This window comes from Camelus bactrianus, chromosome 14 (assembly GCF_048773025.1).
Source record: "Camelus bactrianus isolate YW-2024 breed Bactrian camel chromosome 14, ASM4877302v1, whole genome shotgun sequence".
NCBI lineage: Eukaryota > Metazoa > Chordata > Mammalia > Artiodactyla > Camelidae > Camelus > Camelus bactrianus.
The window spans coordinates 31,261,734-31,405,227 of NC_133552.1; the positions used below are offsets into that span (position 1 = coordinate 31,261,734).

Sequence of the window (143,494 nt, forward strand, 5' to 3'; positions counted from 1 at the left end):
ACATCACATCAACAAGAGAAAGGTCAAAAACCACATGATCATCTCAATCGATGCAGAAAAAGCATTTGATAAATTTCAACACCCATTTATGATAAAAACTCTCGCCAAAGTCGGTATAGAGGGAACATATCTCAACATAATAAAAGCTATATATGACGAACCTACAGCCAGCAAAGTACTCAATGGTGAAAAACTCAAAAGCTTCCCGCTAAAATCTGGGACAAGACAAGGATGTCCACTATCACCACTCCTATTCAACACAGTCCTGGAAGTCCTAGCCACAGCAGTCAGGCAAGAGAAAGAAATAAAAGGGATCCAAATTGGAAAAGAAGAGGTAAAAGTGTCATTATATGCTGATGACATGTTACTATATATAGAAAACCCTAAAAGGTCCACACAAAAGCTACTAGAGCTGATTGAAGAATTCAGCAAGGTAGCAGGTTACAAAATTAACGTTCAAAAATCAGTTGCATTTCTTTACACTAACGATAAATCAACAGAAGAAAGTAAAGAAACAATCCCCTTTAAATAACACCCAAAGTAATAAAATATCTGGGAATAAATCTAACCAAGGAGGTGAAAGAATTATACACAGAAAACTATAAAACATTGATGAAGGAAATTAAAGAAGACTTTAAAAAATGGAAAGATGTTCCATGCTCTTGGATTGGAAGAATCAATATTGTTAAAATGGTCACACTGCCCAAGGCTATCTACAGATTTAATGCAATCCCTATGAAATTACCCAGGACATATTTCACAGAACTAGAAGAAATCATAATAAAATTCATATGGAACCATCAAAGACCTAGAATTGCCAAAGCATTACTGAAGAGAAAGAAAGAGGCTGGAGGAATAACTCTCCCAGACTTCAGACAATACTATAGAGCTACAGTCATCAAGACAGCATGGTATTGGTACCAAAACAGACATACAGACCAATGGAACAGAATAGAGAGCCCAGAAATGAACCCACAAACTTTTGGTCAACTCATCTTTGACAAAGGAGGCAAGAATATACATTGGAATAAAGACAGTCTCTTCAGTAAATGGCGTTGGGAAAACTGGACAGCAGCATGTAAAACAATGAAGCTAGAACACTCCCTTACACCATATACAAAAATCAACTCAAAATGGATTAAAGACTTAAACATAAGACAAGATACAATAAACCTCTTAGAGGAAAACATAGGCAAAACATTATCTGACATATATTTAAAAAATTTTCTCCTAGAAGAAATAAAAGCAAGAATAAACAAATGATACCTAATGAAACTTACAAGCTTCTGCACAGCAAAGGAAACCAGAAATAAAACAAGAAGAAAACCTACGGAATGGGAGAAAATGTTTGCAAGTGAAACTGACAAAGGCTTGATCTCCAGAATATATAAGCAGCTCATATGACTCAATAAGAAAAAAATAAACAACCCAATCCAAAAACGGGCAGAAGACATAAACAAGCAATTCTCCAAGGAAGAAATACAAATGATCAATAGACACATGAAGAAATGCTCAATATCACTAATTATCAGAGAAATGCAAATCAAAACTACAATGAGGTATCACCTCACACCAGTCAGAATGGCCGTCATTCAAAAATACACAAATGACAAATGCTGGAGAGGCTGTGGAGAAAGGGGAACCCTCCTACACTGCTGGTGGGGATGCAGTTTGGTGCAGCCACTATGGAAAACAGTGTGGAGATTCCTCAACAGACTAGGAATAGACTTACCATATGACCCAGGAATCCAACTCCTGGGCTTGTATCCAGAAGGAAATCTACTTCAGGATGACACCTGCACCCCAATGTTCATAGCAGCACTATTTACAATAGCCAAAACATGGAAACAGCCTAAATGTCCATCAACAGGTGACTGGATAAAGAAGAGGTGGTATATTTATACAATGGAATATTACTCAGCCATAAAAACCGACAACATAATGCCATTTGCAGCAACATGGATGCTCCTGGAGAATGTCATTCTAAGTGAAGTAAGCCAGAAAGAGAAAGAAAAATACCATATGAGATCGCTCATATGTGGAATCTAAAAAAACAAAAACAAAAACAAACAAACAAACAAAAACAAAGCAGAAATAAAGGACAGAAATAGACTCACAGACAGATAATACAGACTTATGGTTACCAGGGGGGTGGAGGGTGGGAAGGGATAGACTGGGATTTCAAAATTGTAGAATAGACTACACTGTATAGCACAGGGATTATACACAAAGTGTTATGATAACTCACAGAGAAAAAAATGTGACAATGAGTGTGTATATGTCCATGAATAACTGAAAAATTCTGCTGAACACTGGAATTTGACACAACATTGTAAAATGATTATAAATCAATAAAAAATGTTAAAAAAAAAAAGAATGGCCATCACTCAGAATTTCATGAATTATAAATGCTAGAGAGGCTTAAGAGGGTAGGGTACCCTCTTACACTGCTGGTGGGAATCCAGTTTGGTGTAGTCATTAAGGAAAGCATGGAAATGCCTCAAAAAACTAAAAGTAGACTTACCCTATGACAGCAATCCCACTTCTGGGTATATAACTGGAAGGAACTCCAATGTGAAAAGATACCTGCACCCCAGTATTCATAGCACCACTGTATACAATAGCTGAAACATGGAGGCAAGCTAAATGTAGCAAAAAATGACTGGATAAAGAAGTTGTGGAATATTTATACACTGGAATACTACTCTACCATGAAAAGGACAAAATAAAACCATTTGCAGCAACATGGATGGAGCTAGAGATCGTCATTATAAGTGAAAGCAGCCAGAAACAGAAAAATACGAAATGATACCACTCATATGTGCAATCTAAATAAAGAGAGAAAAAGACACTGTGAACTCATCTACAAAACAGAAACAGACTTGCAGACTTAGTAAACAATCTTAAGGTTACAAGGGAAAGGGGATAGGAAGGGTTAAATTTGGGAGATTTATAAATGTTAGCCACTATATATAAAAATAGATTTTAAATAAAGTTTCTTCTGTATAGCACAGAAACCTATGTTCATTATCCAGCAATAACCTATAATAGAAAAGCCGATACAGCCGCCAACAAAGGAAGCAAGAGGAGAAAGGGGAGTTAGTTATGCTGGGCTAGAGCCCACTTCTAAATTCCTTGTCAGCCACTGAGGCTGCCCCGAGTACACTGAACACTCCTCCCAGGGACAGGCTGACATGACATGTGTCCTGCAAACATGGGGCAGCAGAGGCCATCCCCAGGTCTGGCCCTGGGGGAGATGGGAGCAAGTCCACCTGCTCCCCCTGGGGCAGCAACCCTCCCCGAGGCCCCCGCCTCCTGATTGCACCACGCCTGCCTCTCAGGAACCCACTGACTTGAAAACAAGTGATCCACGAACCTGGGGCAGCGGCAGGGAAATGGGAAGCGACCTGGCGAGCTGGTCGATTTGCCCCCATCTCCCCCACAGCCCGTCCAGGGCTCGGCCTCTGCTGCTCCAGGCACGGTCCCCAGGTCAGCCTGCTCCCGGGAGGAGGGCGCGTTGTGGTCGAAGGCAGTGGCGGGTTATGGGGTCTGCCCATGGGAGCCCATGGACTTGCTTCAAACTCCCCAGCACATGGCCTGAGCTTGGCCTCTACTGCCCCAGGTTCGTGGAACTCAGGTTACAGTTCAGCCTGCTCCTGGTAGGCGGGTGCTGTGCTGTCAGGGAATGGCGGCGGCTGCGATAGCGGGACTGGGGCTGCCTTGTGAGAGCACAGGTGTTGCAACCATTTCCCGCTGCTGCTGCAGCCGTCCCAGCACACTGATCGCACCGCGCCCACCTCCCAAGAGCAGACTGACCTGTAACCTGAGTCCCACGAACCTGGGGCTTAGAGGCTGCCCCCAAAGTCAGGTCACGGGGAAGATGGGAGAAAATCCAGGGGCTCTCATGGGGCAGCCCCCATTCCATCCGAGGCCCTGCGCCCGCACCGTACCCAACTCCCAGGAGCAGGCCATGGTCTGAGGGCCAGTAGGAGATGCTGCGGAGCCGTCCGGCGCCCTCCCACCTCCCAGGGCTGTGCCTGCTCCCCTAAACCCGGGTATAAGGGGCGGGAAAAACGCGGGATTCAGGAACTACTAAGAGCGGGGATATCACGAACCACAGAGGTGGCTGGGACCCGCTTCAGGGTCCTAACGGGACGCGCGGCCGGGACCTCACCTCCTCACCCCTCCCTGGGCGCCTCCCCAGCCGCACAGCCTAGGCGTCACCCGCCGGCTTCGAGCAGCGCGCCCCCACCAGCGCCCCCGACTGCCCGGCAGCGGCAGCCAAGCCGAGGGCAATCGGCGGCCCAGACCCCAGGTCCTGTACCTATTCCAGGAGCTGGTCCAGGAGCAACCGGCTCCCGCCAGCTTCCATGCATTCTGGGCGGGTTCCGGCGTCCACGCATCTGTCCGTCTGCGCGTGCGCGCACCTCATCCTCCCGCCTGCAGCGCAAACTGCCCGGGTGGGTCTCCTGCTTTACAGGCCCTGGCCACTGGGGCCGGGAGGAGCCAGGTGGGGCCCCTCCTGCTCGTCCTTCCTGGTCTCCATCCCCAGAGCCTTCACCCCGCCACTGACTGGGTCCTGGCACTGAACTAGAACCACGACTGCCCTGGGACAGGCCACACCCCGCCAGCCCCACTTCCCCTGCTCGCCTTCCCCTCCCTGTTACTAACGTCCCACCCCTGGCCAGGCACAGTCTCCCACCAGACCTTGAAGACAGGGCTCCTTCTCCTCACACCGAGGTCCCTGCCCTGACACTCCATCCTGCTAGGTCCTAACCTATGTCCCCTACACCCACAAACTTACCACTCATGCCTCACCACAGGACCCCCAACATCCTGAAATTGTCCCCCTCACCTCAGCAAGTATAGTTCCACTCTGAGCGGGCCCCACACCCCTCAACCTGTACCCCCTCACCATGGGGTCCCCTTCGCTTTGAGTGCACCCCTACTGTGAGCTGACTACCTCACCCCTCACCCGGTGGTTGGGGTGGGGAAATCCGGGCTTCAGTAATGATGACTACTGCCACCAGTGGGGGATCCAGCCTAGTGTGCACCTTCATAGTTAATGTCTGTGGCTACAGAGTGAGGCAGGCTGGGCTGAAGGCAGTTCCAATTCCCACCCTGGCATCCTGATCCCCGCACCCTGTGCCTCAACTGACCCGATGGGTTAGGGTGATCCCAAGCTGCCAGCCACTGGCCTGTGGGCCTTGGGTGGTTGATGGTCCTGATGGTTTTCTGGACCCCTAGGGCGGAGGCACTGGGCACGCCGACTTTTGGGGTGGGGGAGTTCATAGGGTGCACTTGAGCCCAGGGATAGACAGCAGATGGTGGGCTGTGTGCATGGGGCTGTGTGAGTGTCCTGGCCTCAGCCCAGGTGGGTGCAGGGATCTTGTTCATTCCCACCAGGCCAGAGGGAAGAGGGACGGGAGCTTTTAAAGCGTCAAAGTTAGGAAGCCAAGGCTGGAGAGCAAAGTAGGAAGGTGCACTGGCCAGGCCACCATGGAGCCCGCCGCGACGCTGGACCCTTGCATCAGGGGAGACTGGCAGTTAGCTGGCCAATGAGACATCCCTTCTGTGGTATAGTTTACAGGCAATTGAAGGGATTTTGACAGGTAATTTTAATCCAATATTTGTCACTTTCTCTGTGGGAGATCAGGTCTAAAGTCATGGTGAATCTGGCCGGGATCCTGCCTTAACTCCAGCCTGGGACAGTAGAGGACCCACTGAGGAATCATCCTCTTAGCTCTCACCCAAAGGCACTGTAATAGAGAAGAACAAATCTGACTCCATATTGGATATTTTCCTTTTCCTTTAACCCTCTGCCTTGTTTTCTAGGCTTTGTCTTGCTAGCTCTGCACCTTTTGTAAAACAATGTTGCCTTTAGGCTGAAATAAACAGAAGAGCCTATTCTCAAAACTCTGACCTTTAAGGATATTAACACTATTGCACTCCTATAATGATAACAAGTTGCAGAATAGAAAAAGTTTGTTTTGTTGCAGGTGTTACAGGAACACCATGATCTGACTCATGTGGACAGCTGCAAAGGATTCCAAGGACAAAGAAATCCGACACCAAGAAGTTTGCAACAACCAACCACAGCCCCTCCCCTATTTACTAGAAAAGGAGCCTGCAGTCTGACTTGGGGAAGATGGTTCTCCAAGATATTAGTCTGCCATTATCTTGGTCTGCAGCTGTCAACGTAGACCAGGTCATAGGGCCTCTGTAAAACCTCTAACAAAGCAAAAGTTATTTTCTATTCTGCAACTTGTTGTTTTTATATAAGTGCAAAAGTGTTAATATCCTTAAAGACCAAAGCCTTGAAAATAGGCTGTCCTGTATATTTCAGGCTAAAGGCAACATTGTTTTACAAAATGTGCGGAGCTAGTAAGTTTAAGCCTAGAAAAGAGGGCACAGGGCTAAAGCTAAAAGGACAGATCTTCTATGGAGTCAGTTTTTTTTCTTTTCTATTATACTATATTCTATTTTTACTTTGAGTTTATAAGAATAAAGTTTAGCCTTTTCCCGTTTTAAATTGTGCAATTTCAAGGAGCATTAAGTGCATTAACAATGCTGTGAGACCAACACCACTGGTTTAGACAATTGCCTTCCTCAAACTAAAAGCTTGTATACAAAGCGCACCCCACATCCTACCTCCCCCAGCCCATGGCAAGCCCTATTCCCCTTTCTCTCTCTACATCTTTACCTATCCTGGAGGTTCCCTAACAATGAAATCATATAAAAGGTGGCTTTTTTTCTCTCTCTGCCCACATATCTTAACTAGGGATGGGTGAATTTTTTGTTTGTTTCTTTTCACGTGAATTAACATTTTTGTATTTTGAAAGAAAAATCCAGATGGATTAAAGATGAGACGTACCAAATGAAGCCCTTTTAGTAACTCTGCGCATAATCTCGTGGTAGGCACTGCTGTTCTAAGTGTGAAACCAGAGCCAAAAGGGAGATGCATAGCTCTTCTTGTGGCAAATTAAAACCAAACTAAAGCAGAAAACAAAGGCCAAGAAAGACAGCTGGAAAGACAAACCACAGCCTGGAGAAAGCTTTCCTCATGACCCAAGGTTGGAGAAAATCTTCACATCCCTGTGGTCCAAAAACCTCTTGAAGCCCAGTGTTCTGAACAGAAACAAAACACACACAGGCAGTTTCTACCACAGGCTGTGCAGGTGGCCAGTGTGTTGTAGAGATGCTCGACCTGTAAGGTGAGGACATAGGCAGATGGACAGACTGCAGAGACAGCATTGGCCACCATCACACTGGCAGGTCTTTAGCCCGGTGACAACCAGCCCTGGTGACAACATGAGCAGGCAGAGGCCCCAGGAGGTCCCCTGGAGGGAAGAGCAAATGGACGCTCCTCTCCAGCAGAACAAGTTTCAGGATACATCAAAGTGCCACAGGTGCATCCCTTCCCTAGCAGTGCTGATCCTTAGAGAAGATCCCACCAAAGTGCTTGCACAATTTTCAAAGATAATTTTTCTTCAGTAACATGAATTCAAAATAATCAATATGTCATCAAGGGATTTTCAGAAGTGACCTGCCCTGGGCCTGAACAATACACACACATAAATACACACCTATACACATAAATATATACACACATACATACAGGAAAAGGACAGACAGACTGAAACACAGAGAAGCAGGGGGAGACAGAGAAACAGAGAGAGAGACAAGACAGAGAGAGAGGCACTGAGAGACAGAGCCAGAGGGAAGGAACACTGGAGCTGGTAATGAGTGGAGCTCACACACATTTTCACAAGTCAGTCTGCATGTCAGAACCTGGTCTCAAAGTCCATCCACCTTCCAGGAGAGGGTGTGGGGATCACACAAGGGCGTGGGAAATGAAGGCTAAAAATAGGAAGCCATTGTGGGGCAGCCCACCCCAGAGGCCGAGATGGGACACTGGGCCTGTATGTCAACATGACAGAATGACCTAGGAGGTTGTATGCCAGAGCGGACGACGTCAGAGTTGTATTTAATTTCAGTCTCAGGACTGGGAGCTGGGAAGGAAGCAGCAAGGAAAGTGACTTTCTCTAGACCTCAGGGCAGAACCAGACCTGTGTGGCATGTGCTCTGCGCTCCGCTAGCCCTCTGTGGGGTCCTTCTTTGCTGAGTCTGTGCACGAGCTCCCTGTGATGCCAGCCCATGGGGGTGAGAGATGCAGTAGGTGTTTCTAGGTCTAGAGACAAGATGGCTTTTCTAGGAAGCAGGGGCCACTATGATCCCCACTGTGCTGATGGGGGATTGGGGAGACCCTGAGAGGCACGTGGCTTCTCCAGCCTGATAGCACTGCTGAGTGGGGGTAGCCAGGACTGAATCAAGCTATGTCTTCAGAGCTGCAGCACTGGCTGCATCCAGGCCTCCCCAGGGCTATGGGGTGGGGGCTGAGTTTGTGTCACTGTGTGTGGACATGGCATGGAGTGAGAAATGAGAGATCAGCAGACCAGAAAGGCCCTTGGGGAGCTTTGTGTCAGGAGGAAGCTTGGGTAAGTGGACCCCAGGAAGTGACCTCCCTTCCCTGGCAATAGATCCCAACAGAACTTGGAACCGAAGTCACCAGGCACCCACTCTGTAGAGAAGACCCTACTGAGTTCACTTGGTTGGAGACAGAGGCATGTTCTGCTGCATCCCAATAACCCGAGGCCGCAGCCACCGGAAAGCCCGCAGCGAGGGGCTGTACCAACGCTGCCGGCGCTGGGTCAGGTCTCACCCAAGGTGCCTCTGGCCTTTTGGTCAGAAAGACCCAAAGGTAACACAGGGAGGCCCAGGGCAGGCCCGCCCAGGCCGGGCCACCACTCAGATCCCACCCAGGTAGCCTCACGGCCACGTCCTGGCTGGTGGAGGTGGAGCAGTCATGTTGGGGATGGGTTTCTGCATCAAGCAAGAGGAGGTCAGAGGACTTGGAGGCCGGTCACATCCACAGCCCAGGTCAAAGCTGGCTGGCTGGAATGTGGAGAGCTGGGGAAGGGTCCTGCTGCCCGAGGTGGAGCCCATGCATTCTGGGTATGTCTTTTCCCTCCCGGGTGTCTGAGCTGAACAAGGTCCTGGTCTGCTTTGGCAGCAGAGGGTCGAGTGGACAGAATCAGGAGTGTTCCTGGCCGGGCAGGGCTCTGAGACTTCCAGGCCGGGTCAGCTGCTGGTCACGGTCATTGCAGAGCCAGATACCACATATTGAACAGGAGCTGTTGAGTAAGAACACCAACGCCCCCTCCCCAAGTGAAGGGCTGGTGTGCCACTCTTCTGAGGGCCAGCGCAGTCTCCAGGTGTGTCTGGATATGGAGAGGTCCCCACCACCATGGCCCACAAATCAGTGGGGCAGGCCTCCGACCCAGACATCACACAGGGCTCTCCCCAGGGATCTGCCCGGGGCTAACGGGCAGCTCAGCACACCCGGCTCTGACCTGGAGCACCGTGTCCACCTCGCTGCAAGTCAGGTGGAGGACCAGGAGCCCCCGAAGCAGAGCCCAAAGGTCAGAAAGGCAGGGCTGGTGCATGTTTGCAGGTGGGGGAGGGGAGAGGGCTGGGCCACACAGGGAGGTGTCCCCAGAGGCTACTGTTGAGACCGGAGCAAAAAATGGCCTCAGACCACCTGTCTGGAAGAATTCAGTCACAGAACACATCGTGTGGGCACTTTCTGGGTGGGAGCTGTCTGGAAAGTTCTGGGAAGGTTTCTGTCCTTGAAGAGGCACATGGAAATGGAGGCAGGTGGGTAAATTTTTCCTCTCTCACAGCATGAGCTCTTCCACAAGACTTGAAATTCTCACCACATTCAATAGTTACAGAGGAGGCAGGGGCAGGGGAAGATATCAGAGACCAAAAAAAGGACGATCTGGTTCCAGCAGGAGGCCCCGAGCTCCCTCCAGCTGCTCCTGCAGCCATTCCTGAACCTGCATCTGCAGCTGGACTGCTGGGCAACGGAGAACCAGTTCAGGCATCACCACGCCCTGGGGCAGAGACCCCTCTGCACCCACCCACACCTTCTTCTCCAAAATGTTCTCCAAAATCCCACCATCCGTCCCCTCCCCCTCCCCCTCCCAAACTTGAAGTCCCTTCCGCTGGAGATGTTTTTGTTTGGTTTTCTTTAGTTTCCTTTGTTTGTTTCACATCATTTATGGCATCCTTTATTTTTCTTTTTAGAGTTTCATTAATAAAATATAGACTTTTCCCCTTTTAAATTGTGCAATTCAGGAGCATTAGGGGCATTCACAATGTTGTGCGACCATCACTACCATCTAGTTTCACACTATTTCTTTCCTCAAAGTGAAACCTTGGATCCAGAGTGCGCACTCCCCTCCCTCCTCACCCAGCACCTGATAACCCCAAGTCCTCTTTCTGTCTGCGTGTCTTTACCTCTCCTTGGTGTTCCCTGTCAATTAAATTTTAAAAAAGCTTTCTTTTCTCCCTGCCCACATATTTTAAGCTGGGGCTGGTGATTTTTTTGTTTTGTTTTGCTTTCTCTTAAAACAGCAATTTATTATTTTTTTAAGGGGATAACCAGGGTGATTAAAGATGTGATGTACAAAATGAAGCCCTTTTAGTAACTCTGTGCATAATCTCAGTGTAGACACTGCTGTTCCCCCTGTGACACCACAGCCAGAAGACATAAGGGAGATGCTTAGCTCTTCCTGTGGCAAAAACAAAATCAAACAAATCAAAAAATTAGCAAAAGCCCAGAAAACCTGCTTGAAAGACAAACCACAACCTGGAAAATACATTCCTCATAACCCAAGGTTGGAGAAAGGTTTCCTATCCCTGTAGTCCAAAATCCTTTCGAAACGCAGTGTTCTAAACAGAAACAGAACAGGCATGGGCAGTTCCAATGAGAGGCAATGCAGGTGGTCAGTGTGTGTTAGAGATGCTTGACCTCTCAGGTGAGAACACAGGCAGACGGAAACACTGCCGAGAGCACCGGTCACCATCACACTGGCGGGTCTTTAGTCAGGTGACAACCAGCCCTGGTGACAATATAAGCAGGCAGAGGCTCCAGCAGATGCCCCGGAGGGAAGAGAGAAGGGACGCTCCTCTTCAGGACAAGAGGGTGCAGGACGCATCAAAGGGCCACAGACGCCGCTCTTCCCCAGAAGTTCTGATCCTTACAGTTCATCCCACTAAAATCCTTACACATCAGTTCAAAGATGCCTTTTCAAGGGTGTTCATCACAGCACTGGTTGAAACAGTCGGAATTAAAGCAACACTAACGTTGATGGATAGGGGATGGGGTCCATTCATTCTGGTTCATGTGGATGAATGAATGCTGTGCAGTTGGAAAAGTGGGTGTCTGGTCTCAACCCAATGTCAAGGGAGGCCTCAGGGTGGAAGTATGCAGACCCACTGTCTGCACCCAGGATCCCATCTGCACTACCACATATGTGTGAAATCAATATAGATGTAAATTGATCTGATTGTGAGTGTGTGAGAGACAGAGATGGAGAGAGACATACTGAGAAACACAGAGACTAAGACATTAGCAACAAATCATTCATGACAGTCACCTCTGTGGGTGGAAATTACAAATCTCTTCTCTTTTAGGCAATATTTCAATTTTTTGTACCGTGTCTGTATTACTCTACTAATTCTAAAAGGATTAAAATCCTATCTTAATGTGACCCATTCATTACTCATCTATGGAGTAATTAAAGTACATTAATCCTATTTTTAAAAGAATTTAAAGTCTTCTCAGGACGCAGTTCCATGTCAGCTCCGTGGCAGCAGAGGTTCTCCAGGAGGTCGTGTCTCTTCTGAATCAGCATCCAAAAGATGTGAGGAAGAAGTACCAGACTTGGACACTGAAGACTACAGTAGATGAGAGATTCTGTTGAGAGAAAATAAGACCTACATTCACAGAGAGTAATCCCATATTCATGGAGCAGAAGGCTTCATTCTACTAAGATGACAATAGTCCACGAATAGATTTAAGGATTCAAAGAATGCCTACCCAAATCCCAGGTGGTGCTTTGCAGAAATTGACAATCAATCTAAATTTCACGTGGAAAATCCAGGGGCTCAGATTACATGAGTGAATCTTGAAAAGGAAAACAAACTTTGAAGAATGGAAAGTCAGATGGAACCCATGGTTAATACAAAGCACTTTAAGCTGAAGACACCTGAGATTCAATAGATGTAGAAGAAAACCTGTCATGGAAGCCAATTCTCTCCTATCCCTTTGCCCTGTTAAGTTAGGTTGATAAAAAAGCTTTTAACTTTCACCATTTAACATGGTAGTTACTTTTCTGGTTGGCTCCTGCGTGTGTATAAATAAACCGTTTCTCTCGTTCATCTCCTCTTTACTTCTGTGGGCTCTTTGGGAGGGACTCTGGATGCTGGGGACCTGCTCTTTTCTGACCTTCTTTAGTGACATCTTTTGTCCATAGTGAAGTGCTTAAAAAAAAAAAGGCTCATTGGTTTTGGGTCAGATTTGGAACAGGTATACCTTTGGAGACCCCCTGGAGTAACAAGGGGGTTCAATACTGCTGGGAGAATTTACTTGTCCAAATGCCTAACAAGACGCTATTTGCAAGTTGTTTTTATTTTTTTAAAGATTCTTACCCTAAAACAAATACCCTATCTAAACCTCTTGGATGATCAAATAGAAAGAAAAAAGGAGAATCATGTCTGGCCTAAGAACACTTCCTTAACAAAACGGAAGGACAGAATCAGATTCAGAGCAAAAATTAAAATCCATTTATACCATCAACCCTCCCACTCTTTTGTACACTGTCCTCATGTAATCTGCCAGATGGCGCCCTGGAGATGGCCCTTTGCCCGGAACTCGTGCTCATTTTCAGAGCTCGGCCAAGCGGGAGGTTGTTCCCCAGGGCCTGAGTGGGGCTATTTGTGAAATCTTCTCTGCTGAGACCCAGCGGACTGAAGGGAACTGTGTGCTCTGAGGGAGAGAGAGCACACATAGCCTCTGTGGAGGCATCTCTGAGATCATCCCAAAGGCACACAGCTCTAACTCTGGACACGGGAATTTTTGATTGGCATCTTAGTTGGAAATCTCCTCCTGGATAGAAAGAAGCAGATTCAAAATGTTGCAATTGGATGCGCAGGACGGCCTCACGAATTTGTCGATGAGAAGGACACGCAATTCACTGCAGAATTAGGAACAGCCATCCCTGCTCTGCTGACTTCATCTACAGAGAAACAGAGATGCGGCTCTAGGGGGAATTAAACACCCACCAACCCTTCTTACCGACGTCAACGTCCCCACTTTATTCTCCTGTCAGGTCTCTGCACAAAAACTGTGGCTCAGCCCCAAATATCACATACCCATCACCCTGAACCACTCTGTGTCTGTGTCCAACTCGAGCATTAAGGCCTGTGACCGTTACTGTCAAATCGTGTCCCCTCTCAGCCCGTCTCCCGCCATCATCCCAGCCCAACCTCGGTGTCTTTCTCCAGGTCAGCAAGACTCTTCCCACTGGCTTCCCATCAGCTTACCTTGCCCTGCTTCCATTGCTTATTCCCCATACGTTACCCACAATGGTCTGATTAAAGTATGAATCGGATCAAGTTGTTCTGCTTTGCAAAATAATCTCATGACTTTCCATTGTATTCAGAAGGATATCCAGAGTGCCTACCAAGGCCCTGTGTGATCCGGTCCCTCACCCGCCTCTGCAGTCTCAGTTCTCACCGTCCTTCTCCAGCCCATCTTCCCCGCCCAGATGTTCCCCACCAGGACAGCGATGTTTGTAACTCCAAGTCTCGTACTTACACTTCTCCCGGCCTGGGAGGCTTTTCTTGTCTGTTACCTACGTGGCTTATTCTTTTACTTCATTCAGGACTTTGTTCAAATTATTTTACCCTCAGAGAGGACTTATCTGACCACATTATTTAAAATAGCACAGACATATTTCCTATTCAATCATTTTCTCTCCTAATATGCTCTATGTTTCTTTGTGGCAATTATTAGTACCTGGCAGTACGTCATATATTTATTTGCTTACTAGTTTATTGTCTGTCTTTCTTACAATACCTATATTCATGGAACCACAAATACCTGTTTTAACCAGTAACTTTCAAACCGCCTTTAAATGAATTCTTTTATAAGATGAGAAATTCAGATGCTTCCACGGGTTGCTTAGGGGAAAAAAGAGAAAGGATTCAGGTTGAACTAGGTTATTAAGGACCTGGGAGTTGGTTATTTATTTTATACATAGTAGTGTGTATCTGTTAATCCCAAACTCCTAATCTACCAAAAGACCGAGCTGACTACTATTTTTAGAAGACATTTTTTCTTTTTAAACTTGGGTTGTTTGAGATCTCTTTTTTTATTTGTTATTTTTCTTTTATTTTAAAGACTTTTTCTTATTATTTTTTTACATTGAGGTACTGAGAATTGAACCCAGCACGTACTCTACCCCTTGAACTATACCATCCCCTCCAAAGAAAATTATATTTATACTTTGACAATACCATATTGAATTAAGATTTTTTGTTCCATTTTCCCTTCATAGAGTTTATAACTGAGGGAGAGAGTCAGAGGAAGCCCTGGGCCATCCCTTCCTTCTCAGCGGGTCACTACACAGCAGAGGAGCTTTGCTGTCACCAGGCCCAGCTCATCTTTCTGCTCTGAGGGCCGACTCAGGCCACTTCTCTAAACAGCGGCGTGTAAGAAGCAGCAGAAAGCCAACTAGCGAGCAACAATGACAAAACTGACCCACCTGCAGTTGGACATCATCTGCTCTGAAACGAATCTCTTAAAGCTCTTCTTCCTATTAGTGGGCGGTTTTCAAAAATATTCCCAAGGACATGAATCTCACTCTATTTTTCTGGATTTCTTGGGCCTTCTATGACTTTAACTACAGGCTTGGTTTTCTGCAGAACGTCTGCAGGGAAGCCAGGCAGAACACGTGAACAGACCCTGCAGGCCACGGCTGAGGCCTCCGGTCAAAACATCCTTGTTGTGCAGAGCCTACGTTCATGGGACCATTTTCATGACTGCTGTAATTAGTTCTCGTCCAAGTGTCCCACCGACAATGTTTCTAGGAAGAATGTGGCCTGACGCAGATGAGCAGTGGGGATGTGGGATGCAGATGGAAGACAGACTGCAAGGAGAGACGGGAAATATTTCTTCAGGCTTCAGTTTGGAAGATTTCTGATTTTTATATGGACATTAAACTTGTTCAGGCTGAAGCACCGTTTGCTGTAATACGGGGTGATGTACACGTATCCCTATGACTTCTAAAAACTATGTTGAAATTTGTCGTGCCAGCCTAGGGGACAGACAGCTTAGAGTGACACCTCCGTTCCAGGATGCCTATGATCTCGGGCTCACAAAGAGGAAAAGAATACACATATTTTGCCTGTGTAGTTCTATGTGAAATTATTTGGACCCTTGCCGGATGGTGTAAGATCAGAGATCATGTAGTCTTCCTTACGTCACAAAGACAACAATTCTTGATGAGTCAGCAGACTGTTTCCGATGGCCCAGGGTCTGTGCCAGACATTAGCTGTCTAGACAAATACCACACAGCCCCCCATCCCTCAAGGAGATCACAGTGTGTCGTGGAAGAGACAAATTTAAATAGGTTTTCAAAACAATGTGGTAATAGTCACTTGGCATCATGTATACTGTATGTTCAGAGGGGCTCTTGCACTGCCTGGGGCAGGGTTCTAGAAAGTAGGGAAGGTGTCAGAGAGGAAATGTTTTCTGCACTGACATCTGAAGGATTCCAGCAAATCGCTAGACCAGGAGAGTGTGTGGTGGTGATGGGATTCTCAGCAGCTTGCGTGTCTCGTGCAGACGCCTGGTCGTGTCTAAGAGCACTTTGCACTTAGGGAAGGAAGGTCAGTGAGGCTAGAGGCTGTGGGGAACTAACGGATGCTGAGGCTGAAAAAAAGCAGCAACCAGGTGATGAGAAGGTGTGACGTTAAATCAGGGAGTGTGGACTTCCTCACATACGCAGCAGGGAATTCTTTGGGGTTTTAAGGAGGAGAGTGACACAGATTAGCCATTAAATGTGAGCAAAGTGGATTGTTCACTCTAAAGAACAGCACTGGGGAGACTAGCAAGGGGTGTGAATTAATGCAGTGGGGAGCGAGGAGCAGGGACTTAGTTGGGGGACATTAAGGAATAGAATTGTAGTACTGACGGGGGTGAGGGAGTGGAAAAGTAAAGGAAAACTCCCAGATGTATGTCACGGAAAACAGATGGGATAGTGATGCCGTTGTTTGAAGAAGTAAACCTAGTTCTGAGTGAGGGTAAATTCAAACACACAGAGCTTGAGATTTTTATGGGCTAATCAAATGGGAATTACTACTTGTCAATTATAAGTATATTTCTGGGACTGAAATGAAATGCCCTTGCTGGAAAAGATTTGACAGTAAATCAGTGGACAGAGAGCAGTTGAAGCCACGGGAATAAATGCCACCCACTGACTGTTTATCAAAGAAAAGGGAAGGAGGGCACTTCTGGTTCAGAAAATATGGCAGGCCAGAATATTGAAGACCCACTCACTAAAGACACATAAAAACGTAGGACACAATGCCACCAATATTTCTTTTTTTTTTTTTTATTTACAGGCACATTTATCGTGTTATGATTCCTGTATAGTAAATTACACATATTTCACATGTACTATTTGATGAATTTGATAGATGTCTTCACCCAGAAAACCATCATCACCATCAAGATAGCTAACATTTCCATATCTCCCCAAGAGGGACACTTTTCCAATTACCATATTTATCCCTTCCCATCCCCTTCTCTCCCTGGTAACTGTAAGTTTGTTTCTCTATGTCTGTGGGTCTGTTTCTCTTTTGTAGTTAAGTTCATTTGTGTCTTTTTTTAGATTCCACATATAAGTGATATTATATGGCATTTTTCTCTTTTTCTGGCTTACTTCACTTAGAATGACTATCTCTACATCCATCTATGTTGCTGCAAATGACATTATTTTGTTCTTCTTAATGGTTGAGTAGTATTCCTTTCTATAATTATACTACTACATCTTTATCTAGTCAGCTGTCGACGGACATTTGCGTTTTTGCCATGTCCTGGCTATTATAAATAGTGCTGCTGTGAGCATTGAGGTGCATGTGACTTTTTGAATTAGAGTTTTCTTCTGACATATGCCCTGGAGTGGGAAGGCTGGATCATGAGTTAAGTCTATTTTTAGTTTTTAAAGGAAATTCCACACTGTCTTCTCTAGTGACAATGCAGCCGTTTTTGTGAAAGCAGAGCCACGCTCAGAAAATAACAGGTATTTCTAGGGGCCAGATATGAAGCACAGTGAATGTGGCCTGTTCAAAAATCAAAGGACAGTCTGCCAGGGCTGGAGGAGAGTGACAAGGGAAGTGTGGTACAGGTAGGTTTCAGACCACATGGGGACCTGACAGGCTGGGATAAGGAGCCTGGACTTCTAGTCATCCCTTGGTAACCATGGGGCACTGGTTCCAGGACTCCCCCCTGAAGTCAACATCCATGGATGCTGACGCCTCTTTTAAAAAATGGCATAGGACTTGCATGGAACTTATGTGCACCCTCCCATGTACATATATATATATATATATATATATATATACACAAACATTTTTTATTGAGTTATAGTCATTTTACAATGTTGCATCAAATTCCAGCTTAGAGCACAATTTTTCAGTTATACATGAATATACACATACATTCGTTGTCACATTCTCTTTTGCTGTGTCCTCCTGTTTACTTCAAATCATCTCTGGATTACTCACTGTATCTAATACAACATGAATTCTATGTAAGTAGTTGTCAATGTATGGCAAATTCAAGTGTTGCTTTTTGAAACTGTTTTTTCACGAATATTTTCAAACCACAGTTAGTTGAATCTGCTGGATAGGAAGCCCCTAGATACGGAGAACCCCCAAGCTCTTCCTTCCCACCTCCTAAATTTCCACTACAAGCACTGAAGGGGTCCAAACATAGAGTAGCGCCATGTACCTGCTGGAAACCCTGAGGAATTCCTTCAGCTTATGTAGCACAGGAGAGAAAGTATAGGGACAACTAGTGGGAAAGGACGGCCTGCCTGGAGAGGAAGGAGGAAAGACCGCAGTGGAAGCCAGCTCGCACCCTTACTGGAGCTAGCTGATAGCAGTGAGGGTCGCCGAGGAACTGGGGACACGTCGCTTGAGGGGCGATCCTGGCCGCCAGATGCAGGGTTCGCATAGCTGGGACCCAGTTTGCAAGATCAAAATAACAAGGGGGGAGAGGGGCTGTCTCAGTCCCGGGATCCTGACAACGGCCACAGCGCCGTGACCCCAGCTATTGCGGCTCCCCTAGTAAGCCAGAAAAAGGAAACTCTGAGCCAAGATATTCCAGATTCCACCGCAGCCACACGGATAACTAGATCTCTAAGCTGACAAAATGTAACCACCAGAAACAGGAATCTTTCCTTTTCTCTTCATTTGGACCTTTGGACAGGGAGCCACACATCTCTGACACGAACCACCTTTAATCCGATAGAGAGCTCACTTTTTCAGGAATAAGCATGGAGAAAAAGAGTGGGGTGATGGTTTAAAGCGGAAGTCAAAGTGGAAGCCCATCTGAGAAATGGCAAAAACATGCATCTCAATGAATCCGAGTTATGGCGAAAAGAAGGGGGAAGGTTAAGTAAATCTCTATCCACCAGACAAGACTAGCCAGTCATAAAAAGACAGCACTTTAAATCAAGAAAACTTTTTTGTTTTTTTGGTGATGAAAAACAATGCCATATTTTAAAACAAGGCTTGGGCCATTAACAACACCCTGAGAGTTGTTGAGGAGAACATAAAGCTTCATATAGACATGAAAGTGTTCCAAGTCCACTTCTCGAAAAAACTTAGCCAATCATGTGTCCAGTTGATTTGAAAATCCTGATAAGTAAATAACTCAAAAGTGGGAAAGACATGGTATTAAATAGTGGTAGTGAGCAATGAAATACAAGATGTTTAAACCTATATTTTCTTTGTTAATGTAACAAACTTAAAGCAGCTGTCTAAAAAGTAACAACTGGAGCACACAAACACACACACACACACACACACACACACAATTTGGAACAGCAGAGAGGTAAAATATGCTAAATTTATCATTATTGAGGAACAGAATCTAATAGGATATTTCAGTTTTGATAGTGTTATAAGAATACTGGTCCAATTACATATAAAGTTATGAATTTAGAGATGATTTATAAAAATTTAGAGAGAATTTTAATTAAAAGGCAATATAGCTTCCAAATCATTGAAGAGAAAATTAACAATAAAAAAATTAATCAATCCAGCTAATATGGAGTAACAGAGGCCATATTTACCACCCTAAAATAAACCACAAAATGGATACAATATATGAAGCAATGATTTTTAAGAGAGGTGAAAACGATCATCCACTAGGACCCTGTCCTGCCACCACTATACCGAGGCTGCTAGGCCTCCTACTGCCATCACCAATAATGTCCACCAAGAGGTGACATTTCCTTCCTCTGCTCCTACTGCAGAGCCAGTCCTGAGCAGTCCTTTTGCAGGTTTTGGCAGGCAGCTCCCAGAAGTGCTCTCGTGGACCTTGGTCCCTTTTGGCCACCAGCAAAGGGATCAAGGATGAGCAGTGAGCCTCCTTACTCATCCAAGACCTAGGAACCTACCTAATTTCTGAGCAGGGCTTCACTCTTCTCTGCTGTCTGGTACTCTCTGCCCGGCTTCCCGTGTCCCCAGTTTGGGCAGCCTGCACGCTGGCCACAGCCCATCAGAGTCTGTTCCCCCGCCAAGAGGCAACGTGTGATCTTGAGTAGGGTTCCAGGCCTCTGGAGCAGCGTGGCTTGGACTGCGTCCTGGCCCTGGGTGCGCGAGCTCCATGTCCTTGGTTGAGTCAGTTAACATCTCTAAGCTAAGTTTCTTCATCAGTAAAATGAAGACATATCAATATGGAAAAATAAAGTCAGAATCGGGGGGGAATAAATTTCTAGTGACTGAAGATATTTTTAATTTTGAATTATACAGCAAAAGACATCATACAAATTTTACTACTTCATAATTCTAAAGGACAGCTTCTACTGTTAAAACTAATGCATGCACATACACACAAACACACATGCAGACGCACTGACTCTGGCCCACATACATTCCCTACACACACACGTACATGGACTCATGTACCACCCACACACATACCATACACACAACCACACACGTCCTCAGATGCACACACACACATAGTATACACACAACCTCACACATCCCCAGGCACGCACGCGTACAGCCACACACACACTCACAGTCATGTACCACATAATTCCCCAGGTGCGTGCGTGCACACACACACGTCATACACACCTTTGGCGTTATTCTAAATCAATTTACAATTGAGGGTCTCAGTGTCCATTGTTTTATCCGCTCAGAAGATCCTGACTTCTGACCGTGAAGCAGGAGCCCCACCTCTCTGGAGATGGTCTTTGCCACTTACAGTCTCAGTAGAGCCAACATAAATGCTCTGGACCCTTGGAAGTGCAGGGCCAGAGCATACCTGGGAGCTCACATTCTATATATCTAAACATTTTAAGTGCAGTAGGTTCTAAAGTCCTGCCTTTACAAATATACATTCATTATAAGGGGGAAGGCCAGGTTGAAAATTAGAATTATCAGACTCAGGGGAGTCTTGCAAAGAAAGTGAGTGTGTGGGGAGAGCTGATTCCCAGACTCTGATCACTAGCCTGACACTTTTCTTCCCAATGCTGTGTCCATCCCTTGCCATAAGTGGCCTTGGATGTGCACAGGGGGACACTCAGATTTCACGTCCAGGCTCTGCCTATAACCTCCATGCAAACAGCTGCCCTTTGGCCTCTCTGTGAGTCCTGGGAATCTGAACTCCGGGGAGAGCCGGTGCAGGCACTAGAAATGGGTCAGGGGCTGCTGAGGCAGGGCATTCGGCGTCCTGGGTTTCTAGAGCATGGGATGGAGCCAATGACCATGTCCCCTTGGCCTTGCTGACTCCACCAGATGGAGGGCGTGGCCAGAGGAAGTGTCAGGGCCAGGGGAACCTTCTGCAGTGCAGGACCCAGGGCAGCAGGGGGCCCGGGTCTAAGGAGAGAAGCCCTAAGGAAAAGTCTGTGGAGGCTGTAAGGTACCTTCATTCCCATTAATTATAAAAAACAAAAGCTTACCACAGGCTTGCGGGGGAAGGGCTTTGTTATAACAAGGGAAGGCACTTGCCAAGGTCTGGCCATAGAGGGCTGCTGGGATTGCCAGGTTGAAGAGGAACCGAGGGGCCGTTTGCCTCCCCTGGGTCTAGACACTGCTTGAATTCTTCCAGGTGACACTTAAATGCAGTGAGACATGGAACTCTCTAAAGTTGTTAAAATATTTATGGTGAGCCATTCAACTCTCTCCTCATTCTTGGTTACGAAAGCACGATAAACACAGGTGGGAATCTCATCAGCCTGTTGGTTGGTTCACTGTCCATCTGGCGCCCCCTCTTGTAGGAGCCTTTATCACATCACCCAGGGATGACCCATCTCTGGATCACAGCTGAATTTCCACAGGTGGCACCACTTGCTGGTGACACGAAGGAAGCATGTTAGCCACCTCCCAAACTCTGAGGCTTCTCCTGGGAGGAGCCTGCAGACACCCAGTCCAGCCTCTGCACAATGATGCTCCTCAGTGTCACTCCTGGCTTGCTGCCCTGGTCTCTAGCTCTGGCCAGAACCTCGCTGAATTGTCGATAAATGTCCCCCATGCACCACGTCTAAGCTTGGGGTCCAGAGGTGACCATGATTCTTATTTTCTTCCCATCGATGGATTGTTTGATCTTCATGTAATCATGTTGGCAGGAAGGCCAGTACCGCCCTCTTGAGGCCTCTCCGAGCCGCCTCTGTCTATAACTGTCCTAGCGCCCCAGGGGATAGTGTCTGAAGCCTGGCACTCAGACACGAGGATGACAGCTGGAGAGACAGGAATCCACTCCTGCTGTGGCTTCTGCTGAGGCTCGATGTGGCCATACAAATGGATCCCTCAGGCCCTGACTTCACTTGACTCGCTGCAGGGATGCTCCCACACTGCCCCGTTCCCCCCCAGAGACAGAGGGCTTTCTGCTTCTTCCCGAAGGCCCCACCCCCGAGGGGGCACTGGGTCCAGTGGAGCGTCCAGCCTGGTTCCCCGCCAGCCCTTAGGGCTTTGGTGGGGCCTGGAACATCAACTACCCTCCCCTTAGGGGCCCGTTTGTCCTTTCCAGCCAACAGACCTAGGTCATAAGCACTTTAACTCACCTGAGGGTGTTTTCCTCACTTCAGGGGCAGTGAGGACGGGGCTTCTTCACACTCCAAGTGCCCCAGGTCTGGATGCAGACAGCCTGGCTCTCCCCCCAGTCCTGCAGGTCCCGGCCACACCTGCTGCTGGTCACAGTCTGTGCTGTGTTCTCTTCCAGGACAAGGGGTGCACTCTGACCCCTGCCCCACCCCCACCAGCGGTGGCAGAGGCGGCGGACAGGCAGGTGAGCTGGGGCCTGAGACCGTGCCCGCAAATCAGTGTCCCAGAGGCCGCTGGTGACTAGAGGGACCACAGGGCAGAAGCCAGCATGGGATGGGAGGAGAAGGAAGGTTCAGGATACAGAGATGAAAGGGGGAACGGATAGCACTGTGAGGACCTCAGCCATGAAAGGTAAGAGAAATCACAGTGACAGCTGGAGCGGTGTCGGCGTTAAAAGCTGCGGGCAGTTTTTTCAATTTTATTAATTACCAATATATATTGACAGATTTCTTATTTTATTATAGATTATGTTCCATGTCATATAATAGGATAGAGTATGTTATTATTTATTAAATAATACATAATAGAAGATATACTAGCATATTATCTTCTGTTTATTTATTAGCAGATAGTATATAATACATATGTAGGTGTTTATATACATAATATATAATTCATGCATCTATATAATATATAACCCATAACAAATAATGTAAGATTATGATTAATATATAATATAACAAGATTACATAACAATAATGATGTAATTTTACCCATTGTATGTCTTGGTTCATGACACATTCTCATCTTAGGTGCCTGTCAGAGGTATTTATGTATTAAAATTAATATTATAAGACACAGTTATGAACCTATCACCCAGCATCATAACAGGAATATTGACAGTGACATACTGTGTCCTCTTTCCCTGTCCTGCTCTTGGCCTCTTCTCACAGGAAGTAACCAGCATCCTGAATCCTGGCTTACCCTTGCCTTGTGTTACTTTCACACACACAACATTTAAGATCAGTTAAAACAAATGAACTGCAGGTACATGCAATGAAGTAGATGAATCACACACTCCATGTTAAATTGAAAAAGTAAGCCCTAGAAGGTAGCCGATAGTGTGGTATGCTTTTAACTGTGTATATATATGTAAACTAAACTCACTGAATTAAGAACAACTACAGCTAGAGTCCAGGTGGGAGAGGGACAGATAAAAGGTGAGGTGAGCAGATTTGCTGCAGGTGAGCGAGTTCCTTTCCAGTGACATGTCATTCTCTCTGAAGCAGGAGGCAAGGCCATCTGCTGGGAGTCAGGGAAGAGACAGAGGGAAGGTTAGAGGTGTGCAGAGAGCAGAGAATGTTGACACCACTGAGTGATAAGTGGGGAAATGTGCTCACTAGAGAAATCCTGGAGGATTGCCTGGCAGCGGCAACATGGTGGTCATTGATTTGTAGTCTTGGAAATCTGTGCTGGGAGAGCCTGCTGCCTGCAGGCTCAGAACAAGTAGAGCTGGGTGAACCGAGATGGAAGTCAGCCTGGTGAGGAACTGAAAAGGTCAAGGCTCAAGGGGGTTTTGTCTGTCATAAAGAGAGTGCTGACTGTGGATGCAGAGCTGGAAGGTGGGGAAGTGGAAGTAAGAGGAACGTGGACAGGCAGGAAAGCAGAGGAGTCAGCGCATGATGCCCCAGTGAGGGTGAAGGAGGGACAGGGAGGCTGGTGGAGAAGCAGCTGGACGGCTAGAGGTGGGCACTTAAAGGAGAGAGGCTGGACCTGGGGTGGAGACACACCCGGGCATGAGCCCGGGGGTAGGGTGAATGGGGGGTGGCTGGCTCAGGCTGATGGAGAAGAAGACCCTACAATGACCATACTGGGTGGTGGTGGGAGAATGAGCTTTGACGTCTTGATGGTAGGAGGCGAGGCAATACAGAGCTGGTGGTCCAGGTGCTCCTGACTGAGGCAGATGAGCAGGGAGGCCAGGGTGGCAGGCACTGCTAGGAAAGGATCTGGGTTTTCCATGTGCTCCCACGGGGGCAGGAGCAATCATCTGAATGTGGAAAGTGAGCACAAGGAGGCCAACCCAGGCTCCTGATCAAACGGGGGTTGTGAAGGTGCAAAGCGTCAACTCCAGAGATGGTGACCCAGGAAGCAGGGACCACGGGTGAAGTGAGGGGGCACTCAGAGAAGAGAGGGAGAAGAGTCTTCGGGGTGTAGGGGGAAGAGAGGCCCCAGGACAAAGTAGCACAGGGGCACAGTGATGAGGATGGACTGGCTCTATGGTGACACTGCAGGGATGGCTGGATCTTTGTCCTGAGGGCTTAGGTTGGGGGTACTACTGGCCTCATGAGGACCCCCCTCTCAGCAGCCTGGACAGAGGTTCTCGCTCCTGAGGGCTGTGTGGCCACCACTGTTCCCGGAGGGGCTCTGCCTCCATCTTCTCTTATCAGACTTTCCTGCCCAGCCCCCGACGGCCAGCGAGGGAGCCTGGGCCTCGTAGCTGTTTGCCGTGGAGGGACACAGGCTCCTCGGAGGAGCAGGCGGATCTTACTTTGCTCCATAACCCAGGGCCTAGCAAAGGGCCAGCCCATGTGTGGGCCATGTAGGGGCTTGGATACTTACTATACTAACTCAAAGCAGTAGAATTGCAGAGCCGGAGGAAGTGACCACTGAGCTCACAGAGTTCACTGCCCACACCCCCATTCTACAGATGAGGAATCAGAGACCAAGCAGTGAATCAGCATTGGCCAATGTCACGCTGCTCGTAAATGCTGGCCTGTGTCGGGCATGCCAAGTGATGAGCTGCAGTGAAGGGGCTGAGAGGGGTCTCTGGGGCCAGACAGCTCGGGTTCAAGTCCCAGCTCTGCCATTTATTAGCCGTGTGATTAATGAATGTCCTTACCTTTAAAGTGGAACTCATAGTGGTGCCAACTCATTGGGTTGTCATGAACACAGCGTTCCTGGAACAGCAGGACAGAGTTCTGTGAGGGTTTGCTTTTGCTTTGGTTACGATTATTATCACCAAGTGAACCTTGAAATGAAGAACAAAGGCAGCAAGAATTTTTATTTTAAAGGATTTTAAAATCCTCTGATGAATGCTTCGTTTCATCTATTCAAGTTTGCATTTGACCCTTATTAACAACTACACAATGGTTGACTTTTGAGGCAATCTTGCTTCATGTCTTTAATTCTCACTAACGACACAGGCTATTTAACAGGCAGCAGTTTCTTTTCCAGGAAGAGGGACAAAAAGTTAAAAATGACTCAGTGCCTCTTGGTCCCCAGTGAGTTGGTTGTGACCTGTCAACCCAGCTTTGGGGAAGTGTCTGCTCCCCCTGGGCCCACTGAGCTTCTCTGCAGCCTCCAAGGGGTGCCGTACCCCCACACGAATCCAGTCTCTTGGTTCCTATCTTTGCTTCAGATCCCTCAAGGACTGCCCATGCCCCAAGGCCCCATCTGCCCCACTAGCCTTGGCTGCTGGACTCCAGGACACCATCCTGGGTCTCAACCATCCCCTGTTCCTATGACCGCCCCACTACTCTACATTTTGTCCTTCAAGTGTGGGCTTCTATGGCTCGCCACACAGCAGGGGTCTCCCCGTCCTCCACCTTGGGTAACTGCATCGTCCTGCACGGTGCCTAGCGAACCCGTGTGGAGGCAGGAAGAATACAGAACAACAGGTGCTCAGAGGGGCTGCCTTTCCCACTGCAGGGGCCCTAGAGAGCTTTCTCCCAGCTGGTTATTCACAGGCGCTGAAGCTGTGGAATCTCGATCTCACCAATTTAAAGGGCATCATCAATAATTACAAAAGCAATCATTTCTTCAGTAGCAAAAAGAGAAAAGACTTTGTGTTCCCCACCTCCAACTTTTTTCCTCCACCTTCAGATGTTTCTCATCTCTGGGCAAGGGTAGAATGCAACTCACAGAATATTATTTTTCAATGTCTTTTCCCACTCTGAAGATTGCTTTCCCAGAACTGTATGAAGGCTAGAATGGTTTAGCTTCCCTGGACTGAGGATTCAGAGGCCTGGGGGGAAGGGGGAGGGGGAGGTGAGATAACTCAGCAATATTGAACCTAACAGAGACATTAAAATGTTCTATTCTAAACAGAAAGGAAGCAGGATGCTATAGAAACAGGAAAACCATAGTTGGAAATGCAATAACGAGTTGCAAGAGAATAAACATAAAGATGTAAAAATGAAAAAGGACATCAAAATAAAAAAAGTTGGGAATGGGAGAGGGGAGCAAGAAAATATAGATTTTTTTCTTTCTCTTTTTTCTTCATTATTATTGAATGGCCATCATTCAAAAGTCCACAAACCATAAATGCCGGAGAGGCTGTGGAGAAAAGGAAACCCTCCTACATTGTTGGTGGGAATGTAGTTTGGTGCAGCCACTGTGGAAAACAGTATGGAGATTCCTCAAAAGACAAAAAAAAAAAAAAAAAAAAAAGACTTATCACCTAATCCAGCAATCCCACTCCTGGGCATATATCCAGAGGGAACCTTCATTCCAAAAGATACCTGCACCCCAATTTTCACAGGAGCACTGTTTACAATGGCCAAGACATAGAAGCAACCTAAACATTCACTGACAGATGACTGGATAAAGATGTGGTATTTAGGTATAACAGAATATTACTCAGTCATAACAAAGAAGGAAATAAGGCTATTTACAGCAACATGGATGGAACTGGAGATTGTCTCACTAAGTGAAATAAGTCAGACAAAGACAAGTATCATATGATATTATTTATATGTGGAATTTTTTTAAAAAATGATACAAATGAACTTATCTATAAAACAAAAACAGACTCACAGACTTATAAAACAAACTTAGGAGTTTGGGATTAACAGATACAAATTACTATATGTAAAACAGACAAATGACAAGGATTCACTGTAGAAGACAGGGAAGAATATTCAGTATCTTGCAACCTATAATGGAAAAGAACCTGAAAAAGAATAGACTATGTATACGTACAACTGAATCACTATGCTGCATACCTGAAACTAACAAAACAGCTGTATAACTGAAACTAACAAAACATTGTAAATCAATCACATTTCAATTTAAAAAAATTGATAAGCTCTAAATACCTTTATTCAAAGAAAATCTTGAACCCTTCCCTATTACAAAACTTAAAATGGGTAGCTTGAGCAGGACCAAATTATACTGGATGGACAGTTACATATCTTCTCCAGCACGTGGCCCATGCTACACACACATCGTGTTTTCCTACACGTAAGAACAGCCCTGACTGCACAGCGAGCGAGTCTTTCTGGGACAAGGGCCTCTGTAGCAGTGGCCTCCTTGTCACCACTCCATCTCACCAGGAGGTCAGGGTTTTCAGAGGGGAGGGGACATAGAGCTCATACACTTCAAATTGATTTCCCGAAAAAACTATGGAAAAACCAAATTCACCTGCAGTGTAGGAAACATGAGCAGGGCCCCTAAGCAGATCGACAAGCCCAAAGTAAGATGGCCCGATGTTCAGATCGGAACCAGAACAAAGATCACCTGGCCCCAGTTAAATGACCACCACCTCACCTGCAATGAACTGCTCGTACTCAATGTCAGGGATGTTTCTGTTGAGACTTGGGAGGTCAAAGGAGTTGGACCAGGGAATCCAGACCTGATTGATGTCGGGGCTCTGCCAGTGGTAGAGGTGGCCCCAAGGGAATAGCACCAGTACCGGCTCCTCCATCTTCAGCAGGGTCTTCAGGAGGAAGGCAATGTGGATGCAGACGTTCCTACGGAGGTTGAAGCCCTCTGGAGGGTTGAAGTCACACAGAAGGTACCTGGCAGGGAGCAAAGGAGAGCGGGTCTTCAGGGCCAGGCCTCTGCACAGGAATCCTGGCTTAGATAGAACAGATACAACGGGAATCCCTGCACAGCCCATGGCCTAGACTCCAGACACATTCAGCAGCTTCTGGTTTGTAAAGTGGAGGCACTGCCCACCCATCTCCACGTGGCCAATTACTTCAAGTCTGGGAGCAGTTTCAGAAGACATCTTGGCATCCGTCTAACACCACTAAGCACCTGACTAGCATCTGAACACCCGTTCTCCAGGGGCTCTCAAACTTCTTGTTCTACAGAACCCTATAACAATTACTGAGAACTCCAAAAGGCTGCTATTTATGTGAGTTTAATCTATCAATATTTCCTGTGTTAGAAGTTAAATAAGAAGTTAGAAAAAGTGTATGAATTCACTTAAAAATATTAACAATCTACTGTATGTTACCATTAATACTCTTAAACAAAATATAATTCTATTTTTCAAAAGAAAAATCATTAGTGAGAAGAATAGCAGTGATTTTAATTTCTGCAAATCTCTTTTGGGCTGGTGAGAGCTGAATTCTCCTATCTGCCTCTGCATTCCCTGTTTTGTGATATCACAGACCAGGTTTTCCCTGGAAAACCCCGCAGGAACTCGGGAGAGCAAGAGTGTGCAAAAGGCAGGTGACATCCCGGCGTTTCTATGAAAATAGTCTTACACCTCAGGGGCCTTGGATACACTTTGATAACTGCTGCCGTATCCAAGGCGAGACTCTTCTACACAAGAGCCAGGCAAGGGTCCTGGATTCTGTAATGAGTTACCGCCACCACACCCCTCCCTTCTCTGTGTGTTTCTCACAACCTCCATTACTGCAGATGAGGATGTAATCCTCAACTGGGGTCTCTAATCCCAGAAGACTGCTAACTTCAAGAGGGAGGGTCCCACCTACCATCCCTACACCCCGCATAGTTTATTTTGAGTCAAGCCTTAGATAACTGCTTATCGGCACTGACCCTTGTGTCTTATTCCTGAGGTTGACTGAAGGAACCAACATCTGGATGGAACTGAAATTTCCCTGCAGATAAACAAGGCTGATAAGCCACCCCAATCCAACATCTGATTCTGGGGCTCTTCAAAACCCGGGTAAGGCCCCACTTCATAAAAGACGGGTCCTCCGCCTGCCATTCCCGGGGGTTCTGGGAGGCCGCGGCCACCAAGGGCGACTCAGACTCGCTGCCCCAGCCCCAGGGCCTGAGGGGGAGGAAAGCTTGAGGCTGTGCCCAAGCCCTGCCCCGCCCCGCCCCAACACGCTCCCCGGCAGCGCAGCCCTCCCTGGCCACCGCCCCAACCCCGATCCCACCCCGGTTCATTTCCGCCGGCCCCGCCGACGGCGCGGACGTACGTTTACCGTCTGTGGGACGCCGCCCCAGACAGGATGTCGGCCGCCGACTGACCAGGCCAGAACTAGTAGCCCGGCCGAGCAAGCCGCCATCCCCAGCAGCAAGCACCGCCATGGTCCCGGGCAGCTGCACACTTTCGGAGCCCGCTACCCGCCCCAGAAGCGCACGCCGGCCCGCGCGGAGCGCGGCGCCTGTACCCATGGCAACTCCGCGGGGCCCTCCCCTAGCGCTTGCGTCGTGCGTCCTCCCGAGTCTAGTTGTGCGAGGTCAGAACTTGCTGAGCCAATGGGAGCCAAGGCGCGGCCAGTACGGGGGTGGGGGGAGGCTTATGGGACAGCTGGGTGGGGCCAGGGAGGGCGGGGCCGCGCGGACGTCCTGACCTGCAGGTGGCGCCGGCCGGAGGCTGGGGCGTTGCTGCCACCAGTGGGCGGGGCAGCGGGGCAGCGGGGCAGCGGGGTGGGGGCACCCTCACCTGTCCGTGTGTGGGGATCAGCCTGGGCTCCGCGGCCTCCGCTTGCACCGGACGTGGACCCACGCTACCGGTGGGCAAGATAGAGGACTGAGCCCAGGCACGCACGGCTGGCCAGGTAGGGCACCTGAAATGCAGATCCGCCATGCCCGCTGCCGGCCTTGAATACGCGCTGCTAGGCAGTTTCCCAGAAGACAGGATCTGTCATAAGAGGGGAGGTAAGGCTTGGGTGCCAGATGTCGGGTTGGGTGCAGTCTCACAGGAGAGCCACGGTGAGAGGGCGCAGAGCGGCCCATGTGTTGGCGGGGCTAAGAGTTTGGGGTATAGGGTGGGGGTGGTGTGTGCCTTTCTCTGTGGTCTCCTCACTCCAGAGCAAGGGGCTCTGCTTCCCCCCACCCCTCACTGCACTCCCTGCCTTCCCCAGCACTACCTGGGGTGTGGTCATGTCGGGGCAGGAAAGGCCCAGGGAAAGGGCTCATTCAGAGGCAGGGGCCACTCTGCAGGGATGCTGGACCTGACAGCAATGCAGTGCTTCGGAACTCCCCTGGGATGGGTTTCTAACCAGTGGGATGGAAGGGCCTTTCCTTCCTGGGGTGCAGTTGGGGGAACTAGATACATCATGAATGTCAGCCCTGAAAATGGAGGCTGCGCTACATCCATTCTTGGAAAGAAAAATCAGGCCCTTCCAGCCCAGGTGACTCAGAAAGTCAGTAAGCAATGTTCGGGGTCCCCAGTTTAGGCTTTCAATTAGAGCTGAGCGGCTCAGGAGGCCAGATCCCTGTCCGTGGCTCCAGGAGTAGGCTTTCTGCTGGGGGACAGGATCCTCACAAACACCTGTGTCTTTGTGTGTCACTCCCCTCTGACAAGCTGGGAGGCAGGGTGCAGTTGTGGGAAATCGTGTTTCCATGAGGAGAGGGCCACCAAGTGGTGGGGGCACAGGAGACAGTGAGAAAGAGTCCCGCAGCCTTTCTGGAATCAAAAAACTGGCAAATGTGAAAAAGTGCATAATTTTTTTTATTGAACAGGCTGCTTATGTACATTTGGAGGGCCAGGTTCAAGGACTCTGCATCCCTCCAGGACAATAGCCTCAAGAGAAGAACAGACACAGCAGGAAGAGATGTGGGATTTCTCCCAGGAATGAGGCAGAACAGGGATTTCTGCAGATTTGCAAGGAGACCCCGACAGCTGAGAACGGGGTTACAAACCCACGTGACCCCTGTCGTGTTTGGCTTGGGCTCTGGGTCTGGCCTGATCATGTATTCTTCCAGCTGAGTTCCAGAAATTCAGAGGGTAGACTTAGAGAGGCTGCGTTTGGAAACCGGTGTGGAGACGGAGGGTCATTTATCCTGAGTCCCCTCAGCCTAATCACTGTAGCTGAGTTCCAACACCACCCAGGCCCCCAGGGTGGCCGTGGAGGGAGGGCAAGCCTGGCAGGTGACCCAGGGGTCCCACTGCTGTGCCCCTCCCTTATCTTTGTTCCCTTTCACCCCGGAAGGTGTGATTGTCTCATGTCATGGTGACAAGCCATCTCTCTTCTCTGTCAGGTGGGATCCCCACCCCCGCTCACCCTTCTTTCTGCATGGATGCTGAAGGACCAGGCACACTTGAAGTTCTGAGTTTGAGCAGTAAGGTGGAAACAAAGAAACCAATGGAAACAAAGAAACAAGTCATTGTGGCAAAGCTCCCCACCACAGAGAAGCTGCCCTGAGTGGAAGGGAGGGTGTGGGCATGCCCATTTGTTTCGTGTCTCCCAGTGCTCTTCGCTTTCTTATTGCAGACCTGCATGGTTACAACAAAATGATCTGCAAAACTGAAAATATTTACTCTCTGGCTTTTACAGAAAAGGCTGACCAGCCTCTGGTTCCCGTACCGATCAACTGATTGGAGTACCTTTCCAGTTTGGAAACATCTGGGCAGGCCCAGGTTTGCAAAATTCTTTAAGAGTAGTTATGGAGTTTTGCTTCTAAACATTTTTATGGCTGTATACTTCTGAGCTGAGGTTGTGCTGTGTAATTCTGAGCCGGGATTTTCTCAAACTGTTTCTTATTTCTTATACCAGACACCCCTAAATTCCAAGGGGAATGGGATGTTAAGGAAGCCATGGAGTTTAGGAAAAAGATACAGATTTCATTTCCATTTAAGCATCGATGTATCTCCATCCTAGGCAGTATCGGTTCTGTGGTATTGATAGGGGAACTAAATAGCAACCAAATTTATAGAAAATAGTGGGTCATTGGGTACACAAGTTCTTCTTTTCAACATTTTTGTAGTGTTTGCAGTTTAAGATGACCGTTCCTGAGAAACAGGCAGCCACTTAGAATGAAATAGCATTTTCCCTGAACCATACTCAATTTTTATTTCATAGACAGCAGGAAGGGCAATCACACATCCAACACTTGGGGACCTCAAAGATAAAATGTAACTTTCTGAGAGCACACTCCCCCCGTCTCCCTCTGCTCTTTTCACTGTCCCATTGTCCCTGAAGGCTCTTTCGTATCTTCTGCTCATGACTCCAGTAACTCTTCCTTCTCGTCCCTCAGCTGGTAAGTTTACTTTTCTACTTTGACCAAGCAAACTGAAGCCAACAGAAGAGAACTTTCACCAACAACTCCCAGCACATCCGCTCGCCTTCTGATGTCTGTGACCTCACTCTCGCTGCCCCACCTCTTATTACAGGTGACATCGAAAGCCAGATCATCCAAAAGTCACCAGGGGGCCCATCCATACAATCTTCTCCTGGCTGTCACTCCCACATCCATCCTCTCTGTCACTACCTCATCTATTTTTTTCTCCTGCTAGTTGGCTCCTATGAGTATATAAAAGCCCATCCTCTTAAAAGAAACAAACAGCACTCCTTGACTCTAATTGGCCCCCACCAATTGCCACCCCATGTCTTTGCAGCAAATCTTTAATGAGTAGTTTAAAATCACTGTCTGCATATTCTCTTGAGCCATTCCATTTTGCACCCACTCTGGCTTTTCCCCTGATCCCTCGCTTTATGGAAACTGCTCTGTCAAGGCCATCAGTGACCCCACGTTGCTAAATAGAGTGGTCAGTTTTTAGTCTTCATCATGCGTGGCCCTTTGACAGCATTTGACCCAGCTCTTCCATTTCTCCTCCCCCGTGTTCTTGCTTCACTTGGCCTCCAGCCCATCGTTCTGCTTTCGATCCACTGGCTGGTCTTTTGCCAACGTCTCCTCTTTTTTCCAAATATTTACTGCGAATGTGCCTCGGAGTTGGGTCCTGGGTCTCTCCTCTATCTCACTGCTATACTTTTGGTGGAAGCAACCAGACTTGGAAATTGACATGCCATCAATTTCTCGATTTGTCCAAAACTCCCTGATTGGCCTTTTCCATTTGAAAATCTCTCCCTGATACTCATATTCTTTTTCTTTCATTCATCTTGCTTTCACATTCATACATATGTTCTACTGTGTAAATTACTTTTCCAAATTTTGAATCAGTCCATACATATCATGTGAAATGCTCAGATCTCTATTATTTCCACTAAGATGCTTATTCTACCTTAGAACCTTTCTGCATTTCTGTATTTATGTCAATAAAGTGAATAGTATTTCTACAAGCCTCATAGTTAAACAGTGTGTTTGTTTGGGGCTATTATGTAACATGAAATAATGATTCATCAACATAGTCCTTTTTCATTTAATTTTATGTAACACCAAGATGAGGTTTTTGCACTGAAGACTGTTTTATTGAAATTTTACCTACGTTATGGACAGTCAGTTTATGTGAAAGCCCTCATTTCTCCCCTTTTCTGATATATTTTCCGTTTGGCTATTATAACATATACCTTGTCATGAAATAAAATTCCAAATCCATTCACATAATAAAATTAATACATTTAAATTATATTTTTTAATGTTAAAAAGAAAGAAAAAAAAAAACCCAGACTCCTCTACCTATTAGGCATTTCTGTGGCAATATCTAATAGACTCCTTAATCATGACATTGAAGAACTGAGCTGATTCCAGCCCCTTTCCACCTGCTCAGCCCCATCTTGTCCCATCCCCTGTGGATGGAGAGGACATCCATCCCATTTTCCAGGTCCAGATGTTGGAACCATGTTCTTTCTCTCTCTTTCTCTTACACACACACACACAGCAAATCCAGCTTGTTAGAAAATTCTGGCTACTCTGAATTCATTAACCACCTACTCCCTGTTCCCCACCCTCCTAGGAGCCACCTTCAGCCCCTTGTTGGACACCAAATAGCCTACTTCTTCCATCTTTGCTTTTCTACAATCTCATCCACACAGAGTCAGACGGAGCCTATAAAAGCATACATTGAGGGGGTGGGTGTAGCTTAGTGGTAGGGAGCATGCTTAGCATGCATGAGATCCTTGGTTCAATCCCCAGCACCTTCATTAAAATAAATAAATTACCTCCCCCAAAAAACCCAAACACAAAAGCATAAGTTGGACTACATCACTCCTCCCCTCAAAACTCACTAAACGGGTCACCATTTCATTAGGAGCCAAAGTCGTCACAAAGGCCTCAGGACCCGGCGTGCTCTGCCTCTCCGCCCACACTCTCCCCATCACTCTGGGGGCCTCTGGCTCCGGCTCTTCCTTCTTCCTCCGGATCTATTCTGCTTCAAGTTCATTACTCCTTGAGATCTGCCAGGATTGCCTTATTCCCTCCTGCCTGCCTCCCACCCCACCACCATCACCTGAGTTTGCTCATATAACTCTTATTTTTCCCCAAGCTCTTGCTACCCCCAACATGTTGCCTGTTTTCTCTGCTAAAACTCTGAGCCCCCAGTGATGGGGAGTCGTGTCTATTTTGTTGACTAATAAAGCCCAAGAGCCTTGGGAACAGGTTTAGTTACTAGATTCCCATATGTAGTAGGAGCTTATACAGATTTGCTGAATGAATGCAGAGGTCCTGGTCCAATCCGATGGAGCACTTCTGTGTACTGCTCAAAGAATAACTCTCCTTTCCTCCTGAGAGGGGGTGACCACTTCCTTGGTGATCAAAGGCAAGATCTATTTTCTTTATGCTGTTAACCTTAGGCGCGGAGACTGGGGGATCTTCATTTATATTTTAAAATTTGATTCACTCTGCAATTTGTCTTCTGTCTATGTATACTTTTGAGAAACCGTTTGTGAGTGATCATTCTTCCATCAGATTGAACAGGATCCAGGGGGAAGTACCAAGCCTGTCCCATCGGCCATCCTGTGTGTCATGTCCTGTGACCCAGTGGATGCTCAGCACGTAAGTGAACCAACAGGAGTGAGTGAAGAGATGGGAACATCTCATTATTGTGGTGGCTGCACTCTGTCCGATGCCTTGAGATTTGGGGAAGGGTTTACAACTGTGGAGGTGAGATGTCAGGTCCTCTGTGCTCTTCCTGAGTGCCCTGGCCTTACCCATTCCCCCAGCCCCCTCTGGGCAGCCAAGCCCAGGAGCTGGGCCACCGGCGATTGTGCTGATCAATAATCCACCTCACCCAAAGTCTGGGGGTAGGAGCGGCCAGCACAACTGGTTGTAGACTCTGAAGTCAGGTCCTTGGAGGAATTCCTCACTGAACAATGTTTTGGACCTTTTATTTTTCTCTATAGCCTCCAGCTGAAGAAACAGATTGCCTTAGATACATGAAAGGTGAGGACACCTACTATCCCCATGGAGCCCAGGTGGGGCTGGGAGTCTGCTGTTTGTACAGCCGGTGGGCTCATGTTGCTTTGGACATCCCTGTGCCTGAATTCCTGCAGTACACTCGGTGGTAAGAACGGGGGTGGCTGGCAGGGAGGGAAGTGGGTCGGGAGACTACACAGCTGGGGAGACGTTAACCTGGGGTGAGCGGGAGCCGGCTGATGCATGGAATCTCGGTGCAGGGAACTCTCCAAACTCAGAGAGGTTCCCACTCCCGCAGGGTCCCTTTGATCAGGGTGCTAGGCTGTCAGCACAGCAGGGTCCCTGTGAGGATCATGGTGCCTTCAGGCAGTGGGAAGTGAGGGGCCCAGTGGCACTTAAATTAACTGTGCACCCAAAGCCAACCCCCATCTCTTTCAGCCTGTTTCCTAATCTGCAAAACTGGAATGATGTTAACCATCCTGCAGGTTTGTTGATGGGCTGGGACACACTAGACAGCCAGAGGCTGGAATTCCTCTGTGCCCTGATTGTTATCCTTCCTTCACACTATTTACTCTCACAAGCTCAGTCTCTCTGTCTCTCTCTTATTCACTTGTAACTTTCTCTCCTGCTCTGGTTTCATTTGATTCCCACCCTCCTCCCAAACCCCAGATGAGTGAAATTAATTTCTGTGTGTCAGTTCCAAATTCCCGGGAAAGATGCTCTGTCCCTCTGGATTGGTTGTCCAACCAATCAGTTGCAGCCAGAGGAGTGAGTCCCTCTGTGACCAGCGGAGGGGCTCTGCCCAGCCCCCCAGCCACCACTGTGGGAGCACATAGCTCTCCGAGGGGGAGGTACTGGCTGTGACTTGGTGTCACTAAGTGTGAATTTATGTCTCCTCTTGCCCCAGCTTCATCCTCCTAAACAAAGATGAAAATTAAACACTCCCGAGATTTGTGTCATGGAACACTCAGGGTGAGGGCTAAGAGGGCTGGATTCCCTGCTGAGTGTAAGGGACTACAATGACTCCCCAACGAGAGCCTGTAAAGGAAACAGCACCGGCCCCACCGGACACTTAGGGTGCTGAGTCTGCGTGACATTGAGCCAGGCTTCTGACCACAGCTCAGGGGTCTGGTCCGACCGGTTAGTCTTTGAAACCAACCAGCTTTGGATTCCTCAATCCCTCCCTGAGGTTTTACCTGAACCACGAACTTCTGTATCTCTGAAGACAGATGATGAGGACCCTTCACGTAAGGCATTTGCACAGCCCTGTGCGGGAATTTGTGCTGCACGGTCTGCCCGGCGAGCTGACCAAAGTTCGTATTTTACTGATCTTAGAAATAGTCTGGTTTCCTGATGCACTGTTTCACAGAACAAGCAACAGAAGCCACCTCTGGTTGATAAAAGCAAAAAAGGGACTTAATGAACAGATACTGGGAGGGTGCATGGAGTGGCCCAGACCAGAGCCGACCCGGGGGCCGTAGATGTTGGGGAGCCCCAGGCACCAGGCTGTGCAGGGTGCTACCGGGCCCCCTGCTGCCCCAGCAGGGACACCCCCCTCCTCCTGACACTCCACCTCACTGCAGGTTCATGTCCCTGCAGGGCCAGGTCACACTGAAGCCACCAGCACACACCTTAATGGGGGAGTTGGCCCCGTCTCAGCTGAGGGCGTGCCTGGTGTGGGGAGAGGCCCAGTTAGAGGAAGGCGGTTCCCCTACTGTTCCGAGTTAACACGCAAGTCAGTGCCCATCACTCAGGAGAGCCGGACTGATCGGACCTCATTGTGGTGACTAGGCCGTCTGAGTTCACGTATTACTTTTTAGGTTGGAAGGCCCAAGAGGTAGAAAAAGTGGAGGTTCTAGTACTTATTTTATATTTCCCATGTACCAGGTGCGGTAAGCAAGCCACTTCAGACAAGGCCCAGAGCAACCACTTTAATAGGCCACGGAGCAAGTCATGCAGTCAGGCCTCTGCAGCCCCGAAACCCGTGTCATCATCAGTTCCGTAGTTACCAGTGGAAGTTGTAGGGATTTATGGGACTGTGTGCTCCTGTGGGGGCTGGGATGTGTGTGTTTAAATCCACATCTTCAGAAACTTGGCTAGAACCACAGCCACTGATTGTCTGCATGGAGGCAGAGGAGGGGAGGCTTCCAGCCTCTGGTCCAGCTCGTGTGGAGCTCAGAAGTTGCTCCTTCTGTCCTGAAAACAACACCAGAGCTGAGGGAGCTGCAAACCCACTGCTCTTCTTAGATCCACAAGAAAACTGAGGGGGAAAGCTGCTCCCAACACAGAGAGGCAGCCGGGCAGGCTTGGAGAGTCACAGCTCCCAGGGCAAAACCCGCTTTTGTAAGAACCCCGGGGGCAGGCAGATTTAACAGGTCCCTGAGGCCAGCTGGAGGCTCAGCGTGGGGAAGTCTGAGTGTGACAACTCCAGGGGGCCAGTCAGAGGGGCCCCCTGCTCTTTTTCATGCATTTTACCTCCAGGACCGTATCCTGTTCTCAGAGTGAAGATCATAGGAAAACTCATGGTTCCTGCCAGGAAAGGAAAAAATAGCTCTATTGAAATACACCCAGAACATTCTCTTCCATTGTGGGGGGTTGTGTTTGTTTTTTCTTTTTATGAGAAATTATTTTACCAGAGCCTAACCTACCTGGGGGAAGGGAAATACATTCTGTGTCACCCAAATTGGGGTGGGGTAAAGAGACACACTTGTGGAGGTCACAGCTCAGGGCACAGGCTCAATGAGAACTAATCACAGGACTACAGATGCCCTGCTCTGTCCCGCTCCCCCAACACCTTACCTCCATGTCAGTAGGGCCCCTGTGTAATAACAGGAATAAAATTAAAAGAAGTAAATGTCTCAGGAGTGTCTAGGGAAAACCCAAAGACAGCGGGGAGATGAAAACAAGGACACACGGGCGGCTTTAGCCTCTCGCACGAATAGCTGTAGCAAACTACACACAGCCCAGCCCCAGTAGATAAACAGAAAACCTCATAGAAGAAACTATTTATTTTGGTTCTCTTACCCAGTGCATTCCATGGTGCATCCTCGCCTAGAATTGAGTGGAAGCAAGTCCATCTCAGAAGGGACATACCTGAAGAGAAATGGCTTTCCAGACTCTGAAGGGCAGAGAAAGCACCAGCCTGGGTTAGAGAAAGGTGAGGGGTGGGGTAGGGGGTGGGCTTCCTTCTTCCCCAAATAAGGAACCTTCCTGAGGCCAGCACAGTGGGAGGGAGGGCCATAGCGTGGAAGCAGCCAGACTTCTTCCTGAGAAGTTATAGGATGCCTCCAAGGGACCATTCAGGTGCCCAAACTGTGTCCTGATGGTGGGAGCCAGTCGGTCTGCCTCAGAGCCCAGGACTGAGGTGGGCGCACAGCAGGCTGGTCTTACTTGGCCGAATCCATTTCACTTCTCCGAAGCCCTGTGTAAAACATGAAGCGTGGACAACCTGGTGAGCACAGCTCTGCCCTCAAGACCGGTTTCAACTCCTCTCTTCCCAGAGAACAGCATCTCTGAGCCCGTCCTGGGTGACCTCACAGAGATCACCCTAGTGGCCCAGGCTAGTGACCTGGAACATGTACCTTCCTGCAGCCAACCCCAGACGTCCACTGATGCATCATATACAGGCAAAGATGTGAGTCCCTGTGCATTGGTCTAACATTACAGACTCTGCCACAGGCCCAAGAGGTGGTGTGTGGGACATGCAGGGGTGCAGGAATGTACGCAGTGCAAAGGTGTAAGTGGTGGCAGGGGTGCAGGGGCTGTGGAGGGTGCAGGCAGTTCAGGGGATGCGGGGGTGCAGGCAGTGCAGAAGTGCAGAGAGTGGCAGGCGTGCAGAGGTACAGGGAGTGTAGGGGTGCAGGAAGGTGCTCAGGCACGTGGCCAGGATCAGAAGGCAAGAGCACATCCTCGCAGTCAGCCTGACCACGAGAGATTAGTGCAATGGTCTGGGGCGGCGGCGGCGGCAGCGGCGGCGGCGGCGGTGGGTGGGAGGCTGCCCGGGCAAGCTGGTCGATTTCTTCTCTTCCCTGCAGCATGACCTGGGGGGGCCTTGGCCGCCGGAAATTCGCCAGATGTTGGACTCCAGGTAAGCTTGCTCCTGGGTGGTGGGGCGGTTAGGTCAGGGGGCGGTGGCAGCGGCAGGGGCGCGGAGCGGGGCTGCCCCTGGCGAACTGATGGAATAGCTGCCTTCTCCCGGCTGCCGGGCCTGGGAGCGGCCTCTGCTGCCCCAGGTCGCCACACACACCTGTCCCACTCAGCTTGCTGAGTGGGGAGTGGAGGCGGTGTCGTTAAGGTGCAGGGCCCACGGGGGTAGGGGGGCTGCCGCGCGGAAGCCGGTCAATTCACTCCGCTCTCCCTCGCGGCGGAGCCAGGGGCGGCTTCTGCTGCCCTAGAGGCGGGACGCCGGTCTCCAGGTGAGCTTGGTCCTGGGAGGCGGCGGCGGCAGCGGCGGCGGCTGGGGGTTGGGGTCCGTTCCAGGGAGCTGCTCCATTTCTTCTCTCCCCCGCGGCCTGGCCTGGGGGCGACCTCTGCCGCCGGAGATTTGCCTGAGGTCCGACTCCAGGTGAGCTTGCTCCCGGGAGATGGGTGCGGTGCAGTCAGGGGTCTGGGAAGGTGGTGGCTGCGGGGATAGGGAGGCTGCCCCGGGGGAGCTTGAGGATTAGCTCCTATGTCTGTGCCGCGTGGCCAGCAGGCGGCCTCTGCTGCGCCAGGTCCCGGGACACCCCTTTCCCACTTTGCCTGCTGGGGGCGGGAGGCAGGGTAGTCAGGGTGCACGGGTGGCGGGGGTCAGGGGCCTGCAGCGGGGGAGCGGGCCCATTTGCTCCCTTCTTCCCCGCGGCTTGTCCTGGGGGCGGTGTCTCTTGCCCTGGGTTAAGAGACACGTGTATCCTAGTCGGCCTGGCCCCAGGAGGCGGGCGTGTTACGTTGGGGGTGGTGTCAGCAGTGGCAGGTTTTCCCATGGAGCCGGTCCATTTGCTCCCATTTCTCCCCATGGTTTGCCCTGGGGGCAGTCCCTGTTGTCCCTAGTTCGCCGGACGTCCATGTCCAGGTCAGCCTGCTCCCTAGATGCGGCCACCGTGAGGGGGGGGGATAGGGGGCTGCCTTGGGGAGCTGGTGGATTGGCTCCCGTCTCCCTTATGTCCTGGTGTGGGAGTGGCCTCTCCTGCCCCAGATCACCAGACACGCCTGTCCCATTCAGCCTGCTGGGGGAGGGGCGCCCTGGGCGGTGCTTTTAAGGTGCGTGTTTGGCGATGGCTGGGGTAGAGGACCTGCAGAGCGGAGCCTGTCAGTTTGCTCTCCTCTTCCCCATGGCCAATCCTGGGGGCGTCCTCTGCTGCCCAAGAAGCCGGATGCCCGTCTCCAGGTCAGCTTGCTCCTGGAACGCGGGCGCAATGCGGTCGAGGGGCAGAGGCAACTGCGACGGCCGGCTGCCCCGCCTAATGGTGCCACTTCTTCTCCTCTCCTCTGACCTGGCCTGGGGACGGCCTCTCCCGTCCAAGATTCGCCTGACACCCCACACCCGGTCAGGTTGCTCCTGGGAGGTGGGCGCGGTGAGATCAGGGGGTGGGGAGGAGAGGGGTGCTGCCTATTGTGAGCTGGAGGATAACCTCCCGTCTCTCTGGAGGCCTGACGTGGGGCGGCCTCTGCTGCCCCTCGTTCCCAGGTCACCCTTCTCCGGGTCATATTGCCCCGGGGTTGCGGTAGGGTGAGGGGGCAACGGGGTGTTGGCGGGGGTATGGAGCCTGCCGCTTGGGAGCTGGTGGATTAGCTCCCATCTCCCCCGCAGCTTGGCCTGGGGGCATCCTCTGTTGCCCCAGGTCTCAAAGCACAGTTTCCCTGACAGTTTAACCACCGGAAGTGGGCAGGATGTGCTGAGGGGGCGGAGGCAGCTGCCAAGGCAGCGGAGGGGCTGTCCCTGGACAGCTGGTCAATTTGTTCCCATCTCAACGTTTGCTGCCCCAGTTTCGCAGGACGCCCTTCTCCAGCTTATCCTTCTCTTGGGAGGTGGGCGCAGTGCATGCAGCCCAAGGTCTGGGCTCTCCCCTGGGGAGGGGCAGAACTCTCTTCTTCTCCTTTGTCTTTATTCTTCAGCGAAGGGGTTACTGGACCCAATTCTTAATTCTGAGAAAGTGTAGCCTGTGTTACGTAGGAGCTGCTGGACAGTGAGTTTTCTGGGTGGGTTTTCATATCAGCTGATGCCCCAGGCAGGCAGGAAAGCTATTACTCAGAGCTTCTTAGTCTGGAGTTGGGGGATGGCCCCGCCATCCTCACCATGCTTTTTAAAAATGTGTTACTCCTCTCCATTTCCTAGGTGACATTTTAGGTTATTGGGTCTCAGATTGCTGGCACACTCATCCCTGTTCTCAAACATCTTTTAAACTTGGGTGAAGTGATAAGTAGGGGAAGATGATTTACTGAAAGTTAAGAATACTTAAATTTGCATTAAAGCTAAATTCTGTCAATCTTTCTCTAATGATTTTGCTCTGATTCTAAATCCACGAACTAGTAAATGTTGTAATCCTGTGTAAATCATTGATCTTCACATCACATTTGTTGAGTGGTCAACGAGATTTGTTAATTAGATTATTCCTGAAAGGAAAAGCTCAGGCTTTTGAGAATTCCTTGTCTGATGACACCCAGGCAGTCGCAGTAGAAGACAGAGCTGATATAAAAATCCCTCAGTTGCCTGAACTGCAAAGCTTCTGGGATTACTGATCCCTGAAATGCAGGTGACTCTTGTTGATAATCTGGGGGATGGTTTATATGATCAGATTCTTCCAGTCCTGTAAATGGGTTCCGTGGCCCCAGCCCCGGGAGAGCTGGTCATAAGGGCTATATCGTGAGGGGTGCGGTGGGAAGGCAAGGTGTAAGAGCTGACATCACTGAGATTCCACACTCGCTAAACACAGACTCCAGAGCCTAATTGTTGTCAGGTTCTGTTCTGGATTTGAGACTGTGTTCAGACATGATTCTTGCCCTTCAGGAGTCACTGCCTGGGTGGAAGTAACCTTTACATAAATCTGGGGAGGATGACAATTAAGTAGATGGGCTGTTATGATTCTCAGTGTGCCCAGGCTTGCTCTTCCAGGCACTCGTGGGACTAACGAGAGTCATGTTATTCACTCATTCACTGATTTATTACCGTTGAATTGATCATTTGTCCCACAGTAAGTGAAACAAGGTATCAGGAACCTGAGCTTTGTCCCCTCTCTTAGCATTGATTGTATCTGTCAGTCGGGCGCCCTGCATATGCATTGTGAAATGGTGGTATTTCTTGCCCAATGGGGCTGCACTGTCAGTTCTGAGAATCAGGGGAGACACGTGGGTAGGACAGCACCCTGACACACATGGCACCCCCCCACCCCGTGAGACAGCATTGTCGTTGCTCAGGTGACCCGATGTAGAATGCGGTGCTAATCCTGAGCATGTTTAGTGATCTTGGCGGCTATGAAAATACAGACTACCGGTCCCTAATTCTGGAGACTCTGAGGGTGTGCACCCCAATATTCTGCATTTTAAGGAGCACTTTAAATAATTCTGATGAAGATGATCTGAGTGTCCCACTGAGAATCACTGGTGTGCGATGCACCAGTATTGAGGATTCTCAGGGAGCGATGTCTTTTCAGGATGGTCCAAGGGCCCTCACTTGTGACTTTTGCCTTGGGTTTAATTGTATGTGTTCAGAAGTGATATCTCTCAGTTCCAGTGCTTGTCAGCATGCTCTGTGCAGGGATTTGCTTTCAGTAGATATCAAAAACTATGATTTTTCAGGTCACCGAGCTAGAGTGTGAGCGATCTTTTATTTTGGTTTTCTTTATAGCAATGCAGAGTCTCCCGAGAGGAGATTCAGACTCAACAGCTTTGTGGCAGACTTTGGAAGACCGCTGCTGCCCAAGGTGTTCTCTGGCAGGGCAATGACGAATCTAGGTCCCTCTTTCACTGCTACGTCAATGAAGTGGACCGCTTAGGCAAGGCCAAATCTGGTATCCCGACCATAGCCCTTGACAGTGATATTCGGCTCCAGGAAGCCATCAGATGCATCAGGTGGCCAAAGGAGGAGCCAAACAGGGTCATGAAATGTGACATCCCCAACTTCATCAACACCGACCAGAACTATTCCTTTGGGGAAGATGATCTCCTGATTTTGGAACCACCGATTGTTCTAGAAAATAACCCAGTTGCCCAGACTTCACACAAAGACTTGAATTGGAAACGTGCTTTGTCATGTGTCTTTCTGAAGATGTGAATTCTCTTTGTATGGCAGGAAGTCCCCTTTCACAAAATTGTATGTGTTTTTGTCTGAGAGAGAGAAATGGAGACAGACAGAAAGACGAAGAGAAAGAAGAGAGCCCCCTCAGAAGAGAACTAGTTAAGGTGAGTTTTTGTGCCTTTAAAAAACATTTGGGGTTTTGGGGGGAACAAGATATTTACACTGTCTCATTCTCCTCGTTGGAAACCTTGGCCCCTTACTCAGTGTCAGCGGCCTTGAACGGGGGTTGGCACGGTGCGTTTCATCTGGCGCTGCCACGTCCACGCTCTGCCTTTAGCATGTTGCTTTGCCTCTCAGGGCTGCCACCCTTTTAACTGTAAGGAAAGGAGTCTGGAGTAGGTGATCCATCCCAGCTCTGCTGTTTTGCAAGTTTCAGATCTCGTATTCGGATGAGGCTGGGATACACCCAGAGCAGTATAAACCAGGCCCTACCTCCTGTCTCTTGCTGGGGCATCCCTCAGATCTGTGCCTTCTACTCAACCCTTTACTGAGCCCAGCTTTTGTCAGGAGCCCAAGTGCCTACCGGGATGGCAGGAGACTTGTCTCTCGTGGTCACGGTGGCTGACATTTCTATTGGTTGTGCTGCAACAGCTCTTCTGAGATCCTCCAGCCACCCTTGCTCAAACCTGAGGACAGCCCTACCGTTCCTTTCCTAGGAGGAGGATCAATCCATGGTGCATTTTATGACAATCCTGTCCCCAGGAATGCACGGAAGATTATCAGCTGAGTGAGGGGAAGTGCCTCTGTGTCTCTGTATCCCTGTATCTCGGTCTGCTCACAGTGCCCTGCCACCGGCTACTGAACAAGAAAAGTGCTATTCACCATGCTGTGTGTTTTGCAGATGTGTAGGTGATGGTCTTGTGGCTCATGTGTGGGCTTTGTGCTGGGATGGTGAAGGGGTTATAAATACCTCATCAACATGTATTCGAGGTGGCCTGGTGCCACACAGACTTGATTCATGAAGGCATCAAACCTGCACACTGGTTTGGAAACAACTTGGTTTTGATCAGTCACACTGCATGCATGACTCGCTGCTAATCTCTGGGTGGTTTTTTCATTTTAGATTTATTCACCCCGTGTCTTGCTTAAGCTGAAAAATACATTTATTTCACCAGAATATTCTCTGATTCTTTGTTTTCACACATCCAGTTTTTTAATTCATTAAAAAATGATTCTGTGTTTATAATGCCTCCTAATTTCTATCATCTCTAGTTTCCCAGTGGCCTGAGCCATGCACCAGCATTGATGCAGGAACTGTTCCACCAAAAGAAATCCCTTCGCCATAATATCTTTTGAGGAAAATATTGTTCTTTAAGGCTCTAACAATAAATTGTAGAATAAAGCATGGAAGATTTCTTGTAGTTAATACATGTTCATGCAAAAAGAAATGTTATTTTCATTAAACAATGTTGATTTTAATAACTTTTACTAATGTGAATATTATTATTCATAATTTAAGTAACCAAATAAAACCAGTTATATATTATGAAGATTGAAAACTATTTACACGGCCTCTCAATTAGAAGTAGCTTTATTAGAAGACTGAAGGGTATTTAAAAGATGGAAAAATACCCATGATGACACCATCATTTTTATTAACTAAATATCAAGAACTGTGCAGGGTTAAGATTTAACCCTCTGCAAGCTGCCAAGTTAGCATGAGGTAGTTTGTGGATGGTGTCAGAAGACAGGAGTCTCCCCCAGGATCAGAGACAAAGGACTTCCTGCCAGCACAGCAGGCAGCCTGGGGTTCATGTTCATGTTTGTTCCTGAGTTCCTTTCCTATCGCTGTTGTAACAAAGGACCACAGACTCAGTGGCTTAAAGCAATACACATTCATCGCCTCACTGTTCTAGGGTGCAGAAGTGCAAAGTCGATGTCAGTGGGCTAAAACCAACGTGTGGCCAAGGCTACGTTCCACACCGAGGCTCTAGGGAGAGATTCATCTTCCTACCTTTCCCAGCTTCCAGAGGTGCTCAAACTCCTTGGCCCAGGGCCCTGTGTCCCTGTGACCTCTGCTGCCACTTTACATGTCTGTCTCTGACTATATAGATATAAAGGAAGAGTCTTCTACATCTGGTATGGACCCTTTTTCCTAAATGGACATTGTATCTCTATGTGCAGATTAAAACCCCTTCCCTCCAGGGTGTGGTGGCATCAGCTCACAAGATTACCACTCTGGGCTTTAAGTGTCCTCTTTGTATTGTCACCTGGGAACTTCTCTTTCCATAGTTAGCTCTGTGTTACATTTGTTGTTGTATTTTACTCGGCATTACTGAAGGGATCCTAATTAGCTCTGTTTACCTGTTTCCAGAGCTGAAAGCTTCAGTTCTAGAGTATCTGTTTAATTTCTCTGAAAAATACATTCCAGTATATTTCTCTGGTGAAAGTCTTTACCCTGTTATCTATTCTCCCATAATTTCCTTATTTTCTTGAATATATTAAAAGTATTTTATAGCCTTTATTGGTAACTCTGATGCCTACATCACCTGGGGGTTTGCATCCTTTGTCTAATGTTTCTTATTCTCATATTATCCTTTATATAGTCTTGACATGTTGCATGTCTTGAAATTCTTTATTACATGGCAGACATTGCAAATGAAAAATCCATATGTTATTTTCCGTGAGAGGTTTTCTACCTTCCTGTTAGGCAAACAGGGTGAGGGACTGATCATGTCACTCCAATCAGGGGCTGAGGTGGATCAGGACTAAAGTGCCTTTTTTCTTAAAACAGCTTTGAGGTATAATTGGCAAAGTAATTTTTACACATATAAAGTGTACAGCTAATACGTTTTGACATAAATATATCCCCAAGAAACCATGACCACATTCAAGAGAGTGAACATACCCATCACCCACAAAGCTTCTCTCCTGCCTTTTGTTGTCCCTCCCTCCCCATCTCTTCCCCTGGAAACCATTGATCTGCTTTCCATCACAACATATTGGTCTGCATTTTCAAGATCCTTGTATGAATGGATTAATGCAGTATCTACTCTATGTTGTCTGACTTCTTTCATTCAGTGTAATTATTTTGAGAGTCATCTGTGTTGCTGTATTAATAGCTTATTTGTCTTATAGCAGAGTATTGTTTAGTGCTGAGTTTTTACTGAATAGTTTGTTGTGAGTAGTGTTTGGATAGACCATCATTTTTTTCTCCATTTACTTCTTGATGGATGCATGGGTTATTTACAACTTGAGCTATTATAAATAAAATTGCAGTGAATATTTTGTTACAAGTCTTTATATGGACATATGATTTTCTTTTCTAAATCACCAGATGAGGAATATCTGGGTTATATGGTAGATAGGTATTTACCTTTTTTAAAGAAACTGTTAAAGACTTTTCCAAAATGGTTGTACTATTGTAAATTCCTCGTGGTGTGTATCAGCTCTGGTTTCTCTACTTCCTTGCCAGCACTTTGTAAGGTCGGACTTTCTAATCGTATTCATTCTAATATGTATGTGTACTAGTATCTCATGGTGGTTTTTAAAAGCATTTCTCTAATGACTAATGGCATCTTTAATCAGCATCTTTTCATATGCTTATTATCCATCTGGATATCTTTACTGAAGTGTGTTTTCTGGCCTCATTCATTCATTCAGGTGTTTGCATTATTATTGAGTTTTGAGAACTCTTTATTCTGGATCAGATACAAAGAGAGACCTTTATCAGATATATGGTCTGCAAATAGCTTCTGTCTATGGCTTGTCTTTTCATTTGCTTAGCAGTGTTTAGAACAGCTTTGAAGAGTCTTCATTTTGATAAAGTTCACTCTATCAGTTTCTTTTTAAAGTAGATTATACTTTTGGTGTCATAGCAAAGAAATATTTGCCAAACCCAAGGTCATAAAGCTTAAGCCTATGCTTTTTCTTCTAGCTGTTTTATAGTTTTAGATTTCCTATTAAGATCTATGATCCATTGTGAGTTAATTTTTGTATATTTTGTGAGGTGTGGATCAAAGTTCATTTTTTTTTTTTTTGCATATCACTATCTAATTCTTCCAGCACTACTTGTTGAAAAGATCCTTTCTCCACTGCATCTTTTTTGAGAATCAATTGTCTATATAAGTGTTGGTTTAGTTCTGAACATTCTATTCTGCTCCATTATTCTATTTTCCTGTTTTACACCAACACCATATATTCTGATTACTGTAGTTTAAAAAAAAAAAAAAGGCTGAAAATCAGATAGTGCAAGTCTTCCAACTTTGTTTTTCTTCTTCAAAATTGTTTTGGATATTTGGGATCCTTTGAATTTTTATATAAATTTTAGAATCAGTTTTAAAATTCCTTACATCCTGTTCTGCCAAAATTCCACCCATGTCTTTGGCCATCTCCAAAGCCACATTTTCTGAAGAAGTCTCTGTAGATCCCAGGTGAAAGGAATTTCTGTTTCATCTGTGCTCCAGTCACATTTGATAATATTTGGTTACATTTATTCATATTTGGCTGGATGTACTTGTGTGATCTTTCCTGCCATATAGTAAATATCTCAAGATTTGGAATCTTGACTTCGTTCCCTCTGTCTGCTGAGAAAACTAGTTCTATGCTTTGCAGGAGTGAGCCCTGCAGTAAGAGGTATCTGCAGCACACATCTAGCTCATTGCTTGCATATCGTTAAGGAATCCTGCAGATTTAGAATTGTTTATTGATTGTTGTCTCCAAGACGGCTCAGCCTTTTTTATTTCTATTGCTACTGCTGCAGTTTCAAAGGACAATGGGCTAATTATTTTCCAAATATCAAAACATACTGTAATTGAGTTGTGACGCAAATTATGTGCTGCTGTGTCTTAACAACCTGCTTAGTGTTCACAGGTACCTTCACTCATGGAACTTTTGGGAGAATGTCACATCCTCAGAGATAGCAATGCTGTGTTTGGCGACCTGAGCAGTAGTATCTGAACTCACTCCTGCTGTTTTTCCAGTGCCCCCTCTAGCCCTCCTCCAGCCCTCCATTGTGGGCCTGCAGTTCTTCCCTCGAAAATCCTGTTGCTTCTCAGGAAAAATTCCCTATGAAACATATTCATGTCCTTCTTGTGGGGACATTCAGTCCAGAGACCTCACAGCAGGGGAAAATGTTTAGACTGCTTTTGGTAGAACGTAAATTCTTCCATACTTGTTAGAAGCAAATCCAATGAGGAAACTGTGTTGGCATCTAACAAATCAGCATAAATGTCTGATGAGGAAGATCAGCTTCCCCATCCCACTCAGGCGTCATGTTAATGTGACGCTCACCTTGGCTAACATTTTCTCCTGTGAACAACGTGAAGTTCAAGACGTTATGAATGGCTTTTTGTTTTTCTTCCTTGATCTTTCCACATTCACTGTGTCTGGTGAGATTATATGAATCCTGCTTATTTTCAGCCCAGCACTAAGCTTTTTAAAAGGATCATGTGTTTAAAAGGCTAGTGGACAATTTGTTAGAAGATCGAAATCCTTAGACTTTGGTCCTAGAGTTGAATGTTGGTTACTGGTGAATGAGAATTCCCATTAAAATTTTAAATTCAGTGATATAAAGTTTTAAAAATAGTTAAATATATGTCAATTTCATTAAACACTATAGCAGTTATTTACTTTTAAGCCTGTCTCTGGGGCAATTTTGCAATGATTCCCTCCCTTTATTGATTCCCTCTTTATCAGAATCCTTGAGAGGTCCCTGTCATCATTGTCAGTATCACCATCATCATCACCATCATCATGGAACTGACTCCTCTGGGAGATTCTAGGAAAATAAAGAGCTGGTCGGGGTTATGTGCAGGTCAGTGTGTGCATATACAGTAAGAACAGTTGTCAGACATTAGATTCAAGATACCCATTCCATTTAGAGAAGAATGTGGTCATGAAATCCTGATGTGCTGAATGAAGGAAGCGATGGGAACAGGACAGTCAATGGAAAGGAGGACATGAGCGAAGCGGGGAGCATAGATCCTTGGTTAGGTGATCAGCCCATTGGTGAGAATGAGGGGAGTGTGATGGCAGAATCATGTCCCTCCCCGGCCACAGGGTAGCCACCTGTGACATATTACTGTACATGGCAAAATGCATGACAGATATTTTAGCACAAAAATCTTAGAGGATTTCTGTCTTCTAAATTGTCTATTAGTTAGCATTTTAAACCCATGATACATTATTAAAGATTAGTGCAGGGGGACAAATAAAAAGGATTCATATAATCTCACCAGACATACTGAATGTAGAGAGGCTAAGGAAGAAAAACAAAAAGTCACTCATAAGTGCCTTGAACCATAAATTGCTCATGAGAGGAAATGTTACACAAGGTGAGTGTCACAGCCACATCCATAATGCCTGAATGGGATGGGACAAGGGGATCCTGAGATGAGACAATAGGGTGAGTAGCCTGGATTGTCCAGGTGGGCCGAATGGAATCACAGGGGTCCTTAAAATGGAGGACATTTCCCAGCTGAGTTTAAAATAAGAGGGTGGTGTAGCCATAGAGCAATGTTCAGAAAGGCTGCTGACCATGAAAATGGAGGAAGTCGTGGGGCACAAGCTAAGGAAGGTGGGTGACCTCTGGAAACTGGAAAAAAAAAAAACAACAAGGAAACATTCTCTTCTAGACCCTCTAGATGGAAGGAACACTGCTGGTACCTTGAATTTAGCCCAATGAGAACTGTGTTGGATCTCTGACCTCCACAGCCATAAGCTGATAAATCTGTGCTGGTTTAAGCTCTTAAACTTATGGAAATTTCTTACATTTGTAAAAGGAAAATAACATAGTGAGCCGTAGTGTAACGGATTAAAGGTATAGGATGGGGTGTGGAGAGGATTCTGACATTTACACCTAAAAAACAACCAGGTGAAGTGGGAAGGTGTTTTAAGGAAGACCTAACTGGCAGGGCTGTTAAGCAGAATGCAGCGAGGGGAGCATTGGAGTTAGAGGAATCAATTAAATCTCTACCAGAAAAATAAGGAATAAAATATAACAGGGCTTCAGTGATAGTGGATGTAGGAATGGAAATGGACAGAGAGATATAAATATTACTTTGAAATTAGCTACAGGTTTGATGACTGCATGTTGGGGAGATTTAGCCGATGTGTGGACTGAATGTTTGCATCCCCTCAAAATCCACATGTCGAAACCCCATCTCCCAGGGTGATGGTATTGGGAGGCAGGGCCTTTGGGAGGTGGTTAGTAGGATAAAATGAGGTCATGAGAGTAGAGCCCTCATGAATGGGATTAGTGTTCTTATACAAGCCCCCAGAGTGCTTGCTTCTCTCTGCTCTCTGGGACATGAAGATATTGGGAAGACAGCCATCTTCGAGCTGGCAATCCTCTCAAGGATACATTGACCTTGAAAGTCTCAGCCTCCAAACCGTAAGGAATATGCTGTTTGTTTAAGCCACCCGACCCACGGTAATTTGTTACAGCATCCCAGACTGACGAAGACAGTGGAGAATGCCTCTGAGTTTGGCACTGATTGCCTGGAGAATGCTGAAACCCAGGGAAGTGGGCAGCACAGAGGTTTACTCATTTAATCCTGCCAACACAGTAGGGGATAGAGTCTACATATTCCTCGCTACTTAAAAGGTAAGGAAAAAGAGGCACAAATAATAACAACGACAACAACAACAACAACAATAATTTGTCCAAGATTCACACAGAACCCCCTGGAGGCAGAGTGAGAATTTATACTCAGGCAGGCTGGCCCCAGAGCCCCTGCTCATAACTAATAAGTCAGGTCACCTTGCTTATGTGGATCAGTTTTTTTCAACTGTGATATGAGGGTACTGTGTCCAGTAACTTATAATTTCAAAATACCTCACTCTATCGGAATCATTAGTCGCAGGCATTACAAACCACAGAAACCTACACATACAAAAATAACTCGTTAGGTCAAGATAACCAATAACGTTTTTAAACATTATACCTGCTGGGCCTTTGCAATAAAATGTTTTTTTATAATTCTGTCTGGCTACAGAATAACTTCATAATCCTGCATGTTGCTGGTGGCTCCCATGTTGGACAGCACAGGCCTAGATATTTTAAATGACTTGCCCAGCCTTACCCAGGAAGCTCGTGGTGGGATCCGAGCTATAGTCTGGGACTTTTCCTTCCTATCCAACAAGTCCCTCATGGAAGTTTAGAAGCTTCTCCTTTGGTACCCAGCTATCTATCCATACTTATAACATCTTGTCAGGTGTCACAGCCTGCTCCTGAACATCAGCCAGAAACCACTTCTGCTCTATTTTGGCCAGGTAATACCTTCTAGCAAGTTCCATTGACTTCTTGGCATCAGTTCTTACCTGGAAGGGTAGTGGCTAGAGATGGAAATGTGTCCACATGACAGGTTTTTCATAAACATAGCAGGAGTGGTCAAGAGAATAAAACGTCAGGAAGACGAGTAGAAGCAGGTCATTTAATATACCAAACGGGTACTTTCAATGTCTGTTTGTGTTTCCGAGTCCAGGCTTGTTCTGCTTGTGCATTACAGGCCAATAAATCAGGAGACCAGGTTTTGGGGCAAGAAATAGCGACTTTAATTTGGAAAGCCAGCTGAGAAATGGTAGAATAATGTCCTAGGGAACCATCTCCCCAAGTCAGATTTCAGGCTCTTCTTCTATTAAAAATGGGAAGAGGGAATGCTTGGTTGATGCAAACTTGGTGTATGAGTTCTTTGTTGTTAGAATCCTTTGTTCTTGCAGCTCTTCACCTGGGTCACATCCGTGTAAACCTCCAACAAACAAATGTTATTTTCTATTCTGTAACTTGTTATCTTTATGTGAATGGAAAAGTGTTAATATCCTTCAAATTCAGAGCCTTGAGAATAGGGTCTCCTGTATATTTCAGGCACTAGGCAACATTGTTTTACAAAAGGTGCAGGACCAACAAGACTAAGCCTAGGTAACAGGGCACAGGGTTAAAGTCAAAGGAACAGATCAAATATGGAGTCAGATTTGTTCTTTCCATTTCAGTAGTGCCATGGAGAAGGCAGTTTGGGCAGCTTTTTGTAGGGTCCTGGAGGGTTTCTCTCTCAGCCTCTGTGTGCCTCTGTTGAAAACCCTTCATTGCTGTCTGGCCTGCTGGAAAACCACTCCGCCTGTTTTGCCCTGAAGATGTGTTCTGTTTATAACTCATCTCTACTCCTTGGAAAACAACTCAATAAAAATTCAGTTGGTTTTCCACTAGCCATGGACAGGGGTGAGGTATAGCACGTTATTATTTTATAAAAAAAAAAATAAAAGAAGTCTTAAAACAGCACTGGGCACATAGGAGAGAGTCAATAAATGCTTCCTGGCTTAAATCAAAAGTAATGGCTCTGTGATTCCATGGCTGCTGTATTTGCTGAACGTATTACTTCTTTGCTCCATTACACTTTTTTTAATTGAAAAAGAAATACATGCATGTGGTTAAAAATATTCAAACAGAGCACAAAAATACACAAGTGAAAGAAGTTTTCCCTCATCCTCTTTTCTTTCAGCCCTCCCTGGAGATGCCACTGTTTACATTCCTTCGTGTTCTTTTCCAGATATGCTATGCACATTCCGACCTATGTATGTAAATTCCTTTAAAGTATTACTTATTTTTAACTTAAAGGGATTTAAATCCTCAAGTGTCTTCTGCCCCGGTAATAGAAAAGAACAAATCTGACTCCATATTAGATCAGTATATTTGACTTAAACCCTGTGCCCTGTCTCCTAGGCTTCATCTTGCTTGTAATACAATGTTGCCTACAGCCTAAAATATACAGGAGATCCCATTTTGAAGGCTCTGACCTTTAAGTATATTTAACTCTTTTCCATTCATATAAAGATAACAAGTTACATAATAGAAAATAACGTTTGTTTTGTTGGAGGTTTACAGGAATCTGACCCAGGCAGATAGCTGCAAGAACAAAGGATTCTAACAACAAAGAAATCCTACATCAAGAATATTGCAACAACCAAGCATGTACGAAAGGTGCCTGAATTCTGACTTGGGGAGATGGTTTTCCAGGAAATTAGTTTGCCAATTAGGTCTAGAGAAACTTGCTATTCCATGCCCCAACACCTGGTCTCCCAACTTACTGCACTCTCCTGCACTGAGGAGAATGAATTTGGACTCAGTAACACTCCTATCTTCCTAGCAAGCTGGGCACTGGAATTGAGGGCAGCTCTCCCACTCCCAGGGACATACTGTTTGCCCTTGATTGTTCCCCGAGGGTGGGGTGTGGTTTACCCAGGAGGGATGGGGACTATGCACCAACACTCAGGCAGTATGCTCCTTTTGGGGATCTGACCTTGTACCTCCCGCTCCCCGCCAGCACAACACCTGGGACAGTGGAGCTAAGGCAGAGATCTTGCCTGCCTGTTTCCCAGCGTGTAAAAGGGGAATATGTACTCTTCCCAAGGTAGTTCTGAGCTATAACACCTGCGGGTGCTTGGTTCCCAGAGCAAAAGGAAACCCAGCTTCACCTGGGGGCAACGGGTGTGATCCCCGTAGGGGTCCTGCAGAGGCCTTGGGTGGAGGGCTGGACCAGGGAGGTAAAATATGAGCTGCGGGCCTTGAAGGGTTAGAGAAGGGTGCAGAGGCAGGACTGCTGCGTCCTTCAGGGTGCCCCCAGAGTTAAAAATTTTTCTCTCCATCTCTGCTACTCTCCTCCCCCCTCCAGATCCCTGCCTTCTCTCTGCTCCTCCTGTCCATATCTCTCCCTCCACTTTTCCCCTCCTCCTCCCATCTTCTCCGTCCCTTGCTTCCCCACCTTCCCTCGCAGAACCCAGAGCGGATCACTGGCCCTCCTACGCATGCGCAGTCAGTGCCAGCTGGAACGAGTTTTGGAAGCTCCAGCTCCGAGCCGGGGATCGGCTCCAAAGCTGCTCAGTTCTTTCGCCCGGTAGGACTTTGGCTCCTGCCCCGGAGCCCCGGCCACAGCTGTCCAGGGCCAGGTGTGCACCTGCCGCCTATCGCCCCAGCCGGACTCCCCTCAGTCCGCGGCTGGCGTCCCCTTCCCCTCTCCCGCCCGCGAGTCCTCTCCTCCCGGGCTGCCTCTCCTCGGCCGCCGGCCAGTCCCCGCCCCTGGGCGGGCTGTGTCCCGGGCGGGCGGGTTCTGCGGACCCGGACGGGGGCGGGCGGCTGGAGCTGGGGCTGGCCTCCGAGCGGGGCTGCAGCCCGCGTCCCCCCCACCACGCTTTCCCTGCCCCGCGACCCCGGGGCTGCCCTACTCTCCCTTTCCCGCTCCCTGTGGACCAGCTCAGTGGCGTCTGGGCTGCTCCATGGCTGAGAGCCTCCAGCTGTAAAGCCCAGCTTCTCCTGGTGGAGTCGGGAAAAGGGAGCATCAGTGCTGAGAGAGCTTCCTTCTCCTCCCTCAGTGTTTCTGCCCCAGGTAAGTACCTTGAACACTTTCACGTGTTATGATGACGGTGCTTGATGATGTCACTGTTTTTATAGTGCGAGGGATAACAGTGTTGAAAGCAAGGCTTGGTTCAGTTAAAAATGAGCTGAAGGCATGAGGCTGTGACATCCTCCATCCTTCCCTCTCCCAGGGTGAAACGTGTGACTGTTGATCTTAAAAAGATAGTTACTGTCCCTAACTAGTCCAGCCCAGCTAGTGTGTGTTAACAGGAACAGCACCACCAGAGGCGTTGGAGACCCAGGGACATTGCAGTCCTAAAAAGCTCCTGGCAAAATTTGGATTGTTTTGGTTTTTTTGTTCTTAAATTGTGGGGCAGACTAGTTGTATAGAGGGAAAAATAATTGTCAAGAAATATTTTTTCATTTAACATCTTTATTGTGATACTGTTCACACACCATGAAGTCCACCCACTTAAATGGTAAAATTCAGCAGCTTTAGCATATTCACAGTGGTGCAACCTTTAATATTCTAGAACGTTTTCATCACTTCAGAAATACCAGTGGAAATGAATGACCTATCCACCCCTTCCCAGTGCTGGTTCTAAAGAAGTTTCTTGGCTGTTCCTGACCATAAATTATCTTGTTACCCATGAAAAATCTGGTAGGAAATCTAAACAGAATTGTATTGAATCTGTCTATCAAAGCAAGAAGAATTAATGTCTTTATGACCTAAATTTCTTCTACCCATGAATATATCTCAGACCCTATATTTTCATATTTCCAGAGCCTGGCCATAGGAAGTCCTCATTAATTGTTGGGTTTGTGAATGATGAGATTCTATATATCGTTAATTGCAACTGAAGCCTTTCACAGAAGAGAAAAGTAAACTCACTGAAGCCAAGTGACTCTCTGATGGTCAGAAAGAGTGACAGCCAGTGCTGGAGTGATCCAGTGGACTTGGTGCTTGTAACCAGAATTCTCCAGCACCTACAGCTAAGGGGATCAGAGTATTCTTTTATTTTTTCTAAATGGCATTGCTTTTATTTTTACTTATTTTTTAAAATTATTTTTTATTGAAGTGTACTCAATTTAGAATGTTAGTTTCAGGTGTACAGCAGAGATTCAGTTATAAACATATGCATATGTATCTACATATGTTTTAGATTGTTTTTAGTACAACTCATTACAATAAATTGAATATAATTCCCTGTGCTATATAGTAGGTCCTCGTCATTTATTTTTTATTTATTAATGTGTATTTGTTAATCCCCCTTTTCCTGCCTGCTAACCACAGTTTGCTTTCTATGTCCACGTGTCTATTTTTAACTGCACCGTTTTTGCTAGTAATATATGCTGGTTGGCTGCTTTCAGTTTCAGTAATTCCATCTTGTCTGTGGGCATTTTCCTTCTGGTGGGCCTGTGTGTGGTTTGCAAACGTGATATAAAAGATCTGTATTTGGGAGAACTCCAGGCCTCGTGTAGTCCCTGGTACAGAGCGCCCACTGAGCTGATGCTTGAACTGGGAAAAAAAAAATAGTAAATGTTGGAATTTCCACTATGGTTGAGACTTCCAGGTTTCTATAACCTGTTTAGCCCACCTTCATGTTGGCTGCACCCATACTGGGTAATTTGGTGGAACTTCATAGTATGGTGGTGTAGAGACGGGGCCTTGTATGCTTCTTCTCTTTCAGTTTTCTAACACTCATTCTCCTGGGCCTTCCAGATCCTCCCCCAGAAGTGCTCAAGGCTGGCTTGGTGCTGCGCTGAGGCAATATTTGTTAATCAGGCCCTTTCCTCATCTCTTCTGAGCCTCCGTTTCCTTCTCTGCACAATGAAGATTTACTAGAAAAGTGCTTTTCAGTTTCTTTTAATCCATGTTTCCTTTGAGAAACAGAAAATGCAAATCTCTCCTCCCATCCAACATATAGATTTTGACACATCCTCCAAGGAGTGACATAGCTCTTTGTGGAAAATTGATGTGATTGTGATTCCAGGTGGCACAGAAAAGACTCTTCATAGATTTATTGCAGGGAGAGGGCAGGAAAGGGGTAGTATGTCCCACTTTCTACTGTGAGCACTGGAACAGGGGCTTCGGTTTAAATACAGTGTCTGACGTGGCCTCTCTCTAATCTTGCACAATGTGATAAACCTCTCTCCCTCAGTTTCTTAATGTGTCAATGGGGTGATAATATTTTAAGGCTTTTGTGAAACATTATACACATAAGACATTTGTTTCTCGGTAGAAACAAAACCTGCGAGGGAATCAGGGATTTCTTTAAAAAAAAAAATCTTGTCCACAGCATTCTGTTTGTGTCTATTTTGAAGTTCCTGGAGGGTGAGGGTTGGGTCTAAAGTCCATCGTGGGGACAGGTGGCCCATGGGTCTGTGTGCCGCAGATTGCCCCCTCCTCCCCAGTCCTCTTCCTCTCAGTCCAGGATGAAGTTCCCTAGTAGATTTACACAGAGGTCTTGTGTAAATGGCTTTTCATTTCTTTGTTTCACCAAGAAGGGCTGCCATCATGATCTCTGTGGTCAGGTTTTGGTGACCTGAAGGCTATGCAATTACGTTTTTCTATTTAATAAAAAGAAAAAAAATTACAAGTACAAAATTAGACCTACGGTGGTGGCAGGGGCTCTTGAAAGTGGGGACCATTAGCTTTGTTAGCTTCAGGTGCAGGGTCCTCTGGCCATGAGGACACATCATCGTGCTCTGAAGTTGGAGGGACCAGTGGGCTCAGTGGGAATGTTTACTGAGTGTATCTCATGGGCTGGGCATTGTCCTATTTGTACTGTGTGTTCCTTATTTGAGACAGTGAGCTCATTTAACCTCAATAGCCCCTTTAATAAATTAGACTTTTTATTTTGAGATATAATGTAGATTCACATGTAGTTTTAAGAGATAATATGGAGAGAGCCTACGGACCTTTTGCCCAATTTTCTTTAATGGTTCCATCTTGCAAAGTTGGGGTACAATTCATTACTGACTCACTATCAATTTGAGATTTGTGTTATTGCCCTCATTTATATTCATGATTAAACTGGGGTTAAGAGAAGCACACAGGCCTGCCCAGTTCACTCACATGGTTAGTGTAGAGTCGGGTGAAACGTGGGGTTGGGATTTCCAGGCAGTACCATTGTGATGGTCTGTGGCAGGGAGCAGCATTCACTTTGCTTGTTTATTCATTCATTCAACAAACATTTATTGAGTAACCTCTATGGGTCAGATGCTTTCATAGGTTTATCTGATTCTTCAGCAGTATGGAGAATCCAGTAATGTTCCCTTCTCTTTTTTAATTCGAGAAAATTAGCTCTGAGAGGTTATAAACCCCCCAAAAGAAATAAAGCTCATAAATGAGGGATAGTAAATTTGTACAGTTCCTTCTTCTTATGCAGGTGGTACCCTAGGCATTTTACATTTGCAAACTTCCATATTCCAGATATATTCTTGTAAGGCAAGGATTTTTTTTTAATTGAAGTATATTCATGTTTACAATGTTGTGCAAGGTGTTTTTCTTTTTTAATTTGGAATTCAAAAAATATTTTTTGAGGGGAGTAAATAGGTTTATTTATTATTCATTTTTTTAAAATGAGGTACTGAGGATTCAACCCAGGACCTTGTACATGCTAAGCATGTGCTCTACCACTGAACTGTACCCTCCTCCCCAAAGCAAGTTTTCTTATCAAGTATTCTGCAGCTTACGAGTTCAAATAAATTATAGTTGAAATCCAGGTCTTTTGATCCCACTATGGTTCTTTGCGTTATATCCTGCTGAGGGGTGGGGAAGCAGTTCCTTTATTCAGCAGTTTTGAGCAGTGACTTTGCATCAGGTCCTGGCTAGGTGCTTGGAAACAGAAAACAAGAAATGACCCTTTTTGGCAGGGGCTGGAAGCCTAGACCAAATCTGCGTAATGTGATCTGAGCTATGGTAGCCATGTGAAGACGCTGAGGACAACCTGTACCCCTGGCTTTGCTTGGGCTTCCCCTGCCTTTTGACTGGTACACACCAGGTCACCGCAACCCAGAGGCGCCCGCAGCCCACAGCACAGTATGTACCTCGGTCTGCTCTCCCCTCTCGTCAGGGCTTGCAACATGAGCATCCCTGACTACGTGCAGTGTGCTGAGGACCACCAGACTCTCCCCGTGTTGGTCCAACCAGTGGGGATCATCTCAGGGGAGAATTTCTTGTGCATCTATAAGCGAATCTCCTTGGTGAGCCAGATGAGCCCGTGCAGCTCCCAGTGGGCACACTGTATCCACTACAGTCACCACTATGCGCCCGAGAATGGGTGGAGCGACTTCCAGACCCACCGCAAGGTCGCGGGCCTTGTCACCATTACCGACTGCCTCTTGGCCAAGACAATCGAGAAGCTCCATGTGCAGAGGAGCTGTATGGCACCAAGCTTTACAACTCTAAGCTCTTTGTCTTTGTGCTGCATGGGGAGGTAGCCGAGCAGCCGTGCAAAGATGTGGCCTTCAATCTACCAGGACTGCAGGGTGGTGGAGAAGAGGATCGAGGACTTCACTTAGTCACTCTTCATCATGCTCAAGTCCAAGTGGCTGGATGGTGCATCCGACAAGACTGGGGAGAAGATCCTCCTGCTCTACATCCTGTTTGAGAAGGAGGGCTTCGTGGGACTGGACACATAGAGCAGGAAATTCTACGTGGAAGCCCGGCCACCCTGGCTGTGCGAAGGGTTGCTTCCCTACATCCAGAAAGGGATCAGCAAGGAGGAGGGCTGTCTTGTAGCCAAGGCGTGAGGGAGGTGCAACCCGCCGGTTTTCAGACGTTTAAAAGTGAATCCGCCTTTGTTTCAGAGAGATTCTTTTAGGGTTAGTATGGACACTTACTCCCGCTTTTCAGCCAGGACCCCTGGTGTGACCCCTGGAGTTGCTGTCCAATAAAGTAGCCACAGCCACTGATGCTAGGAGAGCTGGGAAGGAGGCTGCTCTGAGCTGAGATGTGCTGTAGATCAAATGCACATCAGACGCTGAGACTTGTCTAGTAAAAAGAATGTAAACTATCTTGTTACTTTCTTTATTGATTACATGTCAAAATGATAGTATTTTACATACAGTAGAATAAGTAAGATATGTTCTTAAAATCAGTTTCTAGGTTTTTTTGGGGGGGTTTACCTTTTTAAATGTGGCAACTGGGAAACTTTCTTTACATGGCTCTCATTTAATTCCTGTTGGACAGCCTGTCCTGGGACAGTCTCTTCCCTTTGCTTATAGATGTCATGCTGAATCCTGAGACGCAGAATGAGGCGCTGGTTGACCTGGGGGTGGAGCCAGTGTCTCCTGCATCCCAGGTCCAGCACCTGCACGGCTCAGGCCCTCTCTCCCTGCCTGACAACCACCATGCCAATTTAGGACATCAGAAACACTGCCAGGGGCTTCCAAATGAGCTCCTTATGCAGTGAAAGGTGTGTCATGGAGTATGGGGCACAGCAGGGGAAGATTCGTCCTCACTTTGTCCCTGTGATTAGGTCAACGGACCCACTTTGCCTTGGAAGTGCAGACGAGCTCTTCTGGGCTGCCTACCCCCCCACCTTCTGCTCTGTTTCCCTGTGTATCTATCGAGATGTCCCTCGGGCATTAGAGGGTGAGAAGCCTTTGCCGAGAGGTGGTCCCCCTTTGCTGGGGAGAGTGTGGGAATCCGTGTCCCCCCAGCCTACGGCCTCGGGCCTTGAGTCTGGAGAGGGCTCATGGCGGTCCCACAGGTGACGGTCGGAGGACCTGGCACGTGCTGCCGGGCCCGATGTGGAGGAGGAGTTCTGCGAGTCTCTGTGAGTCTAAAATCAGATTCTACTTTCTTGTTGTTGGTAAGTTGGAGAAGAAGATGCCAGAGAATTGAAAAAAAGAAAGTCCAGAACAGTACTGTGAGTGACAGGCACAGGGGACCCGAGTCCCACCTGCTTGTGGTGCCTGGTGGGCTCTGGATGAATTTTCACTTCCTCCCCGGACATACCTCTATGGCTTAAGGAACGGACGAGGCATGTCGTGGCCATGACCTGTACTTGTCCTCGCAGGGCCCTGTGATCTATACGGCTTTCTCCCCTTTTGCTTCTTGTAGATGAGCTGGCAGATGTAGTGGCCTGGGCAAAGCTGAGGGCACAGTTGCCAGCACCGTGCCACTCCCAGGCTGGCTCCATTCCCGTCACCTGTCACCACCTGCTGAGTCCCCAGGCGTCAGTCAATGTAGGTGCATCGGTGCAACGTAAGCAGGGACCATGTTCTCCCCCTGGACAGACTGGTGGGTGAGCAGTGGAAGCCTGGAGCCCTGCCCCAGCCCCCTGGCCAGTGCCTCCTCTTTTGTCACAGGAGGCACTGGTTACAAGTTTGCTCAGCAACTGCTTGGCTCTGAGTCTGCAGACCCACCAGAGAATGCCAGCTTGTTTTTGCCTTTTGATGTCTGTCCTTGGGATTTGGCAGAGTAGCTGGATGTATGCTTAGCCCATAGTGGTTGACACTGTCACCATTGTTTACCAGAACCTTGTGTACCAGGCATGGCTCTCGGCATCAAAATACAGCAGCGCATTAAACCTCCCTCCTGGTGGGTCTGTCTGTTTTGGTACCGTAAGGGCTCGGCCAGCATCGGAACGTCAGTGAGATAACGTGGCCAGTGAGCTCGGGTCAAGTACATTCTCCTCCAGTCACTTTTACTCCATTGTTGCTTTTACTATTCCACAGTCATTAATTTTTTAAACAATGCTTTGGTGCAGGAACAGAGCCTAATTCTCTCCTGTTACTCTTGGTGGGAGTGAGTAAAATTGTCCAGCTTGAAATGCGACCACATTTTGTAGCTCAAAAGCTGTCTACACGCATCTAGGTGAAGTTTAGGTTTGGGTCGCTGACCACATTGGGGTCCCCCGGCAGCGCCGCTCCCCTCAGGCCCCTGCCTTCCCTGGAACAATAGGTGAGGGTGGGTCTCACCGTCCCCTCGTCCCTGTCCTTACCACACTAACGTAAATTCTTGTAATTGCTGTCAGTTGTTTTTGTTCTCATGTGTTTCTAATTTTCGCTGTTCCTCTTTTCCTTTTCCTATTTCCCTTTCTATCTTGTACCACCCTGTGAGCATGTTGTTGCATCTGAAAAGCGGGCTTTGCACACCCTGCATTGGAAATAGCCAGATTCTCCTCTGTGCTGTCTCCATCACTTTAAAAAGCGAAAACTTAACAGTTGCCTTGATCCATATATTATCCTAGTCATCTTTTTATTTTCTAGTTTTTTGGAATTTTTGCTTTGTTAGCACATCACCCACTGGTGTTTGATACCTGTTAAAATCCTTGCTTTGAGGAACCAGTTTGTTCCTCCTTATGTTTGGTGACAAATGCGCCCTTATTACATTTGTTTGATTGTTTTGAAGAAGTGAGATGCGAATTGATTTAGGCGGCTGCTGAGGGAGTTTTTTCATGGAGTATTTAAACTTGGAAAGTCAAAATCTGCAGCATCTTGCTTGATTCTGGCTTTTACACAAACGTGCTTGGCACGCGGTTCCGGGCTGTCGCTGTGTGACGTGCGTGACGGAGCTTCCTGGCCGGCGGTCACTGGTGAGAAAGTGGCAGGCTCGGGGGTGAGCAGCTGCAGGGGATGCTGTTGCAGGAAGCAGTCACCGGTTTTTTGTTTTTTGTTTTTTGTTTTTGCATTCAACTTCCCCGTGCCATTTACTTTACTTTGTGTTCATAGAGAGGCAGGAGCGGGTCTAAAATCCATGCCACTCTTATTTTCCCTTTACGAGGCTGGTTTTTCTGAGTATCAGAACAACATGGCCTTCTCCTAAGTAGCTGGCTCACTTGGATCTGGTGGCCAAAGGGACCACTAAAGGGTACCGTAGCTTCCTCTCTGCTCCAGCCAGTGGGCATTCAGAGCCGGGTCTGTGGTTGGCCTCAGCAGCCATGCAGGCCTCCCTGCACCAGCATTTACTATTAACCCATGTTGGCAGTAAATAGCTGACTCCGTGTCTGTTGCAGCTGACGTCCACCACTGACGGCCGTGTCGTTAGTTTGCGGTAGTTAGTCTCCAACACCACAGTCAGCCGTGAAGTGACCTTGCATTCTCACCCACACCCTGGTTCATCTCACCCGGGGGAATGTTTTGGCCACCACCGTCATGCTGGCCATGAGACCTTGTTTCTCCTTTCATTCTCTGGTCCAAATGTGGACACCTCATCCTTCACTGACTTGGTCTCGCTTGAGACAGGCCAGACTTTCTGAAAGAGTCCATCACATTCTGGGGGGGAACAGAATAGAAGTAAGAGTTGCAAGTAGGAGTCTAGGCTATCTGGGTTGGCAAATGCAGAATGGGATCTGTGATGGCCGGGCTGTGCCCTGGACACAGGCCTTTCCCTTGGCTCCTGATAGCCCAGGGGTCGGAGTGAGAACAGCCTTGCCTGGGTTACCCCATCCTCATCTGCTCACTGGCAGTTGTGTCTGCTAACTAGGAACTCCCCCAAACCTCGGGCCCTTCAAAGTTCAGACCACAGGGGAACCTTGAGTCCCTTCTCCTGGGCCTCCTTTGTGAGAATCCAGTGCCTTCTGAGGTGACCAGTGGCAGGAGATGCCTCCCCCTCCAGGGAGCTCTCTTCGGAGGACTGTGACGCACTGCACCTTGCTGTGAGCTTGTGGGGTTCCATCCGTGGTCCTTGCAGAACCAGACTTGAGACTGGCTTAGCGATAGAAATGACAGGACTGATTCCAGAGCAGGGCCGGGGGGAGGAACACGGGAAATTGAATGTGACCTCAAATACCTAGGTGGGTTCTGGGTCTGTTACTAAAATCGGGAGCCTGGGAGGTATCTGCCAGGAATCGAACTCTAGAGTAAGTGGTGGACATGAGGCATTTTTAAGATTCCATTTGTCATCCAATTAAGGACTTCAAAGAGCCACTAGGGTCTATGGCCCTGGGGCTCAAGTGAAGGAGCCGGACCACAGATACACGTTGGGAGTCGTCATTCTTAGCTGGTTTTCACAGCTGTGCAGGTGGGTGAGCTCATCTCGAGAGGTGCAGACTGAGGCTGAGGCGGGGCAGGGCTGTGCCTGGGTTGGAGGAAAGCCCAGACCATGCAGCTTTGGTGTGTCAGTCAGTGGCGTTTGGGATTTTCAGAGCAATGGCATTTATCCTTAAGGTCTTGGGGGTGGGCAGGGCCACCCAGGAAGAAATCTGAAGGGAGGGTTGTGGCCACGCGTGCGCGTCTTGGGATGATGCAGAGGCTGCATGGTCCGGGAGAGGAACCTCCTCGGAAGCTGGAGTCGGAATGGGGAGTGGGGAGTGGGGAGAAGGTAGTCACACTCATCTGTGAGGGAGGGACAGAGGCCTAGGGAGTCTCCACCCTAGCGGACTCTCTTTCCCACAAACAAAAGGCCAGCAGACAGATTTGAGGTGAGAAGGGATGGGCGCTGGGAGAGGAGCCAAAGTGGAGAATGGTGGTTGGACAGTTCTGGAATAGTCTCCCTGCAAAATAGATTTAAAAAAACCTAGACTGTTAAGAACATTGATAGTGACGTTGGAGGAGATAGTTCTTTTTCTGGCCTCCTAAGGGTAAGGCATGTATACGGAGATACACAGAAGAATCGGGCAGTCTGGTCCGGGGGCTTGACCATTACCAGGGGGAACAATGCAAGTTTAAAGGGGGAGAAGGGCAGCGGAGGGAAACTAGCCAGGCCTCGTGTCAGGTACCAGTAGGCCGCACTACTTGCGTGTTGCATTCTTATCCATGCCTCCCAGGTGGGCGGTGGCAGCCCCCTTTTGCAGATTGGGAAGCCTTCTTAGAGGGGTTAAGGAATTGGTCCATTTAGCGGCGAGTAAATGCTGTAGCAGGATTCAAGCAGGGCCTTGTCAGACTTCAAGGGCATGTTTTCTCTACTAATTCCGGTACCTCCCTGTTGTACCTGGTTTGGTGAATTGGGTCAGTTTTGGAGCCTTTCACAAAAAGTACGATTTAAGTGTCTCAGGACTGTTTCACAAAGCTCAGTGTTCTTTAATGGTTCAGAAGCACCACAGTGCTTTTCGCTCCACAGAGTTAAGGTCTTACTCCTTTGACGATGACGTGGTTGCAAATGACGTACAGGTGCAAAACCAGACTTAGCAGCTTCTGAAGGGAAACTCTCCAGTTCTCCCTTGATCGGCTTTCTTCCAGGGGATGTAACCTGCTGCAGCGTAGGTCTCAGCTTTCAGTATGGAGTGAGGGTTTGATATCCAAAGTTAGCAAAGTAGGGTCAGATGGAGAAAATCGACGTTAACAATTTATTTTGGGGTTTCATTAGACAAGATGCACTATCGCTTAATGGCCCATATAACGTATGTAATTGAGTACAGAACATTGCATTTCTTACTTTCTATGGAGAGCTGTCTTGCAACGTAAGGTTGTCTGCTTTGGAACTTCAGCTCAGCCACCAGGGCGCCTGTCATTGTGTTGGTGTGATTGTATTTACACAGTGCATGTAATCTGGGCTTCCTCAGCCCCAAACACTCCAGTGCAGAATCATAGGCTGTAGCCATCACTTAGTTATACAAATACTTCTACAAATATATGATACAAAAAAAAAAAAAAAAAAAGAGAGAGAGAGAGAGAGATTGCCTTTATCAAAATTCCTTTGATTTTAACTGCAAACTGTTGTTGAGCAGCTCTGGTTTCCTTTGGATATGAATATGTACATTTCTTTGCATTTAACTTGGATTTTATACTAGAACACCAGCCTCTTGCTTTCCATGAGCCAAAAAAATCATAGCCAAATGACATACGTATTAAACATTTTATTCTTTTCTTCTGAGACACAATCCTTGAATTTGGGACTTGGGCTGTGATTTTGCTTTTTACTCTTCCCACCCCTCTTGTCATCTCACTCCTTTTTCCCACGTGGCCTCCAAGAGGTCATGGTCTCAGAGGAGCAGGTGGACAATCACTAGTTGGTCTCCAAGCAGTCCTGCTGTAGAGGGAGCCCAGCCAAGAGCTAAAGGATATCATCAGAGAGGACTCCGTTGAAGAAATGGGCTCTACATTCAGTTCTGAGGACAGAGTAAGAGTCATCCAGGAGAAGGAATCAAGAGGGTGACTCAGGTGGCAGGAGCAGCCCGGGTAGAGGCCTGGAGGCTTGTGGGGTGGGGACTCGGGGAGAATGCCCTGTGTGGTCCAGGGTGGAGGGTGCCCCTGCTTGGGAGGACACTGGAGAGGGCCTAGGGATGGAGGGCTTTGGAGGACCTTGGTTTTTTACTAGAACTGACACAGAAGAGGCAGTGAAGGGTGTCAGCAGAAAGTGACCCTCAGGAGAGGTACTCCTGGTTTTGCTTCTGATGTTCTACAGAAAGAAGGGGCCGGGGTGGGCGAGAGCAGCTCTGCCCGTCCCTTTGAGACCCACCCCTTCATTCATTTATTCATAACACATGCAATTCTGAGTGTCCAGGGGAGAGAGGGTGGACCCACAGTAGTAAGCAAAATGTATTGCTTCTTGAGAGCTTAGCAGTGTCAGAAGTTGTCTTAGCGTAGAATGTTCTAGGAACACAGCAGGGGCACCTAACCCAAAGTGCAGAGGTTCGAGGGAAGGACGGCTTCCTTGACAAACAGTCAAAATGAGCCTGGAGGCAATTGGGAAGTAGCAGCAGGTCAGGGGGCGCCTGAGGTCATTGGGGACCTGGGTACTGAGGTGAGGCTGGTCGAGCAGGGTCAGGGGTGGGGCTAGATCTCTACCAGGGAGCCTCTGAAGGGTTTGAAGTGGGGGTGATGTAATCAAATTTGTGCTTTGAGAAGGCTGTCCTGGCTCCGTGTGTGTGTGTGTGTGTGTGTGTGTGTGTGTGTGTGTGTGTGTGAAGCGGGGAAGAGGGGGAGAGTGCCACCAACAGGGAAGGTCATTAGAAGAACATTGACAGGCTGGGGGGGCACCAGTGGGAGAGGGGCGTTGGGGCTGCTTGGGGACGGCAGGGGCAGTGTGGATGCCAGATTTCCTCATGGGGAGGGCTTATTAACGGTGACGCCCTAGCGGCACCTTGTGGCTGGAAGAAAACGGATGCAGCCATGTGGACTTTTCTCTTCTTCCCTGCCTTGTGTGATGATCTTAGCTCAGCCAACTTTTGGAACAGAAGAGCTAAGTTCCAGGGTAGCCCAGGACTTTGTTGAGCTCTTTCGAGTGAGATCTGATAGGATTTAGGCTTGTGTTGAGATCTGCATGTTCACTTAGCTAGAAACGTCCCGTCTTTTGGATTTCCATAGGGGTATTTATTCTTGATAAAGATTGCTTTCTTGGTGAGAGGAAATTTAATACAGTTGCTGTCTTTCTCAAAAAAAATCTTATCTTTTAAGAAATTTAATATTCAAAAGAATAGCAAAATTTAAAAATGATAAAGTAAGGCTTTGGTGTAGTTTCTTTGGTTTCTGAGTTAATGTAGAGTTAGAGCCTTTGCATTACTTAAATAGCACATCCTTGTCAGTATTTAAAGAGCTGTTAGTGAGCGCCCCAGGCCCCACTTCTCAAAGCATCATTAAATCTTGCTCTGAAATAGTGAAGTCATAAAGGTCTTGTTGGCAGAAGCCAAACAGTTGGTTTATAATTTGCAGCATAGCACCCTTTATAAAATAATAATAGGTTCAAAATTAAGAAAGTGGAAGATAATTGATTTTTTTAAAGCTGAAACATAAACTTTCTTGTGTTAATGTTGCAACTGGAAATTTCGAAAAGAAAAATCCTACTGTAATATCATCTACGTGGAATACATATATGTCTATCACGTTTGCAATGTAACTGCGCAGTGGTTTTTGAAGTCAGGACCATTCCAGCTGAGATACTGACAGTGATGGTTGCTGGTTTTCAGTGGAAGACCCTAAATTTGCCTTCTTAGATTTATTCTTTTCTTTTCTGTTATCTCTCTCTCTCTCTTTTTTTTTTTTTTTTTTTTTTTTGTAGTGAGAGGGCTCAGTAGTGCTTTGCCAGCATGATTTTGGGGCAATTTGGGGGCAGATATCGTGCACAAGCAGTGAGATATTTCCATGCATTTTAGTTTCCGGACATCACCATGGAACATGTGGGGGTTTGTGCCTGCAGGCCGGGATGCTGCAGGACTCCCTGGTCCATCACTGTTATGTCTTGTAGCTGCTCCAGTCAGTGAATGACTTTCTGTGGCTTGGAAGTAAGGTGATCTGATGCAGATGATCAGATGTGTAACTAAGTACTGTTACTTGAAATAGAAAACCTATCAAAAATGGCTCTAAAATACAGGATGAGGGAGGAGAATTGGCTGAGCTGCTTGCATGGGGAATATTCTAGGGTGACTCCCTCATTGTGTCTCCTGTCACTCCCCACCCCCCCAGCCCTGCACGGCAGTCATGCTGAAGCAAGCATGCACTTTCTCAGAAACGCGCTGAATTTCCTTGTGCCTCTGTTTGTTGGCTTTTTTTTTTTTGAAAGCACATCTTGCCCTTTGCTTAAATGCCATCCCTGCCTAGTCACCTCTTACACTCATTCTTCTGGACCTCGTCCATACATAGCTGCTGAATGGATGAACAGAATGTAGTATCTCCATGTAGTGGAACATTATTCAGACGTAAGAGTGAATAAAAAAGAAAAAATAAATAAAGGAGAATATGAAAAATGCCACCTGCTCTGGGAAGTCCACCCTGACTGCTCAACCCGCCCTTTTCCCTTTGAAACCTAATCACTTATGCTCCTCTCTACTCTTTTTGATAGTACTTACCACCTTCTAATAAACTTTAACACTTTCAAAAAAAAAAAAAGAGAGAGATGCTGAAACCACTTCAACATGGACGAGCCTTGACAACAGCATGTTAAGTGAAAGGAAGCAGACACAAACGGCCACATATTGTTGACTTCAGTGATCTGAAATGCCCAGAATAGGCACATGCAGAGGCAGAGAGCAGGTGATGGTTGCAAGGGGCTGGGTGGAGGAGGGTTGGGGAGTGACTGCTAGTGACAGGGGTGTTCTTCTGGGGTGATGAAGTGTTCTGGAAATAGATGGTGGTGAGGGCTGCACAACCGTGAGTGTGCAGAAGACTGCTTAGCGCTGTCTCTGGGAGTTCCTGTGGTTGGGGGCAGCTTTATTTTGTTCTCATATTGCAATGTGAAGTGTCATCTTGTGCTGAGGCAGTTCTACTCCTGTGAGTGCTGAGGCTCAGAGACTTTGCAGAGTCATGTGTTATTTTCCCCCTTGCTGAGTGTAAGCAAAAAAGGTTTAAGCCTGAGAAAGTGCTCCATCTGCAGAAATGTCTTTCAGTTTTGCATGGTGTAAAAATCTTGAGAGCTTTTTAATCGTTGAGGACAGCCTGTGGGGGGAAACAGCCAGTGAAGCCTGGGTGAGACTGGGAAGAGCCGCGCTTCCATCCCTGACAGGGGTGGAGATTTCACCCCCGTTCAGGCAGTGAAGGGCCCAGACCCGTGAGCGGAGTTGACAATCGTGAATATTTACTTGTATCCGCTGCTTCATCTTGGATATTAATTTCAAGCTGAGTCAGTTTGTGGCGGCAGCCTCATCCTACATCAGGAATCTATAGTATCTGCTCTTTGAGGTGAAGACCTGACAGACTTGATTACTTAACCGTCTCCCTTGAATTGATATCTCAGATTCCTTTGTAAATAGTAAATCAGCAGAAATATAGACGTCCTTTAATGCCGATGTGACCTGGAGAAAGTTTAGTCTTTGTGCCTCAGTGGCCTTATCTGCGGGTGGGGAAGATGATAACAGTGCTTCCCTCAGAGGGGCTGGTGAGGGGAGAGTGAGGAGCACAAAGGGAGGACTAACACGAGATGCTCATGAATGACAAAATTTAGTGCTCTCAGCCTGGTGAGGCCTCAGGGGCAGAGATAGCCGAACAGAGCACTCCTAGCCAGAGCTCGATCCGTGTTGGCAGCTGTTATGATGAGTATCACCACTGTGGGTTATCAGGCAGTTTTAAGACTTGGTAATATGAATTCATGAATAATGTTAAAAGATTAGACAACTCAGATCCTGTTTACATAGTTCTCAAGATTTCCTATGAGAAATGGATAATTTTTCCCCATCTTAAATCTGAGTTGAGTCTCTAAAAAAATTCTGTATTCCTCCATCTTTTTTATTTAATTCTCCATTTCTTGAAAAAAAAAGTCTTTAAATGGAGTTACTGGTGTCTGTACTGAGGGTCTCATGCATGCTGAGCACATACTCTCTCAAGTGAGGTATAATCTCCCCCGTGATTTTTTTTAAACTTTTCTTTCTTAGTCTTCAGAGGTTAGAGGCCTCTAATTCTTTTTCTGGAGACATGTCCATGAACCTGTAAATCTATAATTAGTGGACAAAATTTGGTTTATTAAAAAATCAATAGAACATTCTGCAATCCATTCAAAAGGAAATGCTCATTGACAGAAAATGTTTCTCCTTTATGGTGATTTCTAATTTTTTGTCTGCCTTAACTTATTAAAAGTAATCCTCATCATCATAATGACCAAGCTTGCTCTGAGTGGACACCTCCCTAAGGCTAAAATGCTTTCCTCATGTTTTACCTCATAGCAGGTGTTTAAGGGTAGGTATCAGTGTCTCCTTTTTTGCAGCTGAGGGATTGAGAGATGGGGCAGCTTGTCCCAAATCTCACTCAGCTGGCGCTGGCAGACTCAGCGCTGGAACCCAGGCTGCACAGGATGCTTTCTCAATGGCTCCTCTGATCAGCCCCGTGTTGAGTGGTTTCCCGAACTCCTGTGAGTCCATAAATGAACGATTTTAGCGATCTCAGTTTGATGAAGCCTTCAAAGGAGAGACACCAGTGAGAATGTGAGACAGAGTGGCATAAATTGAAATTGTACATTTTCACAAATGTTGCATTCTCAGGCAATGACTTAAAATGTTTTAATTTTTTTATTTTAGTGCTCTGTGGACACTAAAAACAAAACATTAAAAATGATTATAGTGCAAAATAAGAATGGGCTTTGAAAGTCCAACCATTGCTAATGATGTTGCTTGTTTTTCTCTAGTGGTGCTTATTGACAGAAAAATTTACAAAGACTGAATTGGTTCTATAGTCTCAGTATGGAGGAAAGTTTTGTCAGTGAATATTGTAAGTAAAATCTTTACTCTTTTCTTTCCTGATGATGAATATGTAAGTTGCTTTCATGGCTTAAGTACATTTCCTCATTTGTGAAATTTGAGTGATGCCGTTTACCTTGTTTGACTGTGAGATGTAGACGCCTTGTATACGAAGCACCTAAGAGCTGCTTAGTAAAAATATGCTGTCACAAGGACAGATAGTTTAGAAGGATCAACTCTGAATACTAAAGAGGGTGGCTTGTTTCTGATGCATATTCAATATGCATATATATGAATATATGAATATGGCTTAAAGTAACAAGGATTCAGGGTTTTGTGTGTGTGTGTGTGTGCAGTATGAAGGTTTAATGAAATCTGTATCATTCTAGTGAGACAGGGACTAGTTAAATCACCTTAAGCAGACGGCCTTGAAGATTATTTACACAGAATGTGTGTTGTTACAACTCAGAATTCATGTTGCCGTGTAACCATCCACTCAGACATTTAAATTCGTAGAAATCTGACCAGAATTATTAAGTTTAGAAAAATCCACATTGATCATTTTAAGGGAATAAGCTTCTTTCTTTTGTGATTAAAGAAATTTTGATTTATTTTTCTGCACGCTTAATAGGTTTTAAAATATCAAAACATTGATTTGACATGTCACTTTTTTTAATAGAATAAAGCTCATGCTGTTTTAATGTGCAAATAAATGTTTTTGTATTTCAATACACTTGTATAATTCCCTGGCTCTTTGAGAAGTATTTTGCAATATATTTAGATAACCTACTGTTGGAAAAATACAGACGTGACTTTTATGAATATAGGCCTAGTACAGATCTGTTGGTTTTTGCTACAGTGCATGACATGAGGCCTAGGAGAGAGAGTTTTGCAACTGAAGGCCGGAAGGACAGATCCCAGATCTCAGTCTCCCCTCCTGTAAAATGAAGTGGCTGGACTGTATTCTTTCCTCTTCTAAGATGAGTTTCCATGAGCCTGTGTCTTTTGTTTATATTCAAGAGTATTAGCAATGTCAGATTAAATACTGAATACCCCTCCCTTCCCCGAAGCAAACTGCAGTATGTGCTACATAAGGTTTTAGTTATCTGATTCTTGTTTCTGATTCAACAGGCAATTTTTGTGTTGCATCTTTCCCGGCAACCTGGAAGGTCTTTTTAGCCATAGGAGTCGCTGTTGCACCTTCATACAGTCTTAATTTTCCTGTTTGAAAAGAAGGCTTAACAAATAATATTTTGTTTTGATTCCTTTGCTTAGTGCTTCAGAATAGCACAATGTCCATTTTGTCTGTCTACCTGGAAAAATTATTCTGCTTATATCTTAGTTTTATTCTGTCATCTCGCTGTGAACATTTCAGACTTGCTGTGCAAACAATGGCAAAATCGGTCTTTTATTCCAGTGTTAGCAACCAGTGAGCCGGGATTTTATAAAGCAGCTAGAAGCGGCCTCTGGAGCACCTTAAAGCTGAAAAGTGTACTGAGTTCCCTAAGTACTGACCCAGCTGCTGTGTGTCATTTGGTGGGAGGTGATTTTGTACATATAAGAAGGGGTGTAGTGTTTTGACTTGGGTTTGCGTGCACGCGCTGCCACTGGGCCACGTAAGCCTGAGTCAGTTTGTTCTGAGTTTCTCCCTCATCTGTGAGATGGGGATGCTCGTATCTGCTTTGCAGAATTGTGAGAATTAGAAATTATGTAAAGTGTTTACCACAGTGGGTATGTCAAGAGGGCTCATAAACTTTAGCTGCTGGTTGGTGCGAAGCCATCATTTTATAGTCTTTGGCAATTACTAACAAACAGGAAAACAAGAAAAGCTGGTTTTATGTTGAAAGATATTTGAGGAGGTTCCATAGTTCCTATACCCATAATTTAGCACCAGCAGAGTCAGGACCGTTACACAGTCGCCCTGAACCAATGTTAAGCCACAGAATTTTTTGTTACTTCATATACATTGGGGCTTAAGGGGACCCAATACTTATACACATGCTTTCTCCAGCAGCCTACTGAGAGATGACACAGAAGAACAGACAGGCGATAAATGTCTCCTTTATTACTGATGAAGCCACGTTCTCCATGAAATTCAGGGTTGTGGGAAAATGCGTGTCATGATACTGTGTCCCAGAATTAGAGACTCACGCAGTCCCAGTTAGCTCTGGGCCACAGTGAGCCTTCCCTTAAGATGATCTGCCCCATCTTGCACAGGGCTGCCCTGCCATGGAGCTGAGCATCCTGGGTGCTTCCCAAGGGTGGCCAACACTGGAGGGAAAGGGAAGGTTTCATATGCCCTGCCTGTCTCTCCGGACTCACACCTCAATCTGTTATTGTGAGGAGGGCTAGCCGTTGGTCAGGGGTCAGGGGTGTAAAGGGAGAAGCACTCTCCATGGACCAGAGGAAGGTGGAGGAGGCATCCCTTCCATCAGTTTAAACAGGTGATGGGATGCAAGAGAAGGGTACTCCCCAAGAGTTTATAAGAGGGGAAATAAGGGTATCCTTTGGGACTCAGACTAGCCATGAAACACAGAAGATGATTAGTAGGGAGACTTGTAAATCACTTTCTTATTAAATTCACATTTGTTGAGCACCAAAAATGTGCTACATTCTTTTCTGAGCGTTTTACAGAAATGAATCCTTCAATCTTCACAAGTGAGTAAGGGAGATTTGATTGTTATCCCAGGTTTACAATGTGGAAATTGAGGCACGGAGAGAGTAAGTAAGTTGGTCAAGGTCACAGAGCTAGTAAGTGGCAGAGCTGGTATTTAAACCCTGGCTGTCTGGTTTTCAGGCTCCCAGAAATGGACTTTGGGTGTTTAGAGGTATCTGCATCCCTGGATCTCTGTACCTCTGTGCATCACTTAGCCCAGAAAGGACAGGGAAAGGAGAGTTCCACAGGTGCTCACAGTCGTGTCTCAGCCACTGTCCACGGACAGTGCACCGTGATTGGCTTTAAATGTCTTCTGGGCAGCAGATCTGTTCGTATAACAGAAATTTAGTCCATTGAGTTAATCTAGAAACCCTTCCTGCTCTGCTTCGGTCCACGCTTGCCATGTGACTGCCTGCCCGTGATTGGGCCGTTGAGGAGAATCTGTACTCATGGTTGAACTCTGATATTTCAGTCCGGTTTGTAGTTTCACATCTCCTGTTACATTAAAAAATTCAATTTCTGGTTTTCTTGCATCAGTCTCTCATGAGTTTGGTTAATGTGACATCAGTCCATGGGAGCCCAGGTTTGCTGACGGTATATTTTCTGAGCACGTTGTGGCACTTCTACCCGTGCGGACCTGGGTGGAAGATTTCCGCCTTCCACACTGATTTCCCCGAAGAGCAGGGTCCTCTCCCACCCCCAGATGTGAGGCTGGGAGCTCTCAGAGTAGGCCAGTCAGAGGCCAAGTCCACCAATCAGAAAATGATGAAGTACTTGGAAGTGGGTTTAATAGAAAAAAGGGCTTCCAGGTAGTCTGATGGGCTGTTCGAGTCTATTTGGTGAAAAGCTATCCACTGTTTCTGGTTGAGCTGCTTCTTTGCTGTTGAAAAGTCTGGATTACATGGAGGAATTTTAAAAAGCAGAAAGGTGTGATTTCATGTGGTACATCCACACCGGTGAGAAGTGATGGATGACCGCCTGTGTGAGGAATAGACAGAGTCTTACAAACTTCATAAAACAGCTTTAAAAGCTCTGCCATCTGAGTGCACTTCATATGGGGTCCAGTTCTTCACTGGGCATGCTGAGAGGGCAAATAATTGATAATGGCTGAAAGGACACGGAGGCATCAAAAAGGTCTCAGTCATGTTCCCTGTTTAAAGGATGTGACACAATGTAATATATTTGAGCTGGTTCTTCACTGAACAGTTTTGAGTGTTTTCTGGGACTCCCCAGTGCACCAAGGTTCCGTGCAGCTGGGTGTCCCCTCAGTGCAGCTCTGTCAGCGCTCATCCTGGGCTGACGTGGTGTCACAGGGAGCAGGACGGTCAGCGTCCCCAGCTCCTCCGAGCTCCGTTACTTCATCCGCAATGCTGGGTTTCTCTTCGGTGTCTACTTAGTAGGGTTGCTGAGAATCACACGTGATGGTTGTCAGGGGTGATTTGTGGTTGTCTCCGTGATTGCCATATAGTGAATATTTGATAGAAACTCTTGTTTTTTATTAAAATTATGGCTCCTATATTGCAGTGGTTTTTAGTCTGCATTTATTCTTTTTATAAATTTATTCTTATTTTTAAATAAGCACTTATTTTTATTTATTTTTATGAAGGTACTGGGGACTGAAGCCAGCACATTGTGCATGCTAGGCAGGTGTTCTACAACTGAGTAATACAGACCCTCCTTGTCTGAACTTAAAAATAAATATTTCAATACACAAAATAGCTCTTAAACACCATCCTGGGACCTATTTTCTGTATAGACAATTGAATACATATGCTATTTCAATAAGAATAAATGTTGGGACATACTTTCTGAATCTGTTTATGTGTTTAAAAACGATCATAGGTAGTGATAAACATGAGTCTTGGATCCACTACTTAGGGTCTGTTTTGCCATCATGGGAAATTATATTCTACAGAGAAGGCTAATTGCGTCTCTTTGATATTTGGATGGTTTAGCAGATGATCAAGGCTTTCAAAAGCTGACAGTTTTGTCTTTAAAACTAACTACAAAGTTATCTTCTATAAGTTGGAAGTCCTCAGCTTGTGAATTGCCCAGTAATTCAGTGTGTACATGTCTGTGTCTCTGTGAACGTGTGTGTGTGTGTGATTTCAGGAAGGTAGAAATAAGTTCCATATAGCCTTCTGATACCTTTCTCTTCCAGTTCAATGTGTAGGCATATATACAAATAAATTGATACTCTTTTGTCATTTGGCATATTGGTGGGAATAAAAGGTTCTCATACTTGTTTCAGAAGGGTTGGGGAGAATGAGCTTAGAAAATAGGAGGAGATAGAGGCAGGAAGGTTCTTTACTCTTTGTGCAGGATGAGAAACAGTAGCTTTTCTTTTTTCTACTAAAGCAAACTGGCACTGAATTGTAACATACTATTACTCAGAATTGCTTTTCTGATCAGATACGTGTGCCTCAGATTTTTCAAGGCAACATGAATGATGAAATGTGTTTTAGCAGTTATCTTTAAATGTAGTTTTATTTTTTAAGTAAAAGGCTATAGCCTGTTCTTTCTTCCAGGGTTACAAGAAGTTCTCATTGATCCAGATACATGATAATTGTGATTAGTTTCTTCGGGTTTTTTTTTTTTTTTAAGTGCTTGTTACATTGTGGTTTGAATGAATGTTTAAAATTTCTGGATTTTGATGTTTAGAACATGTTGATTTATCAGAACTGTTAAAAACTTGATTGTTGTTTGGTCCTCGTTTGGTGGGGCAACCTATTGATTCTGTTGTCTGTTAAAGAGGGAAATTCTTCCTCTAGCCTGTAGATCATTAAGTGAATGGTTTGCAGTGTGCCTTTAAAATTCTTTGAATGCATTGAGCATGTTTGTCCAGTGAATTTTGAATTGACTCATAGTAATGACTTTGCTTTGATTCTGTGGCTTTTGCTCCTCTCAACAAGAATTTGAATTCTCTGTTGCATTTTGTATACGTGTTCTTAACAGGGGAAGAAATTTTGCATTTTTTACATAGGTGGGCTTTCCTATCCCCTCTGAATGCCTTCTGTAATTGATACAGCGAAAATGTTATTGCAGTGCTTAATTATTTCATAAACTATTTTTTGGCTTAATCAGAAACAATGACAAAGAATGATAATAAAAAACATGAAAACCTTCCTTCCTTTGAAGAATAGAAATGAGGTGGTCAGGCTCACGCGTTCTTTGTACCTGACACCCTTACTTTCATGTCATTGTGTATCATGATTCTGAGATGGAGTTGCTTCAGGTTTGTAGATTTTTGTTATAACATTTGTATTGAATTCATTCTCTAGGCTGATGTTTCCTGTTGCGTTTGTGGAAAGTGTAGATGAAGGGAAACAGATGCTATGTTTTGTATTCAGGAGGCCTGAGTTGCTGAAGAGAAAAGAGTAGAGGGTGCGCTGAGGAACAGAGTGACACTCCCTCACCTCCAGGCTGAAATTGATGAACAATGAAATCAATTAGGTGTATCGGTATTTATTTGACCAATAGAAGTCAGAGGGCCCAGACTGTCTAGTTATGCGCAATGGAAAGTACTGAATTCACCTGCAGAATTAGGTGATTTACCAAGTAGAAGCAGCTTAGAGCAATCAGAAAAATCAGTCCTATGATGAGATATAAAAAGAATATAATATCTATTATTTCTGAAACTTTTCTATGTTAAGTTGTGTAGAGCTAAAATTAAGTTCCAAGCACCAGGAGTTAAGAGTCTGGGTGGTTCTGGGGATCGTTATTCAGGGATGTGTCTAGACCCTGCTGGAATGGCCGAAGCTGGCAGGAAAAGACCCAGAGCCAAGATTTGTCATCCTAAGGTGTCCTCCATAATGGTTCCATGTGGTAGCCCATGATTGGGTTAACAAATTTAACAGACCCCAGACGCATGTCAAATTTAAGAAGAAAAAGTGTGCTTAGTAACTGCTTTCAAGCAAGCACCTGTGCATCCTCACTCCTGTCTCCTTGCCATAAAAAGCAGAGACAATGCCTTGCTTGCATATTTGAGGTTTTAGATAGCACTCTGTTCATTGCACATCAATGACCCAGGCCCTCAGCTATAAATGCTGGGCGTGCTTGCTGTTAGAAATTCTATTATCCCCATAACACGGACTTGGCTGGACTGGAGGTCTGCTTTGTAATGAATATCTAAAGAATTTATCTTGTTCCCCTTTCCCCATGACTCCCCTAAAGGTAAAATAAGCCTTTTTACTCATTGTGGATTCTACAATCTCTGTCTCATCCTGTCTTTCCCCAAGTTGCTGTTTACTATTACACAACAGTTAAAGACTATTTTCTTTGATTATACACAATAAATATGGGAGCATTTGAGAGGCTCTTGGAGTTGGCTCCCTAATCCCTCTCGCTTTCTTTCCTTTTTCCACAGTCTTGAGTCATTCATTCCATGTCGGTAAGAATTCTGCCAGCCAGAACCCACAGTTCCAGGTGAGAAGGATGCAGACTTTATCTCTCCTACCCGAGGGAGAGAGAGAAGAGAATTGAGATCTGCTCCCCAGTGGTCCCTTCCTGCCCCAGAACCACTCCAGTTCACCTGCAGCCTTCTGGCCTCTGCTCTCAGGGCCTCTTTCCCAAGACTGATATCAGCCTTTTTTTCTCTTGTCAATAATTCCTGTGCCTTTCAGAAGTTGGTCTCTTCTCTGCAATTCAACCCTGGCGGATGTGATGGTGGTCAGCGTGCTGGTGGGCAGTCACCTGGGGACCCCCAGGAGCCATTCTGATTCTCTTGAGTCTCTCATTCGGGGTTACAAAACTGTCGAGAACCAGAGGAAGCCCATTCACGTGAGTCAACACAGCATTACATCACTTTCATTTTATTTTTGAATTTTCAGTGGAGAAATTATTTGTAGCAAACTGTTCCAGATATTCGGCCACCTGCTTTCCTCACCACTATTTCCTTGTTGGCTCTGGTGCTTGTTAAAAGAACCAAGTTTCTTCTCTGGTCATTTCTAGCAGCTGGGCTTGTCGAATCCTTGATTTGCATTTGAAGCAGAATGCTTCTTCGTGATGTCAAACTGATTTTCCTTGTCATGTCTTAATATTTTGTGTACAATCAGCAACTGTTTCAAATGAAATGCTCTTGTCCAATTTCGGTTAACTCACATTTGCTGAACTCCTGCTTTCATGCTGAGGGCAGTTTCTTCTTCCTGTAATAAAAGTTAGCAATTTGCATTTATTATGGAAGGTACTGGCCCGAGGTGCTTTTGTTCTTAAGTTTTAATAACAATTCACCCATTAAAATGTACAGTGGTTTTTACTCTATGCCCAGAATTGTGCATCCCAGTCAATCTTAGAACATTTTCATCCCCCCAACAGGAAGCCCTTATGCATAAGCAGACATTCCCATATTCCCCATTCTCCCACAGCCCCAGGGAGCCACTTTTCTCACTCTGTGGGTTTGCCTCTGCTGGAAGTTTCATGTAAATCGAGTTACTTCATGTAAGTGGAACCATCTATTGTGACTGACTTCTTTAACACTGAGTAACGTTTTCAATATTTGTCCACGTTGTGGCCTGGGTCAGTACTCTATGCTTTGCTATTGCTGAATAATATTCCTCTGTATGGATGGGCCCCTCTGTTTACCCATTCATCACGTGATAGACATTTGTGTTGTTTCTGCTTTTTGGCTGTGATGAGTAATGGCACTGTGAATATTCCTGTAGGAGTTTTTATGTGAACTTTTGTTTTCAGTTCTCTTACATGTGTGCCCAGGAAGCAAAATTGCCTGGTTATTCAGAAACCAAATGTTCAACTCTCTAAGGACCTGCCAGGAGTTTTTCCAAAGTGGCCAGGCTGTGTTACATCCTCACCAGCAACGGCTGCAACCTCTGCTTCTTCTGTGTCCTCATTAGTGCTTGTTACACTTTTTTTATTATAACCTATTGTAGTGAGTGTGAAGCGGTTTCTCCTAGTGGTTTTGACTTGATTTCCCTTACAGCTAATGATATTGAACATCGTTTAGTTGTGCTTATTGGCCATTTGTATATTTTCCTTGAAAAATGTTTTCAGATCCTCTATTCATTTTTTAATTGAGTTGCCTTTTTATTGTTGAGTTGTAGGAGGTTCTTTTTTTTTCTTTTTCTTTTTTTTTTTTTTGTGGATACAAATTCCTTATCAGATAAATGATTTGAAAAAATTTTCTGCTGTGTGTTGTTTTTTCACTTTCTGGATGGTGTCCTTTGAAGCAAAGTTTTAAAATTTGAGGAACTCCAATTTATCTCTGTTTTCTTTTTCCTTGTGCTTTTGGGGTAATATTTAATATCTGAGGTATTTTATTTAAACTTTTATATATAACATAACTTAATTCTCAGGACCGTTCTAGGAGACGGGTGCTGTTGTTGTCCCCAGTCTCTGGATAGGAGACTGGGATGCAGAAAATTTCACTGACTTATCAGTGTCAAAGCTACCCAGTGCTGTGGGAGTTCAGACCCTCATGTTTGTCCCCAGCATCTGTGCTCTTCACCACCATGCTCCCCTCCTTCCTGGAATCGTTAATGAAAAAGTCTTTACTTTTTTGATTTCTTGTTAGTTTTTGTTTTTCTCATTGGGGATTCATCTCCTCATTTTCCTTAAAGAGATCAGTGTAGGTTTATTTTAGGTCTCATGTAGGCAGAAGCATTGCTATCAGTTAACTTCTTTATTACTCACTCCCCAGTGATGGCTGTTGCTAATTGACCTAATCAAGGCTTGCTTTAGTCTTTTCTTCTCATGACATTAACAACAGAGTCATGACTTACAGAATGCTCAAAGAAGAAAGTACTTGATTGATTTTATTTTACTACCCAATCAAACCAATCAAATAAAAACCCCAGAGTTGGCACAGACGGTAAGCCTTCCAGAATAGGGTCACTGTCTTCCTTGTGTTTCATTTGTTTGGTCACAGTGTCTGGATAGTGACTTGCTGTCCAGCAGTTTTGTGAGGATACGGTGATCGTGAATCATTGTAAGGACAGAATTTTGAAAACAGACTGTGTTGTTCATTTCACTAGGGAAAAGTTAATATAGAAATACTGCTCAGATCTATTTTAAAATTAAGCTTGAAATTTTGAGAAGAGTTCAAGAAACCATACAAAGATCTTTTTCACTAATTTTAGATCTATCTTAGACACATTATGGTTACATAGCAGAGTAACTTATCAAGTAGATTTGACAAGAGGTGTGTATTAATGATTATTTGTTTTAGTTGAAATATTCTACCTGGGATAAAATATTCAGTGCCCATAAATGAACAAATATGTTTGTATTTCTATGCAACATGGGAGCAGACTTCATATGTTTCTATATAATATATATGACTGTGTGTTTTAATCTGTCTTTCAGTGTTTTTATAGTTTTTCAGCAATGTTGTAACTTTAGAATTATTCTAAGAAAATCACCCCAGATTCTAGTGCAGTTTGTACTGTGTATCCTGTCTTATGCATGGGATTCCACTGTCCCCTCAGGGAGGAATTTCCTCTTCTATTGAGTTAGTATCAGAGTTAAAGGAACTGTGATTTCTAGGCCTTTGCTCTCCATGTGTTTGCAGTTGGCTGTCAATCGCGATTTTCCCTTTCTTGAATTTTCATTGTTCAATTAGAATTTTTGAAAATAACTATTAATATGTTGCATCGGTCTCCCTAGAAACTTGACGTGTTTGTGCTTTTCAGTTTTCAATTTATGAAAAATGTAAATACACTCTTGTTTTTAAGTAGCCATTTTTCACTTGATATTTGTTTACCTATTTATAGTTAAAATATTTTTTTCCCAATGAATGAATCGGTGTGCATGTTTTAAAAGATACCTTACTTTTTATTTTTCTTATTGTAAAATTTATATTCATAGTAGAGAATTTAGAAAATACGGATAAACACAGTAATAACTTCACAATGGCCTCTAATCTCACCTAGAGATACAGTTGTAAGGTTTGAAATTGAGAATTACAAGTCCTCTCAAGTTGTTCTTCTTTTTCAAGTACGTTTTGGTTACTGAGACCCTCGAATTCCCATATGAATTGTAGCAGCAGCTAGTCAGTTTCTGCAGAGGAGCCCGCAGGGATTGTGATCGAGACCACGTTGAATATACGGATCATTCTGGGGAGCACTGCCATTCCAAGAGCACTGTCTTCTGATCCAGGAATGTGCGTGGTTTGTCTGTCCAGGTATTTAGGTCTTCTTTAATTTTTTTTTTTAACAATGCTTTGAGTTTACCGAGTTATTTTACTTTTTTTTTTTTTGCCTTTATACTGACGACGTGTGCCAGGTACCAGGATCAGAAGTGTATTTGAGCCCCGCCACTTGCTGCCACCATGGTCGCTGCACTCTTGCTTCACCCGCTCTACAATCTTGCACAGAATAGGACCTCAGTAACTCTCTCTCTCTTGAATGATTATATGCTTGTTGGATGATGCTTGAGAGTCCTTGTGATGATTTTTTTTCCCCAGCCTTTCCCCACTACTTTACTATGCCCTTTCTCTTCCTTTCCTCCAGCCTGGGTTTCAGTCTACCTGTGGCATTGATTTTCCTTGTCTGTAGACACTTCCTTTCACTGGTTCATGATAATTTTACATGTGGGCTGTGGAAACTTGCTAGATGTCAAGAAAGAGCAAATCCATTGCATGCTAGTATTTTTAGAGTGTATTATTGTTTTATCGATTGAAATTAAATCAGGCTGACCCCCTGAGCCCTCACGTGAGCTGTTTTCGCCTTCCTACAGGTGATGCTGCTCTGGTTGCTGAATGTGCCCTTTCCCCAGAATTGGTTTTGGAGTTAAGTCACCATCAGTGGAGCCCTCTCTTTAAAAGATGAAGAGAATATTTGCTCCTTCTCCCTGGTTGGGGACTTGGATGAGATGAGGTAACAGATAAAGAATGGAGCCCCACCTCATTCTAACACCCGCTCGTTCCGTTCCTTTCTCCAGGGAAAAAGAGTACAATTCAACACTATAAAGATTGATTGTGAGCAAATGAGATAGACAGGACAACCGATCATTTATTAAATATCCTTTCATGCCAGAAACAAATGTATTATACACACAAAAAGCACACAAAGCACGGTAGTACCGTGATTACAAACGTGGGTCTGAGATCGAGTCCTGCTCTGGAGTGACCAGTCCTGTGAGATGGAGAACTGGTAGGTCGGCTTAGCCTCTCCTGGGCTTGTTTTCTGTCCTGCTGAGATGGGGCTCGCTAGGCGTCCCTCCCCCGTAGAGGTGCTGTAGGGTGTAAATGATGCGCGTGGGCAGCCCGAGCACAGCTGCTCGTTCCTCGTAAGTGCAGGAGAGCATAGCTTTTGCAGTGACGGCTTTATAACAGCCCCGTGTAGACTCTCAGTTCTCTGAAGGGATGCCTTGTGGTTTGGAGATGGGATTCTCACTTCTGTAAATATCCAAGGATAGTGTAATTGGGCCCTGCTGATTTGAATCTATTCTCTAGAAAGTACATATTGTAGATATATTTTTCAAGCATGCATGCTTTTTTCTTTTATTATTTATAGTTCTACCCTCTCTCTTGGTGTGACTTTTCATGGAATCCAGGAAATAGTCCTAAGCCACCTGCCTCTTCACACTTCTCTGTGGTGGTTTTCTTCCCTGACTAGAAGAGGGTTCTGCAAAGGAAATTTTCTTTGTTCCCCTTTTCTTGGAGTCTCTCTGTCTGTCTGCCCACCTCTCACCTGTCCAACTGTCCATTTCTCTACCCACTCATTCTTCTGACTTGTTCCAAAAAGCATTTCAGTCAGCTTACAGAAGAACAGATACCAAATAAACAGGTGAGAAAATGGGGCCAAGTTCAGACAGTGAGGCTAGGAGGCGAGCCTGTGTGAGGGTGGCAGGCATGAGAGACACGCGTCTGCCCTGTGACTTATAAGATCGACAGCAACAGTGTGCCTGAGGCTCCCAGCAGACACAGGGAAACAGGGTTTGTGGGAGATGCTCACTGGCTGTGAAATAAATAAGTGGCTTAGGAGAAGCCCAGCCTTTCCAGCTACTAAGGCTTAGGAGAATATTTTGAGTGTCTTCAACATCAGTATTTCATCTTTTCTTTGTCAGAGTTCTACATATAGTTTGTTACATTCTGTACCTGGAAATTTCTCCAAAACTTCTTCCCACGTGAGTCCCATGGCTCGGGAATGGGGTGGTTCTGCTCATTGACGGGGGTTGGCCAGAAACAGAAAATGACAGCTTCAAAGTAGCCTGGGATTTGTCAGTTATGTTTTGTCAGTACTGTAGAGTTCAAAAAATGCTTTCACAGTATCTCTCCATCTGAGGCGGCAGCGTGCTCTCTTACCAGCATCAGGAGCTCAGAGTGACAGGATTGTGGGGGCTGACTGCACTGCCGTCAAGACAGCTGAGCTAGTCACTGCAGGTGTGGTTCTTTTACGTAAGGCATTTCATGTTCTTTACTTGAATGTTTCAACAGAGAGTTAATTAACTGAGTCAATTAACATTTAATAAATATGATGCTTTGTTGAAAAGACAGTTATAGACAGAATATAAGCTCTGAAGACTTTAAAAACGGTTTCATTACTGAAATTTCAGTAGGGGAGATACACAGTTTATCTTATTTATGCCTCTCTTTTAAAGTAACAAAGACACAAGTCAGAAAAGGCAGAGGATGGTTTCTGTTCTTCCTTTCTGCTTGCAGGTGCCCTCACCTCCAGTAGCATCCATCCAGACACCAGCACTGACACTGGCCGTGCTCAGAACTGCCTCAGCCCTGAAGACACAACTGACAAATAGAAGGGGGCCATGCCCTGTTATAGCAGGTGCTCTCACTTTGTGGATCCTTATGTAACTGAGCGGTGTTAATCAGGATTGCCCATTCTACATTGTGTGGCGCTGCTGCGGTGTCTCCTAGTTACTTGTTTCTGTAAGTATTCATGTATTATTCCCCACTGCTTGGTACTAAACGTCTAAAAATGCTTTTTTCACATGAAAAATAATGTGCATTTAATATAATAAGTCTGAAAAAAGGGGCAAAAGTGTCTATCCTGGTCCCGCTACTCAGAGATACTAATTAACAATTTAACATTTATTTTCTATTCTTTTCGTCAGTGTGTATCATCTCTGTCATAAAAACCAGTGAGCACTCTGTCCCTGTTTACTGTTCGGAGACCTCCATTTTACATTCGGCTTATTACATGTTTTTCTACAATATTCTATCACCCCTGGCATGATTTTTAAAGACCAGTGTAGCATTCTGTCTTATGGAGGCATCGTCCATTTTACTTCGGACTTAAATAAACTTTTTAATTCCAAGTATACTTAACTGAAATACTGAAAAGAGAACTGTGGTGGTACAGGAAGGCCCCTAACTCCCTTCCCATTATTTCGTGTGAGTAAAAGCTGTTGAAAATTTGGTATATATATTTCATGACCTTTATGCCTATGAGATACATATATATACACATATGAGAAATCAATGTATAGGTGTGTGTATATATGCTTTATTTAAAAATGAGACCATACTATATGTTTTTCTGCAGCTCGCTTTATTCACTCAGGGGTATATCATGGACGTCCTCCCACTCCAGACTCACCCGGTCCTTTCAGATAGATTGGAAGGGTCTCCTGATGTGCGGGTTTCGTCTCTTGTCCACGGACACATTTGGTGGGAGAGTGCTGTGGACAAGGCCCTAGACCACGGCGAAACGCCGGCTCCATCAGCGTCCGCAGCTCACCTTGATTTACCACATCATTGTCTTGATGTTGGACAGTTAAGTTTTCTCCATTTTCCACTGTCAGAAAGAATGTTTGAGTTGCATCCTTCTTGTACATACATTCCTGTGATCTTGTATGTGTATTCCTTTAGTTAAGGCTTCTGGAAATTTAGTCCCTGGATGTGACATTTACATTCATCACAGACTCTTTTCAAGTGACTAGAAATTCCTTCTCCATTGGGGAATGAAAAAATGCACAATTACTTATGTAACCAATTCTCTATCACTGGATATGATTTCACTTCAGTTTTTCTTCCCACCTTTGTAAACAGTGCTGTGTAAATGCCCTGATGGGTACATCTTTTTGGACTGATTTTTTTTCCTACAGGAAACGATTCGTAGAAGTGGAGTTGAGTCAGTGTGTATGTACGTTTTTCAGAGCTTACAAATGCATTGATATGTCATCCTCTGAAATAGTCGCTCATGATTTGTTCTCCCACAGATGGACACTAGCTAGAATATCTTAAAAATATTTGCCAATATGATAAGCAAAAGTGCTTTTTCATTGTTTTAGTTTGCATTTGATGACCAGTGAAGTTTTGAGCATTTTTCACTCATTAGCCATTTGACTTTTTTAAAATGAATGATTCCTTTTGTCCTTTGCCCACATTTAAGTGAGGGAGCTTCTTGTTGCTTTGTGACAGCTTTTTGTATGTTATGAAAATTAACTTCGTGACTTCATCAACATGTATCACAGAGCTTTTTCTTGTCATTTCTTTCCTTTCATTTTGTTCAGGGAGTTTTTGATTTTTGTTGTGGCTCAAACAATTCTTAAGATAGTAACTGTCTTCCTTATGGGTTTTATCTTTGACATTATTCTTAGAAATACTCTCTTATAATGGAATAAATCTCTTCTGTAGGTTTTTTTATAATCTCTAAGATTGAGATTATAATAGTACATGTTATAGTGAGGAGAAGTTGAGTTAATAAGAGCAAAGAGTTGTATTTGCTGTTACTAGTACTTTTTAATATTTACATCACTATCTGCAATTTATCTTGTGGTCATTATGACAGGAATAGAATTTATTCTTTCCAGGTGATTCTCTGTCCCAGGACAATTATCGAATTCATACTTTTCTCTTTGATTTGAAATCCCACCTGTACAAAATACTTACATACACTAGAGTCTCTTTTGGGGCTCATGGTTCCCTTTTGTCAATCTACTTTCCTCACTCCAGCACCATATCTTACATATTGTAAAAATTTATTTAATAACTGGCAGTCTGTTTTTTTTTTTTTGATTCTTTTCTTCCATCCCAAATTTTCTTGTCAAGTATTATGACTTTATTATTCCTGAAGAATTCCAAAATATTTTGTTCAAGTTAAAAAAAATCAGATTGGAATTTTCATGGGATTTTTAGTAAGTTTTGAATTATTCTTAGGAGAACTTACATCTTTACAAAACTGCTTTTCTCCACGCAATATGTTTATGTCTCTACGTTCATACATCTTACTTTAACCCTCAGTACAGTCCTGAAGTTTCTCCATTTAGAATATGGGCTTTATTTTTTAATTTATTCCATATTATTGTTTATGTTTTTGTTAATTTTGTAAGTGAGAATTTTTTGCTATTATATTTTAAAATGCTTAAAACTGACATTTAGAAAGGAAGATTCGGTTTGTCAATACTCACTTTGTAACTTGTCATTTAAAATTATAAGTATTAAGTACTTGTTCCAGAATCCTTTCTTTTCTGTTTTTAAAAATTTGTTTCCAAGATTCTCAAAATGCTCATAGCTAAGTACTATAGGTGGGGAGACAGATGGAGAGAGGTAGTGTGGCTCACATACAAACTGTGAGCAGTTTCATGGCTGCCTTTAGGCTGGAGAAGCCGCAGAAGAGCCCAGGTTAGACCGGGGGTGGCTTTGTATGCACTTGAAAGCCAGCTTTCCTGCCTGTATGGTGAAGCCTGGTGGGCGTGGCAGTTAGATGATCAAGGTCCGATGGAGGCCATTGGCTGCACAGAGCGCTGTGTCTGTGAGAACTGGAGTCCATCGCCATGGGAAATGCTTGGCGCCAGGAACACCGCAGGGGAGCTGGGGAGCCTGTGTGTTAAGGATTTTCCAGTCCTGGGAGTGGGAAGAGCAGACTCTGCATTCAGATCTGAGTTTGAATTCATCCTCTTTAGTTTACTGGTCCTCTGACTTTTGTCAAGTTATACATCCTCTTTGAACTCCTGTTTTCTTGTCTCTCAAAACAGGAGAATTACAGCCTGCTGCTAGAGTGTTTGATCAGTGTAAATGATTTGTGTCTATAAGATGCCACGTACAGTCACAATCTCAGTGAGAAATGGGCTGTCACCTCTTCTTCTGCAACTCAGTGCTCAATAAGACATTGGGGGAAAGCCAGTCCCTAATTTTTATGTGATGCAGGGAGGAACAAAATTAACGTCTTGCCTTTCCCTAGCAGTATTCTTACTTCTTTGCTTCATTTATCTCTTTCCTCCTTTACTCTCCCATTTCACCTCCTCCACCAAAAGAGACTGAGTCTGTCTCAGAACACTAGATTCAAATTACTTTAAATGTTGGCTCATCCCCATGAAATTACAGTGAAATTAAAAAAAATCTGTACACATCCCAGACATGATTATATTTGATTTACACACATACACACACACAAACACACACACACACACACACACACACACACACACACACACACAATCAGGCTACCTCCCATTTGCTGAGGGTGAAGGACCACTTTTTCTGAGTTTTCATTCACTGAGCGTGAGAGCAAAGTCTCTTAAGCAGAAATTAGCCTGGCTTCTTGCATGGTTTTTTAATTGGATTTCTGCTTTGTGTCCATAGAAATATTCTCCTATTAAAAGAGGGGAAGTGGAGACATAGATATTCTGCTGAGATATTGGTGTCATCATATTTGAATTGGAAAGGACTTAAGACAGCATAGAGTCGTAACTTTTTATGGGTAAGAATCCATGATAGTGTAACTTGGACAAGAACTCGGGTCTTCTGTCTTCATGTCCACTCGGATGAAGAGGCAACTGGGTGGGGGATGGCAGGTATCCTTGCTTGAGTTCCGGGGTCTTGCTAGTTTCCATTGTTCAGCTGCCTTTATTTTATGTCCATGTGGCCTCTCATGGGTAGGTCACTATGTCCTGATAGATTGAGTTTCTAATCAGCAAAAAGGTCTGGACCCACTCATGGTTCTCAGAGATTTTCTGCTGACCTGCTGACACTTTATATAAATGAGACCTAAGAAACTGCTGGATATAAAATCCTTATTGTTATCATTTGCCCTCGAGTTCCACAGGAATGGGGTGCTGTCTCAGGCTGTCTAAGGCCAGATCTGAACAAAGATATGGTGATAGGCTGTGCAGCTGGACACTCCCCAGTCGAATGGGAGTTCCACCTTAGTTTTTAGAATCAGGCAGATTAGTTCAAATCTTGCCTTCACCAGTTATTAGCTTTGTGACCTTGAGGAAGAAACTTTACTTTTTTGGGGACAAATTTTCTTTATCTGTAAATAAGTTCAGTATTTATTTTAGGGTTTTTGTTTTAGAATTGAATGAGCTAATTCCCTCATTTATACCTAAAATACTGATCGCATGGTTCTATGCTGGTGCCTTGGTAGAAGTTGACTAAGGGACTCAGCAGTGAGAATGCAGGTGGGGGACCCCTGGATCATAGAGCTTATATTCCAGGATATGCTTGTAAATGACTGGTTGTGCAGTGGATTTTTAGTAAATGTCCATTCCTTTCCTTATCCACATTGATTGTGTATATATCTTTGTACAATATATGAACAATTTTTTATTGCAATTTAAATCTCTTTGTAGTATTTAAATTATGTAGCTATAACAAAATACGTGAAATAAAATGATTTGTCTTTTATTTTCTTTTCAATATGCAAAACAAAATAAAATAGAAAAGAAAAAAGGTTTTGAAGGAGTAGAAATAATTTTATTTCTGTGGAATCAATTCCCTATGTTAGGTTTTATAGTTGTGTTGTTAAACAGCATATAAAATTGATAGGTTGTGACTTCAGTGTTGATAGCTAGGTGAGTGTAATTTCTTTTTGTGGTTGTCTTTGATGAATTATTTGCACTAGATCATAAATGATGTGCATGTTACATATTGGAAACGAGGAAAGAGTGGAGACATACTACCTCCAATGCAGTCATCTTGTTACCAAGTCGAAAGTCGTACTGCTTGCTGCATTGTAGGCCAATAAATCGGGAGATTGAGGTGTTGGAGCAAGGAATAGTGACTTTATTTGAAAAGCTGGCAGACCCAGAAGATGGCAGAATGACATGCTGGAGAACCGTCTCCCCCAAGTCAGAAATCAGTCCGCTTTTATACTGAAAAGGGGCGGTGATGTGGTTGGTTGTTGCAAACTTCTTGCGGTATGAATTGTTTCTCCTTGGAATTCTTTGTTCTTGCAGTTGTCCACGTGGGTCAAATCATGGTGCCCCTCTAAAACCTCCAAAAAAAAAAAAACCAAAGTTTATTCTCTATTTTGCAACTTGCCATCTCTACATAAGTGCAGAAGAGTTAACATCGTGAAAGATCAGAGCCCGGAGAAGAGTCTCTCCTGGATATTTCAGGCTAAAGGCAACTTTCTTTTACAAAAGGTACAGAGCTAGCAAGTCTGAGCCTAGAAAACGGCAAAGGTTTAAAGCCAAAGGAACAGATCTAACATGCAGTCAAATTTATTCTTTTCTATTACAATTTCTTTTTCCACCTCATAAATAATTTTAGTAAGAAACATGAGCAATTTTTTTACTTTTGCTTCTTAGTAACGGATAAGTGGGCCCAATACATTTATGAGAGCAGGGATGCTGTGCGGGCATTGGGGTCACAGCAAACTCTTGTTGGGGGTGGTCGACTCTGCAACATGTCTGATGCCCCGTGGGTGTTGGTGAGGGACCCCATAACCAGGGGCTCTGTTCAGGAACCACCATGTGTGCATTGACCTCTGGAAACCTCTTTTTCAGCTGCCGGAAATTTTTTTCAGATTCTGTGACTGAAAAACCACTTCAGCTGGTGATAATTAGGGAATAAAGGAAGAGGAAAAGTGCTTGGATTAGATTAGAAGAGAAGGACAGAATATCAGGGAACATGGGGGCTTAGCAGTGGGTCCGTGTGAGAGAGGGGAGCAGAGGTGGGGAGGGGCACGGCTCTGGAACCAGCTCCTGCACCTGTCCCAGGGCCCAAGTCACACAGCTTTTAATTGGCCCAGGACGCTCTCCTGTCTGGATGTCACCCTGGGCAGAACCTTGAGAATCGAAGGTAAGGGGTGGGCAGCACTCACATAGGGGATCACTGAGGACTTCGTTTAAGTCCACGGTGCCTTTTCTGGTCATGTGTCTTCACTTGCCCTTTATCTTAGGATCTGAGGAGCAGGAGCAAGGAACTCAGGGAGAGATCCAGGAAGACATCTGACTGTGTTGAGACGACAGTCACAGCCACATGGGGAGGGAGGACACTTGCAGCAAAGTAAAACGACTTCACAACTTTTGCATCAGAGCTGCTGGTGTGAGAGAGCCTAAGCCTGTCTCAGAGTGCAGGGGACAAGCGGAAAGGAATGGTAAATTTCCACTGACAGTTGAAATTTTGTTAAATAGCCTGCTACTGTTGCTTGTATCACTTGAATGAATGCAGGCATATTTCTATGGGCATTTATATGTTCACTCAAACCCACCAGCCACTCTTGCCCCCATCAGGGATGGGCTTTCACAAGCACATTGCCCCTCCTGCTTGGGTGGGCCACGCTGCGGGTCCTAGCCTGGGGCCGGGCTGCTGCAGGGCACTGGGTCCCAGAGGCACGGCCTGAGAGACACAACAGGAACACCTCTGCTCTTGACTGAGGGCCTCCGTTTCCCCCTGCAGTGTAAGAATGCTGGTGACTGAGTTAGAAGCTTGCTTCGAAGCTGTCCGTGTCTTTGACATCCAGAAGCGGAGCCTGGGAGCTTCCGAATTTCTCCAGAATGCGGTTTACATTCACCTTCGACAGGTGAGTTTATGTCCTTTTACAAGTGGAGGAATTACTGCAGTTTTCCTGGAACTTACTCGCCACTAGTCCATCTGATTTTTCTGTGCTGGGATTCAGTATGGCATGCTAAAAATTCTGGAGTCAGATCTTGAAACACTGATGAAGAGGATTATTTTATTTCTTTATATGATAGTATTTTACTTTCAAACTTCAGAGTTTTCGGTTCTTTCAAAAATTTTTTGGGTGGTTGGAGAAACAACTTTGCTCTTACCATCTTTGTTACCTGTTGCTATATGCCTCTCACCTGTCTTCTGTCACTTGTGAGGCTGTTCCATTTGTGACCCTGTCCGGGTTTTTCATGGTATAACACATAAATTCTGTAAAAGTACAGTCCCTTTTACTCCGAAGACATTCCACAAATACTACTAAAATCTGGGTGTGGTTTTAAGAAGACAGAATCATTAGAACATGTACTTGCAGGTTGCTAGTGCAAAATCCCCAAATCAATAGTCTAGCTCAACATCTAAAATCTTTCTAATCTACCTTGGATTTGTATGGATAATTGAAGCAGTTTGCTAAGAACTCAAGACCAGGTTTAGAATACAGGCTGATGTAGCTCAGCAGGTCCTCCCAAGCTCTGCCAGAGGGCGGGTCCTAGGGGAGAGGGCATGTCCTCCCCTCCCTGAGCTGACATTTTGATGGCAAATGCCTTCATCAGGTGAAGAACTTGGAGTTTCTTCTAAGAACAGTGGGTTTGAAAAGAGTCCTAAAAGCGTGGGAGTGACACAATCCCATTTGCCTCAAGTAGGGGAGAGTGGCTTTGGGGCCACTTGGGAGACTCGTGAGTCCAGGTGGGCAGTGTTGGTGGCTTCCACTTGAGCGGTGGGACAGTCAGTGGGTAAAAGTGAACAGATTGAAGGCATGTTTAGATGGTAAAAAGGAATGGATGAATGCTGTCTGTGAAGGTAGGATGGAGTAAGGAACAGGTTTCTGGGTGGATTAATGAGTTAAATGATGGTCCTGCTGTGCTCTGAAGAGGGAAAGCTGCAGAGGGATTTCTGGGGGATAACTGATGAGTTCAGCTGTGGGTAAAGTGAAAGGCTGTTAGATGTGTGGTTTGGGAGCTCAGGTGAGAGCCAATAGTGAGTAGGGGGAGGGGAGAGAGACTTTCAAATCAGTTTGTCTTGTGAGCATACAAATAATTATGAGTAATGACACACTTAACACCTCTATATTCTGTATTTAAAGCCCAGTAACATTTTGCTGTATTGACTGCAGAGGTTCTAAATTTTTTTTTTAATAGAAATAAAATAAATAGAAACAAAATAGTGGAGTTAATGAACATCTTAGAGTTGATGTGTGTCCTTATATGTATTTTGATACCTCATCTGTTTATAACCATAATCTACAAAAAGTTAGCTTGCTTAGCATAAGAGTTAAACAGAGGGACGTGACACACAGTGTTGGGGCTTGAAGCTGATTTTCTCGGGCAAATTATGTCACCTCTCTGTGCCTTAGTTGCATCTTCTGTGACTGCCCCAGGGCCCCTCATCACAGCTGATTTCCTAGACTAGATGTTGGGAGGTAGGCTGCTGAAGGGAATAAGAAGTGGCAACTTCTAGGGATATTGAAGAGAGAGACAAAAACAGATTAAAGCCGAAAAACTGAGTACAAATGCCCTCAAAAGAGAAAGAATCCCGCAGTGTTTTGAGCCACTTAGCGTAAGGGAAACAAAATCAGGTAGACCCAAAGCTCTTGAGCATGTGAGTATTGTGGGTGGGAGGGTGTCCTCACAAAAGTGTTGAGAAAAGGCCTTTTCATTTCCCTTGATGTTTCCAGTAAGGATGGGGAGCAGAAGAGAAAACCCCCTGCTTCACAGTGGAAGCTGCTGTTTTCTGCAAAACTGACCAAACTTTGGAGACCAGTCATCAGCGGTGCTGACAAATGAAGAGACTTCTGGATTGGGTGGGGCACTTGCTGCGACTTCCAGGTGACCTGCTGGCTGGAGGCTGTGAGGCGGGCAGTAGGTTTGCAGGGTGACCCGGGCATAATCCCTGGGCCTGAGGCTGCTGGCCTGACTAGCAAACCTGGGCACCCGCAGTCCTAATGGGGCAGTGCGGGATTTGGCCTGGGACACCTGCTGTGCTGAGGGCGAGAAGAGGGCTTCCCTGAGTGGGTGTCATGCGGAGAGTGGAAACGTGTTCCTGCAGGGTAGGAAGAGCCTCTGAGCAGTGGGCCGGATGCACAGGCAAGACCACCCTGAGCACGGAGGCTTCTGGGAGCCAGAAGTCATACAGTGGCCCGAACCGCCTTGTTCCTGTGAGACTGCAGGGAAAAGATGCTGAAAAGTTAGGCTAGGGTCACACCCTGTGGTGTTTTATGAGTGACAGTAAAGGACTGGTCAGGCAGGAACGAGAGAACCCTGTGGGCGTCCCAGCTGGGGCGTCACACCGGAGGGAGGAGCAGAGTTATAGACTTTGCCACTTATTAGCTGTGTGACTTTGAGCAAGATCACCTCACCTCTCTCTATATATATCTTCATCTGTAAAGTGACAGAGTGACAAGTTCGTGTCATCAGAAGGCTTAGTTTAGCTCTGATCCTCTTTGTCCTGTCCTGTCAGTGCTGCCCTTTGAGGTTCTGCAGCGGCTGCTCTTACCCTCAGATGGGAGGGTGTAGAGGGACATTGTAGTGCCCGAGGGCAAGATGGGGTTGCTTTAAAAGCAGACATGTTGCCGCCTGCAGCTGCAGGCCTGCAGGCAGTTTGGTTGAAGGTCCTGCAGGGGACTTTGGAGGCCTTAGGTCGTGGAGAGTACTTTGGACGCCTTAGCTTTGTCTTAAGTCTTGTTTTCCCTTGCGGACCGGGTTTGCCTTTGCAGATTAATGCTGAAGATTTGGGCTTCTGGCAAAGCTGTTTTCAGAGATGGGTATATACATAAAATATCGTATAAAATAAAATGATTTATTTAACGTGTGGGACTTCGCAGCTGTTGGGAACAGCTCTGTTGTCCTGGTCGTCACGGAGGACACCAATGGTCAGCAGAGCATGCAGGTAGCCTGCAGTGCTGCTGCGGGGTGTTCTCCCGAGTAGAGCACTCTGCTGAGTTGACTCTTCTCTGAGTTTGGTTGCCAGATGAGCAGACAGCAAATTAATGAGTTCTGGTGGGATTGTATAATGACAGGAAGAAAGAGGAAACCGTAGTTTTTCCAGACTAAAACACGCTTTTGTTTCCTGATCCAGTGTGTTCCATTACAGAATTGATGAGTTGTGTCTATTCTGGGACTTCATTGAAATAAAAGTTCAGCCTAAATGTTATGAGTTATGTTTTATTTGGCTGGAGGACTCGAGCCGGGATGGCAACCTCTCAGATCACTCTGAGGGACTGCTCCCAAGAGGTAGGGGAGGAGCTAGGATATATAGAAGTTTTGCAAGAAAGACCAGGTAGTTGGAACAATAAAATATTGCTTGTTATCTAAAGAAAACCAGATATCTCAAGATCAAGTATTTAGTGCTTTTCTATGTATGGGAGGAAGCAAACATTTGTGTCATTGAATTCATCCCTTTGGCAAGTACCTAGCTATCTAGGGCCAGTATCCTGTCCTTTCTTACTGTGAGTCCGCTCAGAGGGCACCACTGTGAGTGGCTGAGAGGCTGGGCTGCAGGCATGCACTCGCTGGGGGGTGGCAGCAGCCGCTGATGACTTGGTTTCAGCATTCTTTGTTTACTGACATGGTTGCAGTATTTTCATTCACAGTGCTCCCCCTTGGTCCTAAATTCTGCCAATATTTTGAGAGACATTTCATGACCAATTTTGTCCCATGGTGCTAGGATGGCTCAATCCTAGTTCAGGTGAAGAATCTTCTGAGTTGCCATTCAAGGTGTTAGTTTTTTATCAGGCCCTGTTGATACTAAAAATTCTCTGGATCACTTGTCTTACTAGTTTGTTATGATCCAGGAAGTGTTTACCCTTCATTGCTTATTCCCATACCTAGAATCACACTATTACAATTACTTTATTCAGGGTTATAAATTTTATCTATTTCTTCAAGATGTTTAGCCATCATCAATTTTGTAGGCCTAGTTACACTTTGGGAAATGTAACAGACAATTTTATAAAATAGACAGGATATAAGTAATACAGCTAGTAACGTTAATAAAGTCACGAGTAAGAATTTAATAGTCAAGAAGTTGTATTTTTGGGTTAAAATTTTGCTTGTGTTTCTGACTGAGTTTGAGTGATCTTACGAGAAAGTTCGTATTTATGATCAGGCTCAGAGCAGGTATTAATTGGTCAGGTGAGGTCTCCCACCTTGTAAGATCAACAGTGGCCTGAACAGAACTATAATTTCTTTTTAGAATAATGTTTCTGAGGGCTATCTAGTTAGAGCCTTGGAGTAGGGAAACCCACCAAGGTAACACAGAAGTATTAGACATAGGTAATTTACCATAAACTTAACAATTGGAGTAGTTCATAATCAAAGGTAGGAGAAATTATCACAGTAATTGTTATGCAGGCCTGGTCCGGTGTCTTGGGTCAGCTGTCTACCTCAGATATCGTCTTATTCTCATCCTGGCCTGGTAGATTTTTCTCCATTTGGGCATTGTTTTAAGGTGAGCAGTGCTCTATAGGCCAGTGCATTGCAGGGGCTATTTCTGATAGGAAATGAACCCGAAAGTCAGTTTCCTTCAGCTTTGGTGTGTATGGTCTATTTAAGAGTACCTGATAAAGGGTCCTTCCATTCAGGTTGGAGACAGTTCTTTAAGTCATGCCTGTTCCAGTTTGTATAATCCCCTGGCTGCAGGTCATGGGGCATTGGAACTTTACCCAAGGATAGATTAGTGAGCTTCAGAAACAAAGCTAGAGTATCCTATTAATAATTCAGTTAAACTGTACAGCAATGTGACATAACAGCAAGGAATGATGTGGGAAGTGTCTTAGTAAATACGGACGTCAATTAACAAAACTAGAATTTAATATCCACTAAAATATAATCTTTTTTCTCTTTAAAGTTACCCTCATTTTTCTCAAATAAAGCCATGTCAAGATTAATTTGTTTACAAGTTGTCTGATTATTTGATCATATAGGCTTTTTTAAATTGGCTGTGTTGGAACTTTTAATTAGGAGTCTCAGGGTAGAATGTTAATAAGGTTTGCTAAGGCCAGGAAAGCCCCGTCAAGGGCTTGTCATGGATTTCTGCCTTACAGATTTAGGTAAATTCTTTTCTCTTTAAAATCGTTAAAATACCTTGAGATTCCTATATCTGTTAGGAGATGATCTTCCTAATTTGTCTGATAGAGCCACTGGGGACCTAAGAGTTTTTAGTCTATTGAGGGATCAGATAGAGAGAAAAGATAACTGTTCCAAGTCTGATTACATAGGTATAATTTATCAAATTGCTGTGAATCATAACTAGCTTAAAGAGAAGAGATTCTTTATGTCTGGGAAACAGGTTAAAAGCCAGTAGTATTTTAAACAAAATCAAAAATTATAACCATATTCACCTGTTTACTCAGTCCCATGTAACTAATTCTTTTAATCACAGTTTTCATTGGAAATTTAAAATTTCTTACCCAGTTTAGTTCACTGCTATAGTTTGAAATTTATTAGAAATCAGTAAATCTCCTTGAAGAGCAAGCATTTTGCAAAACCATCAGAAGACAACCATTAACTGTCTATAAATGACAAAAGATTTAAAATCATGGTTAAACACCGTTACACTATAATCGATAAAGAAACCTGGTCACTATACCCAGAATTATCACTGGTAACATTTCAGATATACCAGAATTTTAGGGAGTCCATATAATTTGTACAATATCTATATTAATAATATTTTCTCATACAATATAACCTTAGAAGATTTATGATTCATTTGACAATACCGTGTTATTTAACATGCCAAATGAAATTTACTAGATTAAAATCTCTCTTTGGGATGTTTCAGGGGCCCTCTGTAGCATCCCAAACTTAACTGGAGATTAAAAGAACTTTAATTAGAAATTGATATTTGGGGAGCTTGTTAAAAGGTTTCAGAACACTTGGTCAGATAAACATAGAGATCACTGTAACGTAGTACTAATTCATTAACAAGAAAATGCGTCAAAGGTAATGGCAGAACAGATCAGTTAAGTGGTATAAGAAGGTTTACAATCTGTTACTGAAGGTGGATTAACATTTTAAGAAAATTTTTTCCTCTTAACAGCGAGAAAACCAAATCTAGTCTTGTACCTGCTTACTTCTAAGATTCATTTACTTTGCCCAAGTTGATTCTAAACTTAGCCAATTCCGACCACGTATGAAACTCTTTCCTCAGCTAAACAAACTCTGCTGCTGCACCAAGGCAGGAAGGCAGGGAGCGTGTGGCCAGGTAGACAGGGCCTTGTTAATCATACTCATTCCCCATTAAGCTGCAGCTGTCACGGGCACTTACCTAGTAAACAGATGTCTTCCATAATCATCACGCACTTTTCTTGGTTGTTTTATTGCCCCACTTTGAGATGAGGTCATTGAAGCTGGGGAGTTTGCTGCATGCCCGTGATCACCATGGAAATACCCCCACTGGTCTTTCAACCTAGACTGGTGTGGCTGTCATGTCCCAGCCCTGTGAATGGCATCGTGTTGCTTCTCCCAAGCGGCCCAAATGACTGACATTGATATTCTTAATTCGTATTAAACGGTATGTGACAATAAGAGAAAAAGGTAGTAAGAAATTGTTTGGAAAACTAAAAAAAAAATCCAATTCTTCCCCAGCTGGGGGAGCGTACCCTGTGTCACTCACCCCACTCACTGCATGTCAACTCCTCCCTGCCGACTCCGCGTTCAGAAGCCACTCTGAGCCTTTGAAGAACATTTTGCCTCATGACACTGTTGACTAGGACCTGCGACCTCTCTGTCCCTGGTTAACTCTCTCTTCAAAGCCATTTAAATTTTTTGCAGGCTCCTCCACTCAGATGTAAGAATAGCCTCTTTCAACTTCTTGATGCAGCTCCTTAATGAAGATCTTGTGAAGGAAACTTAGTCAAAACCTGGGAGGTATGCACACAGTGACTGCAACCTCAGCACTTTATGAAGTTCAGAATCAGATTTGTGGGTGACTCAGTAAAGGCTTTTTTAAGGTAACAAGGGGAAAGTGAAAGGACACAGGCTGTGTGAGACTGAAACATCTCGGTCCCAGCCAGCAAGGCACCTGCGTTCATGATGGTGTGTGGGGAGTGCAGAGTTCTCACAAAGAAAGAAGTGTTGGGATGGGAGGGAGGACAGTTAGGTACTTTACTGTGGAGGGAAAAAGTGGGTTGAATATTTCCTGGTTGAACAAGAGGATTGTGACTTGATGTGCTTGTATTTTGGAGAGAAGGGTTTTGTGGGGACAGGCCTAGGGAGAACGATCTGTGGCTGGGGAGTCAGCACAACAGAGAAACACAGAGAACCGGGCAGAACCCAGGGCCCCTGCTGGGGAAGAGGCTGCCCGCCAATTCGAGCCCTGGGGGCTGCTTTTGTCCCTTAGCTGGGGCCTCAGAGCTCCATTCACAACCCAGTCCTGTTGATACAAGAAAAAAAAGGGTGAGGCATGAGAAGGGCTGTATCCCAGGCTTTTGTTCAGCCCCTGGGATGTGCCCCACTAGATGTTGTTCCTTGGCTTCATGCAGTAAAGGATTCAAGAGCAAGCCAGTGTTGAGTAAAGGTAGATTTATTCAGAGAGATACATTGAAAAGCAAGAGAAAGGCCACGAGGTGCGGGGGTTGGATGCTCAGATTAAAAGTAGGTACACACTCCACAGACAGAGTGTGGGCCTTCTCCTAAGAGGGAGAGAGAGTTGTGACCTCGAGGAGGCTCTGTGTTGCTGGTTTTCATGGGCTTGGTGGTTTCATTTGCTAATATGTAGAAGGACCAGCCTAAGGGCGAGGGGCTGGGATTCCCAGGGAGTTGGCCATTTTGCACCCTTTGACCTTTTGTGGCTAGCCTTGGGACTGCCATGGTGCCTAGGGCATGTTATTCACCATGTTACTATTACAATGGGTGTATAATGAAGCTCAAGCTCTGCTAGAAGTTAAATCTCTTCATCCTGAGCCTCAAGGCCTACTGGGGGTTGAATCCTTCACCATTTTGATGTTAATTGCTGTGGCCTTCCTTGAATGGCTCTGCCCTGCCCCCTTCCATCCTGTCTCACTGTGATGACACAGAGAGAGAGAAAAGGCCGGGCCCTGCCTGTGCTCCTGCATTTAACAGCGGGAGGTGTGGGGTGGCTTATGATGACTCTGAGTGGTGAGAAGGATGTTTCAGATTTTCCCATGTGAGACATGAGGACCTGCCAGCAGCCATCATGTATTTATCTCACGGGCATTATCGCTTGTGTTGTTACGGAAACAACAGGCCAGCCAACAAACAAGCACTGAGATTTATTACGCCGGCGGGCTCAGAGGGGCTTCTGCTCTGAAGCTCTGAGCACCTCCAAGACGTGCACATGAGGTTTTAAAGGGTTAATTACAAGTAAGGGGCTATTAGCCAATAAGGCTCAAACAACAAAAAGCAAGGAATCAGTACACTGGAGCTTATCAACTTGTAATAGATCACGTTACTGACACTTGTTGAGCTTGTATTTACGAGTTAGCTTGTTAGCCCAGTAAACTGACACTAAACTTCAGATTTACGAGTTAGCCCAGCAGAATTTAGATCAGTAAACCGACACTTATCACACTTAGATTTGTGACTTAGCTCGTTAGCCCAGATGGGCTTTTCCTTCACAGTGTCACTCATCTTTTCTATATTTCTTTTTTTTTTTTTTAAGTATTTAATCCAAATTTAATATCAGGTTTTTTTGGAAAGAAATTTCTCTTTTTCTTTTCTTTGGGGCTCTTTTGGGGGTAGGTAATTAGGTGTATCTGTTAGTGGAGGCCCTGGGGATTGAACCCAGGACCCCGTGCACGCTAAGCACACGCTCTACCACCCCCCCACGATCTTTTCTTTTTGCTTTAGCTGCCAAGAATCTTACAGCTGAATTTCTACTCGGCCTTTAACACTTGCCCTGACTCCAGGGAATCCATTTTTATGACTTTACCTCCCCCTGGTTTCATTTAAGTATTGAATCTCCAATTTCTCTTCACTCTCAGTTTTGCCTTTTTGTTGTTATGGTTGTTAAGGTGTGTTTAAAAAAATTGTTTAATTTCTCTTTTAGCAGGAGGCTGAAAGTAAATAAATATGTAAACAAACAGTACACTTAAATGCTTTTATACATTCTAAGCTGTTTAGTATTTACTTAAAAACCGAATTGAATATTAAAGTGATAACATTTTTAAATTATTGTTTAATTTTTTACAAAGATATAGCTGATTTAAAATATGATATTTTTCAGGTGTACAATAGATGCTCCATTTATAGTTACTGTAAACATTGGCTGTATTCCCTGTGTTGTAAGATACATCCCTGTAGCGTGTTTACATTACATGTTGCAGTTTGTATAAGAAAGTTGGGTAACGCAGAGTCTGGGGCATGGCTGTGTCTGACCCAGTGTCACGCTCACCCTGCCTGTCAGAGCCCAGGCCCTCACTCCTGTCTGCAGGGCAGTGAGTGGAGGCAGCCCTCATCAGCGCTGGCACCACCCTCTGAGTGGCAGTGACAGCAGTGTCTGTGTGTGGACGTGCAAAGTGTTGTTCCAGGAGCTTTACATGCATTTCTGCATTTAATAATTAAAGCCCTCCTGTGAGGAAGCGTTTTATGATTTTAATGAATAATACATTTTATTTTGATATTGATAGACTTCAAACCTCCGGAAAATTTACAGAAGTAGTACAGTAAATGCTTAGATACAGTTCACCTTAAAGGGCACTATTTGTCCTTTTGTGTCTGGCTTATTTTAGCATAAAGTTTCAAGGTTCATCCACATTGTAGCCTGAATCAGTACTTTATTCTTTTGGTTTCATAATATCCTTTTTCTTTTTTTTCGTTTTTGGTCTATTTAAAAATATTTTCATTGAACTCTAGTCAGTTTATAATGTTGTGTCAGTTTCTTGTATACAGCACAACAATTCAGTTAAATAGGAACATACCTGTATTCATTTTCATATTCTTTTTAAACATAAGTTACTATAAGATATTAAATATATTCTCCTGTGCTATACAGTATAAACTTGCGGTTTATTCTATACATACTCAGTATCTGCAAATCTTGAACTCCCAATTTATTCCTTCCCACACCTTCTCCCCTCTGGTAACCATAGTTTGGTTTCTATGTCTCTGTGTCTGTTTCGGTTCTGTAGATAACTTTATCTTTTTGTGTCTTTGTTTTTGATTTTTTTTTTTTTTTTTTTTTTAGATTCCACATGTGAGCGATCTCATATGGTATTTTTCTTTCTCTTTCTGGCTTACTTTTCTTAGAATGACATTCTCCAGGTCCATACATGTTGCTGCAAATGGCATTATTTTATTATTATTTTATGGCTGAATAGTAGTCTATTGGAGAAATATACTACAGTCTCTTTATCCAGTCATCTTTCAGTGGACATTTAGGTTGTTTCCATGTCTTGCTATTGTAAATAGTGATGCTGTGAACATTGGGGTGTAGGTGTCTTTTTGAATTACAGATCCTTCTGGATGTATGTCCAGGAGTGGGATTGCTGGGTCATATGGGAGGTCAATTTTTGGTCTTTTGAGGAACCTCTATACAGTTTTCCACAATGGCTCCACCAAACTGCATTCCCACCACAGTGTAGGAGGGTTCCCAATTCTCCGCAGCCTCTCCTGCATTTACTGTCTGTGGCCTTCTGAATGATGGCTATTCTGACTGGTGAGAGGTGAGACTTGATTGCAGTTTTGATTTGCATTTCTCTGATAATGATATTGAGCATTTTTTTCATGTGCCTATTGGCCATTTGTATGACTTCATTGGAGAAATGTTTCTTTAGGATGTCTGCCCATTTTTGAATTGAATTGTTTGTTTTTCTTTCTTATTAAGTGTAAAAGCTGTTTACATATTCTGGGAATTAAGCCCTTATCAGTTTCATTTATTGCAACTATTTTCTCCCATTCCATAGATTGTCTTTTTGTTTTGCTTTTTGTTTCCTTTTCTGTGCAAAAGCTTGTAAGTTTAATTAGATCCCACTTGTATTATTTTGCTTGTATTTCTATTGGTTGAGTAGACTGCTCTAGGAAAACATTGTTGAGATGTATGTCAGATGTTTTGCCTATGTTTTCTTCTAAGAGATTTATAGTGTCTTGTCTACATGTTTAAGTCTTTAAGCCACTTTTAATTTATTTTTGTGTATGCTGTGAGGGAGTAGTCTAACTTCATTGATTTACATGCAGCTGTCCAGTTTTCCTCACACCATTTTCTGAAGAGGCTGTCTTTACTCCATTGTATGTTCTCACCTCTTTTGTCAAAGATTCAATGACCAAAAGTTTGTGGGACTATTCTTGGTAATTTTGTTTATCCGTTGATTGATGGATGGATATTGTTTGTAACCTTTGGCTACTCTGAATGATACTGCCATGAATATTGATATGCAAGTTTTTGTGAGAATATATTTTCTTTCTTTTGGCTGTACAGTTGGCCTGCCATATCTGTAGTTTCCACTTCATGGATCCAGATGGCTGATTGTAAAGGGACTCGAACATCCTTGGATTATGTTATCCAGGGTGGGGGTTTCCTGAAACAAACCCTCCGAGGATACTGAGGGATGACTCTATATGTAGGAGTGGAATTGCTGTGCCATATAACTCTAACCTTTTGAGGAAACACCAGGCTTTTCCAAAGAAGCTGCACCATTGCCCCTTTCCAACGGCTGCATATTGAGGGTTCCCATTTCTCTGCCTCCTGACCGACACTTGTTATTGTGCATGTTTTGATTATAACCATCCTAGTGAGTATAAAATCAGATCTCATTTTGATGTTGATTTCGCTAGTTATGCTGAGCATCTTTTCATATGCTTATTGGCCAATTGTGTATCTATTTAAATACTTGGCATATTTAAAAATTGGGTCGATTTTCTTTGTATTGGTCAGTTGTAAGCATTTGTTTTATATCCTGGATACTAGTCTCTTATTAGATATATGCTTTGCAAAATTTTTCTCCTATTCTGCAGATTGTCGTTTCACTTTACTTTTTTTAAACACTAAAACAATTTCTTTCTAGGGGAGGTAATTAGATTTATTCATTTTATTTTTCTTGCTAAGCACGCACTCTATCACTTGAGCTACCCCCTTCCCCTTTCATTTCACTTTCTTGATGATGTCGTTTGTAACAAATGATTTTAATTTTGATGAAGCCAATTTTATTTTTCTTTTTTTTTCACTTGTGCTCTTGGTATTGTATCTAGGAAGCCATAGCCTATCCTAGGACCACAAAGTATTAAACTATGTCTTCTTTTAGAAAATTTATACATTTAGTTTTTACGTTTCTGTCTGTGATCCATTTTGAATTAATATTTTATTTGTTATATAAAATACGGGGGTCCAGATTCCAGATTCATTCTTTTGCCTTCAGATACCCAGGTGTCTCTGCACCATTTGTTGAATAGACTATTCTTTCAATGGAGTGTTGTTGGCACATTTCTGGAAAAATGACTGTAAATGTAAGTTTCCCCCCTGGATTTTTTATTGTGTCTCATAGATTTTTGCATCCAAACTAGTGCCATTACCATAATGATTTGAGTACTATAGATTTGTAGTAACCTTTGAGTGAGTCCTCCAACTTTGCTCTTCTTTTTCAAGATTGTTTTGGCTGACCTGTGTCCCTTGCACTTCCATATGAATTTTGGCATCAGTTTTTCAATTTTTGCAAAGAAGTCAGCTGGAATTTTGATAGGGATTCCATTAAATTTGTAGATCACTTTGGGGAGTCTTAACATTTTTAACAATATTGTCTACCATTCCATGAACATGGGATGCCTTCCATATATGTAGATCTTTTAATTTTTTTTGGTGATACTTCAAAATGTTCGATGTGCAAATCTTGTAAAATTTTGTTAAATGTATCTCTCATTTTATTTTTAATGCTGTTGTAATTGGAAAGGCTGAGCTTCCTAAGGGTGCGACTATATATCAATTTATTTATTTCTAGGATTCCTACACAGCAAATACCCTAGATTTGTATTTGCTACATAAATCTATCCACAATTCTTCCCAACCCCGTGTCATAATAAACCAAGACCCAGGTTAAGCTACCTGAACACCTATGTGGAAATGAGAAGTGAGACCCTTGGGTGGGGCTTTGTGCAGATTATACTGAAAGCTTATTCATTATGGCATCATCTTAATTTCTTTTAAACAATCCTTTCAGTGTATATAGTCAGATACATTAAGAACATGCCCTTTTGATGTGTGGAGGAGCTAAGACTATAATTTTCAAATAATTTCTAGTGAGAGTGTTGTACTTGAAACCTAATTTGCATCAATCTTTGAAGATTTATGTTTCAGGAGTTTGACTATATAATACCTGTCTTTATTCAATAACTACAACTAAATGCTCAAACAACATGTAAGAGTTTGAGCAAACTGCCCCCGCCCCGTAGTGCTGGTTGGCTGCAGCTGTAACTGGAGTCAAGGCTTACCTATCCCAGTACGCTTGGGCTGATCTGCTCAAAGGGGTTCGTCCAATAGTTTGTCGGTAGTCTTTTGGACAAAGCCATAAAGCATTGATTTAAGGTTGCTGGAATGGTATCTATTTTATTAATATTAAGTAAGCACATATTGAGTGCTTACTGTATTTTGGGAATTGTCCCTCAGCTTCACATGAATATTATTTCTCTTAAAACCTCTCATATTTCCTTGTTATTCTCACTTTACAGATAAGGAGACTGAGGATTAGGTCTTCTCTCTTTTCGGGGGAGCTCATTATCAATGATGGGAAGTTGTAAGGAAAAAGATAGTGATTCATCCAGAGAAAACATTTTTCTGAGAGTCAACACTGAAAAGGGTGATCATTGTTTGAGTGAGACGAGCCCCGGGTTGTACGGAGTCAGCATCCTTGTCCTGGACACGGCACGTGTAGCGCTGCATGGTGGGTGAGGCGGCGCGGCCGCTCAGGGAACGCGGATGCCGGGCCGTTGGGCTGTGCTCAGGCCCGGTGGGGCTTTCTCCTAAGGGAAGTGGAACGTCATTGTCAGATTTTAAGTAGGGGAGTGGGGTGCTCTCGTAGATCACTTTTGTCTTGTAGAATGCTTAGAAGCATTTAGAAGGCTCGGCAGGAGGTGATGTGATAAGTCAGAGTACGGTGGCTGTGAGGTGTAGCAGTGTTCAATTTTCAAGTGATTTTCAGTCCCAGGTTTGTGGCTCAGTAGCTGTGTCACTTTGGATGACACACTCAAGGAAGTGAAACAATTTATCTTATTAATTGAAGCAGTGATATACCGACTTCCCAGGACTGCTGTGGAGATCCAGTGAGATAACGTGTGCACAGTGTGCAGCGTGGTCCCCAGCACAGAGGGAGTGCCAGTGAGAACCTGGTAGGTGAGGTGTGGGTGGTGGGACTCGTTGACTGAGGAAATTGGGCCCTGAAGGAGGGGTCCAGTCACATCTGTGAATGATGGGCCTGAGCTGGGAGAGGCAGAGAGACCTTGTCCCCCGACCAGGGGCCCTGGGCAGGACGGCTATGGGAGGAGCACCATGAAGTCAGCCCTTTGCAGGTGGAGTTGGAGGTGCCCTTGAAATATCTAAGTGCAGTGCCACAATCACAGAGGAGATCTGGGCCCGGGCTGTGCATTTTCCTATAATCTCAATCCGTGAGGACGCCGAGGTTTGATCACTGAACGTGAAGACATACTTACAGGACAAGTGAATAGTAGTATCATCTCTGTCATCAAAGCTCACGTCTCTTTATTCATCACTCACTTTGTTAATTGGGTACTTTCAGAGCTCACTTTACCGCCCTCACTTGGGTTCAGGCTCCACAGTAAAGAGCTGGTGAGTCTTCCTCTTTTCCAGAAGAAAACACATTTAGCTGGTAGACTTCTCTACCTCGCCAGACTTAGAATTTTAGTTTGTTTATTTAATTCTGTTTTCTGTTGGCCGTCTCCTGACAGGAGAGATATTTTACCTCATGGTCAGGTTTCAATTAGCTGTTACTGAGAATTGCTGATCTGATCCATAGTGTATGTTTTCTATTAACTTTGTGGAGTACTTATCATTTTTCTGTCTTTGCCCTTTAATTTTGTTTCCTCTTCAATGTTCTATCCTATTTGGGGCCTTATTTTATTTTTTAATTAAAAAATGTCTGTTAGCAGTTAAGAAAACAAAAGCAAAGAAAAAATGCACATGATAGCTACATTTAGAAAATATCTATTGTGTTTTCTGTCTCGGCAAGGAGGGTTCTAGAACTCTTGAAAACCTTCATTGCATAAGTTCCTTAAAATGCTGATTAAGAAATAATACCTTCCTTCCTCATCTTTCAAGCTACACAGCTAATTGTCAAGAAAGTGAGGGGAAATCCTCAGAAGCCAAGTCAAACCAGAAAGCAGGGATTCTGGGAGATACGTGAGCCTTAGAATCCCTGGGGGGCCGGTTGGCTCCTGAACTGAGTTTCAGTTGCCTTGACAGGAGGGCAGGAGTTGAGCCCCAGGCCTCTCACACTGGGAGTTGGATGGCTGTTCTTATGTAAGGCCAAGCACATCCTGAGAATCCTGCTTTATAAAAGGGTGAATTAGAAAGATATGTAAAAAAGCATTCCTCAAGGCAAGGAAGTAAGGAAAATCAATTTTTTTGGAAGCGGGGAAAAATAACTTATCCAATGTAAGTATTTAGTTTAAATCTGTTCTGGCATGAGAGTGACAACAAACTCCTGGCAGAAAATCACAGCTCCTCCCAGAAAGAGAAGTTGTGTTTTGAATGAATCAGTGGGCAGCCATTCTGAAAAAGGTCTCCAGAGTCTTCTGGATCAAGATACTGGACCCAAACACATCCCTTCCATGGTCTCATTTAAATAACCAGAAAGGTTTTAAAGGAAAGAAGCCATAATCATAGTTCTATTTATTGACATTAATATATGCTAGGAATTCAGAGGTGACTATGGAGTTGTCTCCTCTTCTATGGACCTTACTTTCTATTTGACATAGTTGGGGAACTTGGTGGAGGGTGGTGTTAGTCTGTTGCAATTAGCCAGGAGAGGAGATTAAGAAAACAGTGAAGGGTGGGTGACATTTTTAGCTGAGGACAGTCCTGTTCAGTTGGTTTGTAATTGCAGACTCGTTGAGTTGTCACTGGAGGGAATTGATCTTATGGAATTTGGACTTAACTCAGGCCTCTTCAGAATGGACAAGTTAACCTGGAGAAAGACAGTCAAATCTGTGCAGACATTAAAGTCCACGTGAACGTGCTGTATCCCTGAGCCAAAGATAGGACAATTAGGCAGCACTTCTTGAGGACAGAGGAGTGGTTTTTAAGGTTCTCCAAGAATGAATCCCAAGGAACCGGGATGGCCAGTTGTCAAACTGTGACTTTGCTCTTTGGACGGTGTACCCACCGAGGGTATTGGCCGTTTATAGGTTTCCATTTCTCTTTAATACATGACAGGTGATGAGGACGTGGGCATACACTTTTGACACCTTGTTGAAGTGACTGGGTACCTGCCTAGAAGCGCGTGCACGGCTACAGCTGCGTCACACATCTTGCCACCTATCCCGCTCCCCGGCTCCGTGATCACGGCAGAGTGGTTCCTTGATGACCTGTCTGTCTCCTCTGTGACATCGTAACCCAACAAAATACCGGAGAGTATTAGCTTGGCTTTGTTCTTTTCCATCCTTCCCTTCGAATGATGATGACTGATAGTGGACCCAGTTACGTTTGCAGATGATTTACACGTAGGGCTTTCAGTACAAACCTTGTAATTCCCACTGTGTGATCTAGAGAAGAAAGTTACATTCTTTCCAAATTGTTTTGATGCATTTATGTGGGAAAATGATGTACGTTTGTATATGTGTTTCCTCTCTGAATCATCATGGCTCGAGATGAATATTTGTAGACATAGAATGAGTTTTCTGTATTTGAACTATATGGTCCCCTAAATTCTCCCCAGCTTTTTAAAGTCATCACTGGAGTGCTACCTCCAGAGTGTCCCAAAGCATCCACCACTACCTGTTCTTCGGACACTTTGAGTTTGCAAGTTGGAGAAGGCTGCTGGCTGTTGAGGCATTCTCTGGCACATCTCTGGCTGGCTGATGTGAACTTAGCACACAAGACTTGGCAGATAGTATCTAACCACGGTCACATCCATTTCTGGAACACTCATGGAGGATTTTACACCTATGCTAGTGGCATACGTTATTTCATTTAGTTTTCCCAACAATCATAATTAGATTTTTTCACCTGTATTAATAAGGAAACTGTCAAAGCGAGTGACGTGCAGACTTTGGACTGGAACATGGGTCTTTCTGATCCCTGTCTCTGTTCCCTCCCTAGCCTATCCTTCCAAATGTCCTGGAGACTCTTCCTCAGTCTTGAGTTTCCCGCTGATGTTACCACTCTCTTTGTTTCTGGAGAGGAAAACAAGTCTAAACTTACTTTCCAGTTGGAAATGGAATGGAGAGTTAAAGTTGGAAGCCGGAAGAGTCTGTCCTGTGATGAAGCGGCCTCCGAGCCACTTCCATTGGGACGTCACGTCACTGTCTGGGCCCCTTGCACATCCTGTGCACAGGTGATAAGCCAGATGTGCCGAGCAGTCCTCCCGGACAGGGCAGTGTGTTGGAAATGAGTTTGGGGATTTGGTTTCATTACATAGGTTCCTGAGGGCCTTGGCCTGGCACTTCGAGTGGGACCACTCCCTGTCCCACAGACTCGTGCTCTGGGCCCGTGCAGACCTGACGTGGCCTCAGCCTGAGGCTCAGGGCCCGTGGTGATGAGGAGCATATTAGTCCAGGGTCTGCCGGAGGCTCTGACAATTCTGGGTCGTGGGACTTTGTCCAGGATGATAATTCCTCCCCGAGTTTCAGATTTCCTTGCCTGTGAGCCGGGGTAGTAATAGTTTCTGAAATGATTGTAATGATTCAGTAACGCGCACAGCGTGTGCTGGCAGGTAGCTTGTGTTTAAGGAGCAGAAGTCGCAGTCACTCTGTCAGCCTCTCACTTTGTGCTCTGTGCTTTGAGAGGTTGTGTGTTTGGTGAAAGTCCCGCCCAAACCCTAGGGTCTAGATGAAATTTTGTTCCTTTACTTTCCCTTCCTTTTCCTCTTTCCCTTCTCTGTGTCCCACGTTTAGGTAGCAGATTCCTCTGTTTCAGGGAATACGGGCCTTTCTAGTAAAAGGAGAGGCGGAACGCGGAGAGGTGGGGCCCAGAGGGGGTCTGGAGCGTCTGCACAGCGCTGCTTCCCTGCATTTCTGCATCCGGTCCCATCACTGCACGAAGTCAGTCTTCCTCTTCCTTCCTGTGTCATTGGGTCTCTGTTTTAAGGGAAAACTTTTTACGGGTCTTTTTTCACTTACATGTTTCGTTCAGATGCTTGTTGCATTTCTCCCTGTGCTTCAGTGTTCCTAGGAGAGAATTCAGCAGTGCAGCATCCTCTCTGAGCTCTATGAGTTGATCGACTTCCACCGCAAGTCCGCCTTCTTCAAGCGGGTGGCCCCTGTGCAGCGCGCGGCCCCCGGAATCCTGGAGCCTGGCGGGAAGGCCTGCTACCGACTCCTGCAGACGCTTCCTGGCTACAGTCTGTCACTGGACCTGCAGGACTTCAGCAAAGGTGTTGGAACTAAAACATTGCTTCAGTCCCATTAACCATGCCTGGTTTGGGCCCTGCTGTCCTGTCTCATCAGGGTGAATTCTGATTCGTTTAGAACAGGGCTCAGCAGACTTTTTCTGTCAAGGGCTTGGAAGTAAGTATTTCAGGGTCTGCAAACCTCTTGATCTCTGGTGCAGCTGCTCAGCTCTGCTGTTCAGACACCAGAGCAGCCGGACATTCCACACACCCACAGAGCTTTATTAACAGGGGTGGCTGGGGCTGGATTCGGTGTATAAACTGCAGTTTGTCCCCACAGCCTCCACACTATTGACGCCTGCACCAGAGCGTGCATTTGCAACAATGGGTGAACCTGCACTGACACGTCATCATCACCCAGAGCCCAGACTTTACACTAGGATTTACACTTGGTTGTGTGCACTCTGTGGGTTTGGACAGATGTGCAATGACATGTATCCACCGTCACAGCATCATACAGAGTAGTCTCTCTTAGTGACCTTAAAATGCTCCGTGCTGCACCTCATTCATTGCTCCTTCCCCTCTAGCCTCTGACAGCCAGTGATCTTTTAGTCTCTGTGGTTTTGCCTTTCCCAGAACACCATACAGTTGGAATCAGACAGTTGCGGAACCTTCCCAGATTGGCTTCTTTCACTTAGTAATATGCATTTAACTTTCCTCCATGTCTTTCCATGCCTTGATAACTCATTTCATTTTAGCACCAAGTAATAGTCCATTTTCTGGCTGGACCACAGTTGATCCATTCACCTACTGAAGAACAGCTTAGTTGCTTCTGAGTTCTGGTGATTATGAATAAAGCTGCTATTAACATCTGTATGCAGATTTGTGTGTGGACATAAGTTTCCATTTCGTCGAGTAAACACCAAGGAGCACAGTTGCCGGATCATATGTTAGGAGTACGTTTAGTTTTGTAAAAAATTGCCAGACCGTCTTCCAAAGTATCTGGGCCATTTTACATTCCCACCAGCAATGCATGAGAATTCCTGACGCTCCACATCCTCACCAGCGTTCAGTGCTGTCAGTGTTCTGTGTTTTGGCAGTTCTGACAGGTGTGCAGTGGTACCTCGCTGTTTCAGTCTGCATCCAGTTGATGACAGATGCTGTGGAGCATCTTTCCATAGACTTCTTTGGCATCTAGATTTCTTCTTTGATGAGGTGTGTGTTCAGGCATTTTGCTCATTTTTTAATCAGGTTATTCATCCTTCTTGTTGAGTTTAAAGAGATTTTGGTATATTCTGGATATCAGCCCTTTATCAATGTGTCCCTGCCCTTCACCTGCAGCACCGGAGTTGTCCTTTGGGTCTCAGTGGAGTGTCAGCTCTTCAAAGAGGTTCCTTGTCTTCCCTCAGCCTAAATACTGTCCTTGTATTTTTCACTTTCATTGACTCATTTTGTTCTTTTTAAATAGCATTTCCCATAATTTGTATGTACATTAAAAATAAAAGGGCAATGTTTGAACACCGCCTCCGCCACCAGGCTGTGTGCCCTGTGAGAGCAGAGGCCCTGTCCCCACTCACCGTTTCCCATGACAGCACATGGCACATGTCCGTGTAAAAGTGTGTAACGTGGGGCCAAACCTGATGAGCAGCTATGATGACATGTGTTGGCTACCATTTATTGAGTAGACTTTGTTTCTGATCTTAATTATTAAATCACATGAATGAAATTTGTTTGTTTTGAAAAATAAAACAACAAAGCACACCTCCATTTGATTGGTACTTTCTACTTAGCCTTCTGACCCAGGAGGGAATGTTCACCATCATTTTGTGGAGGAGGTTGGGGAGGTAAAGTAAGAGAGTGAGATCAATTAAAGTAAAAATGATAACTATCAGTTGGCTTTATTTTCACTAAGACATAAAAGTTACTTTAAACCCTATCTCAGCTGTTGTTCTGTTGTTTTAAACATTTCTCATAGAATTAAATGGAAGCCCACTAAACCCTGAAAGGGAAATTGTGTGCTCAGGTCCTGAAAAGTGCTTATGTCTATTTCTTGAAATGCACATTTTCCCTGCTGGTTACAGAAAGTCGAGGCGGGAACACAGCCGTGCGCTGTGTGTCTGCCGGCTTCACGGGCTGCTCACTGTCATTTTCACTTTCTTGTGTTGCAGTTTATGAAGGTTTACCATGAGATATATTGCTCAGCCTTTTCCTGAATGAAGGATTGAATTTTCCACAGGAAATCTTATGAAGGAGAGTGACAAGGCACATGGGTTTCCCAAAAAGGAATCCTTGATGTAATAAACTCTCACTATGGTGAACTTTTTTAATACAAGCCAGTTGAAAATTTTATCACTAGGTCATAGGCCACAAATCTGTCTTAAGAATAAAAAGATTCAAATTTTGTAGAAGAAGCAGTTTGAATCAAGTAGAAATTATGATTTGTACACTAGTTGGTGTTAGAACTTATACTCAGTCTTATCATAATTGCCTGTGGTAGGAACTGGATCATTATTTATTTATTAAAATAAAAATCCACTAGGTGCTATTTGCCCCATTTTTGATGCAGCAGTGCTGAGGTTAGTTAAGTTGGGCCATTTAGGATTGTTAGCTAGGTTTTCTGGATATTGATTTCAGCCTCTTTACCTTTTTTACAATCTCTTCTTTTGTATCGGCCTTTGGTCTTTTGACAACGTGGAAATACTGCACGGATCTGCCTTTCCCTTTTCTCCTGTCTTTGTGGGAAAAGATTTCTGAAAGACAAACTACTAGGATATTAAGGATTTTGTGTGGGGTAAGTTTGTTCAGTTCTAAGGATTTCAATTAATACGTATTAATACTTGCTATTCAGCTAATGACAGTAAAATTATAAACTAACTTAAGTATATATCAGTAAGTATAGTAAAATAAGCCCATCACCCAGATTAAGGAATTCACAAACTTTTCCATATTTCCTTTATTCAGACCTTTGTTCTTTTATTTGTCCTTTGTTGAAGTATTTGACAGCAAATCCAAGAAGACATGTCATTTTACCCTATGTGCTCAAGTAGGCATGTCTGAAAAATGAGGGCCTTTTTTTGATCAGGTTTTTCCATTTGACCCATGTGCTCGTTAAGTACCAGCTTTATCAGGCATCTCACTAGGCATTAGGGATCCTTGGGGCAATGAGACAGTCCTGGCTCCCAAGGAAGTTAAGGGCTGATGGAAGAAACCAACACAGGAGCTTGGGTGCCTCACTTAAGGTCCCTACTGAATGACACCAATTGGACAAAATTTGTGCACAATACAGTAGGATTCACAGAAGGGACTGGTCAGACTTGTAGGGCAGGCCGTGAGAGAGGAGGTCAGCAGGGATACAAGAGGAGGACTCATTTGATCAGAATCTGAAATCCTTTCTGCCAACCTTTCTAGCAAGCTCCCAGGGCCCATCACACACAACCATGTGCTGTAACTCTTTTTGATTCCAGTTACCACATCTCCTTCAGGAAGGATTTTAAGGTGGAAAATATTTAAAATCCGTAATTGTTGCCAGAAGGGACATAGAACAAGGAACATGTAAACAACACAAATGTCCATCAGCACATGACTGGATAAAGACGAGGTGATACATATATACAATGGAATACTACTCAGCCATAAAAGATGCCATTTGCAGCAACATGGATGGACATGAAGACTGTCATTCTAAGTGAAGTGGGGTGGAAAGAGAAAGAAAAATGTCATATGACTTCATTTATGGGGAATCTAAAATTAATAGCAATAATAATACGACCACAAATGAACTAAATATTGTTTTGATTTCTTGAATATATGCAAGCACATCTGACTGTCCTTTGTGATTGGATTACCATATTCTGTTTATTCTTTTGTAGATGTCCTTATTCCTCTGGTAACTAATTTTAAAAATCTAAAGCTCTAATCTGTTCTTAGAAACAATAATTAGTACATATATGTAAACTAAAAAATACAGTATGCTCTATACATGTATTTACATGCAATATGTGTATGTGAAGTTGAACTGTAAAAATTCTACCTAATAAAACTGAAAAAGGAAAAAAATAAAAAGTTTATTTTAAAAAATCACCCCTCTTTAGATATTAAAACGTTCATTTCTGAGATTCTGTGAAAGACAGCATGGAAGTAGGTTTTAATATTTTCTCCTTGTTCCTCAGTGAGCAGCCTGGGCTGCACAGCTTGGCCGCCACAGGCACCCAGGACTTGCCAGCTTGCTCCTCACTTGTTGGGAGGAAGATTAGCTGCTTCAGGAATATTTATGTTCTTAGAAGTTGCTGAAAACCCTACAGAGCTTCTGTTTACATGGAGTGTATCTGTCAATATACCCCATTTTAGAAATTAGAACAGAAAGTTTAAACCCAAGAACTGACAAGCACACGCTGTCCCAGCACGTGGTCAAAGCAGTGCTGCCACGGTGGCGTGTGTTGGTTCTAGAAAAAATGCACAATACACTCAAGAATGAGGGTGAACCCATAGATCTCATCTCAGCAATGCTATGAAGAGGTGGGACGCAAAGCCCCTAAAACAGTGCTGAAGTCCCCAGATGTCTCAGAACACACAGAGCCATGGGATCAAGAATCCAGTGTCTCACGGATCATCAGCTGTGGAGACCGCATCCTGGGTCAGGAGGAGCAGAAGTAGGGATAGAAGGCACACAGTCCTATTGACAGCAATGCTTCAAAGGTTTTGAATTGACTGAAAGTTTGGCAAAGATTTGCATTTAGACTACTACATTTCCTCTCCTGGAGACGTTAGAAGGATAACACTGATTAATAGAGGATGATTGTAATGGATTAATTATGATACTGATGACATGGGCTGCGAACACTAACCCTGCACTCAGTGTAGACTAAGCCTTTATGTACACACTTCATTAGGTCTCCACACCCCTGCAATGTGGCATTAAGCACTCATACAACCATGAAACCAGTGACTATAAAACAGTCACAAGCCTTCCTCTCCAGCATGAGGTAGCAAAACCAGCAAGGATTTTCAATGACAAAAGCCAAAATCATATATTTTTGGGAAAGAAAGCAAATGAAACACTGAAGAACAATAAACCAAAAGAGCAGATGGAATGGAAAATTTTATTGAAGAAAGCAATGATTGATTCAATTAAAACAGCTAATGTCCCTGGTATAATTGAACCATCAATCCAAATTTTTGGAAAAATGGGTTGTGAAATTACTGTCTCATTTAATATTGGAATTCCTACTTGGACCAATTTGATATGCATCACTGGTGTGAGGTTAGATATTTAGGTAAATAACAATATTCCTATTTTTTAAGTTAACAGGAAACATAACACAGGACTCCAGATTTAGGGAGAGAATGCAAAAAACTACTATCATACTCCATCCAGTAAGGACAAGTGTCCCTGCGTCACCAAAGCAATGAGAATTTGCACAAAGAAAACACAGTTCTCCAATTGTGACAAATACGAGACCATGAGCCATGAGTTACGAGAACAAGCAACTGTTTAAATGCCATGGACAAATTTTTTTTATCATCCTGAAAACATCACTGATGTTCTAGGTAAGAAAAATAGTTTTACTAACAAATCCAACTGACACAGGGGTTTTTCCAAGTGAGAAGGTGATTCCAAAAAGTACAGTAAAATGAGTAAAGATGATCTGCGCAGTGACGGAGATGGTCTTAGACTAACCAGCACCACGATTCCCGGTTTTACACTTGCTCTCTGCTCGTCACCTCTGACACAAGAACTCATCAAATGATTGTTTTTTCTTTAGGGAAAAAAAAGATAAATAAAATCTAAATACAAGATTTGGTATGTAAAGCGGTAATGAAGTTTTCTAACCTTATGATGCAGCCAGTGTAATGTAGCACTTATTCGGGCACTAGAATTTTTTAATTTATTTCTTTTATACCCTATTTCTATCCTAAAGGAGACACTTAAAGTTTTCTCCTTTATTCAACATATCTTGTGGGGGTTGTGATATACACTGGTATGGCAGTTTCCAGAGATTCAAAATCGCCTCTGTGGTTGTGGTCAGGAAAGGCAAGGCTCCCTCACAGCTGCGAAGGAGAAGGAATCCCTGGAGTCAGCCTCCGGGCAGCTTCCGAACCGCATTTGCTTGCACTTAGCACAGGACATCATCAGCAAGTGTAACTCTGACAAGGAGATTTCCCCGGGGACCTGGGAGGTGCTCTAACATTGTGAAGCCACTTGTTTCCCAGTTAGGTAAGGCTTGGAAAAATAGTTTATTAGAAGTGACTCCCTTTGTATGTGCCTTTTGTCCTGAGAGGTCACTAATTAGCATAGAATATAAAATACCCCATAATATAAGAATTTAGGCACCACATCTTTCCATCTACCTGTCTATTTGTTTATCATATTTATAGTTAGGTTACATTTTCTATGACGTTCACTTCCGGGCACCAGAAAAGAAAGGTTACAAAATATTTATTATAAATAGGGTGGACTGGGTCTAAGTGTTAAAAACCACTACTGCTAACAATAAAAACCATATAATAATTTTAATCTCAGTTGCATCAGACCTTCCAGAATTACTCCCTCAATTTCACTGTTAAAACAGTAATGGAATCTCTGTTCTTCCAAGACTCGGGCCTGATCGCCACCAATCCAGACATCTGTCTGTGGGTCCCTACTTGTCCTCTAGGCCCCCGAACACACCTTATGGGGTGAACTTTCTTCAGTGTCCCTACTGTAGGGGAAACCTGGAAGTGCCAGGCACTATCCAGGATTCACACCTACCTGCAAAAATCAAAGTCATGTGACTGAAACGGGACAACCCAGGTGGTGTGATAGGGCTGAAAGCTCACCAAAAAACAGGTTTGGGGGCCTAACCCAAGCCCTCTGGCTCCTAACATGAAGAAGGACAGGGAGGCCCAATTAGCCACGAGACTGGGGGGCTTCATTACTCCATGAATAAAGGATTTGTGCCAGTGCCACCTTTAGATAGGGAACCCCAGAACCCAAACTTGGAAGCACCCCATCCCCTCCCCTCTGAACAAATATTCTCTCAAGACATGTAGTGAGAGATGGGAGTCCCAATGAGCTCTGGAATAAGATGCAATCTGAAAGACTGCTGGTAACAAATGCTGTGGAGCTCGGGCAGCCCCCAGGGCCACCAGCCCTTCTGGCACCACTGATGCCCACACTTCCATCCACAACAGTTTCTTCAGGACCCTTACGCACACATAACCATCACACAAAAATGATTGCTTAGACATATTTTAAGAGAAATAACATTATGAGAATGCCAAATTCATGACAAGTCAGAGTCAAGACCCCAGAGTATTTACTTAATGAGATCTCACGTGTGCTCCGCAGTGAGTTTTAAACCCTTAGGACACAGTCATGGAACAGTAGGCATTTTCTTTCTTTCCTCCAAGTTGGCTTTACCGGAGAACTCCTTAGACACAGGAAGACTCTGGATCCCACCACTACCACTTACACAAAGGGCTCATCTCACCATTTGGAGTGGGATCAGCGATGGTGCGACCGTCTCCAATGTGCGCACTCCCGTGCCCAGCTCCCCGAGGAGCAGAGCTCCCCCCACAGGAGCAGAGAACCCCAGGAGCAGAGCTCCCCCCACGGGCACTGCAGTGCCTGCAAGAATCAGGTGTCTGATGAGTGAGCCTGGGGCGGGCAAGACAGGAAGCAAGCACCACTTCCTCACACTCTGCAGGTGATCTCTGTGTCATCTTGAATAAATACAGTCAGCATTAAAGATGTTTGGCAAGAGGGTAAAAGGTAAGGCCTCCCCAAATCTCCTCGCATTCCTTCAGTGGGAGTCCTGTTAGAACACATGGTGACAAGAGACGCTGGCTTTACATGCGCACGTTGCCCTCAGGGCTGCAGGGGAGGCCACGGTGCTGCCTCTGCCCCACCTCCTGCCCTCATTCCCCAGACCTCACAGGGGCCGCTGACTCATCTCTCTGACTTTCTCTCCTTGGTTGTGCTGCTCTTCCAGCTCTTAAGGGCTCATAAAATCCTCACCAGAAAATCTTTAACAATGAAAGCAAATCAAATGAAATCAACCACAGAAACACACTGCCTTCATCATTACTTTACATTTTAGGAAGAAATTCTTGAAGACGACTCCCTGACCTGAAGGGATGGATGGAGGAGAAAAGAAAAGAAGACAAGCATTTTTGGCCCACAAAAAAATGAAAGGTAACCAGATGGTGTCTAGTTTTCATTGCACCTCTCTGCCCGCCCCAATTTCACATGCCCCTCCCAAATCAACTCATCAGAAATCGACTGAAGGAGGCGGCTTTGCAAATTTATTGGAAGCCAAAGAAATCGCTCCAGAAACAGTCTCCCAAACTCAGCGAGAACACTGAAAATTGACCAGTGCCAGAATCTGAATACTAAAACACACAGATTCAAACTCCGACACCCTCCCTGGTGGGTGTACTTACCATGCGGGTGTCACCGTGAAATTTGTCAGCATCCAACATATAAAAATGAATGGGACACCAGTTTTCAACATCACAGTCCCTCTGAAACAACTGGTAGTCAATTAGCGTTTGTCGGCAGCAAAAGTCGATTTTCTCCCCTGCACGTGGAGGTCAACACACAGAAGAGACTGATGATCCCCGCTGCGAGTGTAGCTAAGTGTGTCTAAGCAAACTGGCTCCATCAGCCTCCTGATGAGCAGGGGAGTGTGTGAGCCGCGGGGCTTTGCAGACTAATGGCCAGGCAAGGAGGGCGCTTTCTTACTTTGGGGAGAAAAACGCGGAAGCAACACTCGCTGTAAATAAATTCTAATTAAAATTTCAGGTGCAGTTCCTGCAGCGTAACCCACGCCAATAGATGAGGCTCCCTCCGTGCTGTCCGGTCATGTGAGCCAGGCTCATTATTGTACCTGTGTGTTTGGTTTAGCAAGTGAATCATGTCTGTTTTCTGGAAATTACATGAGGGTGGAAAACCTTCCAAACATGTTCATTTATTTGCTGTGGAATTTGTTTAAGCCTCTTAAGAACATTTACAATGACAACCTTCTTAAATAAGTATCTTTGCCCGAGAGACATTTCCAGGCACATGCGCTGAAACCTAGGACAACCCAGAAGCAAAATCAAATCCGTTTTAGCTGCACAGCACCGCAGAATGTGTCCAGTTTGCGAGTCAAGGATTTTTTTCTCCACACCCTTTTACTCTTCTGCCCAAATTAATCAGCCTCTGCTTCTCTTGTATAGTGAGTATCGTATGACTCATCTTCTCTGCCTGTAAAATGGAAATGGGAGATACTTCTACCCAATAAAATGTCATAGAACTAACCACCAAAATTATATATATTAAAAAAAAAAGCCAGGGCTTTATGCTGTCCAGGGATATGAATCATTTATTTAATGTGTCAATTGTTACAAGAATAAACTTTTCTAAATGTAAAACCTCCTCAGAAATCTTCAAGTACTATTCAAGAAAAAATATCACAGAAAATTTCTGAAAAGTATTCAAAGGAAAATCATTTTTAACTGGATCATATTCTAGGCACACTGAATAAATTCTCTTTAGAGAACTCCAACTTTTTTTTTAATAAATGACCTATAAAAATACACCCAGCATTTATCAGTAAATCTTCATTCCTTATTTTTAAAATTCTTAAGGCATGCTATTTTTCTTAAATCAAATGAGGAGGTATTCTCAAGCCAATGGACAATGGAATTACCTAAGAGGACATTATAAAGCAGCAAGAGCAACTAGCACTTTGCCAAGCATTCTGTCTGAGAGTCACTCGTACCATCTCATTTTGACCTGACCACTTGGAGGTGAGCTCCTTCAGCCCATTTAAAACATGAAGAAACTGAGGCTCTAGGTGGTCATGTTTCCAGTACTTGATGGAGCCAGGATCCAAACCCGGATATTTGTCTATAGAGCCTGTGCCTTTACCAGATCACACTTAACATTTCTCACTCTTCAAATGCACTCATTCCCCGAGGTAACACACCTTCCTTGCGTTTCTGAGAGTTTTAGGAAGTACTGAATTACAAGGACTAAGCAGTCATTTGTGTGGGCTAATTTTTTATTTTCTGATTTTCCTGAATCAGCTCAGGCTGAATTCATACTACTTACGAGGAGAAGTCCTGAGGCAGAGGAGAGAGGGGAAGATAAGCCAGACATAAACAATTTCAAGAGATCCAATTCATCAAGGAAGCAAAGTATTAAATAAACCACTTCAGCTACACGCTTCTCAATAAAACTTGGTGTCTCTCAGCCTAAAGGAGGGTAAGCCGTCCAGCCCATCTGCCTTCCAGCCACTTACCCTGGATGACCTTGGTCCCCTCACCTGTGACACGTGTGTTCTCCAGGGAATCTTTGTAGAGATTTAACGATAAAACTATATGCAAAAGGGATACTTATTTGTTAGACAGTAGGCACTAAACAAATAATAAAATTATTTTATTTCATGAAAATGGGAGGTAGGTCTCCCAATTAAACATTCCTGATAGAATCCCAACAAGGACTTTAATTTATCTGCCAGAAATTGTAAAATAACTTTTCTTTTTTAAAGGATGTATCCATTCTCCCTACTTTTTACCAATCCTGGCTTTTATCCTGAAAATCTATTCCCAGAACTTGGCATCCATCTCCCATATTTAAATTCTTAAAGTTTGAAATTATGATGAAGCTTGGGCACATAAAGATTCACAACATAATTCACAGAATAAACAAAGACCACAGGAACAGGGCCACTTCCAGACCCCATGTGCTCAGGACAGGCTCCAAACTTCATAAAATCAGATGCATGCTGTTTAAACAGAAAGAAAATTGAATGTGATCAAGGAGGCTGACATAGAGCACTGGCCGGCTCAAGAGACGACTCCTTCACCCCTCATCTGACTTAAGTCATCTAACAGTTATCAGTTGAGCTCTAACTAAAAGTAAAACAGGAGTAGGGTTGGAAAGTAAATTTTTTCCTACAATATATACATATTGTCAACTAAAAATTGGCACTTGTCATCTGCCTCTGATTTGATTAAGTCATGAGCCGCTGCAGCTGCTGACCTTGAACACCCTCTGAAAGTAGTTCAGGGTGGAGATCAGGAATGGGGCGCTCTGTGCTCTGGGAAAATGGGCAGAAAAGCCTTCAGATAGTTAGACATTTTCAGGAAATTTTATGAGCCCAAATTCTTGCATCTCCTCCTATCTAGAAAAGCACTAAAATCATTAACAGAGACACCTGTTCCTCGACTAGCAGCAGCCTCTGACTTAACGTATACTTGACTGTACGTCCCCCTTCAATGAAATCTCATATAATGCTGAACTCCCCCTGAACTTCAGAGCAGTTCCTCCGAGCTCTCTGAGATGCTGACACCTGGGCTCTGGTCCTCATTTTGCCCCAGATAAAACTTAACCCACAACTCTCACGTTGTGTGGTTTATCGACAGTACCACAAAAATTAAGCTTACATACTTGAACTCATAGTAAACATTCAGTATCAAACATTTCTTGACTTAAATTACTTTTTAAAAGTAAATAATTATTCCATTTTTTAAATATAGCATCTTTAAATATAAAGTAACAGATATTTGTGAATCTTAGGAAAATATATTCTGGAAAAATTTTTAGCTAATTAATAAAAAAGCTATTGTGTGGAGTTATAGAAATTCAGAAGTGGAAAAGAATAGTATTGTAACTCAAGTTCTTGTTTTAATTGCAGAGATCCTGAGGCCTCAAAAGACACATAAATTTGCCTGATTTTATACACTGTCCCTTAACAGAAATCCTAGAACTAAGATCCTGGTCTTTGAGAAACCAAGACTTGCTCTGCTGGTGCAGGGCTGAACCTGATGAAAATGGGTGGTGAGAAAGAACCAGAATGCAGGGGGCTGGGCGAGGCAGTGGAGGAAAGGAGGGTCTCACCTGGTCGTGGGTGAGAAATAGGCTCCCACAATGCTGGTGTGATGGGCATCCCTTAAGTGCCTGAAAACTACTACTTAGCACACCTGCCACTGAAAAGCACACAAGCTGTTTAACTAGAAGGCTGACCAGGAGGCTTTCTCAGTGACACAACAAGCTATTTTCACATTAACTCTACAACTACAGGAAGAGAAAGAATAGAAAGCTGATATTAATTAATAATTTACACCAAGAGCCAAGGAATTTCCAGGAGAAATATAAAGACTTGTTGGAAGTTTCATTATATGAACTTACTGCCAATTCAGTTGTCTTAAAAATTGTTCTGTAAAATATATTGTCCTTTGCTGTTCCAAATCACATTTGAAAGAAATAATGTTTCTTAACGGTGTTTCTGGAATTTTCTTCTATTTCCTAACACCAAATCTCAGAGCTTTAAAGAAATGGAGGGTTGGAATTTTGTCCACTCTTCTCTAGGCAATTTGTTGTTCCTTCAAAGAACAAGGGGGGAATCACTCACAAAAGCATTTGAGCATCAGGCTACTTACATTTCCTCTGGAAGTCTTGGAAAATAACGTGGAAATGAACAGCAGGACAGAAACCTGGCGGGAGGGTCACTGGCTAGAAGGTGAGAAGAAATGTGTTCTCCAACGTGCTCTGGTAGCCACTAGTTTAAATAAGCTGAGCAATTGTTCAAGCATACACGCACCTCTACGTGAAAATCTCAACCGTTACCAACCGCTCAGTGCAGCCCGAAGAATGGGCGGACTGCAGAGGCCCCCGGCGGCTCATCGTGGTATCTTACACCATATGAAGGATGATCGGTTCCTCCCCGCCCACTCCCTCCCCTCCCCTCGAGGGTGAAGGCTGGTCCTGAGTTGAGCTTACCTCATAGCAAGCTGTCTCTCAGCCCTCTGTCTAAAGCAAGATAAAAGCAGGAAAGCTACCTGGCACTTTACAGAACCATCCCAAAAGGGAACTGAAGCACCTTTCTTCCCTCCTCTCTGCTGCCTGGAATGTGGACCTGATGGTTGACCCTCAGGCAGCCACTTTGGGCCATCAGGTTGATGGGCTGAAGATAACAGGCATCTTGTTCTCTGACCCAGAGGCCATCATGCAAACCAGCCCTGGGCTACCGATTGCTTGACTTCTTTATGTAAGAGGGAAATACAGTTTTAGCATGTTTAAGCCACTGCTGTTATCTGGGGAACTAGGTGTTGTACATTGCCATGGTAAGACCTAATAATAAAGTTAAATATTCACCAAAAACTATTTACCAAATAGTTAATAAATGATAAAGAGATCTTGATTTTTGTTTTAATGCTATGAAATGTAAATCAAGTTTCAGCATATGCCAGTAAAACAAGACACTGTGGAGATAAAGCAAAACAGAGTTCGTAGAACAGAGACCCAAAGCATCCTCCTCTCCAAGGCACAGAAGGACAGCCGTGACTCTACGTGCCAAGGCTGGAGTCACATGGGGTCCCTGTTTTCCTTGTCTTGGGTTATGTTTTGTTTCCAGCCTTGGGAAAAATGGATAAGACTGCTGGTCAAATCATTTCAGGAGCAGCTTCCATCGTGTAGAACCCCTGTCTCTTCCTTTCCTCTGCCTCCTGGAATGTTCTGACACAATTAATCAGTCCAGCCTTCTAAATTGAGCAAATGGGGCTCAATCAATCTGCTTTTAGACAGAGTTAAAAATAGACATTAAAAAGCATAACTAGGAAATCTTATCTTCCAGAGGTCATTTCACAGATGAAATAGGAGAATATCTGTGAATCACTCTGTAAACACTAAGTACAATACAAACAATATTAGTACTGATTCTATGTTAGATTCATCAATAAAGGAATACAGAACCCTTTCTTACCAGAAGGAAAAGGTGCTTTGTAATTTTCTGTCACTTTAATTCTTCAAAAGTTTCTATAAATTTGATGTCTTTAAAAACATCAATGCACATTAGGGACTAATTTTAAATCCTTCACCTCCCCCTGTTTAACACATATCAAGAATGTTACCATTTCTAGATATTTTATTTAGGAAAGCCTTTGGTATATATGAGGCACAGAGCACGGCAAATTGTCAGAATCACTCAGGATAGGAAAACCATTTTGGATACCCGAACTTGAGGACATGAAGAAGATGCCTGACATGTCCCACTGACATTTCAAGCTATTCTTTTTCAAACACTTGTTTCTTCTTGGTCCAGAACAGACACGCATTTGTTGATGTGAGACTCTTTAAGTGAAAAGGTCAACCCATCATTGCCACTTTAGAGACTGAAATCTTACCCTCCTCATCCATGTGGACATAGCATCCTTACTGATTCCTAACATGAAAAATGACCATCAATGACATCTCAGGATGCTCCAATGCAGAGGTTCTCTGCTGCAGTGAGGAGGAAAGAGCCGTGTGCTTCAAGATGTACTTACTGTCTGTAGCTCACTTGGGAAGACACTGTAACTTGTCTAAGCTAAAGCTTAAAAGTGGAGAATAGAGACAACATCCATGGCAAAGGGCATTCGGAGGCTAATTCCTTGGCCCCACTTCATTGCTTCTCAAGAGCTGTGGGCAATACCTTGAGAAAGGCAGCAACGTGGTACCCAAGTCAGCAAAAAGCTGCACCTCCTACTAGTTGACAGTAAAGCAAGTGTCATCTGGCTCAACAGATCTCCCTGTGTCTCTACAGTGTATGGCTATATTTTCTTTATTTTCTCGGTTGGGAGACACTCCATTTTTGAAAATCCCCCTCCCTGCAGTAGAAGTTCTTAGTTTCCCAATCAGAATGCAGGGTTGAAGGGGGGATAACAGAGCTGATAAAACATAGATCACTATTTATTCCTTGATATATTTTTGCACATGGACTAAAAATCTTTGGGTCAGTTGGACATCAAGATCATATCTAATTTACACAATTGTCAACTGTCATTTTACTACCAGCTCCTGAAACAGTCACGTGGTCACTAGGTTTTTTTTTTCCTTCCTTTGACCCTGGATTTGATGATTTCTAACCAGACACAATAGATTTTTGAAAAGAAATGTTTCACCTTTTGTTTTTAAACTAAATTTGTGTACCTGACCCTGACTTCACTCTAACATTCACAAAAAGCTATCCAAGGACACCCCCTTTTGACATCATCTCTAGATGTCTCGAATACACTGCTGAGCTGATTCTTCCAGATCATTAAAATATATATGCACATTATGCTGTGGTCCTCTTCAATTTGTGGTGTTTTCAGTAATCATTACCTCTTTGGATACTTTATTACACATTTAGCATTTCTTTATCCAATTCAGTTACATTAGTATATAAGATTTCAAAAGAACTGGTTTCTCAAAATCATGATATTTAACATCTATGGCCTTTTCTTAATCAAGTAATTCTATAAGGCTGTCAAGGACAGCAGTGTAAGTTGTGTGTGGTGATTGCTGCTTCAGAGTCTCCGGTCCTGCCCCATGATCTTGCAGGTGTTTACGCATCCTTGTGAATGTCAACACATCAGTCTATTAGGAGCTGAAATTAAACTACCTGGATGCTAATTTTTCTTTTAAAAACAATAAACTCAATTTCCCCTACTAATTCTTTATTGTTTCTCATACTGAGGCTCACCACTTTTCCTAATATATATGTTTGGTGGGGAGGGGGGCACAGCCCTGAAAGCCTGCAGACAGCACCCACTCTAGAAGATTAACCAGAGGTGACCGTGGATGTTGTGTGACTTCAGCCACTGAGCATGAGCACCTGCTGTCCCTCCAACTGTTCTGCCTCCATTGCTGACAGTCCTGAAGGTCACTGTCTCTTGTAAAATTCTACAACATTACAGTTCATATATTTTTAAAATGTATCAAATTGTGAAAGTCGTCTGTTGATTGTGTAAAATGGGGGGTACTTGCCTTTGCTCATTTCAGGCTAAACTAAGGCCAGAAGGACACACACACACACACACACACACACACACACACACACACACACTCACTCAGTTCCGAGTGCCCCCAAAGAAAAGTTTGAAAGTCTTCGGGACAGTGGTGGCACTCAAACCTTTGGAATTTTGAGCTCTGTGAAATTATCACTTATTCAGAAATTAAGCATTATAGTTCTAGACCAACAGAATCAGAGTCCCCCACAAGTTACTTACCAGAATTTTTTTAAAGAAACTATCTTCCCTAAAATCCAATGATAAATCAAATATCCATGGAAAGAATATAAATCAGTAATATCAAGCAACAATTTCTACACTAATGCTGATTAGCCATCAGCCCAAACCAAAGGACATAGAAATAAGACACCTGGAGATAAAGAGATGGAAGAAAGGTATTAAAAAGCAAGAATATAAAAGAAGTAATGGCCCTATGGAAACCTGCTCATTTTTTTGAAATAATTACTTGGTTAAAGGAACTCACTCTTGAGGATTGGTAATGCACCAAGAGGAAATCTAGCAGGGAAAAGAAGCAGAAGCAGGTCTCAGTTTTCTCCGAGGCTGATCCTAAATGAAAAAAAAATTTCCTTGGCTTCCACAATACACAACCTGCATTGATGCCTAAGCAGAAGAGTGAGGAGGAGAGAAAACCGAATGTGTGTGGAAGCCATCCTTCACCAACACTGCTGGAAACACAGAATTGTGGTGTTGGGGCACTGCCCGACCAATATATATATAACAGCAGGAATAAGCTCTAACTAGGTTTCTGAGCGAAAAATGCTTTTAGCTTTAAATCTACTCAGGTAAACATGCAGAGAAATCATGGTAAGTGCTTGAGATTTAGCCTTGCTGTTTAGGTGAGATAAAGGAATTCTTCTACACTTGTTCCATTTTGGAAACATATGTGAGTGGAAGCCAACTTTCACCTAGGTTTTTGAGAACCCAGTTTCTGGCCTCGGGGAATTACAGTACTTACTTATATAAGGGGAGGCACAAGCTCCAGTTGGCTTTTCCATTCCAAAGAGCTTTTACTTGAAACCGGCTTTCAGAATCATGCTGAGAAATCAGAGTTAGTGTTTCTATATGTCACTCCACCTTTTATGCTGTATGAAAGAACTCCACACCACATGCTCAATTTTTAGATAATGTATGAGCTTGGAAGCTGTCCTTCAACTAGCTAATTGGGAACCCACAGTTTCTGGGGTAGGGAAACTACGCTACATACATATCTATGGGGATGCACTAGTACCAAAACGGTTTTTCACTGCAAACCGCGTTTACTTGCAACCGGCTCTGAAAAACACACTGAGAAATCAGAGTAAGTGTTTTTGTATGTCACTTAACCGTCAATGCTGGACGAAAGAACGCCTCTCCACATGATAACTTCTGACATTTGAATGTGTGTTGGAGGTGTCCTTCACCTTACTTGTTGGAAACCCAGAGTTTCTGGTCTAGGGGAACTACGCTACTTACATATGTAACCGGAGGCAGTCGCTCCAACGCGGTTTTCCTAAGCAAACCACTTTTACTTTGAAACCAGCGTTAGTAAACATGCTGAGAAATCAGAGAATGTGTTTCTACATGTCATTCTGCCTTTTATGATGGATGAAAGAACGCCACTCCACATGCTCTATTTTCAAATCTGCATATGTATGGAAGCCGTCTTTCACCTATTTGTTGGGAACCATAGTTTCAGGACTAGGGGAACTACGCTGCTTTCTTATATTTGGGGACGTCCTAGCACCAACTCGCATTTCCACTGCAAACCGCTTTACTTGAAACCGGCTTTGAGAAACATGCTGAGAAATCAGAGATAGTGTTTCAGTATGTCACTTAACCTTCAATGCAGGATGAAAGAACGCCTCTCCACATGCTCACTTATGACAGCTGGATGAGTGTTGGAGACGTCCTTCACTTAAAATGTTGGAAAACAAGAGTTTCTGGTCTAGGGGTACTACGCTGCTTATATATCTAAGAGGAGGCACTCGCTCCAATGCAGTTTTCCACACAAACAGCTTTTACTTTTAAATCGGCGTTAGTAAACATGCTGAGAAATCAGAGAATGTGTTTCTACATGTCACTCTGCCTTTTAAGATGGATGAAAGAACGCCACTCCACATGCTCTATTTTCAGATCTGTATAAGTGTGGAGGCCGTCCTTCACCAAGCTTGTTGGGAACCCAGAATTTCTGGACTAGGGAAACTACGCTGCTTTCATATATATGGCAACGTACTAGCACCAACTCGGTTTTCCTATGCAAACCGCTTTTACTTGAAACCGGCTTTGTGAAACATTCTGAGAAATCAGAGTAAATGTTTCTGTATGTCACTTAACCTTCAATGCTGGATGAAAGAACGCATCTCCACATGCTCACGTCTGACAGATGAATGTGTGTTGGAACTGTCCTTCACCTAACTTGCAGTAAACCCATTGTTTCTGGTCTAGGGGAACTACGCTACTAACATGTCTAAGGGAAGGCACTCGCTTCAACGTGGATTTCCACAGCTAACTACTTTTACTTTGAAATAGGCGTTAGTAAACATGCTGAGAAATCAGAGAATGTGTTTCTACATGTCACTCTGCTTTTTATGCTGGGTGAAATAAGGCCTCTACACATGCTCTATTTTCAAATCTGTATATGTATGGAAGCCGTCCTTCACCTAGCTTGTTGGGAACCGACAGTTTCTGGACTAGGGAAACAACGCTGCTTTCATATATATGCGAACGAACTAGCACCAACTCTCATTTCCACTGCAAGACGTTTTTACTTGAAACGGATTTCAGAAACATGCTAAGAAATCAGAGTGAGTGTTTCAGTATGTCACTTAACCTTCAATGGTGGAAGAAGGAACGCCTCCCAACATGCTCACTTCTGACATCTAAATGTGAGTTGGAGCCATTCTTCAAATAACTTCTTCGAAAACAAGGGTTTCTGGTCTAGGGGAACTACGCTGCTTACATATCTAAGCAGAGGCTCTCGCTCCAAAGCGGTTTTCCACAGCAAACCGCTCTTCCTTAGAAACTGGCATTAGGAAACATGCTGAGAATTCAGAGTAAGTATTTCTGTATGTCACTTAACCTTCAATGCTGGATGAAAGAACGCCTTTCCACAAGATCACTTCTGACATTTGAATTTGTGTTGGAGACGTCCTTCTCCTAACATGTTGGAAAACCAGAGCTTCTGGAAAACGGGAACTACCCAATTTACATATCAAAGTGGAGGAACTCGATTCAAAGCACTTTACCAAAGCAAAGTGATTTTTCTTTCAAACCAGCGTTTCACAGTTAACATAAAAGGCAGAGTGAAATGTACAAACACGTTCTCTGATTTCTCAGTATGTTTCTTAAACCCGGTTTCAAGTAAAAGCGGTTTGCACTGAAAAACTGAGTTCGTGCTAGTACGTCCCCATATATATGAAAGCAGCGAAGTTTACCTTGGACTGAAAATCTGGGTTTCCAACAAGCTAGGTGAAAGGCGGCTTACACACTCCTACATTCTTGAAAATTGAGCATGTGGAGAGGCGTTCCTTCATCCAGCATAAAAGGCAGAGGGACTTCTAGACACACATTCTCTGATTTCTGAGCATGTTTCTTACGCCGGTTCCAATGTAAAAGCGGTTTGATCTGGAAAACGAAGTTGGAGCGAGAGCCCCCCCCCTTACATATGTAAGTAGCGTAGTTCCCCTCTACAAGAAACTCTGGGGTTCCAACAAGTTAGGTGAAGGACAGCTCCAAGAGAAATTCAGATGTCAAAAGTGAGCTTGTGGAGAGGCTTCTTTCATCCAGCCTTGAAGGTTAAGTTACATACAGAAACAAGTACTCTGATTTCTCAGCATGTTTCTCAAAGCAGGTTTCAAGTAAAAGCCGATTGCAGTGAAAAATCAAGTTCGTGCTAGTACATCCCCATATATTGGAAAGCAGCATAGTTTACCTTGGACTGAAACACTGGGTTTCCAGAAAGCTAGGTGAAGAACGGCTTTCACACTCGTACAGATCTGATAATTGAGCATGTTGAGAGGCGTTCCTTCATGCAGCATAAAAGGCAGAGGTATTCTAGACACAAATTCTCTGATTTCTAAGCATGTTTCCTAAAGCCTTTTTCAATGTAAAACCAGTTTGCTGTGGAAAACCGCGTTGGAGCGAGTGTCTCCCCTTAGATATGTAAGTAGCGTAGATCCCCTATACCAGAAACTCTGGATTTCCAACAAGTTAGCTGAAGGATGGCTCCAACACAAACTCAGATGTCAGAAGTGAGCTTGTGGAGAGGCGTTCTTTCATCCAGCATTGAAGTTTAAGTGACATACAGAAATAATTACTCTGATTTCTCAGCATGTTTCTCAAAGCCGTTTTCAAATAAAAGTGGTTTACAGTAAAAAACCGTGTTGGTGCCAGTACGTCCCCATATATATGAAAGCAGCGTAGTTTACCTTGGACTGAAACTCTGGGTTTCCAACAAGCTAGGTGAATTACGGCTTCCATACTCATATATTTCTGAAAATTGAGAATGTTGAGAGGCGTTCCTTCATGCAGCATAAAAGGCAGAGGTACTCTACACACACAATCTGTGATGTCTCACCATGTTTCCTAACACCGTTTTCAATGTAAAAGCGTTTTGCTGTGGAAAACCGCTTTAGAGCGAGTGCCTCCCCTTCCATATGTAAGAAGCGTAGTTCCCCTATACAAGAAACTTTGGGTTTCCAACTAGATAGGGGAAGGACGGCTCCAACACAAATACAGATGTCAGAAGTGAGCTTGTGAAGAGGCGTTCTTTTATCCAGCATTAAAGTTTATGTGACATACATAAACATTTACTCTGATTTCTCAGCATGCTTCTCAAGGCCGGTTTCAACTAAAAGCCGTTTGCAGTGTAAAACCGAGTTCGTGCTTGTTCGTACCTATATATATGAAAGCAGCTTAGTTTACCTTAACTGAAACTCAGGGTTTCCAACAACCTAGGTGAAGTACGGATTCCAAAATCATAAAGCTCTGAAAATTGAGCATGTGGAGAGGAGTTCCTTCATGCAGAATAAAATGCAGAGGTATTACAGACACACATTCTCTAAAATTTCAGCATGTTTCCTAACGCCGTTTTCAATGTAAAAGCGATTTATTGTGGAAAACCACGTTGGAGTGAGCGCCTGCCCTTAGATAAGTAAGTAGCTTAGTTCCCCTATAACACAACCTCTGGTTTTCAAACAAGTTAGGTGAAGGTCGTCTACAAAACAAATTCAGATGTCAGAAGTAAGCCTGAGGAGAGGAGTTTTTTCATCCAGCATTGAAGGTTAAGAGATATACAGAAACAGATTCTCTGAGTTGTCAACATGTTTCTCAAAGCCGGTTTCAAATAAAAGCGCTTTGCAGTATAAAACCGAGTTCATGCTAGAAAGTTCCTATATATATGAAAGAAACGTAATTTCCATTGGACTGAAACTCTGGGTTTTCAACAAGGTAGGTGAAGGATGGCTTCAACACTCATTCAGTTCTGAATATTGAGAATGTGGAGAGACATTCATTTGTCTAGCATAAAGGGAATGGTTTGCAGTAGAAACACCTACACTGGATTCTCACTATGCTTCCTAGTGCTGGTTTGAAGTTCATGCAGTTTTCATTGTAAATACGAGTTGTAACTAGTATCTCCACATTTATACAAATGTAGTGAATTTACCCACTCATAAGAAACTGTGTGTTCCCAACAAGAAAATTGATTGAAGACTTCACACACACATAACACTCAGAATTGTGCAAGTGGAGAGAAGTTCGTTCATCTATAAAAAGGAAAAGGGTTGAAATAGAAACACATACCCTGGACTCACAGTATGATTCAGAGTGCCGCTTTGAAGTTCACGCAGTTTTCACTGTAAAACCGAGTTGGAGCTAGTACCTCCCCATATATATGCATGTAGTGTATTTACCCACTGAAAAGAAACTGTTTTCCCAACAGGTAAGGTTTCTGATTACATGCACAAATATTTATCTGTCAGAATTGAGAATGAGAAGAGAAGTTCGATCATCCAGTATAAATGGAATGGAATGTAGTAGAAAAAATTACTCTGGTTTCTCAGTACCTTATCCTAGATCCGGTTAAAATTTCATGAAGTTTTTCTGTAAAGCAGAGTTGGAGATAGTAATCCCCATATATATGTATGTAGGGCAGTTTCCAACAGAAAACAAAATGTGTTCTCAACAACCTAGAAGACTGAAGACTTCCAACACACTTAACACGCACTATTCAACATATACAGAGACGTTCGTTCATCTAGCAAAAGGGAGTGGTTTCAGTAGAAAGACTTATAATGGTTTCTTAGTCTGTTTCCTAGTGCCGGTTTAAAGTTCATGAGGCTTTCAGAGCAAAACGAAGTAGGAGCTAGTACATCCCAATAAATATATATGTAGTGTTGTTTCCAAAAAAAAAATTTTTGTGTTCCCAGGAAGATAGGTGAAAGATGGCGTTCATGGACAATTATCACTCAGAAATGAGCTTGAGGAGAGACGTTCATTCATATAGCATAAAGGTAATGGTTTGCACTTGAAACACTTATTCTGTTTTCTCAGTATTTTTCCTACTGTCGGTATGAACTTCATGCAGATATCATTGAAAATCAAAGTGGCAGCTACGACCTCCCCTTATAAATGAATGTAGGGTTTTTAGGAACTAAAAAGAAACTTAATGTTCCAAACAAGATAGGTGAAGGAGGTCTTTAACACACATTTATCACTCAGAAATGAGCATGAGGAGAGACAATCGTTCACCTAGCACAAAGAAAATGGGATACAGGAGAAAACATTATTCCGGTTTCAAAGTCTGTTACTTAGTGCTGTTTATACCTCCAGCACTTTTCACTATAAAACAGAGATAGAGATATTACAACCCCATATATATGTGTGGAGGGTAGTTTGCTTTTGAAAGGAAAATTTGAGTTCCAAAAAAGCTACGTTACGGACGGCTATCACACATATTTATCTCTCAGAAGAGCATGTGGAGAGACGTTCGTTCATCTAGGACAAAGGGAAAGGGTTGCAGGAGAAACTTTTACACTGTTTTCTCAGTATGTTATTTTCTGCAGGTTTGAAGTTCCTGCAGTTTTCACGGTAAAATCGAGTTGGATCTAGGACCTGCTCATATATATGTATGGAGTGTTGTAAGCAACTAAAAAGAAACTTTGTGATTCCAGCAAGCTAGGTGAAGGACGGCTTTAAAACACACATATCTCTCAGAACAGAGCACGTGTAGAGACGATCGTTCATCTAGCACATTGGGAATGGGTTCCAGGAGAAACTTTTAAAACGGATTCCCAGTCTGTTTCCTAGTGCCGGTTTGAAGTTCCTGCAGTTTTCACTGTAAAACTGAGTTGGAGCTTGTGCCTCCCCATATATATGTATGGATTGTAGTTTGCAACTGAATAGAAATGTTGTTTTGCCAACAAGCTAGGTGATGGACGGCTTTAACACACAATTATCTCTCTAAACAGACAACGTGTAGAGACGTTCATTCATCTAGCATATTGGGAAAGGGTTTCAGGAGAAACTTTTAATCAGAGTTTCCAGTCAGTTTCCTAGTGCCGATTTGAAGTTCCTGCAGGTTTCACGGTAAAACTGAGTTGGAGCTTGTGCCTCCCCATATATATTTATGGAGTGTAGTGTGCAATTGAAAAGAAACTTTGTGTTCCCAACAAGCTAGGTGAAGGACGGCTTTCACATACACTTATTTCTCACAACAGAGCATGTGGAGAGACGTTCGTTCATCTAGGAAAAACGGAACGTTTTCCAGGAGAATCTATTACTCTGGTTTCTAAATCTTTTTCCTAGTGCCGGGTAGAAGTTCCTGCAATTTTCACTGTAAACCCGAGTTGGAGCCTGTGCCTCACCATATATATGTATGGAGTGTAGTTTGCAACTGAAAAGAAACTTTGTGTTCGCAACAAGCTATGTGAAGGACGGCTTTCACACACACATACCTCTCAGAAATGAGCATGTGGAAAGACGTATGTTCATCTAGCACACAGGGAAAGCATTTCAGGTGAAATTTTTAATCTGGTTTCTCAGTCTGTTTCTTAGTACCTGTTTGAAGTTCCTGCAATTTTCACTGTAAACCCGAGTTGGAGCTAGTAACTCCCCATATATATGTATGGAGTGTAGTTTGCAACTGAAAAGGAATTTTGTGTTCCCACCAAGCTAGTTGAAGGTTGGCTTCCACACACCCTTATATCTCAGAACTGAGCAAGTGGAGAGACGTTCGTTCATCTACCACAAAGGGAACGGTTTGCAGGAGAAACTTTTACTCTGGTCTCTCAGTCTGTTTCCTAATGCCGGTATGAATTTCCTGCAGTTTTCACTCTAATACTGAGTAGGAGACTGTAACTCCCAATATAAATGTATGAAGTGAAGTTTGCAACTGAGAAGAAATTCTGTGTTCCAAAAAAGCTAGGTGAAAGGTGGCTTTAATACAGACTTATCTCTCAGAATTGAGCAAGTGGTGAGACTTTCGTTCATTTAGCACAAAGGGAACGGGTTGCAGGAGAAACTTTTACTCTGGCCTCTCAGTCTGTTTCCTAGTGCCGGTTGAAAGTTCATGCAGTTTTCATTGTAAAACCGAGTTGGAGCATGTGCCTCCCCATATATATATATATGAAGTATAGTGGGCAACTGAAAAGAAACTTTGTGTTCCCAACAAGCTAGGTGAAGGACGGCTTTCACACAAACTTATCTCTCAGAAATGAGCATGAGGAGAGACGTTCTTTCATCTATCACAAAAGGAACGTGTTGCAGGGGAAACTTTTACTCTGGATTCTCAGTCAGTTTCCTAGTACCGGTTTGAAGTTCCTTCAGTTTTCACTGTAAAACCGATTTGGGGGTTGTGCCATCCCACATATATATATGGAGTGTAGTTTGCAACTGAAAAGATACTTTGTGTTCCCAACAAGCTCATTGAAGGATGGCTTTCACACACACTTAACTCTCTGAACTGAGCATGTGGAGAGAAGTTAGTTCATCTAGAACAAAGGAAATGGTTTGCAGGAGCAACTTTTCCTCTGGTTTCTCAGTCTGTTCCCTACTACCTGTATGAATTTCCTGCAGTTTTGACTGTAAAACCGAGTTGGAGCTTGTGCCTCCCCATATATATGTATGGATTGTTGTTTGCAACTGTAAAGAAACTTTGTGTTCCCAACAATCTAGGTGAAGGACGGCTTTCACACACACTTATCTCTCAGAAGTGAGCATGAGGAGAGACTTTCGTTCATCTAGCACAAAGGAAACGGTTTGCAGGAGCAACTTTTCCTCTGGTTTCTCAGTCTGTTCCCTAATACCTGTCTGAATTACCTGCAGATTTGACTCTAAAACCGAGTTGGAGCTTGTGCCTCCCCATAAATAAGTATCGAGTGTAGTGTGCAACTGAAAAGAAACTTTCTGTTCCTAAAACTTAGGTGAAGGACGGCTTTCACACAAACATTTCTCTCAGAACTGTGCATGTGGATAGACGTTCGTTCATCAAGCACAAAGGGAACGGGTTGCAGGATAAATTTTATTCTGTTTTCTCAGTCTGTTTCCTACTGCCAGGTTGAAGTTCCTGCAATTCTCAATGTATAACAGAGGTGGAGCATGTGCCTCACCATATATAAATGTATGGATTGTAGTTTGCAACTGAAAAGTAAATTTGTGTTCCCAACAAGCTAAGTGAAGGACGGCTTTCACTCAAAATTATCTCTCAGAAATGAGCATGAAGAGAGACGTTCTTTCATCTATCACGAAACGAACGGGTTGCAGGAGAAATTTTTACTCTGGATTCTTAGTCTGTTTCTTAGTACCGGTTTGAACTTCCTTCAGTTTTCACTGTAAAACCGATTTGGAGGTTGTGCCTCCCCATATATATGAATGGAGTGTATTTTGCAACTCAAAAGGAACATTGTGTTCCAAACAAGCAAGGTGAAGGATGGCTTTCACACACAATTATCTCTCTGAACTGAGCATGTGGAGAGACGTTCGTTCATCTAGCACAAATGAAACGGTTGTTAGGAGAAACTTTTACCCTGGTTTCTCAGTCTGTTTCCTAGTGCCGTTTAGAAGTTCCTGCAGATTCCTCTGTAAAACCTAGTTGGAGCCTGTGCCTCTCCATGTATATGTATGGAGTGTTGTTTGCAACTGAAAAGAAACTTTGTGTTCCAAAAATGATATGTGAAAGACGGCTTTCACTCACACTTATAACTCTGAACTGAGCATGTGGAGAGACGTTCGTTCATCTAGCACAAAGGAAACGGTTGTCAGGAGACAATTTTCCTCTTGTTTCTCAGTCTGTTTCCTCGTACCGGTCAGAAGTTCCTGCAGTTTTCACTGTAAAACCGATTTGGAGCTTGAGCCTCCCCATATATATTTATGGAGTGTAGTTTGCAACTGAAAAGAAACTTTTTGTCCCCAACAAGCTAGATGAAGGACGGCTTTCACACACACATATCTCTCAGAACTGAGCATGAGGAGAGACGTTCGTTCATCTAGCACAAAGGGAACGGGTTGCAGGAGAAACATTTACTCTGGTTTCTCAGTCTGTTTCCTAGAGCCGGTATGAAGTTCCTGCAGTTTTCACTGTAAAAACGAGTTGGAGCTTGTGCCTCCCCATATATATGTATGGAGAGTAGTTGGCAGCTGAAAAGAAACTTTGTGTTCCCAACAAGCTAGGTGAAGGACGGCTTTCAAACACAATTAGCTCTCCGAACTGAGCATGTGGAGAGACGTTCGTTCATCTAGCACAAAGGGAATGGGATGCAGGAGAAACTTTTACAGTGGTTTCTCAGTCTCTTTCCTAGTGCCGGTTTGAAGTTCCTGCAGTTTTCACTGTAAAACCGAGTTGGAGCTTGTGCCTCCCCATATATATGTATGGAGTATAGTTGGCAACTGAAAAGAAACTTTGTGTTCCCAACACGCTAGGTGAAGGACGGCTTTCACACACACATATCTCTCAGAACTGAGCATGTGGAGAGACGTTCTTTCATCTAGCACAAAGGGATCGGGTTGCAGGAGAAACTTATACTTTGGTTTCTCAGTCTGTTTCCTAGTGCCGGTTTTAAGTTCCTGCAGTTTTCACTGTAAAACCGAGTTGGACCTTGTGCCTCCCCATATATATGTATGGAATGTAGTTGGCAACTGAAAAGAAATTTTGTGTTCCCAACAAGCTCGGTGAAGGACGGCTTTCACACACAATTATCTCTCCGAACTGAGCATGTGGAGAGACGTTCGTTCATCTAGCCCAAAGGGAACGGTTTGCAGGAGAAATTTTTACTCTGGATTCTCAGTCTGTTTCCTAGTGCCGGTTTGAAGTTCCTGCACTTTTCACTGTAAAACCGAGTTGGAGCTTGTGCCTACCCATATATTTGTATGGAGTGTAGTTGGCAAATGAAAAGAAACTTTGTGTTCCCAACAAGCTAGGTGAAAGGCGGCTTTCACACACACTTACATCTCAGAACTGAGCATGTGGATAGATGTTCGTTCATTTAGCACAAAGGGAACGGGTTGCAGGAGAAACTTTTATTCTGGTTTCTCAGTCTGTTTCCTAGTGCCGGTTTGAAGTTCCTGCAATTTTCACTGTAAAACCGTGTTGGAGATTGTGCCTCCCCATATATATGTATGGAGTGGATTTGGCAAATGAAAAGAAACTTTGTGTTCCCAACAAGCTACGTGAAGTACGGCTTTCACACACACTTATCTCTCCGAACTGAGCATGTGGAGATACCTTCGTTCATCTAGCACAAAGCGAACGGTTTGCAGTAGAAACTTTTACTCTGGTTTCTCAGTATGATTCCTAGTGCCGGTTTGAAGTTCCTGCAGTTTTCACTGTACAACCGAGTTGGAGCTTGTGCCTCCCCATATATATGTAAGGATTGTAGTTGGCAACTGTAAAGAAAATTTGTGTTCCCAACAAGCTAGGTGAAGGACGGCTTTCACACACAATTACCTCTCAGAACTGAGCATGTGGAGAGACGTTCGTTCATCTAGCACAAAGGGAACGAGTTGCAGGAGAAATTTTTATTCTGGTTTCTCAGTCTGTTTCCTAGTGCCGGTTTGAAGTTCCTGCAGTTTTCACTGTAAAACCGAGTTTGAGCTTGTGCCTCCCCATATATATGTATGGAGTGGAGTTGGCAACTGAAAAGAAACTTTGTGTTCCCAACAAGCTAGGTGAAGGACGGCTTTCACACACACTTATCTCTCAGAACTGAGCATGTGGAGAGACGTTCGTTCATCTAGCACAGATGCAGCGTGTTGCAGGAGAAACTTTTACTCTGGTTTCTCAGTCTGTTTCCTACTGCCAGTTTAAAGTTCCTGCAGTTTTCACTGTAAAACCGAGTTGGAGCTTGTGCCTTCCCATATATATTTATGGAGAGTAGTTGGCAACTGAAAAGAAACTTTGTGTTCCCAACAAGCTAGGTGAAGGACGGCTTTCACACACAATTACCTCTCATAACTGAGCATGTGGAGAGACGTTCGTTCATCTAGCACAAAGGGAACGGGTTGCAGGTGAAACTTTTACAGTGGTTTCTCAGTCGGTTTCCTAGTGCCGGTTTGAAGTTCCTACAGTTTTCACTGTAAAACCGAGTTGGAGCTTGTGCGTCCCAATATATATGTATGGAGTAGAGTTGGCAACTGAAAAGAAACTTTGTGTTCCCAACAAGCTAGGTGAAGGACGGCTTTCACACACACATATCTCTCAGAACTTAGCATGTGGAGGGACGTTCGTTCATCTAGCACAAAGGAAACGGATTGCAGGAGAATATTTTACTCTGGTTTCTCAGTCTGTTTCCTAGTGCCGGTTTGAAGTTCCTGCAGTTTTCACTGTAAAACGGAGTTGGAGCTTGTGCCTCCCCATATATATATATGGAGTGTAGTCGGCAAATGAAAAGAAACTTTGGGTTCCCAACAAGCTAGGTGAAGGACGGCTTACACACACACTTATCTCTCAGAAATGAGCATGTGGAGAGACGTTCGTTCATCTAGCACAAATGCAGCGTGTTGCAGGAGAAACTTTTACTCTGGTTTCTCAGTCTGTTTCCTAGTGCCGGTTTGAAGTTCCTGCAGTTTTCTCTGTAAAACCGAGTTGGAGCTTGTGCCTCCCCATATATATATATGGAGTGTAGTTGGCAACTGAAAAAAACTTTGCGTTCTCAACAATCTAGGTGAAGGGAGGCTTTCACACACACTTACCTCTCACAACTGAGCATGTGGAGAGACGTTCATTCATCTAGCTCAAAGGGAACGGGTTGCAAGTGAAACTTTTACTCTGGTTTCTCAGTCTGTTTCCTAGTGCCGGTTTGAAGTTCCTGCAGTTTTCACTGTAAAACAGAGTTGGAGCTTGTGCCACCCGATATATATGTATGGAGTGGAGTTGGCAACTGAAAAGAAACTTTGTGTTCCCAACAAGCTAGGTGAAGGACGGCTTTCAAACACAATTACCTCTCCGAACTGAGCATGTGGATAGATGTTCGTTCATTTAGCACAAAGGGAACGGGTTGCAGGAGAAACTTTTATTCTGGTTTCTCAGTCTGTTTCCTAGTGCCGGTTTGAAGTTCCTGCAATTTTCACTGTAAAACCGTGTTGGAGATTGTGCCTCCCCATATATATGTATGGAGTGGATTTGGCAAATGAAAAGAAACTTTGTGTTCCCAACAAGCTAGGTGAAGGACGGCTTTCACACACACTTATCTCTCAGAACTGAGCATGTGGAGAGACGTTCGTTCATCTAGCACAGATGCAGCGTGTTGCAGGAGAAACTTTTACTCTGGTTTCTCAGTCTGTTTCCTACTGCCAGTTTAACGTTCCTGCAGTTTTCACTGTAAAACCGAGTTGGAGCTTGTGCCTTCCCATATATATGTATGGAGAGTAGTTGGCAACTGAAAAGAAACTTTGTGTTCCCAACAACCTAGGTGAAGGACGGCTTTCACACACAATTACCTCTCATAACTGAGCATGTGGAGAGACGTTCGTTCATCTAGCACAAAGGGAACGGGTTGCAGGTGAAACTTTTACAGTGGTTTCTCAGTCGGTTTCCTAGTGCCGGTTTGAAGTTCCTACAATTTTCACTGTAAAACCGAGTTGGAGCTTGTGCGTCCCAATATATATGTATGGAGTAGAGTTGGCAACTGAAAAGAAACTTTGTGTTCCCAACAAGCTAGGTGAAGGACGGCTTTCACACACAATTATCTCTCAGAACTTAGCATGTGGAGGGACGTTCGTTCATCTAGCACAAAGGAAACGGATTGCAGGAGAATATTTTACTCTGGTTTCTCAGTCTGTTTCCTAGTGCCGGTTTGAAGTTCCTGCAGTTTTCACTGTAAAACGGAGTTGGAGCTTGTGCCTCCCCATATATATGTATGGAGTGTAGTCGGCAAATGAAAAGAAACTTTGGGTTCCCAACAAGCTAGGTGAAGGACGGCTTACACACACACTTATCTCTCAGAACTGAGCATGTGGAGAGACGTTCGTTCATCTAGCACAAATGCAGCGTGTTGCAGGAGAAACTTTTACTCTGGTTTCTCAGTCTGTTTCCTAGTGCCGGTTTGAAGTTCCTGCAGTTTTCTCTGTAAAACCGAGTTGGAGCTTGTGCCTCCCCATATATATGTATGGAGTGGAGTTGGCAACTGAAAAGAAACTTTGTGTTCCCAACAAGCTAGGTGAAGGGAGGCTTTCACACACACTTACCTCTCACAACTGAGCATGTGGAGAGACGTTCATTCATCTAGCTCAAAGGGAACGGGTTGCAAGTGAAACTTTTACTCTGGTTTCTCAGTCTGTTTCCTAGTGCCGGTTTGAAGTTCCTGCAGTTTTCACTGTAAAACAGAGTTGGAGCTTGTGCCACCCGATATATATGTATGGAGTGGAGTTGGCAACTGAAAAGAAACTTTGTGTTCCCAACACGCTAGGTGAAGGACGGCTTTCACACACACATATCTCTCAGAACTGAGCATGTGGAGAGACGTTCGTTCATCTAGCACAAAGGGAATGGGTTGCAGGAGAAACTTTTACAGTGGTTTCTCAGTCTGTTTCCTAGTGCCGGTTTGAAGTTCCTGCAGTTTTCACTGTAAAACCGAGTTGGAGCTTGTGCCTCCCCATATATATGTATGGAGTATAGTTGGCAACTGAAAAGAAACTTTGTTTTCCCAACACGCTAGGTGAAGGACGGCTTTCACACACACATATCTCTCAGAACTGAGCATGTGGAGAGACGTTCTTTCATCTAGCCCAAAGGATCGGGTTGCAGGAGAAACTTATACTTTGGTTTCTCAGTCTGTTTCCTAGTGCCGGTTTGAAGTTCCTGCAGTTTTCACTGTAAAACCGAGTTGGAACTTGTGCCTCCCCATATATATGTATGGAGTGGAGTTGGAAACTGAAAAGAAACTTTGTGTTCCCAAGAAGCTAGGTGAAGGACGGCTTTCACACACACTTCTCTCTCTGAACTGAGCATGTGGAGAGACTTTCGTTCATCTAGCACAAATGGAACGGGTTGCAGGATAAATTTTTACTCTGGTTTCTCAGTCTGTTTCCTAGTGCCGGTTTGAAGTTCCTGCAGTTTTCACTGTAAAATCGAGTGGAGCTTGTGCCTCCCCATATATATGTATGGAGAGTAGTTGGCAACTGAAAAGAAACTTTGTGTTCCCAACAAGCTAGATGAATGACGGCTTTCATACACACTTACCTCTCAGAACTGAGCATGTGGAGAGACGTTCGTTCATCTAGCCAAAGGGAACGGGTTGCAGGAGAAACTTTTACTCTGGTTTCTCAGTCTGTTTCCTAGGGCCGGTTTGAAGTTCCTGCAGTTTTCACTGTAAAACCGAGTTGGAGCTTGTGCTTCCCCATATATATGTATGGAGTGTAGTTGCAACTGAAAAGAAATTTTGTGTTCCCAACAAGCTAGGTGAAGAACGGCTTTCACACACACTTATCTCTCCGAACTGAGCATGTGGAGAGACGTTCGTTCATCTAGCACAAAGGGAACGGGTTGCAGGAGAAACTTTTACTCTGGTTTCTCAGTCTGTTTCCTAGTGCCGGTTTGAAGTTCCTGCAGTTTTCACTGTAAAACCGAGTTGGACCTTGTGCCTCCCCATATATATGTAAGGAATGTTGTTGGCAAATGAAAAGAAATTTTGTGTTCCCAACAAGCTCGGTGAAGGACGGCTTTCACACACAATTATCTCTCCGAACTGAGCATGTGGAGAGACGTTCGTTCATGTAGCCCAAAGGGAACGGTTTGCAGGAGAAATTTTTACTCTGGATTCTCAGTCTGTTTCCTAGTGCCGGTTTGAAGTTCCTGCACTTTTCACTGTAAAACCGAGTTGGAGCTTGTGCCTACCCATATATTTGTATGGAGTGTAGTTGGCAAATGAAAAGAAACTTTGTGTTCCCAACAAGCTAGGTGAAAGGCGGCTTTCACACACACTTACATCTCAGAACTGAGCATGTGGATAGATGTTCGTTCATTTAGCACAAAGGGAACGGGTTGCAGGAGAAACTTTTACTCTGGTTTCTCAGTCTGTTTCCTAGTGCCGGTTTGAAGTTCCTGCAATTTTCACTGTAAAACCGTGTTGGAGATTGTGCCTCCCCATATATATGTATGGAGTGGAGTTGGCAAATGAAAAGAAACTTTGTGTTCCCAACAAGCTAGGTGAAGGACGGCTTTCACACACACTTATCTCTCCGAACTGAGCATGTGGAGATACCTTCGTTCATCTAGCACAAAGGGAACGGTTTGCAGTAGAAACTTTTACTCTGGTTTCTCAGTATGTTTCCTAGTGCCGGTTTGAAGTTCCTGCAGTTTTCACTGTACAACCGAGTTGGAGCTTGTGCCTCCCCATATATATGTAAGGATTGTAGTTGGCAACTGTAAAGAAACTTTGTGTTCCCAACAAGCTAGGTGAAGGACGGCTTTCACACACACTTCTCTCTCCGAACTGAGCATGTGGAGAGACGTTCGTTCATCTAGCACAAAGGGAACGGGTTGCAGGAGAAATTTTTATTCTGGTTTCTCAGTCTGTTTCCTAGTGCCGGTTTGAAGTTCCTGCAGTTTTCACTGTAAAATCGAGTTTGAGCTTGTGCCTCCCCATATATATGTATGGAGTGTAGTTGGCAACTGAAAAGAAACTTTGTGTTCCCAAAAAGCTAGGTGAAGGACGGCTTTCACACCCACTTATCTCTCAGAACTGAGCATGTGGAGAGACGTTCGTTCATCTAGCACAAAGGGAACGGTTTGCAGGAGAAACTTTTACTCTGGTTTCTCAGTCTGTTTCCTATTCCCGGTTTGACGTTCCTGCAGTTTTCACTGTAAAACCGAGTTGGAGCTTGTGCCTCCCCATATATATGTATGGAGTGTAGTTGGCAACTGAAAAGAAACTTTGTGTTCCCAACAAGCTAGGTGAAGGACGGCTTTCACACACACTTATCTCTCAGAACTGAGCATGTGGAGAGACGTTCGTTCATCTAGCACAAATGCAGCGTGTTGCAGGAGAAACTTTTACTCTGGTTTCTCAGTCTGTTTCCTACTGCCAGTTTAAACTTCCTGCAGTTTTCACTGTAAAACCGAGTTGGAGCTTGTGCCTTCCCATATATATGTATGGAGAGTAGTTGGCAACTGAAAAGAAACTTTGTGTTCCCAACAAGCTAGTTGAAGGACGGCTTTCACACACAATTACCTCTCATAACTGAGCATGTGGAGAGACGTTCGTTCATCTAGCACAAAGGGAACGGGTTGCAGGTTAAACTTTTACAGTGGTTTCTCAGTCTGTTTCCTAGTGCCGGTTTGAAGTTCCTGCAGTTTTCACTGTAAAACCGAGTTGGAGCTTGTGC

The 143,494-nt window shown here is 44.4% G+C and overlaps 2 protein-coding genes and 1 pseudogene across 19 annotated transcripts; 2 read left to right on the forward strand and 1 right to left on the reverse strand.

The window, feature by feature from the left end:
- Positions 1-17,531: 17,531 nt before the first annotated feature.
- Positions 17,532-29,651, reverse strand: LOC141579766 (GDP-fucose protein O-fucosyltransferase 2-like). Of its 6 annotated transcripts, none has more exons than XM_074378286.1 (5): positions 29,376-29,651; positions 28,987-29,048; positions 27,745-27,995; positions 25,097-25,154; positions 17,532-24,188 (listed from the first exon to the last, which is right to left on the reverse strand). In XM_074378286.1, exons 1-4 carry the CDS (start codon positions 29,463-29,465, stop codon positions 25,138-25,140), a joined length of 420 nt encoding a protein of 139 aa, XP_074234387.1. In that variant the 5' UTR covers positions 29,466-29,651; the 3' UTR covers positions 17,532-24,188; positions 25,097-25,137. The 6 variants fall into 6 exon arrangements, 5 of the variants coding, with proteins under 5 accessions (XP_074234387.1, XP_074234388.1, XP_074234386.1 ...); XM_074378287.1 differs by having other exon boundaries at positions 17,532-24,191; XM_074378285.1 differs by having other exon boundaries at positions 17,532-23,499; positions 25,097-25,225.
- A 155-nt stretch (positions 29,652-29,806) lies between these two features.
- On the forward strand, positions 29,807-118,843 carry LOC141579767 (uncharacterized). Of its 13 annotated transcripts, XM_074378291.1 has the most exons (20): positions 29,807-30,060; positions 31,387-31,765; positions 34,990-35,076; positions 35,424-35,584; positions 35,875-35,921; positions 38,465-38,593; positions 38,937-39,070; positions 39,471-39,523; positions 39,810-40,000; positions 43,259-43,812; positions 51,095-51,254; positions 54,316-55,026; positions 81,595-83,982; positions 84,262-84,486; positions 85,103-90,883; positions 91,186-91,309; positions 93,128-93,278; positions 107,788-109,945; positions 115,202-115,447; positions 117,979-118,843. In XM_074378291.1, exons 7-10 carry the CDS (start codon positions 39,012-39,014, stop codon positions 43,682-43,684), a joined length of 729 nt encoding a protein of 242 aa, XP_074234392.1. In that variant the 5' UTR covers positions 29,807-30,060; positions 31,387-31,765; positions 34,990-35,076; positions 35,424-35,584; positions 35,875-35,921; positions 38,465-38,593; positions 38,937-39,011; the 3' UTR covers positions 43,685-43,812; positions 51,095-51,254; positions 54,316-55,026; positions 81,595-83,982; positions 84,262-84,486; positions 85,103-90,883; positions 91,186-91,309; positions 93,128-93,278; positions 107,788-109,945; positions 115,202-115,447; positions 117,979-118,843. The 13 variants fall into 13 exon arrangements, with proteins under 13 accessions (XP_074234392.1, XP_074234395.1, XP_074234391.1 ...); XM_074378294.1 differs by lacking the exons at positions 115,202-115,447; positions 117,979-118,843 and having other exon boundaries at positions 107,788-109,613; positions 109,735-113,950; XM_074378290.1 differs by lacking the exons at positions 115,202-115,447; positions 117,979-118,843 and having other exon boundaries at positions 85,103-89,927; positions 90,686-90,883; positions 107,788-113,950.
- LOC141579800 (trafficking protein particle complex subunit 9 pseudogene) lies at positions 58,818-61,072 on the forward strand (annotated as a pseudogene).
- Positions 118,844-143,494: the final 24,651 nt, after the last annotated feature.

Coding starts and splice junctions, on each gene's coding strand:
- LOC141579766 (XM_074378283.1), bottom strand. CDS start 29,465: ATGGCGGCTTGCTCGGCCGGGCTACTAGTTCTGGCCTGGTCAGTCGGC. Junction 27,996..28,986: donor CTCAGGAATAAGACACAAGG/GTCAGTGCCGAT, acceptor GCTCCCTGCCAG/GTACCTTCTGTGTGACTTCA. Junction 25,226..27,744: donor GTACGAGCAGTTCATTGCAG/GTGAGGTGGTGG, acceptor CTTCATTTCAAG/GTTCACTTGGTGATAATAAT.
- LOC141579767 (XM_074378291.1), top strand. CDS start 39,012: ATGTACCTTCCTGCAGCCAACCCCAGACGTCCACTGATGCATCATATA. Junction 39,071..39,470: donor CATCATATACAGGCAAAGAT/GTGAGTCCCTGT, acceptor TCTTCCCTGCAG/CATGACCTGGGGGGGCCTTG. Junction 39,524..39,809: donor CGCCAGATGTTGGACTCCAG/GTAAGCTTGCTC, acceptor CGGCGGAGCCAG/GGGCGGCTTCTGCTGCCCTA.